Source organism: Cyprinus carpio, chromosome B7, assembly GCF_018340385.1.
Source record: "Cyprinus carpio isolate SPL01 chromosome B7, ASM1834038v1, whole genome shotgun sequence".
NCBI classification, from domain to species: Eukaryota; Metazoa; Chordata; class Actinopteri; order Cypriniformes; family Cyprinidae; genus Cyprinus; species Cyprinus carpio.
Window position 1 is genome coordinate 31,266,953 of NC_056603.1, and position 116,062 is coordinate 31,383,014.

The window sequence follows — 116,062 nt, forward strand, 5'->3', positions numbered from 1 at the left end:
AAGCCTCAGCAAATCTCATTCACAGCACCTGTTTGCATCAGTGCCAGTAAATGGCTTTCCCTATTTTTGTTCAGATGTATTGCGGAATGACACACTTAACTCATGCAGTTAGGATGAGCAGCAGATGAGGCTTTTCATTTCGAAAAACTCAATTTCACTATTCACAATAGAAGCTCGAGCATTGTATACCTATAAGAAGATCTAATTTATTGTATTACCTTTAATAGTGCACTATTAGTATACTATTCCAATAAAATTCTCTTGGCTTAAGTCTGACAAACTAAATATTCTGTGGATTGTATTGTGGTCAATCATCATGGCACTTTGCGGTTGGGGTGTAACGATAGCAGCGACTGAACTTTTCTGCCACACATTGTCGTACAATGAATCTGATTATTAAAATAGGGCAGGGGTTCAGTTTATTGGATGATGATTGGATGGAGGCAGATCTGAATATGAGATAAGTCTATAATATTTTAATGAAAAATTACAAGGTCAAAAAAAAACTGAAAAAGGAATTGTTCATAATATCCATAAAAGGAAATAGATAAGGTGAATTTTCACTTAATGATAATTTTAAATATTTTATGTAAAATGATGACCAATAAACTGTTTATTAGATTGCCCCTGGAAACTATTCTCTAAGACAGTAAGTTTTAAGCCTCTTGTATTACTTCAGTGTATTTCTTCTCACATGATAAAGTACTTTAAACTTTAATCAGTTTGTCATGCCCATTTATTTATTTATTCATTTGTGTATCTAAGTAGCTGTGTAGTAAGCATGATATAGTAAAGTCATCCAGTCCTTATTAAAAAAAAAAAAAAACCACACACACTCCGCAGGGCTTGATTTGCAACCTGCTGACTGTAGTATTCTGCTATTTTATGTAAGTATGATAATTACCCCCCATTTCAATAATTTGTACATTTTTCTGGTTGGAAGTATTTAAAATCCAAATCATAGAGACCACTTTTTCAACAGGAGTGACGCCGAGGTCGGTTTCCTTTGCTTACCTCAAAGACTTCCCCTCAGTGCTCACGTCCACCAGGAGCCCTCTCATGGTTCCAGCCAGTGCCCTGAATCAGCAGGATGGCTGCTGCTCTCTCTTCCCCATCACTGTGCTCTGAGCTGGGAAAGAGAAACGGGGAGGTGGGCCAACAGCAGGAGGAATCACCCCCGGGGAACAGAGGGAAAAGTGGGTTGCATAATTATAGGCCGGTTGTATAATGATAGGGATGTGTGTGAGAGCCTTTGAATTTCCAAATGTGATACGAGTGACCACCGTTGCAGACAAATGACGACATGAATATTTTTTTCAGCCACGTTTATTTGAAATGACTGTATCACTCAGAGGCTTTCATTAAAATCTCATTCCAGCATGTGCATGGGAGAAGCTGAACTGAATATCTGGATTTACTTGAGGGAGTACAGCTACATATTCCTGGCATCCTGGGACCTATTTCCATAGACTCCACATCAGCTGCCCTATACACAATGCTGGACACATCAATGTTTAATGCATCGTAAAAAAATAAGTTCTACTTTGGCACACACTACCACAGCAGTGAGACCGGTCTAAGCTTCTTGTGCTTATAGTTACAGCATAACAAATTTGCTCACACCTCTGTAAGAACAGCTCTGGAGACTCGATTTACTAACTAAGCACTGACGCCGAAAATGATGTATCTGTGAAACATAGCATTTAGCAGTTATCATTCACTGAATGCAAGCTTTGTCCCGCCAATAGAGAATTTTTTTTTTTTTTTTTTTTTTTTTTATATAATCAAGAAAAATGAAAGAGAAAGTGAGATGCAAGAAAGTACTGCCTGCTGGGGATATCAGATCTGCTGAGTCTATTTTTCATTTTTTAAGTCAAATTTAAAAACCTTTTTACAGATTTGCATTTACAGATATCTGGTAGTAAACCCTTTTAAATACATAGTTTGTTTTAAGATTAAATGTTTGGATTTAATGTGTTATATTTGAATTTGTTGTATTTTAATTACTTTTATGGTCTGTATTTTATCTACTTTGCAGACAATTGTGCTATACAGCTTAAAAGGATAATAATATACAAATACAAAAATACATACATATAATATATATATATATAATATATATATATATATATATATATATATATATATATATATAGTGTGTGTGTTAAATGTTATTATTATTGTAATAATTATATTAATAATATACTGTATTTGTAATATATATTAGATGTAATGATGATATTTTGGCTACCTTGTTAACGGACAAAATACATTTTGGAACAAATCAGTTGGAACAGAATTTGGAGTAAATATGGAAAATAAGTGCATTTTATTTACCATAATTACAATGTATCAATGAACATATGTTTATTAGACTGACTTTATTCTGCATTATACTGGAAAAAGTGACTAATAAAATAGCAACGATATTAAAAAAAATAAATAAATATAAAGAATATAAAAAAAGAGGCCTATATATGTGGAAAGAAACCCATTGTCTGTAGGATGACTCAAGCTAAAATGTTCTTTTCTGGACGTGACTATATAAAACATCTTTATGTCCGAGGAATTCTCAGATGGAATGAAGCAGGCAGCTATTTAAATGCTCTTTTCTTTGTGAACGACTAGATTATAAGAACTGGCTGCACTTTATCTTTCATTATAACTCCAGATAAAGAAAAAGAAAAGAATGAGCAGCAAGAAGAGTTAAGAAGTGGAAAATGCGTCATAATAACTATGTATGAGGAACAAATCATAATTCAAAAAATGGTACCTTTAAGCATCGCACCAGGTTTGACATCATTACTGCCAAAAGCCATTGGTTCTCCCATGTTGTGTTACCTATCACAAAAAGACAAGTTTGAATATGGTACTGCATTTAAGAGATACTGCAGAATACAATATTTTCATGAAATGCAATTGTGCTGTCATTATTATCACCATGGGCGGCGCTAAGGAGGAGCTAGCAGGTGCTTCAGCACTCCCAAGAAAGACAACAGCACCCCCACATATTTTTTTCCTGGAATCAATTATATACATGCTGTAGCCTATTGTTTTTAATAATTAAGATCATAATAACAAAGAAACAGAAACAAACAAAAAAAAAAAACATTTGTCTCCTTACGCATGCATAACTCGTGCAAGATGTGATTTGCAGCTGTCGTCCAATGTCATTATAGCATTTTTTTTTAAAAAATGGAGCACTTTCCTTGTGCTAAGTAGGCCTGCCCCTGACTAAAGATTTTTCTAGTCGCACGTTATTTTAAATTGATTAATATAATAATATACTAAGTCGTCCTTTAAAATATAGGTAGGCCACGCTCAAGCTTGCGCATAAAGCAAATTGCCTCAAAGCAATTATGAACGTGTCGGGGGAAAAGAAGACATTTTAATTATTTATTAATAAACTATTGCTTTCTGAGTCAGTGTAAGGTGCAAAGATGAAGTTGCTGAATGCCGTCGCTGACTCCCCATCTCCACATAGACGTGCCTTTTATAGAAATAAATGCACCTTTTCATATGGACTACAAAATTAAAGTATATACAAAATCGAGTGGGCGAGATGTCCTAGTATTTATTTTATTATTCATGTAAATAAAATATTAATAACCTGTTTTGGTTATATTGCTTATATTTGGTTATTTTATATTTTTATCTGCCTGCGTGACGAAATTTTGTGAGCGGTCGCACTGTCGCAACCACCATGTTATTCAACTAATAGTGCTGCCATTTCTGTTACATAACCAGAGAACTTGAACATGTTGGTATTCTTGTGGGAAAAAAAAACAACATGCAAGCACTGTCACCTTTGCTGTTTACCTCACATTATGCTATGGAGGCTCTCTTTTATCATTTATTTATATTTTTAATTATTATTTGATTCCTCAGTTGTTTCTAAACGTTTTGTGGTTTTTTTGTCGGGTTTTTTATTTTATTTGTTGGTTTAGAATATGGCATGTTTTGTATTATTATTTTTTGTTTATTAATGTTTTTTTTGCTTGTTTGTCGTTTTGTATTACTGTTTTACTGTTATTTTACTGTTTTACTGTTATAATGCCCTTTTTATTTAAAAATAACAACAGATCCATCTTTAGTTTTAGTCTTAAAAAGTGAAAGGTTTGTAGATGTAAGCAAAACAGACGGTTATCTTTTATTGTAAAATGTGACAAAATTGCAAAATCGAAAGTGAAAGCATCCGAAGCCCAGCTTATAACACAGAAAAAGAGGAACTCCCGTTTACAAAGTTAAAATCACAAATACTACTACTGATGAAAAAGAATGGGTTGAATGTTAACCACTTTCGTTTCCATATAACTTTAAACTATAATAAATGCATGTTGTAGCAAAAAAAAAAAAAAAAAAAAAAACCTACTTGTGCGACCAACTGAGAAAGTTAGTCGCAAAAGAGCGACCAGTAGGAAGAATGAGTCTGGAGCCCTGAATTGCCCAGCTCCACCTGTCAATAGGTGTCTAGAACCCCCTCAGAGCCTGCATTCAAAATTCTCTGGCGCCGCCCCTGATTATCACAGTCAAAAAAGAAATGGAATAATAATTTTATCAGTATATTCATCTTAATTACTTTGTATTTTCACAATAATAATAATAATAATAATAATCAAAACTTTAAGTGTACAAAAGCGCAAAAGAACTTACTGTTAATCGGCACTTCCTGAAGCCTGGGTGCCTTTCTTAATCCAAAAAATCCCCCACACTGGCAAGCTAACTTTTTTAGATGCAGTTAGAGTGTCTTGCTTTCACCTGTCATCTCCACCAACATGATTTTGTGCAGCAGTAGTAGCAACTGCACATGCTGGCTGCATCCCAATTTGGATACTTTCCTACTATCCACCTTTTTCTTGTCATAAAAATGGGCGCGGCCATTTGTAAATTTTATGGGTCTGGCTTTCGGTCTCATCTGCGTCCACTCCATCCAGCGATTATTAGCTGAACAAAACAGTTTGTTTTGCTGCTTGATATTGAAAGTTGGTGTGTCTTATATTATTTTAATGTATTATCTTAATTATGAGCACACTGGTTTGTAGTGCAAACAGTTTTACCGTTTACTGCACATTGTTTTTCTCCTCATTATTTACCTATAGTGGCTAATGAACCAGAAGTCTCAACCATAAGCTTACTTCCGCATTGAAGAAAAAGTGGATAAAGCAGGCAAAAAAAAACAGTATCCGAATAGAGCAGTATGCCCAAATTCACAGTATTCATAAAACAGTGAGCAAAAAGTAGTCGAATGACCTACCACTTGTGTCAAGATTCTGGACTGTGCATCTTTTGAACACTTTACTATCTCATGAGGCCACAGACAACATCTTGGGTGTAATTCATCCACATTATATTTATAATATACACATTCATACTACATAGAACATACTTTTTAAGTCTGAGAAGTGATTACCTAATGTTACTTATTGTTATTATTCATTACAAAAGAATTAGCTGTTGAGAGAATATGCAAATTTAGATGTAGCCAATGGGCCTTATTTACGAAATGGATGCATGACAGAAAATTGGCCGTATGGTCATTTCAATGCAAAACTTGGAATTGGTCAATATAGATGTGAGTGGTGGCTATGATCAAATCTTACATCTGGTCTCAGCTCATGTACACAAGTTTTTGATTTAGCCTGAACTTGTATAGTAAATGTGGTGAATTGTAGAATTGCATTTTGTTCATTTAGGTTATTTTCCTGACTGACAACCGGAGCTCATTGGTCAATCACCAAGATTAGAATGTGTGAGAGGAGAATTCTGTGAAAGGAGAAAAACTGAAATTCTGAAAATCTATAAAAGGCCTATATGAGCTTATATGAGACAGCCCATGATCACTAGATTTTATACAGGTGTTACTATAACAATTTGGTAAATGGTGATCAGCAACCAAATATTGCTAATGTGGAAGTTAATGCCTTTTGCCCTGGTGTGACCTCTCATGTTTTGCAGACAGCGCAAAGGCAGAGTAAATTAATTTCAAAATAGGGGTAAAAATCAAGTTTGAGCTCACTATTTTTTCATGTAGATAATTTTCATTACTTAAACATCTAATTGTTAAATTTCCAGTGTCCTACATCTAATTAATTTGGCTGGACAAGTAAAAAATGTTAAAGTAATTTTTCTCAGTTTCACACTCTAGCAAGTTAGGGTCTTTTGCCTTTGTAAGGCAGTAGAGTAATGCAGGACTGTCAGTCAGCTCCTGTGGGCGGGGCCTAAACAATGTGATGTCAAATTGCTTAGAGAATCAAAACCACATGCCTAGTGAGACTGATTTGGTTTAATGGGGATTAAAAAATAAGGAGTGGGTGGATTTTTGTCATTGTAGGGTGGTTGTGTTCACACACTGCCAGCACACATTTATGTCCAAACACCATGTAAAAGTGGATTTTGAGTAATAGATGCCCTTTAACTCACAACAGTAAAATTCTGTTGTATGACTCGCACAGAAGACTTGGAATATAGCCCACATGTCCTATGGGCCACTTTTGTAGTATACTTTTTATGGTGCTACTGTGTCATTTTTGGAACACAACAGCCCTGATTTTCTTACACTTACAGTACATTGTATAAAAAAGAAAGGCTTCAGTTAAATTTGTGTTCAACCAAAGAAGACTAAAAAGATAGTTTAGAAAGAAATTTAGGTAAACTGTTACTTCAGTAAAGTGTTTGCAAATACAGTAATTAGTGATTTGATGTAATTTAATAATTATTATTATATATATTTTTTTTTTGAGTATTCCCAAAACTGTATTGTTTCCAGGTGAGAGAAATGGCAAATGAGAGATGTTTACAGTTTCCGTCAACATCTTTTTTAATATACTTTTCATTTATGCATATTGTTACTCCCTCACTCATTCATTAAATTTTATGAAAGTGATCTTCACCTTGATTCCCCAGGGAGCTGCTCAGTATTTCTGTTGTATCATCATCTGCATCTCTACTGTCATACTAATATTTTATCTGACTATAAATGTAACTTAAAAAGCGCCATCATCAGCAGTGTTCATCAGCACAAAGCCACCTCATCATCGCTGCCGAAACCTTCCTCTGATTTCACATAACCTTCACTCCAAAATATCTGTTACACGGTTTACAAGGTGTCCGTGCTGTTAGTGAATGTCCTCTATAAGCCGTATCTGGAGCAGGTTTCCCTGAAGGTCCATCAACGATCATGTTTTATTCAGCCTGAACAGCTGAGGGAATAGTTAAGCTAGCTGTCTATTTTACAGCAAGAATCAATGAGCATTACTGAGGGCTGCTGTCCTTCCTACCTTTCTCTTTCTGAAAAATAGCAATGAACAGAAATCATCTCACTTATACGTGCACAAGCGTTTCCCTGCACACTGGGCAAACACACACACGTAGAAGTCCTAGCCCTGTGTGTGTGTCTGTGTGTGGGAGAATAGAGGAATCAAAGCAACAGAGTCCATCTGGTGGAGGGTAAATCTACCTGAAACAAACAAAAACATACAAACACAATGTGTGACTGCTTTCCATTCATGTTGCTCTGATGAAAGTATGTTTTCGCAGTAAAATTTAAACCAAAATGTTCAAACTGATACCGATATCTGTGTTCATCTAAAGAAAGCAAAATCAAATAACCATTATGCCAACACACAAAGACGATAATTCTTCGTCTGCATACATATTCACACACATGCTGTGACATACAACCAGTCATTTTGCCGCAACGCTCTCTTTATATCTTATCTGCAAAGAACAATGGAAGTGTGTTTGCTGCACCAGCAGGATCAAGCCGGACTTCGCTGCCTGTAACCTTCAAACTATGGTACAATACAGGCCCCTACTGGATAGAGAAGGGTACAACGATCTGGTTTTGTTGAGAAAAACCCCACAACCTGCTTGATTTGGGTTTTCTTAGTGTATGGGCTATACTGTATTTATATTTTACCTCATAACCTCACATTTTACCCCACTGCAAATCTTAGATTATATCTAGACCTGAAAACACTCATACACATCAATCCCTGCATTTCCTATACTTCAAAATATTAGCGTTTTTGCCCTTAGTTGATTATTTTTCACACAAATTTGCATTCGTTCATTAATATGCACATATTATCTAAATTAAACATGAGCTCCCTGAATGCTGCTTTCCTAGCCTGGTGCTCGCTCTCTTTCCGCCGCTTTGCGACTCCCTCATTAACATGGAGTTCAGCTAAATGGACAGAATGATTCTCAACCTCCTCCTTTTCCCCTCCATTTAAGAAAATCTCTTTCCTCTCTCTGTGCCCTGAGGTTTTATCGCTTTCCCCTTCTCTTCTCTTCTCTTCTCTTCTCTTCCTCTCTCTCTCTCTGCCTGCAGGTCCCTTCAGTAGATTAAGTTCAGCGTGGCTGTGAGACAGAGCGTTGCTGATTCAGCCATATTCTTCCAAATGACCCAAATCCTCTCTCGCACACTGGAAGAACCTCATTCGCTCGCAGATGACTCTCACGCTTGCTCAACCTCTTTCACCTTCTGTTATTCCCCTGCTCTTCTGATCTTAGTACTTTAAGCAGTATACATTTATCTCTCTCTCTACTGCTATTCACTGTTAGTTCTCCTCCCACACAGCAAACATTAATAAAAGCAGACATTTAATAGACTTCATGCATAATTATAATAGTAATTTCTAATAGAGAAGCTCATCACTTAGGACATGAGAGATCATATGTGCAAAACAGCAGAAATTGAGTACAAATTATGTTTCCTTCCACATTTTATATAGATCAGTGGTACAGACCCATTTTGCATATTGTGATGACACATTCTGTCACAAGTGCCATTTCTCTCTATATTTTTAATTATTATTATTATTATTATTTTTTTTTTTTTTTTTTTTTTGCAAGTCATGAAAAAAACACTGGAGAAAAATGGAGACTTCTGTTGTCAGATAAAAATGGGAAAGCAAAAATATCTGCTATTGTCTTCTATGTATACTTCGGTTTGAGGTTCAATAAAATTTTTATACTTTTAATGCTTTTATTAAGAAAGGAAGCATTAAATAGATCAAAAACTGAAAGTAAATACATTTAGAATGCTACAAAAGATTGATTTCTTAAAGATCCTTCACTGGAAACTGGAGTAATGGCTGCTGAAAATTCACCATTGCTGTTGCAGGAATAAATTACATTTTAACAGTATTTTAAAGGGGTCATCAGATGCCCATTTTCCACAAGTTGATATGATTCTTTAGGGTCTTTAAAGGGTCATGAAACCCCCTGTTTCAGCACTGGTTAGTTCTCACCACAGTTTTAAAAAATGCTAAAAAAGTGGGCGTGGTGCACTGTGGAGTGGAGGGGGGAGAGGGGAGACAGACAGCACAGACAGCTTCGGTTTCAGACAATTTAATTTCGCTCCCCCGACGCGTCATCGATGTAGGCTACTATCCACCTTTTTCTTCAATGTGGAAGTAAGCCTATGGGGAAGACTTCCGGTTCATTAGCCGCTATAGGGAAATAACCAGAAGAATAACAACGTGCAGTAAACGGTAAAACTGTTTGCGTTATAAACCAGTGTGTTCGTAATTAAGACAACACATTCAAATAATATGGTAAGACACACCAATTTTCAATATCAAGCAGCAAAACGAGCGTTCTGTAAAGCTAAAAAAATAGCTGGATACGAATGAGACCGGAAGCCAGACCCATAGAATTTACAAATGGCCATTTTTACGGGAAGAAAAAAGTTGGATAGCGACAGAGCGAATTTAGGCCACGCCCACACCGGGAGGGAAACAATCCAACACTTTCCATTGACTTTCTATTGCGGGATGCTGCTTACTTGTCATTTCTGACTTATAAAAAAAAAAAAAAAAAAGCAATCCCTAAAAGCTGCCATGTGACAAGGTGCTATTGGGACAACCCCCCAAAAAACGAGCGTTTAGGACAAATAGTTGAAGATGTCGGGGTATTTCACGTTGGCCCACTCAGTTGGATCATTTCTCAAACAAAAGGAAGGTTAGGAAAGGGGCACTGACATTGACCAATAGAATTTAGTTTCTTAATATATTTCCTCCTCTCAGATTCACATAGGGTGGTGAAATAATTCTTTGACATGGTTAAAAATAATGAATGGTATTGTCACCAATTACATTTCCCTCCAAAGGGTGCTGTTCTCAGAGTAATATGGCACATTTCACTCTCCTTTTTTTTCCCTAAACGCTAATGTTTTAAGTCGACAGCTTATAAAAACGTAGTTCTGGGTTTTTTAGCTTGTTTACTGTATACCTTGTCACATAGCAGCTTTTAGGCATTGATCTTTTTTTGTTATAAGTCAGAAATGACAAGGAGGCAGCAACCCGCAATAGAAAGTCAATGGAGAGCGTTGGATTGTTATCCACAAGCAAGGGTGGGCATGATTTTCAGATTATGACACCAGTCCAATCTATGCTGAAACGCTACTGTCAATCAAACAATCATGGGAGGGGCCTTTCTGTGTTGTGTGTGTGATGTAGGAATGTGAGGTATGTTAGATTTGATAGATTTGAGATAGTTTAAATAGATTAAAAAAAAAAACACTGGGTAGATCTTTATCATTATAGGGTAGAGTTGTTGTGTACACACACTGCCAACACACATTTCAGTTCAAACTGCGTGTAAAAGTGCATCTGATGACCCCTTTAAAACATAATGATATTTCACAATATTGCCATTTTTACTGCATTTTTGATCAAATAAGTGCCGCCTTGGTGACCATAAACTGAGTTTTAAACAATAAATATAAAAAATCTTACCAACTACAGACATTTGAAGGGTAGTGTACATCCAAGTTTACGCTCCAAACCCAGAAATCATGAAAATGTTTGGATCAAATGAACTGAGATGATAGATTCCCAATATGAAGTTCTTGGCATGACTACTAGAATTACTGATAATGTTCAAATCATTCTCTGATACTCCAAATCAGGGATGTGTGATTGTGATTGATCTTTTATTTTGTTTTTGAAGTATTAAGCCATAAGTATATATCAACACTGCTTCCTTTTGCTTCTGTGAGTGATGTTCCCGTCCAAATTGGACTTCATTAAACCAACACAAACACAGCTGAAATCCACTACTGTCATTCCCCTGCTGTGCTCGGGAGAGCTGCTCTTAACTTTCATTCAGCCATATTGGGATTGCCAACCCACTGCTGGCACCATGGGGTAGACCAAAACCCATGAACAATGCCGGCCTCATAAGCGTCAAAGATCATTGGTTTATGACAAACTACTTGCATGCAGACTCTGAGCAAACCACGGGTAGCCAAACAAAAGAACATCCAGCATTTGGCCCCTCTGCTCATTGGCCTCCGAATTTGTATTGACTACTTGTGAATGTAAGCGGGACGCCGAGAGCTTTGGGTCATGGACTGTAAACATGGATGAGCCCACCATGACTTCAAGACAGTTTTAAAAGTTTACTTTTCTCAATGAGCCATTCTATCCACTTAGTAATGATTGTTTTCATCATCTGCTTGAAAGCGCATTGTGTCTGCTTTTAGGGAGTTGCCTTTGAATATGTGGATATTTATGTTAAAGGAATAGTTTAAAATGAAAATGTTGTCATTATTTACTCACCCTTTTCTGTCTTCTATGGAAGACAAAAGAATAACATTGAACAATGTACTAATGCAGTATTCAAACTTCAAAAAGTGATAAACGATAAAAGTGGTTTATATGTCACATGTTGTTTCCAAAATCCACTGAAGCAAAAAAAGAATGGCACTGTGTGTGTAAAGGACTAAAATTTAAGTCTTTATTACCTGATAATCTTCTTTTCCAGTGAACTTTTGCTTCAAAAACTACTGTGACCTTAGGGGGTGTGCGATATATCGTCTACGATAATATCGTATTTGTTGTTTAAACAACATGCGATTTGACATTATCGAGTATAGTGCAAAAAATCTAACAAAAACACACCCAGAAACTGCATGCATACATTATAAGATGATTAAGAGTTCATGCTTGATCAGCCTGATTTCTTTATATTAAAATACATTTAGAATTCCCCAAAATTCAGGATAAGCGGCAAATATGTTACAAATATATATATATATTTTTCTCCAAATATCAGTATGATTGCAAATTTGATACTGATTTTTCATATTAATTTACTTACATTTTAGACAAAAGTTCCTATTTTTGCTCTATTTCATCAATGAAAATTGTTTCAAACAAAGCCACAGCAGAACTGTTTTGCGTCTCTGAGTAACACACAATGGTGTTTCGTTACTGAATCACTCAGCCCTTTGATTAAATCGGTTGTTTGAATGACTCGATTTACTCGGGCAGTGATTTGCCAACAACTACAGGCGATTTTAGGTTTATGCTTAAAGTATCTTTTCCATTTTTTTTACTAAAATCTTTTCAAATACCACTATTGAACATTTTCTTTTTAAAACATCATATAACATCATATTTATGCATTATTTATTATATTATTATTTATGCATATTATTTATGCATCTTACCACCTCTGCATTGCAAACACAAATTTTGTTGATACTGAATTCATTTGATTACTAACCACCCTATAGTGCCATTTAAATGTATTGATTAAAATTAAGAATTTGACATAAAACATGATGCATACATTTAATTAGGTAAGAAAGAATTTGACCTTATAAAGGTAAAAATCAATTTAAACTTATTGAAAAAAGTTGATTTCTGTTACTCCTGCAAGGTCCTGCTAAAATACCAGCACAGTAACATGCTCGGCAAAATATTACCTAATTGTCGTTATTGATAAAATTCCAGAAAATATTTTTTTTTTAATTCCAGAAAATTTTAAAAATGTATTTAGCTACCACTTGAAGTACACTTGAGTGTACTAGTGTATGAAAGATGGGCTCAAGTTTACTAAAAGTAGTAACTAAATAAATTTTTTATATGTATTTTATATAAATACATATGTTAAAAGCATTTTATTTTATATTCATGGTATCCAAAATATCAGCGTTGAGTACATTTAGATTATCTAAAGTTTATATTAAGAAGTACTAAAGAATATATTTTAATATATTAAGTACAAAATTTGTTTGGGAAATAAATAGTAAATAAATTTCACCTGGGTAAGCAGTACCTTAATCAAATCTCTTTTGTGTTCCACAGAAGAAATAGTCATATGGGTTTCAGAACAACATGGAGGTGAGTAACTGATGACAGAATTGTAATTTTAGAGTGAGCCATATCTTAAAAACATTTTTAAAGCAAGCTACTTCGGTTCTTTCCCTGTTCTCTCCCTATCAAAGAAGTCCATTATTTTGTCTGTTTGATTCTTTTGGAGATTTTTCCCCTGTTTGTTCATTAATATATATATATATATATATATATATATATATATATATATATATATATATATATATATATATATATATATATATATATATATAATTTTTGGAGACATCGCTTTCCCCTTCTAAATATTACTCCTCACCCTTCACAGCCAGTGTGGTTATTAAAAGAAAAGAAAAAATCACCTCACAGACAATGGTTCCGTACTCCACCCCTTTTTTCGCTGTTCTGATATCTTTTCATGGTTAGGATAAAAGGAGGATAGAGTGAGAGGTAGGAGAGGGAAGTAAAGAAGAGAGGGCACCAAACTAGATAAGAGAGAAAGTCAGCGTAGATGACAGCAAATTACGACAGGTAAAAAAGTGTGTGAGGGAGGGAGGGAGGGAGAGAGCGAGCGAGCAAGAAAGAAAGAGGAAATGATGAGAGTTGCACTGGAATCAATCAAAAAAACATGGAAGGATAGCCCGAATCTTTTTGATCAGTTCAGCACAGAGAGATGAGAATGATCGAGAAGAAGAGACAGAACAAGTGAGTGCAAGAAAGCAGGGAGGCAGCACCGTGACTGTCTACCTTGACGGAAAGTTACGATACGGTGCTTTTCAACTGTCACAAAAAGAGATGGGATTGGAGAGATGGGTGGTTTTAAGAAAAAATAAGATCCATATATCAGGCTTTACTGATACGGGCCCTTCTGCATTTGCGATACTGGCAGAAGACAGCTGCAGAGGCTTAGCTAGAGGTGGCTGATAGTAAAGCTAACATCCTCCCATAATCAAAAGGCAGATAAATTAAAGCACAGCTTCTCCCAGGCGCCTGGGGTGTTTCCCTTCTCTCCTCGCTGGCTCTCGATTTATATTTGGCTGAGATATGAGTGGGCTTGGGCTTATTTCACTCTCTTTTCTTTGGGAAAGAAGGATTAAGAGGTTTGTTGTGAGTATAGAGAAGAGTGGAGACGAGAGGAGAGAAAAGGAGAGAAGAGGAGCTTCTGCAACCCACTCAATTCAATAGCAAAATGGATGAGAGTGGATGACTGCACTGACACTCTTCAGACCCTCTGTAGGTCAAGACAAAGGAGGAATTATATCCAATATGTTTGCAGATGCTTAATCCATGTATAAACCAGTGTTGGGGAAGCTATTCTGAAATTGCAGCTTGCCAAGCTACATGCTACTTGTGATTTAAAATAGTTAAATAGACATCAAGCTATGTTTTTATAAATAATTAGCTAAACTGTTAGATATTGACAAAAAGAAACACTAAAGCTATTAAATGGGTAATATATTTATATCTAAATACAGTGAAATTTTAATTAGGCTATAAAATGTCAAAATAATTTACTTAATTGAGTCAAAAACGTAGCACATCACGATCACATTTGGCAAACATGTAAGCTTGTGTGTGTTACATAGATGCAATGTAAAAGCCTAAATTAAATTTGTTCATCATATGGATTTGTTTTTAACACCTTTTGGATAGTTTTGATACCTGGACCTTCAGTGGAGGGACAGAAACATCTGTTATTTTGGATTTTTTTGTCATGATTCAAAAACTGAAAATAAAAGTTCTGAAAGGTTGAAACTAAGTGTTCGAAAGCTCAAAATCGTACAAAAAAAAAAAGTTTTGCAAGATCGAAAAATAAGATTTGCAAGCTTGCAAAAAAATGTAAAAAAATAAAAATATCTCTGCAAAAACATTATGTTGTTTTTGAGATTTCCTTCTTCAGGACTGCAAAAATTTTTTTTACGATGTTGCGCAAAAGAATTTTTCAGATTTTCAAATTTGTCAGTGTTCTCCCACTGTATTAGTTTGTTTTCCAGGTTTGAAATATATATATATTTTTTTTATTTGTCAAGCAATAGGTATTACCTATTTCTGAAAGGTTGAAACTAAGTGTTCGAAAGCTCAAAATCTTACAAAAAAAAGTTTTGCAAGATCGAAAAATAAGATTTGCAAGGTTGCAAAGTGTAAAAAAATAAAAATATCTCTGCAAACATTATGTTGTTTTTGAGATTTCCTTCTTCAGGACTGCAACATTTTTTTTTTACGATGTTGCGCAAAGAATTTTTCAGATTTTCAAATTTGTCAGTGTTCTCCCACTGTATTAGTTTGTTTTCCAGGTTTGAAACCTTGTAAATGGTGATCTGAAAACTGGAGTGCGAATGTGTGAAAAAAAAGTTTTGAAACTCTGAAAACAGAGTTTTGCAGGCTTGCAAAGTGGTAAAAAAAATAAATTCTCTGCAAACATAATTTTGTTTTTGAGTTTTCCTTCTTCAGAAGTGCAACACTCTTTTTTACGGTGTTGTGCAATCATTTTTTCAGAGTTTCGAATTTGTCACTGTTCTCCCAGTGTATAGTTTGTTTTCCAGATTTGAAACCTTGTAAATAGTGATCTGAAAACTGGTGTGCGAATAGGTGAAAAAAAGTTTTGAAACTCTGAAAACTGAGGTTCGAAAGGGCGAAACTTATTACATTACATTACATTTGCACTCCTATTGCAGACTATTTTTTCAGAGCCGAGTTTACAACACCGACTTTGCGGAGATACGCCCACACAGTTGCGAGTTTGCGACTCACGTGATTTGTGGCAGCGTTGTCACGCAGCTCCGCTCTGAAACTCTGAAACTCAGACTGAGTGAAAATGAAGCTTTGCAAACTCGTAACTTAAAAAAAAGCCTGGAGGGAGGGCCTTCTGCTCTTGGCCAATGCTTTGCTGTCTGCTGACGTACAGTCCAATCACAAGTCGTATTTACTGGAAAGGTGGGATTGACCGACTGCTCCGCCAATGACGAAAGCGAACAGGATACGCAAACAGAGGATGCACGGATCTCTGGCCACAAGGCGGTCCCGTCTAGAGCTGCAAGAAGAACCGCGTCCATGGCTGGATAGCGTCCGGTCCGGTCCAAAAATAAGGCTACCGACTTGTCGCGGGAATTCACTATACAATTGCCAGTAGCCGCTGAGTTTACCACTGATAGGCCTGCGGTGCATCAATATACACACTCACCTCACGCAGCGAACGACTCATTTTCTGTTTGACCCATGGCCTGGAGATGTACAGTGTTGCCAACTTAGCACCTTTGCAGACCCCTTTAGCAAGTTTTTTCTTCTTCAAAAAAGCACCTAGCGATAAATCTTTAGGGTTTGCACAAACCTTAGGCCTATTTAGTTTCTGAGACTTGCCGTTATTGTTGCGCGAGGTCTTTGCTTTCTCTCTCTGTGCGTCTGCTGTGTTCAGACGCACAGAGACGCATATGATGTTGCTTCTCTAATTTTACATGCAAGTGTAGTCGAAATCACAACACAGTTGTTGTTTTTATCTAACTGTATGTGTATTTGATTTCATCAGACGACGGCTCGATTATCAGGATTTTGTGCAGATTAATGTTTTGGAAGGGAGAGCTGGTCACTATTTCATATTCATTGTCTGACAACAGAAACAGTAAAATATATAAATGAAAACAGTTTTTTTTTTTAGAATTTAGCTGCATCCAAATACAGTATGTGGGCAGAGAGAGGCAAAAAAAAAAATGTAATAATAAATAATAAATGTGCATTTTCAGAAGAAGTGAGCTGAAAGTGAGTCTCCGGCTGCGGAAAGTGAGTCGTTCGCTGCGTGAGGTGTGTGTATATTGATGCACCGCCGGCCTATCAGTGGTAAACTCAGTGGCTACTGGCAGTTGTATAGTGAATTCCCGCGACAAGTCGGTAGCCTTATTTTTGGACCGGACCGGACGCTATCCAGCCATGGACGCGGTTCTTCTTGCAGCTCTAGACGGGACCGCCTTGTGGCCAGAGATCCGTGCATCCTCTGTTTGCGTATCCTGTGCGCTTTCGTCATTGGCGGAGCAGTCGGTCAATCCCACCTTTCCAGTAAATACGACTTTTGATTGGACTGTACGTCAGCAGACAACAAAGCATTGGCCAAGAGCAGAAGGCCCTCCCTCCAGGCTTTTTTTTTTAAGTTGCGAGTTTGCGAAGCTTCATTTTCGCTCAGTCTGAGTTTCAGAGTTTCAGAGCGGAGCTGCGTGACAACGCTGCCACAAATCACGTGAGTCGCAAGCTCGCAACTGTGTGGGCGTATCTCTGCAAAGTAGGTGTTGTAAACTCGGCTCTTAAAAAATAGTCTGCAATAGGAGTGCAAAATATAATGTAATGTAATACGTTTCGCCCTTTCGAACCTCAGTTTTCAGAGTTTCAAAACTTTTTTTCACCTATTCGCACACCAGTTTTCAGATCACTATTTACAAGGTTTCAAATCTGGAAAACAAACTATACACTGGGAGAACAGTGACAAATTCGAAACTCTGAAAAAATGATTGCACAACACCGTAAAAAAAGAGTGTTGCACTTCTGAAGGAGGAAAACTCAAACAAAATTATGTTTGCAGAGATTTTTTTTTTTTACCACTTTGCAAGCCTGCAAAACTCTGTTTTCAGAGTTTCAAAACTTTTTTTTCACACATTCGCACTCCAGTTTTCAGATCACCATTTACAAGGTTTCAAACCTGGGAAAACAAACTAATACAGTGGGAGAACACTGACAAATTTGAAAATCTGAAAAATTCTTTGCGCAACATCGTAAAATTTTTTTTGCAGTCCTGAAGAAGGAAATCTCAAAAACAACGTAATGTTTGCAGAGATATTTTTATTTTTTTACATTTTGCAAGCTTGCAAATCTTATTTTTCGATCTTGCAAAACTTTTTTTTGTAAGATTTTGAGCTTTCGAACACTTAGTTTCAACCTTTCAGAACTTTATTTTCAGTTTTGAATCATGGCAGGATAATAATCCCATCATATGGATTTGTTTTTAACACCTTTTGGATAGTTTTGATACCTGGACCTTCAGTGGAGGGACAGAAGTATCAGCATGCAGGTGAGTAAATGATGACAGAATGTTCACCTGTGTGAACTATCCCTTTAACTAAACATTCCAAACACAAAAAAAAGCCTATGAATTCTGTGATAGGTCTCAAGTATGTCTAAACTGATAATATTGCACATATGTCTATTGGTGCCTATGGGGGTTCGGTCAGTCCAGCATTGGTAATATGGGAGAGAAAAGAAAAGTTTCTGCACAGTAATGCACTATCAAATTGAACTGAGATGTTCCTTCACTCTCACTCTGCTGGCTGAGTAGAAACAGATCTCATTTAATTAAGATTATACAAGCAAATTGCAGAAGGCGGGTAGCTGTAATCAGCTGGAGTGACAATTGTAAAAATGTTATTACTTTACAGTTGCACTCGTAGGAATTACATAATTACATCTTTTACTCCTGCAAAATATGGCCATAATAAATGTGAGAAAACTTTGAAATATTTACAAGCACTTCAGTATACCCTTGATAAAATTAGGATTATGAAAAATTACTTTCTTAATAGCCAAATAAACAAACAGACTGACATGTAAAACTTTTGAGGTTGCTATTATTGATTTTGTTTATAGATTCTTTTTAGAGCACTGTCATAAAGTACGTTTGAAGTTTGCTGTAAATTAGTTTTTCTTCCCACAGATAAAATCAAAAACACCCACAGAGACAACACCATTACTAAAGCTCAGTCACAACCTGAAGTGTCCTCTGAGTGGTGAACACTAGGTGGACAACTGAGATATAACCAAAGGTTAAAGGTCACATGTGAAGAGGCTATGCTTCCACATCACTGTGATTACCTTGTCAATGGCATAATATCCACATACATCTGAATGGGTCAGAGTGGTGGATATGAATGGACGGATTTCAAATTTAACAATTCATTTAAATATCACCAGAAGATTTATTGACCAGTGGTTCAAAATGCTTGGCTATTATTTATTATCCATATGACTTTAATCCAGAAATGCTGTAAACATAGAATTTAACATGGAACATATGGAATGTATATACATTTACAACGGACCCTGAGAGGAACTCATCAAACACACACACACTCAAACACCACTTAAAATGTGTGTAACCTAATCGACTGTATTAAGATAAAGAAGTGGCGCACTTTCCGAATACTGATGATGCATTATCCAGTTTTTGGCTGTCTTGCAAAGTTTTGAGCAAACAGAAATCCATCAGACTTGGCAAGGAAACATGGCGTGTTAACAGACATCTGAACGCGGTTTATAAAGAACCAAAAATAAGGTGTGGGATTATCAGCAGACGGCTTCATCTCAAAAATAAATATTTTAAGCAGAAACATGGAAACACAGAGACATGCTGACAGTGCTGGGCAGTGTATGAGACAGAAAGATGGTGGATGGGTGTCTGTGCTCGCATTTAAACAATCTTTGCAAACACACGTCACGCCTCCTCCAACTCAGAAATCACAAAACACAGCTCTTACGGGCCTAATAATGGGACAGGTAAAAGTAGGCTACTTTCAATAAAAGCAACAACATGTCAAGAATACTTTTAACTTTATGTTTAGCTTACCTGTCGAGAAGAATCTCTGGAAGTTTCTCTTAGGCTTTAGATTGAAACCCAAACATTCCCTTGAAATCTTCCATCTTGTGAAAACACCGCTACTTGTTTTACCCCGTTGTCTGTCTCTGTGTATTCTCGCAAGTCTTCGAATTTTGCTTGCAGTTCTATAATGGAATCTGAATTTCTTTTATCTCAACTGTTAAAAACCCTCTGGCTCAGCCTGCTATAGTAGCCACACCCAAAACTCTCGAAAAATAGAAAAGCGCTATATAAATGTAAGGAATTATTATTTATTATTATTATCCTGTCATTGCATTGCAACATTTAATGAGCCTTCCACAGAATATTTGATATTATTAAAAAGTGCAAATTTTAATAGTGTACTTAAATATGTTATGAAACAAAGACAAGAAATGTATTCTCTTTAATTGCACTTTATTAATTTACTTATATTTATATTTATTTAAATGTTTCTGTTATTCCTTTTTTATTTATTTGTTTGTTTGTTTGTTTGTTTGTTTGTTTTGTTTGAATGAATGAATGAATTTTGCATTTCATTGTGTTGTGTTTAAGGTTAATGGAAATGTCCATTTCTAATTTCCAATTACTAAATAATGTCCTTGCAGAAAAATCTGAGTACTTTTTTAAAGTGTATATTTTAGTTTACCATAAATGTTTATGCTTGTCGGTACATCTGGCAGAACACCAGCCATATAATAAGGACAAATTCCATTTTTACATTTTTTAAAAATGTGCTTGGACATTTGTAATAAACAAAAATGTCATAATTTACTCACCCCCAAGTTGTTCCAAACTTGTACGAGTTTCTTTCTTCCGTTGAAAACAACAGAATGTGGGTAGCCAAACAGCTGCTGGTAGTCATTGACTTCCATAGGATATTTTTATTTATTTATTATTTATTATATAATAAAAACTTTGAAAGTCAGTGTTGACCAGCAACTGACTGGCTACCAATATTCTTAAAAAAAAAAAAAAAAAAATTGTGTTCAACAGAAAAAAGAAATTCATACAGGTTTGGAAACACATGAGGGTGAGTAAACGATGACAAAATTTAAATTTTTGTGTGAAATATTGCTTTAAGTATATTCTTTTAAAGTAATTCCATAGCATCAACATAAAATATAGTAAAATAAGACATTTCCTGGTTTATATCTTACCTAGAGTTCACCACAGGGAGCCTGGGTCCCTGCTCTACTCCATTTACTTCAGATCACACAGAGCATATTTCCATTCCAGAGGCATTTCTTACCACTGCTGGGCTGATAAAACTCTGCCGCACATCTCATTCCCTCCTTCTGTCTCCATGTCTATGATCTAGAAGAGGTTCTCTGCATATCTCTCTGACATACCCAACTGGATGTCTACCCCTCACCTCGAACTTTATCTTGACAAGCCTGAGATCATTTTCCTTTAAGTCCTCCTTTCTAAAACTCTCTGCCACAGTAGAAGACCATGTTGTTGTTGCTTCCAGGTGTTAACAAACGATGCCATCTTTCACCAATTGACCAGCTGTCATTTAAACCATGCATGTGCTGAGTTGTTTTGCATGAGCTTTTTGAAAAATCCTTGTGTTTATTTCTACAAATAAAGAAAATAAACTGTATTTTTTCTCTAAATATACAGTTGAGCTTCCCTTTACCACATATTATATGCTCTATGTATGTGCATTGATCAATATTTATATAGATTAATATTGCATTAGCATTGATTAATATTTCTTCTGCAAAGAAGATATGAATTAAAGCCTAAATTAAATCTGTTCATTATACGATATGACCATATCTCTTCAGAAGGCCTGGATTAAACTTCTCAGTTCATATGGATTACATTTAATATGCTTTTATGAACTTTTTGAATTGTGTTTTGGTTGAATGAACTTTTATTTGAGGAACAGAAATTTCTAAGGTTTAATTAAAATATCTTTTTTTTTTTTTTAAAGTTAAACAAATGCCTTATGAATTTGAAACAACATGAGAGTGAGTAAATGATGACATAATTTTCATTTTTGTGTGACACTGATAATCACTTTTCTCTAATCGCCTCTTAACATAAAACACATAGCATGCAGATACAGTATAGCAACAATAATTTATTCAATTTTTTTTTTTTTTTTTTTTTACATAAATTTGCCAAAACTATATATATTTGTTTATACTAAGTCTCAAAAAAAAAGTTTCAAACTAAGTCTAAACAAAAAGAGGTTGTAGATCATATTTCTTGTAAGAAAACACACACACACACACACACACACACACACATATACATACATACATACATACATACATACATATATTATGAAATGGTTTCATATTTAAAACCACTGGTTAAGAAGCTTAGGTCAAAAGTACACATCACATGAGGCTTCAAAGTCATCCCAATTCATCCAGATTTTAACTGTTTCTGTGCCAACTATAAGAGAAATTTTACTTTACAATCCATTTGACCTTTGAGTGCTTAGATTTATGACTTTCCATCTCTGCCAACAAAATGTCTGTCCCATCCACAGCTGTCAAGTTTTTAGGCACACAGCTCAATTCAAGAAGGTTTCAGGCCTTCCCAATGAAAAAAAAAAAACAGACCGATAAATCACCAAAATCTCCCCGATTGCACTGTGCTGTCATGTATCATAAGACTGCCCTCGATGACCAGTGGCGGTTGCTCTTTATTTTCTGGCTGTTATTTTGAAGTGTCTTGTTTCCCTGGTTCACGGTTTCATGAGTGGTGTCACCTGTCTTGTTTCACCCAATAAGTTTTTATACATGCCTCCTTGTCTGGTCTTGAATATGATTGTGAATGTCAATGATATATTTATCATGGTTTATGTTCTTTGTTAAATATTAGATCTTTTTAAAAGCCCACTTGACTCATGGGTTCTGCTACATCGCTTTGCATTCATTGCATAAACCACTTTTCAATACTTGGCCATTTAAATGTTGCCATGCACATCCTGCCACAAGGTCACCTGCCATTAACATCACGCCTTCTCACATTGACTTCATCTGTTTCATCACTGAACAATACAGTGTTGCTCACTTTATATAGTTGTGCTGACTAAGGCCTATTTCACATTGCATGTGCAAAAAGCATATATTTTGGTACCCATATTAACAGGTTGCAGTGCTATGTAGAAGAAGCGAAGGCACGGGTTTCAGCACTCAGTTTATTTGCCGCATGTCATGTGCTGAACTCAGCAGAAAAAGCAAGGAAAATGCGCTATAAACCTATTTATCAACACAATATTTTGTGGTGTAAGCTTTTATGAATCATCATAAATACTGGAGAGAAACATGTTAATACAAGTTCGACATGCTGTGACAGGCACACAAACAACACTTTCTGTTCAGTAAATCTGACTGAATCAAGATGTTTTAAGCAGTTTATATGGGATGGGATTTTTAATTTGGTACTGTATCTTGGAGGAAATGTACATTTGGTCTTTTCCTGTTGACTTTAACAGATGGACACTGTATGCAGCTTCATTCTAAGCTAGAGTCCTAACTGATATCCAAGTCATAAAGTAACTAACTTGATCATAGTGTTGCATCTTACTGTTTTTCATTGCATTTATGTTGGTATGCAGTTTCATGTTAAAAACTATTCAATTAGTGCACTAATTATTCAGCTTATACTATGGTTACCACACCTCAAGACATCGATCAGATGATATATTTAAAGGGATTTGTCCGTTTTTTTGTACTTAAATCGCTATTGAGTAGGATTATTTCTTCCGCATCTCATCCAACACCTCTTTTGCTGGTTCCAAAATGTCATTTTAATGGAGGCTTGAGCCGTTGATAGCATTCTAATGCAGTTATTAATGAAGTTATTAGTGAGAGAGACAGAGACACACAGAGAAAGAGAAAGAAAGAGAGAGCGAGAGAGCTTGTGTGAATTAGGCTACCTTTGTGCATCCCTCAACAGTGTTCTGCAGTAGCGTCTCTAAACAGCGCTGTTATTACCTCCCTAGTGAGAAATGCCATGTGACTTTTCTTTTGGAAAATTGTCTGTCATGTTGTTGTCTTTGTTAGTCCTGTAATTTCCATTATTACAGTTTTACTATGCAAAATGATATGGAACTTTAATGCGGTCAAGAGAACTACGTTCACACAGTCAACTGGAACTACGTTCGTCGTGCGTTTCCCAGAAAATAATTGCACACCTAAGAACGTTCATCAACCAATCAGATTCAAGCATTCAACAGCCCCGTAGTATAAGTGTCGATAGTTGTTTGTGTGTTAGTCTGACATCAGTAAGATCAGATGATGATTGTTGGTAATACAGTATGCCCACAATAAAATATAGAACTGAAACGATACAATAAATAATATTTACTTCCCTCAAAGAAAAAAATCTGCCTCAGGTCAACAAGTAAAACAAGACGAAGTTACAGTGGTTAGCTTCTAAATTTATAATGGGAATATGACTTATTAATTTGCATAAAGATTCAGGCATTAGTTGGTGCATGGGGGAGCTAAGATTGATGGGAGTTTAATTATGACACTTTGTTGTTATTAAAGCTTAATCTGAGAGCACGCTCATCTTTAACTCTTACCTTAAACTATGGACTGAAATTTATACCACTGAAAATCTCCTATTAAATTATTTCCTTTTTCTCTTAGCTGAAACTGAACCAATACATATTCAGATCTACCTGCAATTACCCATCTCATCCATCAAGAGAGGAGGGGAGCGAAGCTAAGAAAGAGTCACAGATGCAAAGAAGAGAATATATAACTGATGGAAAGGAATTGGAATGAGAGGGTTTGAAAAATTGATGGAAGAGGAAGTAAATAGTGGAATCAGAAGAAAGAAAAGACGTAGAGCAAAATGGAAGAATAGTTTGTCTGTCATTTTTAATGAAGGTTATAAATTTCAAGTCTGGAAGCAATATCCTGTGTTTATAGTTTTCCTAAATTTTCTAAGTTTAATATCTTACTACATGGTCATTGTCTATCTTTTTATTTGCCTGTCTCTATATCAAGATAGTACATGACTTTACAGCTGATCTGTTTTCTCAGAAGAAACCATTAGGCTAGAAGTTTTGCAAAGCTTTTACAAAGATGTTGATATGCATTTCTCATCATCCACGGTCTGCTCTTAGTGAGGGCCCTTTTGTACACATGTATGTTATTTTGTAGCATTGTTTTAGATATCAGTACATACATACAGTGATAACAGAGTTCCTCAGCGGTCTTCCAGCCATAACATGCACATTCACTCAGATTTGTTATCTTGTTATAGATCATGGCAACAGTATGAAATGTCTTTAGGTAAACATAGGTGGATTTAAAAAAAATAAAAATGAATAAATTAAAAAGGCACAGAATTTAGTCTGGTACTGGCTCTGTTTTATACACACCTGAAGCATGCACACAGAAAGCTTCCAAGTATTTACATACACACAGTCTAGTAGATATTGAGTAAATGAGAGAAAATCAGTATATTGATTCAGTTCATTAGGTCTTAAAGTGAAAGCAGCCTTATATTCACCTACTGCTGTTTGTTGTTAATGCTAATTAAATAACAAAAGGGAGAATCACTCACTGCTCTTTACTGATTAGCATGTCTAGCTTTAATAAGGATCAATGGATATATAATTCATACAGTTAAGCCTATGCATCTTTTATTTTGTGTTTTTGTCATTTTAAAGCAGAATTATAAAGTTTTTGACTGTAAGATGCATTTCATCAGGTGTGAATTATAACACGTGTGCTCCTGGTCAGGTTCAAAACTCAAAGCATGCAGTATTTCGCATACATTTTCAAACCACCTGGACAGTCCACCTGGAGTATCCTACGGTTAAGTGCCTTTCTTGAAGACCACACAGTGATACAGCAAACCCGCAGTCTCAGTAATTCTGCATTTTACACATATATGAGATAAATAATGTAACCTTGCAGCCCAGATTCTGACCAGACTTCTTTATGTGGCACCTATACAGTAGATAGAGAGATATGCTGTCCCACATATAATTACTAAAGTATTTATTTCCTCTCAAATTAATACTAATATGCACCCTTTAGTGGTAAATAAGGTACAAAAGGTGTACTTTTGAAAGGGTACTGCCCCAGTGACAGCTTTTGCACCTTTTTATTGAAAGAATCTATGCCTGTATCATACAGTTTGATTCACCTTGCCTTAGACTCACTCTCTCACTCTGGAGATTCACTCTAAATTTAGTGTGGCAGTTTTTAGCAAGATATCATAAATACAGGTGTCATGACATGGGTTGTGTAAGAGCAAGGGGAAAATTTGCAGCTGGAAAGAATAGAGGGAATACAGACTTGAGGTTTAAGAAAAGTGTGACAAAGTCAGAGAAAGAGAGAGATGATGATTTAGAACAATAATCCAGCCAAACTCTCTCTCAGCCTCTCACTGTTGACATCACCTTCAATCATGTGTAAAATATTACAGAGTAAAAGCCTACTATTTATTTCAAGCTTCCCCAAAGGTAAAATAGGAATGGAAAAGGGGTGGAAAGAGAGAGAATGAGACAAACAAACATCAGGCTTTCCTCGGTGGGTACACACATTCTCTTTCCATTTCGGTCTGAAGATGGAGTTTTTTTTTTTTTCTCTTATTCTGTCAGACATTCCTTTTGGTCTGTTTCCCCTTGACATGCTTATAGAATTACAAATGCATTTAGACCTACTGAAAACAGAAACATATACAAGCATTTGCATATTACAGCCAGCAAAGTAAGTGAATGAGTGTGTAGGTGGGACACCATTTCCTACGGGGTCTATCTGGAAACTCAGGTCCTCAGTTGGTGCATCTTTGAAACACCTACACAAACACATTTAATTTTGTCTCACATACAAACTCTCTAGTTAACTACACAATGGCAAGGTGCCCTACCACCTGCTGTTACATCTGAGTTATAAAGTCCCCACAGACAGAGAAAGAGACAAAATGTGTGTGCGACTCCAGCTTCTCATTTGCTGAAGTCTTAATTGCACCAAGTAATTTAGCAAACAGGCACCTTTTGTGTTCCTGTGCTGACTTTTGTTAGACTGGATCAGCAAATTTAACAGTGTGTGAAATGTAGCTATAAAAGGGAAACCAGTAATGTGGGTTTCATTTGAACATTAGAGCTGACACTTTTTTTCCCCAAAACCTCTTCGAGAATCACAGGGATGTGTGCGCGAAGTACTACATTTTTAGTTCCATTTCAGTCGCTCACTCTCGACGTCACGTCGGATGACCAACAAATTGGGATCTTGCTTAGAGAGACCAATATACTACCTGGCGCTGGGTGATGGTCACGATCGCTGCCTCACATGCCTGATCATTTAACATGGTGAGGTGGCGTTTGTGGATGAGTCATGTTCTCACTGCGAGAAGATGATCATCTCAGAGTCGTGGGCCAAGTTCTGTTTCCTCAAAGGAGCGGAGATCAATTGCCTCTGCCTTGATCTAGTTCTCGTCATGGCAGCAGTCAGGCAGGGGCTACTTCAGGCAGTAGCACGGGCGGTTTGAACATACTAGCAGTATCCTTTGGCGCTTCTCCCGCGTCTGCGTTTGTCTATTTCTCGTCATGGCAGCAGTCCGGGGGTCCCCCCAGTGGAGTGTTCGGTTGCAATGCATCTGTGTCCTAATACCGCCTCTACCCAGCAGGGCGAACCGTGCCTCCCCTCCCGGGTCTGTATGTACTAGTCTGGCCAGCGATGCTTATACCACCTGTGGAGAAGCTGCCTCCGCCTTACACGCTACGGCGTTACTCCAGGTTCTTCAGGCTAAAGCACAGAGGGACCTGCATGAGGGTGATCACAATCCGGAAGTTCTAAAAGAGCTCTGAACCACAGCTGATTTTGTGCTTCGAGTGACGAAGGTCACCGCGAGTTCTCTGGGTTGTGCGATGTCCACACTTGTGGTCCAGGAGCTTCACCTCTGGTTGTGTCTGGTCGACATGAGGAATGCTGACAAAGTTGGTTCCTCAAGGTCCCTGTGTCCCAGACCGGCATTTTCAGTGATGCAGTTGAGAACATGGCCCAGCAGTTCTCAGCAGCACAGGAACAGTCGGACGGTGATTGTTTCTCAGGGGGACGTATGTGATTTTCACCATTTACAGGGGGTAGTCGGTGATTTAATTGCCATCCGAATCCAGGAAGTCTGTGTTTTTCTCTCACCACCCCCGTAAAAATCCCCGGCCGAATTACCTACTGTTTTTTGATAAACACCAAGGTCGTGTGGTAATTTAATTGCCATCCGAATCCACATCTCTGAGTTTACAAGAATTTTTTTTTTTATTCAAAATTCAGTGCTTAAACCCTTTTTGAGCACTTCTTAACACCGTAAGGTACGTTAAATGTTGTACTTCAGTGTAATTTGCATACATATTTATCTCTGAAATGCTGGAAAGTATTTAAAAGAATAATACTTCATAACTGCTCACAGCGACTGGGAGCAGAAAGAGAAGAAAAGCACGCAAACATTCAAAATGTTGTTATGGCAGCAGCAGCAGGTATGCAATACAGTTTTAAAATGTGTATTATAAATGGATATATTTGCTACATAACTATTGTTACGATCCCCTTTCCCAACGATTAAAGGCCTTAATTGTAGAACAAAGAGTAAATTCAGTAAAGTCAAACTGCATTACACCTATGCCTGCAACACTTTAGAGAAAAAGAGTACTTACCAATAGCCAATTAAGAGACGAGCAGATGAGCCCCCACTTGTTACGATCCTTTTTCCCAGTCTAAGGTTGGGAGTGGGAGTAACAGGTTAACTAAAACTTATAAGGAAGAAATCAATTAAAAAGCAGTGTTCACTCTGTTCTTTTGCAGCAGCACGTCTGCAGCACACTCTCTGATGAGCACCACCTGTGGGTAATTTGAAACTGCCAAGCAATTGTAGAGGGTGTGTGTGATGGGAGGTGTGTGATGAGATACAGGTGTTTGATATTTGACACCCAAAAAGGTGGGAAAACATACCTCAACAATGAATATCTGAAAACATACATCCTAGGGATGTAACACTATATCGCATATAAGTATAACCATAGCACATCTTTTTAAACAGGAGATTTAAATAATGAAATAATAAATATGATTATATATTAAAAATATGCTTGGAATATTAAGAATATATTTTATGTAATAATAAGTATTTTTAAATGGATTTTACACAATAATAAGAATACATTTTGTAAATAAAATTCATTTTATTTACAGCAGACAATTATGTGACTGGTCACGTCAGCAGCGCGTTCCCAGGTTCGTAGGATCACAGATCTCACTCCTCCTCTGTGAATATATCGCCATCCGTATCCATGAGTTTTATCACTGAGGACATATGTAAATTTATTTTTACAGACATCCACATGAGAAACAATTACTGTCCGAATCGGGCTTTAGGCAGTCCGACTTTCTGCCCACCAGGCAGCCGCTGCTTCCACCCATCCGCTCGCCCCAGCCTGCTCGTCACAGAGGGCGGCCCCCTGTGTCCACCTCCGCTCCTGTGCCGCATCCACAGCAGCTTCAAGCAAGAGCGGTTTTCTCTGTCTCTGGGTCCCAAGAGGGCATGGAGAGTCACTTACAGACCAACACTGGATCACACTTATCCTCCTCTCTCACCAGTGGGCAGCAGCAGGCGGTTCAAGAGTGTCATCAATGGCATCCCCCCAAGTTCAGCGGCATCCGCTTCACATCAGTGAAGGTGGCTGATGCTCCTGTCTTTTGTGTGGAGATCACAGTCCTACTGGCGAAGGATGCAATACAGCCGGTCCCTCCAGCCGATATGGAGATGGGGTTTACAGCCCCTACTTCACTGTACCCAAGAAAGGCAGTAGGTTACGACCAATCTTGGACCTGCATGTCTTGAACCAGGCCCTTTACCAGTTACCATTCAAGATGTTGACGCAGGAGCGCATCTTTGGATGCATCCGTCCCTGAGATTGGTTTGCAGCGATCGACCTGAAGGACATGTACTTTCATGTGTCGATCGTTCCGCACCACAGACCACTGCTGTGGTTCGTGTCCAAAGGATGAGAATATCAGTATGAGCTACTGCCCTTTGCACTGTCCCTGTCACCCCGTATCTTCACGTTAAGTTGTGGAGGCAGCCCTTGTTCCCCTGAGAGAACAGGGCATTCCCATTCTCAACTACCTCGTCGACTTGCTCATACCAGCTCAGTCTCAGGATCAGTTGTGCAGACACAGGGACTTGGTGCTCTTGCACTTCAGCCAGTTGGGCCTTCGGGTCAACTGGGAAAAGAGCAAACTCTCCTTAGAAAGGATCTCTTTTCTCGGTATGGTGTTGGATTGAACTGCCTGAATATGTTCAAGAGTAGGACAGCGGTCCCACTGAAACAGTTTCAGAGGCTCCTGGGGCATATGGCAGCTGCAGCAGCAGACACGCTGCTGGAGCTGCTCCATATGAGACCACTTCAGCACTGGCTCCATGGCCAAGTCCTGATGTGGGCGTGGCAATGCGGCACTCACCGGGTCCAAGTCATACTGGCCTGCCACCAAACCTTCACCCTGTGGTCAGACCTAGCATTTCTTCGAGCAGGAGTGCCCCTAGAACAGTGCCCCTAGAACTGTAACATCCAGAGTGAGGAAAAGAGCTCAGAAAATCACTCTGGATCCCTCACATCCAAGTTACCCCATCTTTGAACTTTTGCCATCTGGCCGGCCCTTCAGAGCCGCAAATACCAGGACAGTTAGGCACAAGAACAGTTTCTTCCCCCAGGCAATCTACCTCATGAACAGTTAAATGTTCCCCACTTATGCAATAAAAATGTGCAATATCCTTATATTTATTTGTTAACCCGCCATCCTAGTACATCCCTGCATCTTACTCAATTCTATTCCATTATCATCTATAGCACAACTGTTTATACAATTTATTTATTTGCAAATTTTTTATTTTTATTTTTTTATTTTATTTTTTTGTCTGTGTGTTGTTGTCTCTGTGTAGTGGAAGCTTATGTCACTAAAACAAATTCCTTGTATGCGCAAGCATACTTGGCAATAAAGCTCTTTCTGATTCTGATGAGCAAAAATAATTGTGTATTCACTGAAAAATATCTATAGATTTTACTTTAGGCAAATTGTGATGATTTGAGAAGGCTAAATTGATCAAACATAGGCTATGATCAGCTCATTGTCTCCTGCTGGCTGCTTGGTCGTTACTTTAAAAAATAAAAGCTTATATTTAACGAACAAAAACTGCTCCAAACGTTTTTCAAAATTAACTTAATTAAGAAAAATGAAACTAAGTATAATCACTTTGCCATTACATACAAAACTGAATTATTTTAATAGCTGAAACAGTAGTATAAGCTGTTTTGGTAAAAGTGGAGGGGGTGGGCTTGGGATGGTAATTTTGATAAGTTGTCGGACACGGTCCAGACTCTATAACATGCAGCTTAACAAGTAACACAACACTGCTGTGTGAAAGGAACTGTACCGGACAACTTTCTGTAATGTCATACAGTGCGACTTCAGTAATTTACAAATGTGTGGATATAATCTGTGTGTCAGCTGAAGGTTTTAGGTTCAGTCACTGTGTTCCATCAGAGGTGCTGCTTTCAAAGTCTCAATTTTAAATCCGGGATGGAAAAACAGTAACCTTATTGCTTATTTCAAAATAAAAACGCAGTTAGCAATCACCAAATAGATCACATTTATGCCAACTTTTATTTCAATCTACTGATGATGAATAATGAATATTTTGTGTAATTTATAGTGTTTAAATCATACCTGTAAACATTAAGCAAATTTTTTTTTTTTTTTTTAAATCTAGGGACCGGAATGCTGTAGCCCAGGTGCCTCTGGATATCTTAAGGCACCCCTGGTCACAATCCTCCCGGTTTTCATCCAAAATAACTTAAATTGTGTTCCGAAGATGAACAAAGCTTTTACAGGTTTGGAACGACATGGGGGTAATAATTAATGAGAAAATTTTCATTTTGGGGTGGAGTATTCTTTTTAAATTTGGTATGTATATGTTATCTGAGTAACGTCTCACTTTGAGGTTTTGTATGTGTCTGCTTCATTATGTACAAGGCAATGTTATGTTATTTTTTGTTATGTTGAAAATTAAGGTTATTTGAGTTTTTATTCATTTATTTATTTATTTTTAATCACTCATCCATGTTTGGACATCATTGCATAAAGATCTACCTCTAAACGCTCTGAAAAATGTAAGGTTTTTTTTTTTTTCATATTTATTGTTACCAAAAACTATAATAAATGTTTCGCTGTGTTTTAGAGCCATGTTTATTTTTATATTGTGTTATATATAGTCACACATATGTGTGTGTTTAATTATATTTTAAAAACAAATCTAATATAAATTATACTTTAGGTTGAAATTTAAACAAGAACCACACTATTCTACCAAATGTTTATTTAAAATTTAAAGTAATATTTTGCTTTGAAATCATTATTAACGCGGACAAACTTTCACAAAAGTTTTCTACATTGTCTTCCCCTCTCTCTGTGTGTCTGTCTGTCTGTCTGTCTGTCTGTCTGTCTGTCTGTGTGTGTGTGTGTGCGTGTGTGTGTGTGTGTGTGACATTGTTTTTTAATTATTTTTGTATGTGACATTGCAGGTCATGAGATCTATTATATTCAGACAACCCAGACATAACTAAATATTTACTGCCTCATTTCAAATTTTCTCTGTATGGGGAATTGATATTGTATACCTCATATGTAAACTCGCAAAAAGTTGTGATCAGCAGGACACATCTCTCATGCTCCTGAGGTCACATAGTGGAGCCCCATGTCTCGCCAACATCTGCTCAGCTTCAGGCACACAGAAGACTTATGATCAGTTTTAATAAGACTGTAGAAAGAAGCTAAAGTAAACACAGCTACAACCTGGAATCTCTCTCCCTTTCTCTCATGTCCTGTGAGTTCAAACCATAAATGTCTTATGGTCAGTTTTTATTCATATTACCATAAAACATATATCTAGCTCTCCAGCAGCTGCACACTTCAAGCACACAGAAGCCTTATGGACAATTTTTATTCATATTACCATTTTCAGACAACATAATTCATATTGTCCTGTGTAAAGTTTGTAGAAAGTGGAAACATTTAAAGAACCTGATTAATACAAATTATAACTTAAGTTTAAGTCAGAATATTTCTATGGATGTAGTAGGGACAACTGTTCATTTAAACTTTTTTGTGTTTTTAGTTTTGTTTTTCTTTGTAGTGTTTTGTTTTGTTAACATTATTTTTTTAATTCTCTCTCTGTCTTTCTGTGTGTGTTTGCTTGTTTGTGTTGGCTAGCTGTCAGTCCTGTAAAAAGCTCTCTGCACTCAATTTAGATTTTACAATTTATTACAGCTTCAACTATTTGCAATGCTTTCATTTGAGCATGGATGCCATTGTGTAAGGAACTACTTCTTGGGTCCCTGAAAATGTAAGTCATTTTTCATTATGCTCAAAGTTTTTTTATTTTTATTGTTTTATTTATTTTATTTGTTAAAATAAGTTTTTAATTCTTTATTTTCATTTCATTATAATGCTGAGAAACAGCCACCAGAATGTGTGTGTGTGTGTGTGTGTGTGTGTGTGTGTGTGTGTGTGTGTGTGTGTGTGTGTGTGTGTGTGTGTGTGTGTGTGTGTGTGTGTGTGTGTGTGTGTGTGTGTGTGTGTGTGTGTGTGTTTGTTTTTGTGACATATCAGGACACAACTTTGTATAATGACATGGGTATGACACAGGTATTACAAGGAGAGGGTGACTTATGAGGACATAACCCATATCCCCCTTTTTCAAAACGCTTATAAACCATACAGTATTAGTTTTTTTGAGAAAGTAAAAATGCACAAAGTTTCCTGTAAGGGGTAGGGTTAGGTGTAGGGTTGGTGTAGGGAGATAGAATATACAGTTCGTACAGTATAAAAACCATTACGCCTATGGGATGTCCCCACTTTTCACAAAAACAAACATGTGTGTGTGTGTGTGTGTGTGCGTGCGTGCGTGCGTGCGTTTGAGAGAGAGAGAGAGAGAGAGAGAGAGATTATTTTTATTGTATTGTATTTTTATTTTTATTTGTTTTTTTTTTTTCATTTATTGACTCCGTTTTTACTTTGGTGGTGTAATTATATTCTGTTTTTTACACATCAAAAATGCTTTGGCAATACTATAACACAAATGTCATACCAATAAAGCAACTTGAACTTGAACTTGTTAGCAATATACACAATATGATTTGATCTCTTCAAATTGTTTATTCTTTTACTTAGTTTTTGATATTGTGCTTAAACCAATATCTCTTTCTCACATCCATGTAGACTGACCCCTGTGATGGATGGCATGCCACCCAATACCACGCACGTGTGGTCCAGAGCTGTCCCGGACGATTAAGTTCAAAAACAGACTTGAAATCTTCAGTTTTGAACTTTGACACTGCCAATTAAAAAATAAAAATTAAAAAAAAAATTATAAAAAATAATATTTCAGCCTGGAGGTCGCAGGTCAACCTCGGTAATCCATCTATATTATAAAACAGATGGCATAGCACATCTGGAGATCATTAAAAGGTCAGAGGTTAATCCCTAAGGGAGGGGCTAAAAGTCAAAGTCGTCCATCAAAAAAAATTATTGATACAGACCTAGCTACTACTGACTCTTTTATTGTCAGTAGTAGTGACTGCTGACACAGCATTTTGTATTGTTATAGTTATCTTTAAAGTTATCGTTCTTGGTGTGAACAGGCCTTAAAAGACCTTTGTCAAACACATTACAAATCGTACTGACCCCAAACCTTTGAACAGTAGGGTACAAAACAGTTCACATTCAGTAATGATTATTTATGTGAAGTGATATAACGCACATATCTGAGTAACTCTTTAGATTTCATTTCACTGTATATTCCACGCTTTTCCAATATAAACCCCTGATGAGCAATTCATTGAAAATAATAAATGCTATCTGGATGAATTGTGCCCTGTGGCATTCAATGGTGGTATGTCATACAAAACTATTTTTGAAGTTGATAAAACACATACAGTATACACAGAGATGCAGGATTCACTTTAAATCTATGCTTATAATCAGGCAAGCAGACATTTTTTTCTTTCAATTCCTTGACATTTTACTTACTATTTTACAATTTACTTTCATGTTCTATCACAACAAATTATAAAACAAGACAGACATCAGCAAAAGAGATCAGTCACTCCCGAGAGATACACACTCTCAAGGGAGTGACTGATCTCATCTGCTGTGTGTGTGTGTGTGTGTGTGTGTGTGTGTGTGCGTGCGTGCGTGCGTGCGTGCGTGCGTGCGTGCGTGCGTGCGTGCGTGCGTGTGTGTGTGTGTGTGTGTGTGAACAGCTTTACAACACTTACCAAACATATGCTGAACACCAAGTATTTTCCATCTTGCTGCTATGGCCTGATTTACCCAAATCTCAATAACTATGATTGAACTAAACCTACACATGGAGACAGATTAAGGGGTTGGATACATTTATATGCACGCTTACAAGCATCCATTCCTAAATCTCACAGTCTGAACACATGCACACTTACATCTTGACAGGCTCTGCTCTCAGACTGTTTGCCCAAGCTGTCTTGATTATAGTTGTTTGTGACACTCTGAGGTCCACTCTCTCCATTTTGAGAGCGGTTCACTCTCCCTCACTGTCCGGCTGTACAGGCTAATGGCAACTCACTAAAATGCTCATTAATCTCAATCTCACAGTTAGCTGCCTTCAGTTCACCTCTGAATGATAGTATTTTCTTCCCTCTGAGAAAATAGCTTTTAAAATTGCTATTATACGGCAACAAATCATATTGTGACATGCCCAAATACAACGGGTTAGAATCAATCAGCCACGTCGTGAACTCTGACATTCAATAAACATCAGTGATATTTATATGCACTGCTAAACGTCTGATGAAACCAAGGCTCATAGATTACCAAATAGGATAACAATTACTGGAGAGCTGGTCGTCCCAAGGGCCGTGGACCATCAGTGATGAAGAGAAGAGTGCGAGGGGAGGAGGGATGGAGGGGCCATCAAATTAGCCTGGTCATTTGCTTGTGTGCTATGACTCGTGAGGGGGGAATTGCTTTAGACTGTTTGCTTCTAATGAAGCATGTGCATGTGTGAGATGGAACCCAGCAGTGTGAAATCACAAAACAAGTTTAAAAATGAAAATGAAAAACCATCCCCCCCATACCCAAATACACATTTGCAAGTTATCATGTATCCAGCGCGCACATATATACCTTTTTTATCTGAGGAAATGTCATTCAAGAAATGTTTACTTTTCCTCTTTACAGACAGGCAAGTTTGAGGTCACTTCAGTGAGAAGGAACTGTGAAAAACAGATCATAAGATTTTTGAAGAGATGGAAAGGAAAGAGCGGAAAGCAGTGATTCCTAATTTTCTGTCAAACATGCAAGCAGAGTCAGTGCCTGGACGAATGGGGCATTTTGGAAAAATCTAAAAATGCATATGCAGATTTTGAAAATATTTTAATAATGAATCATAATGCTAGATCTTCTGCTGCCTTCACATGCTATCAGAATGATCGTAAATATGAGTTTCCTGGTTTGGAAATTGGACATGGACGACCTCTCAAGTTGCAGCTGGGGAACTCGGAGATAATTCTGATAATCGAGTTTCTGAGTTGGACAGGCCTTGAACTTGAAACATGGCAGAGAGGATAAACATAGCTGTGGAACTGTAAAATTTTATAGTATTAAAGTTACAATCATGTATATTTACATACATAAAAAAAACTTTTGATGCATATTGTATGTATTGAACTCAGTGGAAAAGAATTGTATTAATTTGACTGAAATTTCAGCATATTTAGTTTAAATTTGCTATTTCTGAATATCTAGTGTGGTAAAGACTTATATGGTTAACAATGAATGGGGCACTACATTTTATTCAAAACCTGTTGGAAACTGAATAAAAATCTTCTTTTGGCTTTAATAAGATTTTCCCAAGAAATAGCAAAGAATGAACTCATGAATGGAATGTCCTCTATACCTTTTCTTTTGGACAACAAAGCACTTGAAAGTGATTGTTAAGCCCACTAGCTGGAGTGCCCTATGACCTTCATCAGAGGTCACTCTTCCTACTTTTTTAGCTTCTCCAGGAACTACGTTTCCTAGATTCCTTTGCATGAATGCTTTTTATGGCCTGATTACCCTCACCTGTGACTGGCTTACTTGTTAAGGTTTGCCTATATAAGCTGTATGTTTCCATTTGATCTTTGTGAAGTCTTATCACTGCATTTCGGATTTTGACCTATGTTGCCTGTTCCTGGATTCCCTTGTAATCCAGTGTTTTCTGGACTCATGAATTATTGAGAACAAAAGGCTGCATTTGGATCTTTTTTTTAGTCTCAGAGCAGTGAATCATTACAGCGACAAACTCGTAATTACAACTTCAGAGGTGGGAAGCAGCATGATAGCATGGGAAGGCAGCATTATAACCAATTCCAAACAATTGCTCTAAATTTAAGCATGCAACAACAAACAGAAGTGCAAAGAAGAAGAAAAAAAAAATTCTATCAGCAACTTACTGTAACAGTTGCCGGGTGTAGAAACAGAACTTAAAGTTGTTTCTTGAAGTTACACTTTATTTAATGTAAACTTGAAAACTCTGGAGTAACAAGTGATAACAAGAAGGTGAAATACAAAGGAAAACACAACACATGACAGCTTAACACATGTAATGTCAAGAGAGGATCCATCAGCTAAAGACTTGAAATAAAGGGCTATACAAGAGATAAGTATAAAACAGATGCAGTAAATGAAAAATCATGAAAAGCAAGGGAATGTAAAATAGTTAAGTGTAAGGGAGATGTGGTTAATGAAAAGTAATGAAACCAGGTGAATTAGACACATTTAGAATTCAGGCTTGTGCCTGTTCCTATCCTGAGCAACCTACTCTTCACCCATAAGCCATCAACATGATAGAACACTAACAAGTCATTTCTTTTTTTCTGTCTAAAAATACAAATAAAACAACACATCTTTGACATTCGGTCCAATGCAAAGCATGTTGGGAACTAGAAATTCTTTGTTTTATGATTAACAGGAAAAAATGTGCTTTGACTCGAAGCAAACAAACAATAATTTATATTATACCAATAACAAGAAAATAAAAATAAATGGTATGTTTTTGGTTTTAAAAAGTATTGTTTTTGTTTAATTTTTGCTTATTAGTATGCCTATTATTCACACTTATGTTTACTTATAAAAGCACAGATTCTGCATAACCATATTCTACATCCATAATCATTAACAACTACCCTATTAACTATTAATAAGCAGCAAATTAGGAGTTTACTGAGACAAAAGTCGTAGTTAATGGTTTGTTTATAGCTAGAATTGGACCTTAAAATAAAGTGTGACCAAATAAACTAATCAGATCAGATCAAGTATAAAAAGTTATTGGGTTCTTCAGTAATGATGACCAATAAGGGCCTTTTGCACCGCTTTAGTTCCAGAACTAAATGTACAGTCCTAAAGTACTGGGACGATTTTGCACAAACTATTTTCCAGTACGATTTAAAGGGTTGCATTGTGTACTAGGAAGTGTCGTAAGCACGTCGACAGCGATGTCATTTTTGTGTGGCGTTCAACAATGAAAACAAAGACAAACAACGTTAATAACAGGAGACTGGAGGATACTGTGATTGGAACTGTGTTTTTGTTGTGTCTCGCGGCTTTCACAATAATGGACATGGAATGTCGATGTATACGTAAAGCGACTGAAAGAACGGAAAGGAGGACTAAGATTCTCTAACGACAACTGGCAGTGCTATATTTGCTACAAGTGGCTGCACTTCAGCTTCCATCTATTGCTGTTCATCATACTTGCGAAATAAGTTGACACAATGTTTACAGTATGTTTTCACGGCTTTTTAAATCATGGCAGGTGAGGGTGTTTTCATACTGTTTGGCCAATCAGTGTATACTTACATCATGGGTTGTACCCGTTGTGCTGGTTAGACCTCTAGCTGTGGATTAGGAGCTAATTTTGTTCTTGAAAAAGGCATTCCGGTACTAAAATCGTACCCAGTTCCGGTGATGCGAAAACGCCAAAAAGTGGGTAGTTCAGCAATTAGTTCTGGTGCTGTGAAAAGGTTTCTGCTGTGCGAAAGGCCCTATAGACATTTTTTTCAGCATGCTTATCCTATTTCCAAGGTGCAGACAGACAGATAACCACCTAATGTCACGTATTCCAGTATCCTCCACTCGTCAAAGCAAATAGTTACATGATTAACTTACAGTTTTATTTATTTATTGGTGAAATTGCATTTTGTGACTGTTAAATTGGGTAAAACACGTGGGAAATAGTTTTGGTTTGTACAGACATAAAATAGGTTTGGCACAGTAAGCCTCACTCCAGTGTGCTGTTATATCAAACAGGTTAAACTCAACACAAGCTCAGCGAGATGAGCTTCACATCTGTCAGGGCCATTGGCTCTCACAGACATTTAAATCACCCCATTGAGTACTGACGGCCTTGCCTGTCTGTTGTCCGTACCCCAGGGTGTCTTCAGGTGCGGGAAATAGTGGTCAGCACTGATCTTTTACTCTACTGACATTTTTCAAACTTTTAGGATGAAGACTTTTAAAGCTCTGACTGCTTGTATCCTGAAACGTTCAAGGCTGACATTGCTCAAATCAAGCCGTTATCCCTACGATGTGTTTAGCTGTTAAATTCACATCCTTCATATTTGTTGCATCATCATCCTACATAGACTAATTGCTTTCCTTTGGAAATAAGTAAATGCACTTTGAAATACTGGTTGTTTGACTATGTTTGCTTGGTTCGCTGGGAAACAGTTGAGTCAAGCACTGCAGTGCGCAGTGTTTATTTGTTGTGCATCATTAGAATGTGGCATGTGTGTGTGTGTGTGTGTGTGTGTGTGTGTGTGTGTGTGTGTGTGTGTGTGTGTGTGTGTGTGTGTGTGTGTGCAAGGTGCGCATATGCTCAAGGTGAGTAAGTGGGACTAGAATTGGAAATGACACTCTTTGGAACTGGTGCTCTAAGTGCTAGTGGAGCATCATGGGATATGACCCCCTGTTGTGGTGTTTCATTATTTGCAGATGATGTCATTGTTGTCTTGTTTCTTTATTGGCACCATGCTAGATTTTTATATATTTTTTGGTGCTAAACTGGCTTTTTTAACAGTTTTCTGTTCTGTTTATTCTTTTTAATAAAGTACAACATTTTACAGCACACAGTGTCTCTCTCCTTGTGAAAGCTGGTGTAATTTAGGATTGCTATAGAATTAATTAAAGTTTTAGAGTGGCTCCAAATAGCTGCTATAGAGATTGCATATTGGATTGTGATTCCTGCTGTGAAAAAAACAGAGCAACTTTTAAGTGAACTGGAGATAATAATGTAATATGCAGTATGCACTAAAATGTGTAAACACCAAAGATTTCAGCTTCATAATGTCTTTGCATAAATGCATTAAGGCAACTTGAAATTATAAAAAGTATAGATATATGATTAATTTTCTTTTTCTTTTTTATTATAGTAGTTGTGATGCCTGATTACTGTATTAAACTGGCCCATGTTTCTTTTTTAATATCTTTTATATAGTTTTACTGATTTACTGCCAAATAAGGTTAACAACCAATAAATCTTTAAACAATTTAGAGATGGCTAAGGAATAGCTCTGAACCAGCCTAAGCTGGTCTCAGCTTAAAAGTGTGAAATCCCATTAAAAATACACAATAGACCAGCCTGACCAGGTTTAAAGCTGGTTTAAGATGTTATACTTTTTTAATGAGATGTGTTTTCATAGTTGTCCCATATCAGTATAAAGTCATCACTCAATACAGATTCATGCTGATTTTGAGAAAAATCTCACTTTATGTATGTACACAATGACACTGAGTGATAGGTGAAAAAAGTACACTTTCATATGTACTTAAAGGTGCTCTATTTGTGTACTTAATATACTAAAAATGATTCTTTAGTACTTTTGTTCTATTGCTACACTCTAAAAAATGCTGGGTTAATAACAACCCAACTTGGGTTATTTGGCAACCCAGCACTGGGTAAATATTGGACAGAAACCATGCTGGGTTATTTTGACCCAGCTGGTTGGGTTAAACGTTTTAACCCACCATGCTGGGTTGTTTAATTTATTGTTTAAAAATTATTATATTGCTGGGTTAAAATGGACTGGAAATTAAAAATCACACACAGAATATCTAGGCAACAGCAATAATCAAAAGATGAACATTTATTATTAAGCAAGAACACCCATGGACAAAATACAAGACAAATTGAATTTATTTAAGGTCAGTGCAGCATAGTTTACAATATCACATACATTCATTTAAAAAGCATTTTACAAATAAAAAAAAGACATATAGAAGTAGCATTTTAATTTAAGTGTATTCAATCATTCTCTGTAATCGCTTTTTTACCATTCTCATGACTTCCTCAATCCTCATGATCGCACACATACACATACAGAGAGCTCTGTCTTCCTTTAAGGTTACTGTGTTGGCCCCAAATCAATGAAAAGATGTCAGGGTCAAAGTGAACATTGTATCTAGTTTTTTGTGTCAAACAATTAAAAGAAGTTGAAGAAAATAAACAAGCAATCACCAAATACCAGTCTAGAAACATACGGTGTGTTTGTTTGTGTGAACCTGCACACACTCTTTTTGGAGTACGACGATGATGGTGGTAATGATGTGCTCTCCCACACCTCCTTGTCTCCTCTACTGAGTGTGTATCCTGAGATGTGCCAAGCCATCTGCTGTGTCTGTGTCTGTGTGTTTTTATGTGTGTACTTGCAACCACTTTCTTTTGATCATGCCTGATAAAGTCCCTGTTCCCATGTGCTGTTACTGACTTTGATATATTTTAAGGAATCACTCCATATTTTGTCAGATCCAATAATTCTGCTCACAATTATTGCCTGAAAAAAAAAGAAAAGCATTTCATGACGCCCACACTTTGAAATTTACTCTGCACAAAGCTGTCCTTTTGAAGCTCATGCTCAATCCTTTTATTCGAGAGAGTGCAATGACTTCGAAAAGACTTTTTGTCTCGGTTCTTTGATTATGTATTAAATGCAGCAGAGCAGCTAAAATCATAGCGGAGAGTCGCAGTTATGGAAAGACTGCACAAACAAAAGACAAGACAGAATGAGACTGATTTGCTGAAATGAAATGGACATTGAGAGGAAGCTGGTTTTCTCGTGAAATCACATTGCTTGTGCTGCTACTTCTCATTCAGACTTTCGCTGGCAGATAGTAACACAGGTGAACAAAAAAAAATCACACATACAGTCTTTATGAGTACTATGTGAGTGTATACCGTTCAGATGCCTATCTACAAATATACAACTTATTTCCTAATGTGTAAAACATTTTAAATTAGCACCAAACTATTGAACGTGCCATTAATACAGCTCAGTTCATGTTCTCATTTTTCCTAAGCATGCATTTCACAGAGGTTGCATTCAATTGTAACTGATGGCCTTTGAGAAGAATCACTTATTTGCTCATCATGACTCCATTCTATGCCGTTCTGTTCTATTCAGCTTTTCTCTGCTGCCCAGGAAGAAGAAAAAAGCAGAAAGGAGAAAGATTAGAAGGACTGGGAGAGGTGCTTGCCTTTGGTCTGAGAAACATGACGTTATAATACTCACAAGCACACACACTGTGTAGGAACAGTGGTGTATATGGACAGAGATGCCGACACACTTTGAGCAAAAGAAGCAGCAGCCTTTGATCTTGGAAGGTCTATTGCCCTCTGCATTTCAAAGCAGAGACAAAGCACAGTCAGCACACACACTGATACTCCCAAACACACACACATGTACAGAGGCGCTCAGTAGAACCCCGCAGCACTGAGTGTCCTTGGACAGCTGACTGACTGACAAACCAAGGCTTAGGTCAATGAATGGAGCCCTCGGCTGGGCTTACACACATCCACACACAAAGATGCTCACAGCACTGTCATCTATACTGTCACAAAAAGAGCCTCCCTACTGCCAATAATAAGACACGCTTTATCAAATTAATGTGTCTCTCTCTTCTTTTTTCTACTGAAAGAATGAGAGATTCGAAAGGAAACCGAGGGAGTATATAGCGCAGGGCAAAGGGAGCGAGAGAGAGGAAGGAGATAAGGTTTCTCCTCCCAGGGCTCTGGCACCGGGGCGACAGTGGAAGCAGGGACTGCTGGGGGAATGAAGGGATGCATGGGAGATATTTAATAAGGAAGAATACGATGAAGGAGAGAGACATGTATTATTCATTCCCACTCTCATCCGCTGAGTTTGCGCAAATCAAATAGAAGCTCTCTTTGTTTGAGAGATCAAGCCTGGCTGTTTGACTTGTATAGAATTTATTAAATTCATTTGATCGAAGTCGAAGGAGGATGAGGAGGACAGACGTGCTCCAGTCAATGTACGGTATGTGTGGAGAGGGAAATTTTGACCCTTAAACGGGACAGAGTGAATTGCAATGGTAGAATAAATTTAGACAGGAGGGACGAAAATGATCTTAGCGTGTCGCCGTAACTCTGCCCCGCTCTCTGACTCTCTGGAGGGAAGCAATTTCCTGTAGGTTTTCGCAGCAGGCAGACAGAGTGTGCGTGTGCTAAGAATGTAAGAAAAACACCCTGGGATTGCAATACCAAATGTGCAACATCCAAATATGCACAGCCGCATGGTGACATATCACTTACATAAATATTCTCATGCACAGCAGGAAAGTGTGACGGCGTGAAAGAAGCAGAAAGAAAGTGTGCGTAACACGCAGATGGATGAGCCGGTGAATGTGTGAGAAACCTACAGAATGAGTATTTACAGAGTAAAAGTTTCTTAAAGTTGCAGAAGCACTACTGTATGTGCCTGTTGTTTTAATTCAATTGTGGATGAGGTACACAAATCTTGAGTAAAAGCACAGATACCTTAATAAAATTTTGCTCAAGTTAAAAGCACTCCAGTTTTACTTCATTTGATGAACCATGTGGTACACTTAATCTATTTTAGACATTCTATCTACTATAAGTAACTTTGCAACTACATGGCAACTAACTATCATTAATTTGCAACAACATGTTAGGTTGAGGTTAGTAGAATAAGTTATCATGCAAAGTCACATAGTCAGAAGAATGTTTACTGGGGGACCATTGAAATAAAATGTTAACGGATACTAAGCAGACAGTCTATTACTTTAATGACTGGTAGCTGACATGGAGTTGCAAAATTACTAAAGGTTGAATGTCTAATGTGGACTATCAAAATAAAGTGTTAATATATTTCAAAATTGTGTATATTTCATCTTACGGTACCAGAGATAATAATAACATTGAATGTATAATGATCTGAAAATAAATAAGAAATCAAGACGGTGACATGCAAATTTGCATGCTCACATTCAAGAATTTCTTAAAATCAGCACACTTTTTAAAGATGATGTAGTTCACAAAATTATTTTAATAAATGTAGTGGAGAAAAAAGTAGATTGTTATGCTTTAGTAATAATATTTTAAGTAAAAGTTTCCCAAAATGAAAATACTCTTATGAAATGTAATTAAATTACAATTACAATGTAAAAATACATTGTTGGTGGTCACAAATGGTTTAATTTCCTTAGGAAAAATAAACTGGGTTAAATCTCTTCTTTGCAAACATCCAGGAATGTCGTCGATTGAAAAGATGATTAAAAAAAAAAAATATATATATATATATATATATATATATATATATATATATATATATATATATATATATATATATATATATATATATATATATATATTCTTTTTTTTAAGTATTTAAGTATTAAACTTAAAGTATTGTTATATTTTAGTTAGCTTATATACTATGACTGTGAATAACCAACAGCATCATTGCAACCTTTTCATAAAACAGTTCAGTAAACTAACAGTTAATATTGTAGAACTTACATTTTAGATGCAATATTGCAGTCTAGCAACAGCCAAGTGTGGAGAGAGAGAGAGAGAGAGGAAAAGTTTATGATATAGTACATCTTCATTTAGATAAGAAAATGTGTGTCTGTCCAGACAGTTTCCCCTTGAGAGACCTGAGCTGCATTAGCTGTGATTTCTCTCCAGCGGAGAGAATATGAGCCACCATGACACTTGAAAACTACAGCCCTCATCTTTCAGCGGTCCTCTCCGTTCACCCAGAAGGAGCATCAAAAGGTGTGGGTGAAAATCTGCTGTCGGCAAACCACTTATTACATTTTGCAGACATGAAGTCATTCAGGCGCTAGTCACCATGACTCTGTCGCTATGATCCAGCTGTTTCTGACACATACACACATGCCACGTTCAAAGATAACTACCTCCCTAATCTACAGCATAGGAAAAGCTGTACATCAAATAAGTAGCATGTCCAAATACACACCAAGCAAATCAACATCAGCATGACCTACTACTTCCAGAGAGACTGGAGACGCAACGAAGCCACAGGAGAAGAGTTGGCATATTTGTAAATGTCAAAGATCAGACATGCGGTGTGGTGTAATAAGTCAATTGATATTGCCAAAATGATGGATGTATGTCTGGATTATATTCATATTACACACATGCACAGTATTACTTTATGAACTGTCAAGTACATTTTTCATCAAACTCAGAGCAATTTACTATGGCCGTTGCACTCGTGGTGATTTAATATGCAGTGAACTCAATGATTATGTAAAATAAATTTAGTTTTGAAACAAAGACAAAAAAATGAAAACATAAGCTTGTTCGTTTTGGATGTATAGCAGTTCATATTATAGTTAATTTAGATTGTGTATATTGTATTGTGAGATAACACTCAGGGTCATTGTGGTTACAGAAGCATATGCTGAGACTGGTACACATTGAAGACGTGTTAAACTCGTGAGCTGGGAGTGGTACTGTAGGGGCTTTATTCTATTCTACATACTTCAGTGGTACATGACTGCCATCTAGTGCAACATCAGTTTTTGCTGCGAGCGGCATCATTAAAAAAGACTTTGCGGGTTTTCTGTGCGTGTGTGTGTAAGAGAGTATGGTACTGAATTCATTTGAGCAAGAACAAGAGAGAGAGAGAAAGACAGCATGTTGAGGGAACATATGAGAGCGAGCGAGGTTGAGTTGTTTTAACATTTCTCCTTCTTGCTCGCTTTCTCTAGCTCTCTCTCTCCGAGCAGCACATTCATCATAAGAATCTTCTCGACGTATCTCTGTGTGGAATTGATGAACCATCAACACAATTCTCTTCACTTTCTCTTTATATTGATAAAGCAATCATGCATGTTTCTCCTCCAGTCACCAGTGCCCACTTATAAGATAAATGGGGTGTCACACAAACACATTTTTGCTTTTTCTTCTATTGCTCTAATGTACACTTCAACCTGCCTAAGAGACAGAGGGAGAGATAGACTGAGAAAGAGGACAAAAATAGTATATCTCTACATTTTCTTCAATACAGATTCTACTGTCTTTTACAATGTCACTATTTAAAAAAATAAAATAAAATAAAATAAAAAAATAAAATTATATATATATATATATATATATATATATATATATATACATATATATATATATATATATATATATATAATGTAAATGTCTAACAGGGTGCAGGAATGAGTCCTAAAACTCAGAAATAAGTTAGCGTGTTTGAAGCATCATCCAGAAATCAATCAAAATATTTTTTTTTTTTTTTTTTTTTTTTATTTATTTTTTTATACACTCACTGGGCACTTTATTAGGTACACCTTGCTCATATCGGGTTGGACCCCTTTTTGTCTTCAGAACTGCCTTAATTCTTTGAGGCATAGATTCAACATTCCTCAGAGATTTTGGGCCATATTGACATGATAGCATCACGCAGTTGCTGCAGATTTGTCTGCTGCACATCCATGATGATGATTTACGGTTTTGCTGCATATTTGTGTTGATCTATTGGATTGAGATCTGGTGACTGTGGAGGCCGTTTGAATAAAGTGAACTCATTGTCATGTTCAAGAAACCAGTCTGAGATGATTTGAGCTTTGTGACATGGTGCATTATCCTGCTGGAAGTAGCCATCAGAAGATGGGTACACTCAAGGGATGGACATGGTCAGCAACAATACTTAGGTAGGCTGTGGCATTTAAACAATGCTCAATTGGTGCTAAGGGGCCCAAAGTGTGCCAAGAAAATATCCCCCACATCATTACACCACCACCACCAGCCTGAACCGTTGAGAAAAGGCAGGATGGATCCATGCTTTCATGTTCTTTATGCCAAATTCTGACCCTACCATCTGAATGTTGCAACAGAAATCGAGACTCATCAGACCAGGCAACATTTTTCCAATCTTCTATTGTCCAATTTGGTGAGCCTGTGCAAAGTGTAGCCTCCATTTCCTGTTCTTAGCTGACAGGGGCAGCACCCGGTGTGGTCTTCTGCTGCTGTAGCCCATCTGCTTCAGGGTTCGACATGTTGTGCATTCAGAGATCGTATTCTGCATACCTTGGTTGTAATGAGTGGTTATTTGAGTTACTGTTGCCTTTCTATCATCTCTAACCAGTCTGCCCATTCTCCCCTGACCAATGACATCAACAAGGCATTTTCGTCCACACAACTGCCGCTCACTGTATATATTCTTTTTTTTTTGGACCATTCTCTGTAAACCCTAGAGGTCCCAGTAGATCAGCAGTTTTTGAAATACTCAGACCAGCCCATCTGGCACCAACAAACATTCCACTTTCAAAGTCACTTAAATCCCCTTTCTTCCCTATTCTGATGTTCAGTTTGAACTTCAGCAAGTCATCTTCACCACATCTAGATGCCTAAATGCATTGAGTTGCTGCCAAGAGATTGGCTGATTAGCAATTTGTGCTACCAAGCAATTTAACAGGTGTACCTAATAAAGTGGCCAGTGAGTGTGTGTGTGTGTGTTTGTTTGTTTATATGAGATTGGCTGATTAGCAATTTGTGTTACTATATATATCTATATATATATATATATATATATAATAAAGTGGCCAGTGAGTGTGTGTAATTGGGTCTCAAATGACACATGTACACAATGCACTATGTAGTCAACCTATTGTATGAATTATATAAGGTTATTTTTTCATTCAGCATCAGAGTCTGATAGCCCCTCACCCTCCAGAACGTAATTAAAACTGTGACAGTTGAGTGCATGGGGTGTTAAACATGCTAATCACAATATTTATACTAAAAAATGGCATAGAATAGTGCATTACAAATTAGTATGCGAATTAGGACACACCTACAGTAAGCTCTGTATTTAACAAAAGCTCAAGATATTTTCACGTTTTTCATTCTACAACATAAAATACATCAGTAATACCCCCTTGTGATTTTTTAAGCTTTTAGGTGGTTGCTAACAAGTGGCTAAATTGGCCTACAGATGTTGTCGGGGACATTTACTGTGATCATGGCAAGCAGGCAAATGTCTCAGGTTACTTATGTAACCATGGTTCCCTGAGTAGGGAACGAGACACTGCGTCCTCTAGGGGTCGCTATGGGGAACACCTCATCGTGATCCGTGTCTGAAGCGTACATTGAAAAACACCAACAATACATTGACCCGGCAACAGCTCATGACATCACTACAGCACCGACTACAGTATAAATAGGCGACGGGAGAATATGGCATCCACTTCTTCGTCTGAAGCTTGTTTCCGAAGCATGGCAGGAAGCTAGAGGACGCAGTGTCTGGTTCCCTACTCAGGGAACCATGGTTACATAAGTAACCTGAGACATTCCCTTTCAAGGAAACTTCGAACTGCGTCCTCTGGGGGTCGCTATGGGGAACAGTATACACACGCCGCAATGCTGAGGGGAGTTCAGGCCAGAACCATGGCGAGAACTAAGTACCAACTCTATTATCCCTTACAGCCAAAGGCCTAGGCTAAATACCCAACTTACCTGTTAGGGCCAGACTCCTGGCCCTGGGGTAGAGCTCAAGGCTTGGAATCAAGAATAGATTGGCGCGATCCATAACCTCCAACAGCTCGTCATACACAGGGTAGGAGGATTGGGAAGGCTCAGCCTCAGCTTTTTCGCCATCCTCAGACATCACCTGCTCTTCCTGGGCCGAACCCAGCAGAGCACTGGCCCCCGGATCAGACGATGTTAGAGAAATAACATCATCTTCCAGGGGCTCTCTCTCATCCCCAGCCGACGAGCGTAAGAAGGAAAGCCCCTCCCTAAACTCATCAGCCAGATCCACCTGTGATCCCCACGAGCACATTCTCCTCCGTGCCTCAGCAGCGGTGGGTCCTGAACCATGGGAAGCAGATGCCTGCCCCTCTTTCCTTTTTCATCGGAAAATGCTAGCAATGCATGCAAATTGCTCCCTCAAGGACATCACGTGTGTGCTCTTCACCCAAACAAAAAATGCAGAGATTGTGTGTGTCATCAGGTCATCAAATAACGATGACACAGATGCACACATCCTCTAAAGATTTTGCTAGTACTCGCCATGATAGAATAAAAACCGCTTTTACCACATTCAAAATGCATGCAAAGTGAAGATGAAGAAGAGGATGATGTGTTCTCCCGGCGCCTATTTATACTATAGTCGCAACGGAAGTGACCTCATGGGCTGTCGCCGGCCAATGTGTTGTTGGTGTTTTTCAATGTATGCTTCAGACACGGGTCACAACGAGGCGTTCCCCATAGCGACCCCTAGAGGAAGCGGTTCGAAGTTCCCTTGAAAGGGAACTCATGTATGCACTATTCCACATTTATATGTGCACTGTTTATACTCGCAATCTTGCAAACTATTCTAACTCCAACTTTCCACCATGTTCATCTCAATTATCGAAATAGTTGTTAGAAGTTTATTGGTGGTGATCCTGAAGTCATGCGACCGTGGTATAATTCATTTATAGGTTAATGTTAGAAGTCTGACAAATGTGTTTAGGCTTCAAAATTCATAAACGTTCATGTTCATAGATGAAGAAGATTTTCTAGATGAACAAAACATGTAAGAATCATAGTTTTTTTGGTCACAGAGCTTAATTTCTGCAATAGTCCAAATGCCAATGGAAAAATCCTATTGGCTTTTTGTCTAGGGATTCAGAGAGTGAAGATAACATCGAGTTGCAACTCTTGCAAACAGAGATGAACTGAGGGTTTATATCCATCACAAACCAACAGCTCTTGATCTCCCACTATATTTTTCAAAGCATATACATTTCAACCAAGACAGGCTTTATATAATAAACACTATTTTTGGCTATATAGTTAATACATTGATTTTCACCTTCATATATCTAAAATAGCTGAACATTGGAAATACAGAACAATTAAATTATACAATAAAAAAAGACTGACACAATCAGGTGCTTGAAAGGTAAGATCCTCACAATAAGGATCTATAAAAATACCTAGATTAAAATCCCAGATAATTACTTTTAAATTTTCAATAAACTCAAGTGTGGGGCACATTTGATTGTATTTATTTTATGAATTTACTGACATGATTAAATTGACCTGTGCTTTTTTTTTATATAACTTCAATCCCCAAGTGTTTGGCATCCAGCAGATGAAAAGATTTACAGTCTGATAACAGCAGAAGTGTTGAGGGCGGCCAGTGGCAGGGAGGGAAATATAGCATAGAAAGCATGTAGTCTGGTAAGACAAAAATCTTTAGACCGCTTTCAATTAGACAGCCAGACTAAACTTCCCATAAAACTGTCATGAATTTGTGATAAATTAAGCTGAGTGTGCACCTGACAGCTGTAGGGGCAGAGACCAGTCCTGCTGTTCAGTAAGGAGACTAATTATTGCGCATATGCCACAAACCACAACTTAAATGACCTGGGCTGATGGTGGCAAAAATGTAAATCAATTTTTTTTCTATAGCCTGTAAGTTGACTTGGCCACCGGGAAAAGTCCCAGTGCTCCCTAGAAAGCACTGCAGTGAAGACGTTAATCTTTGACACGGCCTGAAGCATGGGTCGACCCGGGCCTGAGCCCAGGTAACTTTTGAGGTCTGGTACAAATATGATAGGCTACAAAAATACATAAGATATAAGCTCATATGTGTGCACGATTAATCTTTAAAAGATCACGATCTCAATTAAAACACAGACGAACTTATTCCTAAATAATGATTCCGCTATGTCTTTTAAACATTTGAAATGACAGTCACATATCGGTTCAGATCCAGAGAGAGCAGCACTCATCATGTAAAACTTTATGTTTGTACTTTATGTTTCTGTGTTGCAAACATTAAATAATAATGAAAGTATTGGGATACAACTTTATAATCTGTAAATAGCTTCAAATATAGATTGTATTATGCGTGAAAGATAAAATGAGCTTAATTGAGTTTTGAGAATTGAGTTGTGTGGAGAAAATATTTGTCTTGCAAAGAAGAAAGTATTTTGAGTGCACGAAAATCAATTTTGCATTTAAAATACGTTTTTGGATTTGTGCAGACCTTCTTTTTTGCGTGTGCAGTGTTTCACTAGCTTGTTCACCTGATGCCTGCCCTTAGTGCTTGCTTGCTCAACATAACCCAGTGTTACAATATGCCATAATTCCAGCCAATCAGAGACGAGGCTGCTAAATTATGATTGGCTGCCTTGACAACCAATCACAACATTTCTTGCATTACCACGACAGCAGAGGAGGAAAAATACGGTAATTATTATGCAAGTCGATATTCTGATCATATTTTTTCCAAGCACATTTTACCAATTCCAAACAACATCAATCATAATAAATAATATTAATCTTGTGTTTAATCATTTATAATTGATATATAATTATTCATGAAGGCTGGAAGTGAAAAATGTCTTATATTCAGGCGTGCATAATTATTACGCAGATTTTCTTTTACAGATAAAATGAGCCAAAAAAGAGATTTAACTCAGACTGAAAGTCAAAAATTTAATAAATGCCCATGAGAAATATTCAAAACTAATGCAATACTAGAAATGGCAAAGTTGATGCATAAACACTGGACAGCAAAATGGTCTGTGGGTCAGCAGGGTCAGTCAGAAAACACGTGGAGAAGAAAAGATGCATGTTAACTGCAAAATAATTAGGAATTAAGGTGAAGCATTAGATGTGAAATCACCAGGAACCATTTAGGCCCATTTTTAAAGATTTGGTATCTAGTTGTGGTCTGCAGAAGTACAAGGTGTCAGGTTCTCAGAGACTTAGGTTAAGTATAGAATCCTAAAAAATGAACTCTACTTAATAAGAATCACATACTAAAGTGTAGTAAAAAAACTTAAAGACTGATTTATATATATATACATAAGCTTTATATACAGATAAGTTTAGAGTGACCCTTGAAGGACCAGCACCACATCCAGAATCTGACCGTAAGTTTTGGGAGTTCATTTTTAGTCAATCGCAAGATTTTATCTGTAGAAGATTACCTGCTGTAATCACACGGTGTGTGTGTGTGTGTGTGTGTGTGTGTGTGTGTGTGTGTGTGTGTGTGTTCACTGCTGTGTGTGTGCACTTTGGATGGGTTAAATGCAGAGCATGAATTCTGAGTATGGGTCACCATACTTGGCTTTATGTCATGTCATAAATTATGCACACATGAATATAAGGCGTTTTCACTTCCGGCCTTCATGAACAATTATATATCGGTTATAAGTGATTAAATACAAGATTAATAGTAGTTCTTAAGATTGATGTTGGAAAAAAAAAAACTTGGAAAAAAATATAATCAGAATATCAACTTGCATAATAATTACGCATGCACTGTATTTTCCCTCTTCTGCTGTCATCAATAATGCAAGAAATGTTGTGATTGGTTGTCAAGGCAGCCAATCAGAATTTAGCAGCCTCATCTCTGATTGGCTGGAATTATGGCATATTGTAATGCTGGGTTGTGTTGAGCAAGCCAGCTGTCGGCATTTAGAGAGCACTGAGGGCGGGCATCAAGGGAGCAAGCCAGTGAAATGTTGCACCCACAAAAGAGAAGGTCTGCACACATCCAGAAACTTATTTTAAATGCAAAATTGATTTTAGTGTGCTCAAAATACATTTTTCTTTGTGAGACGAACATTTTTTTCAGAAAACTTTTGTGTGCTCAAAATATGATCTTTTGCGTACAGAATTGTGGCAGAGATCTAACCCCATACTATGTTACATTATGTCAGTAGGTGGGGACCAGTAACTGTTAAAATGTATTTGATGTCTGAATCATTAATTCAAGAGATTAGTTCAAAAACGCCAAACAAAACAAGACTTCGTTCATTTATTTCAACTGATTTTTTTTTTTTTTTTTTACATAGGCCTAAGTAATAAATATTTTTTTAAATAGACTCATTTATAACATTTTAGACATTTATAAATATAATCATTTATAACATTAAATAAAACAATTTGTCAGAAACTCAAGTAGCTAAATTAGCCTACATATTATTTTGTTTGGTTGTCTAATGTTTTGTTTTCAGAATCATGGGAGAACCATGATCTATATTCTAAAAGTCAATTATCCAGAATCATAGCTTAAAAAATACACTGTCTAATATATCTGCATTTAACTAAAACCATTTCTAATATTAAAATGTAGTTTTATTTATTTGTGATCTAAATATTTGTTTTTTGTTTTTAATATTGTAATGAAGATGTCCAACGTGTCTCCACTTCGTTTCACTACAAAAAAGTAAAGCTAAAGCATCCCATATATGGCTGGAGTCTGTGCAATACTGATTGAGCTGGTACTGCGGTATAAAATGCTGAATTCCATTTACCTCAAAGGTAATGTCATCACAGCCAGGAAGTAAAAAAAAAAACAAAGTTAGATGTGTCTATTGTTAGCAATACCAGTAGAGTAAAAACATAAAAAGCAGTATTTTACACAGATAACGCCATAGTATCATGTCCACAAATAGAGGTTGGATATTACTGTGTGCACCACTGAGTTTATTGAGACAGAAAAACATAAGTGCTAATAAACAATATATTAGCAACCATATTAGATTCTGAAATGTTTTGTCTTCACTTTTCAGCACATGTGAGACACACTTGGTTTATTATGCAGATTATTGCATCCATAATAAATCACAAACAGTTTGAAGTGATTGCACAGATGAGACTTCTGCCTCATTTTTTTTATTAGTTTGTTCTACTGTATACAAATATTCACACAAAAAAAAAAAACAGCTCAGCTCAGCTCAATCATCTCAACATTCATTTGTCCATGTCAGTAACTGTATAAATATATATACACATATAAACACACGTGTATATACATAAAACATTTTATTAACCTTCATGTGTATTAGCGTATACAATGCTAAGTGAGTGAGTGAGTTCTGAGACAAACCACTGTTAGGCACCACTGTTGCGCTGTCCTCTCTGGCACTGGACAAAGGTCTTTCGATTCAAAAAATTTGCAGTCATTTTTGCCAAAACAGATTCAGTTTAGTGCCCCATTGTGGATGATTTGTATGAGTGGAGAGAGGTATAATGATCACAGTGATGGTAACGCCCTTGAAACAGGGCACTCATTCCAAGAAAGAGGGATTTTGGGTCAAAATCTGCATATCATATACATTTCTCCTCAGAAAAAATAAAAATAAAAACTCTTTCCTCAGCTACCCAAAAGAAATCACATTTCTACAATTGAATAATTCCTAATAAACATATTCATGATGAAAAAAAATAAAATAAAAATATTTCAGAGAATAAATGTTGTAAGAGGCATTCTAAATCCATCAAATTATTATTATTATTATTATTATTTTTGCCTCTGATGTCAATTTTCTGCTTTTTAACACATCCTTACAAATATTCTCCTTGATCTAACTAACATAACTTACTCTTATGCCACCAAAAGCAACTCTTTCCTGGTACGGAAAGCAGTAGTGCAACAACCTTTAGCAGGATAATTCAGTAGCGCTTTCCACACAGCAGTTAGTCAAGATGCCTTATAAACGCCACACCTGAACATGTCTTCAAAACACTTCAAAAGGCCCGCTGTGAATTTTACACAGCTTGGGTTTTGTTTTGTTTTTTATTGTGTTTGTGTGTGTGTTTTATTTTTATTTTATTTTTTAGATTTAGTTTTTTGTTTGTTTGTTTTTATTTTTATTTTATTTTTTAAATGAATGCACCAAAACAATATGCTGGCATCATTAGTACTGTAAAATCGTGTTTAATTGAAATATAGTTCTTACGGAATTATTTAGCACATTTTAAGACTGAAAAGAGTAATCTGTATTAATTTACTGAGCCATTACATTGTGTTCATTATTCCACTATGAAGGCATTCTGACATGCTGCTTTATGTTAAGTGTTACTCCTTTTCTTTCTTTTTTTCTTCTTCCTTAAAAAAATAATGTCAAGTACAAGAGCTCTGTGGCAGTAAACAGAAGTGACAACACTGAAAGCCCAGATTTCACCCTGGGCCCTTGAGAGGAAGGGAAAGGACTTTTAATGATTTTCACACTAAAGGGAAACTCAACCTTACTAACTAAATATTAGTTTGTGATGATGTCAAAGACAGAGATACTTCAAACAACAACCAGCTGCCGTTCAAACTCTTGTGACTTCAAATGTGAGGAAAAAGAGTAGAAAAAAAGGAAAATGTTATCATTGTTTACTCACCCTCGGGTCATTCCAAACCTAAATGCTAATCATTTTTCTATGGATCACAAAAGGTTTGCTTTTCTTATTTATTTTTTATTAAGAATTGTTATATAGGTCTTGCCATTAAAACCTCATTTCATGGTGACCATGAGCTGTAAAAAAAAAAAAAAAAAAAAAAAAAAAGCCCATAAAAGAGCTTCCTATGACTTGTATGTGATGTTCCAAGTCTTGGCTGTGTGGTAACCAAAAGCAGTGTGCCATTTTTTTTTTTACAGCTGTAATGGAAATAGTGACCTTTTTTCTTCAATATTGTGATGTGTATATCTGAGTGTGAAAGAAATGTTGGTCAAGCCTGCCATGATGAAAACAACCTTGCAATATAATTACAGTAATCTAAAAGAAGAGCAGACTTGCTTTTTTAAATTCATTTGGTCGGCAAATCTTTATGTAATGACAAACCATAATGCCTTATGGCTTGATTTTGCCAATGCCAATGGAACAAAGCGCAAACGTTGTGATACTTTCTCCATAATGGCGGTGCACCACAGCGGATGAGATGAGGAGGAGAAGAGTTGTTGAATAAAGTTATTTTTGTTTTCTTTGTGCACAAAAAGTATTTGTGTGGCTTTGTAAAATTATGGTTGATCCCCTGATGTCACATGGACTATTTTACAGATGTCCTTGCTATGTTTGAGTAAAGATGAGTAATTGACATAATTTTCATTTTTGGGTGAACTATCCCTTTAAATTCGGGAGCAAATCCCCTATATTACAGATTCGTATTTGTACGGAACAGATCTCACTCTTGAAATTGCATTTACTGACATCATGGTAACCATAACAACGTTTTGTCATCTTGCGCATTTGGTATCCTCTATTTCTGACCAAAGTAATATTACAGCAACCAAAGACCATTATATTCAGTGATTTTAACTAAACCACCGTCAACAGAGCCATGCGTTTTATTTATGTTTGGAAGTCTGGAAATCTGTTTGGAAGACGCTCTTAAAGGGTTGCCAGGTCCACATATTATAGTGAAGTTTATTAAGCCACTTTGGCCTTATTGTTTGGGCTCAGCTCACAAAAGATCCAGTTTATGAAGTTAATAAAAGATGCAGGTGCAAGTCGCTATATTTTGGAATATGGCTTAATTCCAAGATAATGTGTATGGATGCAAGTTTAATATAGGCTTGTTCTTATTTGCTTTATTGTTGTTGTTGTTTGTTTTGTTTTTGTTTTTTAGCGAGATCTGGCAACACTTAGGAGTCAAAACTGTTGTAGATGTGGTTGTCACTACCTGCATTTTTCAGGATTCAGTTTGGTTGTAAAATGCAGTTGTAACTCTTGTAAACTACTGTGTGTGTGCAGAACAGGATTAAACACTAAAAAGTGCAAGTCAAACATCCATCTGATTCATGTACGTACTGTATGCCAACCTTAAAAACAAAGCGCAGGTGGATCGAATACTTGGAAAATAGCACACAAGTTGTATAAACTACTATTATGTTGCTTTTTGGTGTTTGACAGCCCTTGGTCACTATGAACCTTGGTTGTATGGCAAGAAATATGTAACAGTTCTTCAAAAAATTATTTTGTGTCCCACATAAGAAAAAACTACAGCATACAGGTTAGGGAAAGTAAATGATGACAGAATTTTCACTTGTGGGTGAACACCTCCACCTCCCCCACCCCCCTTTCCCCCTTTAAGATATATTTCCAGGAAGTCTATTTTTTTAAGAATTTGGAGATTTGGCTAATTTTGGACTGTTCTGTTTATTCTGTTTTGGTATATTTCCTGATCCCTTCCTGGTGACATCATTAGGGTGCACACTATAGAAAACAGAGACTTAACAGAAGACAGTGAAGAGGCCATGTTCTGCAAAATGTTAACATGACATTTTCTGGCCTTTAAAGGCATATGTGTGAGGCTAAAAAAAATCACCATAAAAAGGCTTCCAATCCAGGACTGTACCCAGAAGAAGCTTAATTCCATTTAAATTAAAAAAAGCACAAAGAAACTGAAAAACGTTTTGGCTTCTGGTTGACAGCATCACCCTTATTTATTTTGTTTTAAGGCTTCTTTTTCTCTCCATTTTCTTCCTCTTCTCTACTGTTCCTCACAGCTTTTTGCTTTTCTTGAACAAGCTCTTGATCTTGGAGCGTTTTTTCTCTCCGTTATCGCAAGAGTCCTGGGAGGAGGTGGGTTGGAGTTGCTTGGGCTCCTTGACAGATTTGCTTTCTATGTCGAGTGAGCTAATGGAGGGGTAGTGACCCTCTGGAGGCGTCCCACCAGCAGGGAGCTGCCCCATGCTGTATGACTTTTCCAGAATGCCATTATAGGCCATAGCTTTGGTGCCAGGGTGAAAGGTTAAACTTTGAGATTCTGGGAGGATGGAAGAGTGGGTAAGGTCAGGAGAACCCTTGTGAACTGAAGAGGAGTCAAGTGGAGTTGAAGGGGAGGATGTGGAAGGAGGTAAGGTCTCCATGGTGACAGTCTGGGCCTCCTGCACAAGGAGAAGAAGTTCCTCACGAGAGATTTTACGTGGTGGGGTATCCGTGCCTGTAACACCTGTACTTTGAACAGAGGGACCGGAGAACTGCTTCCTGCCCAAAGAGGAACTGAGAGAATCTGAATCTGAGCATGTGTCCTGAGGATCTCTGTGTGACAGAAACATTAAAAAACACAAAACGCATAAAAATCATTAATCAAGAAGATACACACGATCAGTCAAATGTGTTAAATAACAAAGATTTTTTTTAATTGCTCACCAAAGCTGCATTTATTTGTTCAAAAAATACAGTAAAACATTAATATTTAGAAATATTATTGCAAGTTTTCTATTGTAATATATTTTATATTTTAATTTATTCCTGTAATGGCAAAGCTGTATTTTCAGCAGCCATTGTTCATTCTAATTCATTTTAAAATACCGATAAGGTGCTTAAGAAACTTTTACTATTATTAGAAATATTGAAGACAGTTTTCACTGCCTTATATTTTATGGAAACTGTGATGTGCTCTAGTTCAAAAGTTTAGCTTAAGTACTTTTATCATATAGAAATGAATGGTATTATTGATCAAGACCAAATCAGCATTCAACTGATCAAAATTTACAGTAAAAACATTTAGAATGTTATTTCTATTCCACAGAAATGCTGTTCACTGAGCTTTCTATTTATCTATGAATCCTGAAAAAAATAAAAAAAATGTATCGCAATTTCCACAAAAAAATATTAAGTAGCATAAACTGTTTCCAATGCTGATAATAGTAAGATCCATTATTAATAACTGAGCACCAATAATAAAAAACAATAACTGAGCAGAAATAAATCAAATTTTAAAATATATTCAAGTAGAAAACAGTTATTTTAAATTTCAATAGCATTTAACAATATAACTTTTTACTGTATATTTTATATATAAATAAACCTTAGTGAGTTTAAGTGACTTTCAAAAACATTTAAAAACATTAATCATTCAGAACTTCTGACTGAAACACATTCATAGTAATTAATCATATATGCATGTGATGTTATAAAGGTAAATGGGTCAATTAACAAATGACCATGTACAGAATCTTAAATAAATTAAAATACACAAAGAAAAGCTGTAGATGACGTACCCCTTCCTTTCTACAGTAAAGAAGATGTGATCATCGTCTCCGTCGGGTCTGTAGGCCAGTGGGGCCGAGGCCATAGACAGCAGATCAGGGTCAGGAGAAAGGCACGAGGGTTGAGACATAAGACTTCTGCGAGAACGACAAACACTGCTGTTGCGGGTCAGAGGAGGTCGAATCAAAGGAGCTGTGAAGAAAAGACAGATCTTTATGCACTTATGCATGGTATACTTATCATAACAAAGTAGGTAAGACTTTAGTTTAGGGACCAATTCTCATGATTAACTAGTTTCTTAATTCACTCTTTGCCGAGAGTTTGCTTGACAGGCAATCTGACCAATCATAACACCGAATCTGCATTTTTTTCCTGACAAACAAACCAGACAGGAGAGCAAAGTAACATTGGTGGACTTTCCTTGTCTGAAAGAAGACACCTTCTGATGTTCATTCATGTTAATTTTGTGAAAAGATGATCTGTTCATGTGCCGCTTGAACTAAGGCACTACAGCAATCTGTCACAACACATTAAAGAGCCACAAAATGTTTTTTTTTGTTTTGTGAATTTCTTAAAAAAATACAAGACTTTGTTTCATTCCAAACGTAACCTGGGTAACCTGCTCATTGTCAGTGTCCTCTTTGCTTGGCAATTTATTTTTTCATTGCCTGAGACCATGATGTGTGGCGTTAGAGACCAATTTAGGCATCATAAGCCTATATATATATATATATATATATATATATATATATATATATGTATATATATAAAAGTGGATCCCTGCAATGTTTTTAAATGCATCTGAATGGTTTCAACAGAAATTTCTTGCACATTAATAAGATAAACAGTACATTACAAACAGTACAAACATTACAAACAGTACAAACAGTACAACCTGCCACAGGAGCTGCTGAAACAGTTCTACTCAGCCGTCATTGAGTCTGTCCTGTGTACTTCAATAACTGTCTGGTTTGGTTCAGCTACAAAATCAGACATCAGAAGACTACAGAGAACGGTTCGGACTGCTGAAAGGATTATTGGTGCTTCCCTGCCCATCCTTCAAGAACTGTAAACATCCAGAGTGAGGAAAAGGGCTCAGAAAATCACTCTGGATCCTTCACTTCCAAGTTGCCCCCTTTTTGAACTTTTGCTGCTGGCGCTTCAGAGCCGCAAATACCTGGACAGTCAGGCACAAGAACAGTTTCTTCCCCCAGGCAATCTACCTCATGAACAGTTAAATGTTCCCCACTTATGCAGTAAAAATGTGCAATATCCTTATATTTATTTGTTACCCCTCCATCCAGGTACATCTCTGCATCTTACTCTATTCTATTCCATTATCATCTATAGCACAACTGTTCATACAATTTAATTATTTGCATTTTATTTTTTTTTTCCTCTGTGTGTTGTTGTTGTCTCTGTGTACTGGGAGCTTATGTCACTAAAACAAATTCCTTGTATGCGCAAGCAGACTTGGCAATAAAGCTCTTTCTGCTTCTGATTCTGATTAGTTAAAACATTAAGTAATTTAAAATCACATTTCTTACAATCTTGGGCTTAAAGAGAGGATCTTACAGGTGAACTGTGGAATGATTGGTGGCATGTCCTCATCAAGATCGTCCACCCCGCCAGCGATTGGGTAGGGTGGCACTGACATCCGCGGCATGACCACCCAGCTGTGGTCAGCGTACAGGGAGGCGGTGAGGCTGGGCAGCCCAGAGTTATTAACCACTGGAAAGCCACATATCTTCTCTATTTGCTGCCAGCGGTGAAGACGTTCACGCAAACAGGCTGTGACCTCTGACAGGGCTTTTCTAATCAGGAAAAAAAACACTAATAAGCTTTCATTTAATGTGGGTAATCATTAGCGATTGCTTGTGAATTATGTGTGCTTACTTAGCCTCAAGTATTTTGTGGTCTACTTCATCCAGCGATGAGCTGTGTGCAACATGGAGGGTACCAAACACAGAGCTCCTCTTCTTCTTGATCTTTTCTGCCTGAATTTTCACAACATGAACACAGAAGCACACAAGTAATGAAAATACAATGATACTGCATGGAAATGCACCAGTCAGCTCATATGTGACCTGCACATTTGTTGGTTGTACTGAACAGAAGTGCTGCAGTGACTGCTAATTGTTTTAGCTTAACTGCTGATGACTCATTCCAGATGCAAATAACAAAACCGTGTAGTTAAAAAGTCATTTAACCACATCATTAGAAATCTAAATTAACAGGGGAAAGTTTCAGCTTCACTTTTGTTAGTCCAACTTTCAAATCTGTTGGTAAAAAAGCATTGTAAACAATAAATCACTCACTTCGTCCTTTGCGACCGTGAGCTGCAGCTCAGCATTCTGTTTTTTAATGTTGTAGTACTGTACTTCCACCTCATGTGTGAGCTGAAGCCACATCTGCAGGGCTTCTGGCACCGACCAATCTGACTGCATCTCCTTCTCTGCTCTCTTCAGCGCCATTCGCACCTGGAAATAGCCAACAAACACAAACACTCTTTGAAACTTGTAATTTGTTACTTTTAATGTGGAAAGACAGAAATCACAACTGGAGGAACGATGTATCCATCTAGTGGTGTTTTTACAAAATAGGGGCGTAGTGATGAAAGGCAATAGAAATGGAATGATAAACTGCATGAATGAATACATTTTGGATAAAATAAATTAATTAAGTTTTTTTATATAAATGCTTCTGTTCTGTTTTGAGTCTTCGAGACCCCAAAGTCATTTTAATAGCTTGAGAAAATATATTTAACATTACTGTATCATGTTGATAGCTCATACTTTGCTACATAAAATGGTCTGCTATTGGTCAGTTATGCTAGCATTAATTCTACATTTACACGCTTCTTATACGCATCATGTAAAGAAAATAACTGGGATTGGTTGTTTTACATCTATCTGTATCTATCTATATATCTATCTATATATATATATATATATATATATATATACATATATATATTTGTGGCATTTTGCCTTTATTTAGATAGTACAGTGTAATGACACTAGTCAAATTGGAGAAAGAGGGATTGGGAAAGGTCCAAAATTCTATAAAAATATTTTATTCGTCAGTGTTACTGGCTTATGGATATTTATGGATACGTTTTTTCAATGTACACTTAAAGGGTTACTCCACCCCAAAATGAAAATTTCGTTCCAAACCTGTAAAAGCTTTGTTCGTCTTCGAAACACAATTTAAGATATTTTGGATGAAAACCGGGAGGCTTGTGACTGTCCCATAGACTGACAAGTAAAATACACTGTCAAGGTCCAGAAAAGTATGAAAGACATGTCTCTCCGAATCAACGTAGCGCCATTTTGGAGAATATCCACTGAACTGCACACGCTGTTCTGTGTCAGCCACGACACAAGGATACGTTTTCTATGTGTATTTAAGCTTTGATTTGAACAAAAACTGTGCATCTGTGCAGTGCATACGCTGCTTGCATTCAGTTGATATTCTACAAAATGGTGCTACGGTGATGCGGAGAGACACAGAGGAGACAAATTGTTGAATAAGTCATTATTCTTGTTTTCTTCGCGTACAAAAAGTATTCTTGTCACTTCATAATGTTTACGGTTGTCCCACTGATAGCAAATGGACTATTCTGACGATGTCTTTCATACTTTTCTGGACCTTGACAGTGTAATTTACTTGGCAGTCAATGGGACAGTCACAAGCCTCCCGGTTTTCATCCAAAATATCTTAAATTGTGTTCCGAAGATGAATGAAGCATTTACAGGTTTGGAACGACAAGGGGGTAAGTGATTAATGACAAAATTTTCATTTTGGGGTGGAGTATCACTTTAAGGCCGATTCACACCGAGGAAGTTTAACATTAACAAGTCCACACCTCAACTTAACGACTTAAAGCATGCTCTCTTATTTTAGTTTCAAAAAAGAATACCAATAGCACACTTTACACAACAGAACTTCTTATTTGTAAGGGTTATCACACTAAAGACTAACTAACTCTATAAAGGACTGTGTTTGATATATAGTGGTTCCTACCTGGACTAGTTCCTCCTCTGCATACTTGAGTCTGCTGAGTTCACATTCAGCCCCCTCTCGCAGCTCTCGCAGTCTGCTGGCTTCTCTCTTTGCTCCGCTGATCTCGTCACGCATCTTCTGCTCCAGGTTCTGCTTCTCCACCGCCACCGTCCGGTTTTCCTCCTGAGCCTTTTCCAGCCTGATGAAACCACAGAGAATTTTAAGTCACATCTGAAAAGTCACAAATAATAATTATAAATCTCTTTCATAATTTGCTCACCCTCATGTTGTTCCTAAACTAAATGACATTAGAGGAAAATAAAACAAATATCATCTCAACTCATATAATGAAAGTGAAAGGGTTATAGACTGCCAAGCTCAAGAAAAAAACAAAAGATGTCATGTCATATAACATTATGAATGTAATGCCATACTTCACTGTACTGACGTCACAATATCATATGGATGTGGATGAAGACAGCAAAACTCAGTCTGTTTTTCACATGCAGCTATCTTACAGCTTCAGAAATTTTAGCGTGAGAGTTGCATGGACTTTCTGACATATTGGAGCTAGTCTCTCATTTTGTGTTCCACAGAGAAAGTCATGCGGATCTGGAATGGCATGTGGGTGAGTAAATGATGACAGAAATGTATTTTTAGGATGAACTCTTCCCTTGAGGGTACTTATAAAAGAGCTTAATGAGCCTTCTCATAACAAGAAATGAAATATGATGTTATACAGATGATAGAATAAGACAGAATATCTCTCTCACTGTCTTTTATTTGCTTTCTCTCTCACCGGCTCTGTAGCTCTATCAGGCTCTGTTCAGCATTCTGTAGACTCTCCAGATCTTTCATCATCTTGGAGACGTGAATTTTAGACGACTTGTTCTGTATGTATGCAAACCAGCAGCCGCCCACACCAATGATGATTGAAATCATCAAAACAAAGTCCTTCAGCCAGTGATGGTGAGGACCTAGAGGAAGAAGAGAGAAAAAGAGATCATTTATACCCACTAAACAAGCAAATATTACAATAAAAGTGATACTTCTATGCATAGCTTTGTGTAAGAAACTATCCAAACTTTAGTGATTTCAACCAGATTCTTTTTGACCCACTTTGAGAACAGATTAACCGATTCATTGAAAAGATCTGACTAAAAAAAGAACAATTAAAACAACTGTTTTCTATTTTAATGTATAAGCTTAATTTTCAGCAGCCATTATTCCAGTCTTCAGTGTCTCATGATCCTTCAGAAATCATTCTGATATGCTATTATTATTATACTATTACATTATTATTGTACTATTACTATTATTATTTTGTTGAAAAGATATTTTTTTTTTTTTATTTTTTTGGAGAAAATGTTATATTTTAAAATATTTTTTTTGTGTATAAAGTTTTTAAAAAGAGCAGAATTTATTTATTTATGTATTTATTTTTTTACAATGATAAATTTAATGTGTCCTTGCTGAGTATTAATCTTAAAATTGTACTGACACCAAACTTTTGAATGGTAATGCAGTCATATTGACTACTTATGACACTTTTATGTTACTACTGTATTCTTTTTGTACCTTCATTTTAATGTCATTGAAAAGAGCGACATTATTTATGACGTACAGTATTATTTGTTTTCCAAAGAAGCAATGTCATATGTGTTTGTAACAATGCAAATTTTGGGCAAATTTTTCCCTTTACATAAACAATTAAACAAGCCTTATTCCAGCTTATGTGAGTACACTTACGTAGTGGAGGTCCGAAGAGCACTGCGTCCAACGCTTTTAGATTTAATTTCTGTTTATGTCGTTGATCTAATATCTTTAGCTGCATTGACATAAATGATGGTTCATTGGCCGCTATTCTGTAATGGAAGGGAAAAACACAGCAGGTCAGGGGGTAAGAATAAACCAAGACCCGAAAAAAAAAGGTCAGTTAGTGATTTTAAACTTTACTTGGAATTGTTAGGGCTTCCAATAAATCCATCTGAAATGTCTGTGAAAATCTTGGGGGTGAAAAACAAATTGCTTTAACTGCAAAACACAGTCTATGTGACTATGTGTGTGTGCATGAATGGCAAGTTCAAGCTCAAGCTTAAGAAGTGAGTACTAGATGACTGAAAGATCACATGTGCTGCCACACACATACTAAGCATAGCTGCAGGTGAAAGGTGATCTGCTGCTGTGACATCATTTCATGAGTCATGGAGAAGTGGCCATGAGGGGAAACTCAACACCCTAAACCTTTCTTTACCCCCAATGCTCATACACATCTTTAATGTCTATGTACTGACACACCATCACCACTAGAGGGAAGCACTGCTGTTAAAAACTCACAACTGGTGATTTTTATTTACCCTATTAGGTTCTAACACACTTTAACATTAAGTAAAAATATTACATAAATGAAAAAAGAATGTTTGTGTGAGGCTGTGATAGGTTTAGTATAAAAACAATGCAAGTCAATGGAAAGTCCATGATGAACAGACAAAAGTGTATGTATTTACCGAGGTAGCGTGTTGCCATCTACTTGAAAGTCTCTGAAGTTTTTTTCATACTGAGGAAGCTCCACTGACTCTTTCAGCCACTGAACTGCATCCTCCAGTGTCCAGTTGTGCACTGAGAAAGAGAGAAAAAGACCAAAATGAGGGGTCGAAAAGAATATTAACTTACTTAAAAATTACAAATTTGTAATTCTTTAAAATGTTCTGAACACAAAACTCCCAAAAAAAACTAAAAATATTTATTCTATATATTCTTTTAATATTTGGCCTTTCATCAGTGTGTGTACATCAGTAAAAACACAGCAGGGTTTGATTGTGAACACTGAATAAAATCAAAATTTTATAAAACCTTAAAAAAAAAAAAAACACATGGAAGAATGGAACAAAATATTTCAGATTCTGCATTTTTCTGTTACTTTTGTGACATTGATCAAGTGACCTTGTACAGAAGGTCAAGGGTTATTCCATTGAAGCTTAAGATGCTCTTTGGATCATCTCAAATCATGCTGAAGAATATGATCGCCACGTTTCACACACACACACACACACACACACACACACACACACACACACACACACACACAAAAAAAAAAACTTTCGTTAGAAGAGTCTGAGTCCAGGTCTTATCATGGTTTCAATTTCTATCTGACTAGATCTTAAAGCACTGGAAAAAACGACTCACTCAAATGTAAGCATAAGACTTAGACATTAGGACCCCACTGTACAGTATATTCACCAACATTGTCAGCGTGATTTTAGGGATAATTTATCCCTAAAATCAGAGGGAAATGATAGCCCCAGTGTCTTCTCAGAGCTTCAACAGAGCCTGATGCTGCAAGATGACATCACTCCATAACACACCATCTTTTTTAGAGATGTCTGTGTGAGCTTGTTCAATTTAGTGACATCATTCGATTCAGACATCTAATGACATCACTACTAGGAAACCCCAAGACCAAACACAAATTCAATTCCTGGAGATTATGTTGAATGTGCTCCATTAAATACTTTACAAATAAAAGATACTTTACCTCATTTCATAATTCTGATTTTTTAAGTTTAATGAACTTAACTGATAAATAACAAAAGGTATAGTTACGCATAAATTAATAATAGCTAGCCAATATATACACACACCTATCATCAACTGAATTCTATATTTATAGGTTGGGATGTAAAAAAGTTAAAAGACAGACCTTTGTTTTATCATCTTGAATAGTTTGGGACACACTCTGCTCAGTATTTTCAAATTATTCCATGTTTTTGTTTTTTGCTCTCACAAGTAAATAATATGAAATTGTCCTACCCATTGATGCCTGCAAAAAATATCTACCATAGTATAAACAGTACAGCAGAATCTCTACAATTGAAAATTTTTTTCTGTCTCACAATGCTGTATACGCCACCCAGCCCATGTTTTCTCTGTCCAACTTTCTTTACCTTCTGATATTTTCCAGCCCCTCCACAGCTCCTCCACTGTGATGTGCTGGTCCTCTCGGTGAAGATTACTGTGTTTATTGGTCTGGTGCTGCTTCATGTCCTCTATGATAAACTGCAGAAGAACAACAGGATAACATTAGTGCTCACACCACAGGAAAATGACTTCTTATGAAGTAGTTCATTAATGCCATATCATGTTTTATTTGCCTTCAGGTTAAAGGCGACTCTATCAGAGGGTTTACTGGTTTCAAAAATTCCTTTTAATATAATGCAAATATTTATAATGCAAAAAGGACACTAGAGAAACATCACATTTGAATGTCATATTTGCCGCCTTACATGAGATTAATTCATTCTGCAGATGCTTTTAACCAAAGGGACTAACAAATGAGGAAAAACAAAAGTGATTAATCATAATGAGCCAACAACCTTTGCAGAGCCACAATGCAATTTCAAAAAATGACCAGAAAAAGACATAACTAGAGCAGAGTTTTATTGCAGAATAAAGCTATTAGAATATGACAAGCATAATTGATACGCGTGAAGCTCTCTGTGGTCAGGTCTGTGTACACTGTGTATCTCTCTTGTGGTTCTGCATATTTGTCATGATGAAAAATGTAATTTTGTTAAACTGCAGTTTGTTTGTCCCTTCTGTTTATGGATTATGTTGCTATGCTCACATACTCATATCCAACAAATGAGGGACAAGACATCTTTAAAGTCATGTAGGCTTATTTAGCAACTCTCTCTCCCTCACACGCTCAGGAATCTGCTGTGTCCTGAAAGAGGACACCAACTTTCAGTGGCTGTAAGGAGAAATTCTTGGGCCTCTTCTCGAAACACTTCTTGAGCCCAGGAGCACCTGCCATAACCAGAAACAATCCACAAAACACACGTCACATCCTCACTAAAATCAAAGAAAGCTGAGTAGCAAGTGAATGTTACTATTATTTTAACAGGCTAATGGCAACTTTTTGTAATTTTTTTATTCAATTAATAACTTGTTTACTTCCAGCTGCAATAAACTGTGAAAAAGAACTTAGGTAGTAACTGATCCATGTAGTGTATGTCTGCAGTAAATTAAACAGAGAGGTGCATTGTGGGATCACTTTTGAGTAGTGTCAGTTTGCATAAAAGAAGGAAACTTCCACTTCACCAGATGAGTGCGTGTGAGAGAATAAAGAGGACATGTGAAACCGTCATTCAAACCTCAAAAACATCAACAAACACACACACACCTCATAACATCATAACTTCTGAACTATTCAAAAAGAGTTAATGTTCAAGTCAGTGTTCGAACTTTGTGTACTTTCATGTCTCGATTCCTCCTTGACAAAGGGCGTTCTTATGGTTTGCATTCGGGGGTCGGGCATGTCTGTACAGGGTCATCCCCTTCGGGCTTTCCCTGTACCCCCCGTGCATTTACGAAAGTTCCAGGGGCTGCCCTTGCCTCATTACGGGAAGTGGGCATCAGGATCTCCAGCATGGCCTGCTCTTGAGAACAGTTGTGTGACCACAGGTAGTGGTCGACCGATATATCGCCAAGGCCGATATAATCGGCCGATATTTCACATTTTTCAAATATCGGCATCGGCCGATAAGTTTTTCTGCTTGCCCGATGTGTACGAGGCAGGACTTTTATTTTGAAGGCGCTGAGAAAGGCAGCGCCTGAGCGCACACAGCTCACACTCTCCCTCTTGTTTACTGTCGTTGTTAACAGTTCTGTCTAAAGCCCTATTCGGACAGGACTAGTTTTACAGGGGGTCGTTAGAGAAATTTGTATTTCACAGATGTACTTGGTGATTTTAATCCCGTCCGAATCTGCCACATCTGTGTTTTTCTCACACAACCTCTGTAATAATTCCAGTGCAAATTACCTACTGTGATCCTCTGAGAAAAATAATCCCGTCCGAATGCGAATGTCTGTGTTGTCTGCAAAAATTTTATTTCACAACGTGTTTCCTTGTGTGTTTTGGCCAACGTGAATTACCGTAGATGCTCTTACCGCACGCATGTTTGATATATTTGCTTCCTGGCAAAGAAACAATAAAAATAATAATAATAAAAAATTATAATAATAATCACGTAAACTATTAAGACTGGCTATTGTAATATCAGCGTCAGGTAAGATACATTTCTTTATGCACTCAATTACATAGTGATTTAATTACAGATGTAGCCTACCTTTGTGAAAATTGAGCATGGGTTTACTACAAAAAAAAAAAAAAAGTTCAACTAAAGTAACCACACATTAACATTTTGCTATAGCCATTTAGCTTCACCATGGTATTTGTGTGATAATACTAATGGTAATCAATCCGAATGACTATACGCACTGCACGCATACAGAGTGTGTGATCTCTGTGACGTCCAGATAACAGACCCTCCCACCTCTGCAACAACACACAGATGTTAGTCCCATCCGAACTGGTACGTGAAAATCGCAGACGTCAGTTGGTAAGAATCAAAACTCAAACGTAATTTAGAAAACTAGTCCCGTCCGAATAGGGCTTAATACGGATAGAAGTCTGTCTAATAATCAGATAGAATGGTTAAACAAAGGAATTAATGTATACAAAAAGTATTATAACGATTGCTTTTATATTATTAGTAATAGAAAGGCAAACATTATAATACCCATTATAATATAATTTGCCGTCAGCATTAAGCAGATACGTATTTATATCATTTAAACAAATCTTTGAATGGCCAATGAACATTTAATTTCACAAACCTTGCAAACTTAGTCGAATCCAGCTGTGAGATCTTGTGAAGTGTGCATGTATCCAGCATGATCACGTGTTCTCTCATGACGGTCAGTTCGTGTGAATTTAATGCTTTAAACTTGTGATTACAAATTATGCTGCGCTTTATGGATTTGCCCACTGCCATATTCATGGCATTTTCTCTGTGTGCTGTATGTAAAATGAGGGTTACCTTGGCTTTATTTGAAAAATATGATTCCCAATGCACACAAACTTCCCAGAATACTGAGTGCCCTATTGGTTACAGTGTTTACTTCCTTTTTAAATATATTTTTATTAAATATTCATTTAAAAAAAAATACTTTGTCATCTAAAGTATACGTATGTTTATTTTACACATGTATTTTTTAATCCATTGTCAATTGATTTTCAATTTCTTAAATATTAAAAAATAAATTATATATATATATATATATATATATATATATATATATATATATATATATATATATATATATATATATATCGGCTTTATATCGGCAGTCAAAAAAACAATATCGGTCGACAATTAACCACAGGGACCTAGTGCTCCGGCACCTCAGCCAGTGGGGGCTTTGGGTAAACTGGGAAAAGAGCGAGCTCTCCCCCGTGCAGAGAATCTCTTTTTCCAGTATGGAGTTAGACTCGGAGTGGGGGATTTGTGTAAAGTGGGGAAAGAGCGAGCTCTCCCCCGTGCAGAGAATCTCTTTTTCTAGAGGCAGGACAGTGGTACCAGTGAAACACTTTCAGAGGCTCCTGGGGCATATGGCATCCGCAGTCACGCGACTCGGACTGCTTGATATGAGACCACTTCAGCATTGGTAACACTCCCGAGTCCCAAGATGGGTATGGCGCCGTGGTAAAGTTCACGTGACCATAAAGCCAACATGTTGCCTCACATTCAGCCCCTGGATGGACCCTGTCTTTCTACGGGCCAGAGTGCAAGCATGTTGATGTCACGAAAGATGCCTCCAGTGCAGGTAGCTGCGTTACATGCAAGTGGCAGGCAGCCTCATTGGCACACAGCTGGCCTTGGGCTTTATGCAAGTATGTGTTTCCCCCAGTGAGCCTTCAAAGTCAGGGAGTACGAGGAACTGGTCCTGCTGGTTGTGCCATACTGGCCCACTCGGACCTGGTCTCGGGAACTCATGCCCCTCTCGACAGCCCCTTCCCCTCCCTCTGAGGAAGGACCTCCTTTCTCAGGGGCTCGGCACCATGTGGCATCCACATCCAGATCTTGGAACCTCCATGTGTGGCTCCTGAACGAGACACGGCAGACTTAAGTGATCTGCCCACCAGGGGTTGAAGACACTATCATTCATGCCAGTGCTCTCTCTACAAGGTTAGCTTTTGCCTTGAATTGGAGTCGTTCGCGTTCTCATTCTGGTGTTCTTTTTGCCGAGAAGACCCCTGAAGATGCACGATTGGAGTAGTGTTTTCTTTCCTGCAAGAGAGGTTGCAGCGTAGGCTGTCACCCTCCACCATGGAAGTGTAAGTGGCTGCTATTGCAGCACATCACGATGCAGTGGCCGGCCATTCCCTGGGAAAGACCGATCTCATTGTCAGGTTCCTGAGGGGTGCCAGAAGGTTACATCCTCCTAGGTCACCCCTGGTGCCCTCCTGGGACCTCTCTATCGTGCTGGCTGGACTTCAGAGGGGTCCCTTTGAGCCGCTGGTTTCAGTCAAACTTAAATTCCTTTCTGCTAAGACAGCGCTCCTGACCGTGGTCAATTCCATCAAGAGGGTCGGGACCTCCAAGCATTTTTGGTGAGCGAAGAGTGCCTGATGTTTGGGCTGGCCTACTCTCACGTTGTCCTGAAACCCGGGCCTGGATACGTGCCCAAGGTTCCCACCACACCCTTCCGCAATCAGGTGGTGAATCTTCAAGCACTGCCCTCGGAGATGACAGATCCAGCTTTGGCGTTGTGCTGTTCCATAAGAGCATTGCTCATATATGTGGACCACACCCGGAGCTTCGGAAGCTCTGAGCAGCTCCTTGTCTGCTACGGGGGTCAGCAGAAAGGCAAGGCTGTCTCCATGCAGAGGTTGGCCCACTTGCCATAGTGGATGCCATTGCCTTGACGTACCATTCCCAAGGCTAGCCGTACCCCCTGGGGGTGAGGGCTGACTCCACACGAAGCGATACCCGGGGATGCAAGCTCCTTTTTCCTCCTCCAGTAAAGTTCCCCAGATGGCGAACCCTGGTGGAGTTCCTCCAACCTCCCCGGCAGTCAGACTGTGCGGAGCAGTCTGACACCAGGCCCAGTTCTCCGGTCAGCCCCTGTACTAGGCTAGGTGTCCGTATGGCTTGATTCCCTCCGGGAGATCCCCTATGTGTATTCTTCCATGGTAAGGTTTTCCTCCTGGTAAACCCATGTCTTCCCCTTGACAGACTATTTTGTCAAGCTCTGCTGGCAGTTGTTCCTCCCTACTCCTATGTAGGACCTGCCTTAGAGACTGTTATGTATGTAGTACTGCCCAAGGCCTGGGTCAGTCCATATCAGTGTCTCCACATGATACCTCCCTACGGGTAGGATGTGGCTGCCATAGCGCCCTTCTCCAGAAGGCCCGCTTTTCCATCGTTACTGCCAAGCTGTAACAACAAATAGGAAAGACTTGAAGCAATTTTTCATTGAAGGTCGAAATCCCTTCTCTTAAGTCATTTCTGTGGTAAAAGGAACCGCGGCTTGGCTATCACCAGCAGTGATAAACTCACCTTTGGTCCCTACGGGTACCAATGTCAGTGAATTTGAACTGGGGCAGTGTAAAGGTTACGACCTTTGTGTAGCATTTGTCTGACACACAGCTGCTTGTTAACATTTGCAGTGTCATAGGGTTGTGACAGGGTTCAGGTTGTGGTGCTTTTCATGGACCCCTAATGTCGTCATCAACATAACTCGAAGTGACCGACAGGGAATGTCTCGGTCCACAATCCCTGACGGAGGGAATGGAGATGTTATGTCCCTTGCCAGAACCTTGAACCATCGCTGGTTGCCAGGGACAAGTTCTCGGCTCCTCAGCATAAAACCTGATGAGTGGATGCACTTGTCGGCTATTCATTCCCATTTGCACGGGGAGTGGCTCAGGTATGCAAAATCCACTAGCCAAATTTCATTGGCGTTTTCTCTTAATCAGAGAGGATTCGGGCTCCCAAGTAAGACCTCTAATGTCGTCATCGGCATAACATCATCGTTCCCTCCATCAGGGAACGAGGGTTACATACGTAACCGAGACGTTATACTAACAATTTAATATACATTAGTTATAAACATTTGATTTGCATTAACTTAATATACACGTACATAATTTAATATGCTATGCATTAGTTTCAATGTTATTGTAAACAAACATATGTGACCTGTGCTGGCAAAATGAGTCACAGTGAGCATTTTTTTTATTATTATTAACCTTCAAAATCATATACGATTTGTTGGAACTGGATGTCAAATGACTGAGATACACCCGTTTGAAGTCAGCAAAGTCAGTTATGAGAAAAATCAAGTTTTCTGAAGGTTCCAAAGCAAAATCACCTAGCATCATTGCATAGTTTCCTCCACTTCCTTTCTGAATATTAATTACTATATTCATAAATCACAATATAGTCATTTTTATTTTATCTTTATTAAAAATAAGAACAGATGCAAAAACAACAACAGCAGAACAAATATAAGAAAGAAACAAATTGTGTTTTTTTTTTCATTTTGCATCTAAACAAAAGCATTCAAGTAAGGAAAAATTATCAAATGTAAAAATCACTTCATTACAAATAAACTGATTATTAAAACAAAAGCAGTTCAATCAAGAGCAGCAATTTTTTTCTTTTATTGTTACAGTAGATTAATATTACTGAGACAGATGGTTTATATATAAGTCCTGCTGTACTGCACGGATCAAATAAAATGTTACTCATGAGATGTTTTCCCCAACAGTTCCCCAAACATTCACTTAAGACATAACAGATAATGTTTGCATGAATAGCCTACTTAAATACTGTCATTCTGTGTATACAGCATGTGTATATTTATCAGGATCGTGCAAGAAGCGAACAGAGAGCAGAGAAAAAAGGTACTCCTCTCAGAAAACGTACAAATAAATATCATTTTAGATGATATCTGAAGCATTGGGATTGTAGATGAGGGCTTAATTAACTAATTTTTGTTAAAACCTGAAATTTAACCAAAATCAACATTTTTTCACTTTTTTTAATCACTGTCTTTAGTTCAAAATTTCCCCATACACACACACACACATACACACACACTATTATTTTGATGAATAATTAACTTAATTTAGGCTTAATAAATTAGTAAAAATGTTCATTGCTCATTGTTCATAACAATATAAATGAAAATAACCTAATGATAAACTGTCATAATAAGAAGAATAAGAAGAATACATTTTATTCATAAAGTGCTTTTCCAAAGCGCAAGTTAATACTAAATAAATAAGTCATATTTTAATTCCACATAAATATTCATATGGCTGTAGATTCATTTTATTTAAAAAATAATTTTGTTTTGTTAGAACATATTTCATCTAAACACCTTCTGTGGGACAAAATGGCAATTAGCGTTCAGAGTCACGTAAATCATGTCACAGACAAGATTATATTTAACTGGCACAAAATGTGTTGCATGTATACATCACGCCCAGTAAGACATGCATATTCAAGTGACATGATAACATGCCTATTATACCATGCAAAAAGCCTTAAAACATATTATATACAAATCCTATATGAATATGCATGGATTTTTCATCACGTACACACCAAAACACACACACATAGTAATGTAGAAGCCCTATGGGAGAAGTGCTCATATGTCAAGTCTCTTCTTGCAGGCAAGAACTTTGTGTAGTTGTAGTATGTCAAGTGACGGTCCAGGTAGGTCCCAAAGGTCTAGAGCGGAGGTTTTTGCCTGACCGGTTTAATTTTAAGCTTTGCCCTTTGAGGTCCCAGGTAGGTCTAAGTTTTGCTGACCTGTTTTTAAGCTCCAACATGTTTTATTATATTAAATAAAATTCAAGTATTAAGGAAATGGTATTTTTAAGGTCTAAACAACATTTGCTCACCTCTACACTCTCATTCACTTCAATTCCTCCATCGTTGTCGTCATCTAGCTGCTTGTGAATGTGCCGAAGTGCCTCTAAACTGAAGCGGTCGGCTTCATTCATACATGGAGGGATGATTGTCAAACACGGGTCTGCAGGGAGAGACACACAATTACCCTTTGTCCAGCAAAAACTCTGGAGTCAAGATAATATCACATTATATACCGCATAAAAAAATAAAGTTTTTGCAAAAAGAAAAAAAAGTTTGCAAACAAAAAAATAAAGTCTTGTAGTGAAAATAAGTTTTGCTTTTTGCAAACATCAAAATAAACGAATTGCAAAACATAACAATGATCGCGCGACACAGCAAGTTGATTTTGCATCGAAAGCACTATTTTGCAATACAAATATTTGCCATGGTCATATGCTACAATTTTATTTGCAACACTGACTTTTATTTTGCGCGTAACGTCTCAGGCTCTATGTTTGAGCTTCTGCGACTGCAGTTTGTCACGTGTGCGCTTCATTGATCTCAGTTTCCGCGTCTCGATCTTTGTGGCGCCTGTGATTTTACGTACGGGGGTGGAGTCAAGGGGCAAATGGAAAAACCGCGCGGGTGTACAACATGACTCCCTGGAAGTGACCGTCATCGGCCCGAGACGCAGCTCCCTGATCCAGGTACTGTCATATGAATGAGCAGATGCATGCGAGTGGATCGCTTCCTTTTCTTCACTAGCATTAAAACATGCATGGTTTCGTTTTATGGGGGTCTATGTTATTCGCAAATGTAAAATGTCTTATGCAGGTTATTGCTCGAAGTGACGTTAAAGAAGTGGGAGACGTTGGCATGCACATCTAGGTACTGTCATGTGAAATACTATACACTGGCATGCAATAGCATGCAAGGAGACTGGACTAATGCAGTATGGACAATGCATGAACATGTATGGTTTCGTTGATATTCGACTTTTAGGGACCGTTCGTGTAAAGTACAATAAAACTACTCAATAAAACTGTCTATAATGTCCAATAGCATGCAAAGGAGAATGATTAACGAGTCTCTGAAAACACTAGGCGTGTTAACTGTTGGCTGCTTCTCTTGGCGTCAAACGGTATAATGCAAACACTCTTATATGTTTTTGATAATTACTAAATAAACCTGTAAATCCAAATGTCAAAATATTGCTAACTTTTCATTACCGAAGGGACTCAAATTAAAATATGCAAATCTCATTGCAGCTCATCTAGCATTTGAACTAGAATGACTCCCTTTCATAAAACATACTATAAAATTGTTCATAGGTGTCACTATAAATGCAACCATTCATTTTTCGTTAATTTTTCACATAAACTTGTAAAGTCATATGTAAAATATTGCTTCATTTCATTACCGAATGACTCACAATTCAAATTTATACAAATTGCAGCTCATAAACATTGTTTATTCTACTACTTTCATAATAACTATACTGTAAAGTGTTTATTCGCTGTCAACTATAATGCCAGACCGTTTTCCGATTTCATATATATTATAAAATTAAACTGTAAATCACCGATGTAAAATAAATACAATTTTAAAGTCACAATAGCTTTTTGAAACAGGGAAATGACTAACTTTCGTCCCATTGGTAATGTAAAAGTCGCAATACGTGTCAAGTATATGCACACCCGTACAGGTTATTTTTTAATATTTATCAAATAAACTGTAATCCATAGGTAAAGATATTGCCTGTTTTCATTTGAGCTTTTGAGCTTTAAACCCTGTTTACGAAACATGGGGTTGAACAAGTAGCAATATTTTCATGATGAACTACAGGTTTAGTTTAGTAATTATCTCCTAAAATCATGCAATATGACGTTGACAGAGGAATGAACAGTTAACAGTGTATAGTAGTTTGGCATGTAACTTTTGCTTTTTGTTGCGGTCCCTATCTTTGCGAATATCGAACGTTAGATAATTCTCGATTGTCATGCTATTCAAGTAACGTGTTTGCCATTCGTAAAAGTTAGAGCACGGTCCCTAGATTGCGAGATCGAAATCAAGCCACCTTTATGCCAATAGAGAGTTGGTGCATGAAATACACTAGATGTGGGATGGTGACAACTTCTTAACTTGAGCAAACGCTGCTAATATACATATACATTTGTTAATAAAGTTTAATAAAACGAAACCATGCATGTTTTAATGCTAGTGAATAAAAGAAGCGATCCACTCGCATGCATCTGCTCATCATGGACAGTACCTGGATCAGTGAGCTGCGTCTCGGGCCGATGACGTCACTTCCAGGGAGGCATGTTTGTACACGCCCCTGCCCCTTGACTCCACCCCCACGTCTCAAAACAGCGTCACAAAGCGAGACGCGCAGAAAAAATGAAGCGCACAGGAAAAACTGCAGCGCAAGCTCAAACTAGACTGACGCGCAAAATTAAAATCCAGTGTTGCAAATAAAAATTGTAGATATGACCATGGAAAAATATGTATTGCACTAAAATCATTGCTTGCGCGCGGTATTCATTTATGTTTTGCAATTCTTTATTTTGTTTGCAAAAAGCAAAATTATTTTCCTCAATACTTTAATTTTTGTTTGCAAAACATTATTTTCCTTTGCAAAACTTTATTTTTTTGCGTATATATGTGATATTATATTGACTCCATAAACTTTTGTAAAGTTTATTTTTTTTTAAACTTCCGCTTTTATTTGTAGTTTATTATATATGTTTACAGACAAGTGATGATAATTATTATTTATGGCAATTTTCAGGCCTTAAATGCCTGTCAACAAGACTTTATATTGTTGATTAATCAATAATAATATTACTCATCAAGTTTTTATCCTGTCTAACTGTCTGTACATGTGAGCATGTGCATGTCTGGGCATCTGTAGGGCTCTGTTTACGGTGGTGTGCTTTCACCGGTCTTGACACGCTTATTACGTTGCAGGCTGTTGATATGGCAAATGGTGCTGGTATTTGTTTGGATCACATCCATGCTCTTATTTAAGAGAAGACGTGTGAGAAAAGAAGAATAATTAATGTTTTTTTAAAAAATATTTTTGGTGGAGGGGGGTGATTGGATGAAACATCACACATCACTGAGAAGCCCAGGAACATTTTCCCAGAGACAGACACATTACACAAAAAAGCCCCACATATATAAATGCATATATAAATGCCTTAAAATATTAAGGCAGCTGTATCTGCTTGCATAAAGACAAATGTATACTATAGAAGAGTGTGATGTTATGCAAAAAAAATAAAATTTTATGTTATGGAAGAGTGTGATGTTCAATTTTCATGAATTATTTTCATTTTTGAGTGATGTGCTTTAGTATGTTAGTCAACACATCTTAATAAGTGTACTTCTTTACATAACAACAAAAGAATATGAAAAAAAAATGATTTAAAGTGTACTTTAAAGTAAAACATTTAATTTGAAATTACAAAGTGCAGTTTTTAAAACTGTAATAAGAAATAGTCATTAAAGTATGCTCTCCTAAGAAGCCTATTATTCCATTAATATTATTTTATCTGCAAGTGTTTTATAAGATATTCCAAGATTTGATATACATTAAAATGTGCACATTCAGTACAATTAAGCAAATTTTTTTTAAAAGGTTGGCACTCTGAGGGTCCCAAGACACTAGTTTGAAAAACTATTTATGTTAACTGAATAAAAACCAGAGAGCTACTGTATCACCAACAAACGTGACTGAAGTCATTCCTTTTATGGCTGAACAACCTCAAAATTCTGCTAAACAAAGTTAAACAAAAGAAGGTCTTTTCTTAGTATTTGCATTATGCTTTGTATGTGTTCCCCCATCTGATTGCATAATCATATTTGGGTACCAGATGTCCCTGTCAACACTCATTTCCATGTGTGGTTTTTTGCATAAAACTCACTTGTGCCGATGGGTGACATCACAGGAACACTGTGACAAGAAGAAATGCCTAACAATTACAAATGCTGCATGTCAAACAGCGGAGTCCACAGAATTTGGGATTTATTTTAAAAAATGGAAATGTTTCTGGATTGTTAAAAATGTAAACAGATGAGCTATAAAACGAATGAGAAATATTTGTAACTCATTGTCATTAATAAAATTAGTAAATTTGTGACATAGATCATGTGACTCTTTGTTTAGATTCTTGCATCCATGTCAAATCATGTGTCAAATCAGGTTTCACACAAAAGTTAATGCATACATCACAAAAGACATTTTGAAATTTGTGTTAACTCTTCTGTAAAATTGTATGCTGGTCATATGAAATGACAAATTGTATTAAATAAAAAAGTGTCAAAAATCTAAACAGTAGCATTTCCACTAGTGGTCCCACACTTTTGTAGTCTACTGTATACATCATTAAAAGGAATAGAAACAGAACACTTTTAACAGCATATTCAGATTAGCAAAGAAAACAAAAAGACTGCTGATGATGTGCAGGTCACTTTCCATTCAGGTGACATTAGTACACTTACTACAAAGCTCCCCTAGCACATACAGCATGGGGCAGGAAGTGACACAGTAAGGGGGAGAATAAACACAAGCAAGTAGTAAAAATAGTCCTGGAGAACAAAATGAGTGAGTGTAAAATTAGGACACGCAAAGTTATAAATAGATTTTTGTTTCCAGTTGTCAGGAAGTGGTTTATCTAAATGACAAAGAACAGTATGGGCCTCCATGAGAAATACACACACATACACAAACTCCTTTAATGAAGGCACGAGTTACAGATAAAAGATGAACCGCCACTTGCTAAAACTTTCTTTCCATGAAATAAAGGGAAACGTAACTCTCAAACAATCTTCAAAAGCCACTTTTAACTCAAGCTATATGAAGGACAAGCCACACATCCCCTCTGATCAATTATTTTTCAGGATATTTTTAATGGCGAAGGAAATCAGTTGCAGTTCTATCTGAAAAGTCACCAAAAAAAAAAAGGTTAGTATATAAACGCCCATCAAAGAGCGATCGATGTCTATACATAAATAAATATAGCATTAAAAAAAGAAAAAGAAATATCTCTTTTTCAGGATACTGTATTTATTATTCTTGCTTAATTTTGTACTGTATTTAAATAAAATAATACATTTATTCAAACTACTAAATAAATAAATAATAAGCATGCTGATGATACACTCTCAGAAAAAAAAGCATAGAAATTGTACCTTTATTGGTACAACACCCTCAAATGTAATATTTGTACTGCATTTGTACACCTACTAAAATAATACCTTTTCTCAAAGTTGTGTGGCCCCTTTAATCTAACTGGTAATTACAGAATTGCAAGAGAGAAGCGGGGTGTAAAGTAAATGCATACTGTGAGAGATGCGATATGTGCTTGGGACACTCGGATTACAGATGGATGTCTCACTCAGACAGGAGTAGGAACACTGCTCAAACACTCTCAACACACACTGGGTTCAGAGGAAGGATGTCGCGATAGGAACAGTGTTTATGTAAATATGTGTTCATTCTTTGCAGGAGAGAAAACAGAGAAAAACCAAGAAAGATATGAGCTGTCAAATTTATGCATGTGCGGTCCAAGAGGAGCTGGTGGGCTACTGTGAGACAGTCTCCTATACTAGGCCTCTCTGGAGAGGTAAGATGAGAAGTCCAGTCAAATGAGAAATGCAATGAAATGCAGCAAGGTGATGCATACTGGGAGCCAAACATTACTTCAAAGAAAGAGAGAGACTCTGAGAGAAAGTGGAATGCCTCATGCATCTTTACCAGTATTGCCCCGAGATGCTGTCATGGGACGGGAATAGTACCAGTTCTGGATCAGGGACCTCTGTTAGTTTTGGACCTCCCTTGCTTAGTCATGCTACCAGTATCTAAACAGGCCAACATTGGTAAAATTTCAAACAAACTGAAACAACTGTGCTGTTTTTGCAGCCTTATTACTTTAAATTTACTTTAAAGGTAAATCATCACATCAATCAGCCTCACAAGATACATATAATAATACAAAAGACAAAAGAATAATGCAAGATACAAAAAAAATAATAATAATAATAATAATGAAACAAAAAATAAATACAAGTCAATTCATCATGCCTTTGAGGTAATAATGATATGATATCACCATACGTCAAAAGCCATAAAAAATTACCCATGGATTTATGAATTCAGGAGTAATTTAAACACATATGCTTATCCTATTAGTATATTTTAGGAATTCCCAAATTTTTTTGTCAGTCAAACCACATTACTTTACCTCCAGATTTGATGTTAATATTTGTTTAAAATTCTTAACAACATGTTTGCGTGTTCCCAGTCCTCTGTTGTTGGTAAATGATCACAAGACATATTTATTCATATTTATTTATTTGTTATTTTTACATTTATTTAATGAATCAACAACTTTCAAAGTTATTGTTATGCTAACACATATTGGCCTGATTTTGTTTTTCTGAATATCCAAGCTTCCTGTTTCAAATTAGCAAGATGACCAAATCATAACAACAGTTTAAAAACAAAAAGGAAAAAATTCTGTATATGTGGGGGTGAAAATGGCCCTCAACAACCCCCTTTGCTTCTGTATTTCTGAACCTCCATAAAAGGCATATTATTCCTCCATGGACAGGGCACCTATAATCCTCTGCTTATGATATTGCATAAGTGTGTGTTAAAATACTTACAATATTTTTTTCAAAATCTGACAAAGCTCACAATCCACAAGTTCATACTTCCAGAAAAGGAGACAGAGCTTGTGTGCCATTACAGTAGGAATGTGCGGATTGAAGCTGAAACTCAAGACATGAGTGACTAACCACCAACGCAGAGGGAGACAGTCTTAATTAGAGCAGATACTTATCTATGATTGCATAAGCAACACTGAAGATCAGTTTTTGCACTAGGAGAAGAAAATAGAGAAATGTGAAGTCATGAGAGGGAGAGGAACCACACATCATCCGTTTGTGTTTGCAGATGATGTGTAGAGATAATAGTCGCACATGCTGTGACTTTAACGTAAAGACAGGACATCCAGCGAGGTCCCCGCTGTCTGAGGAAACTTCTCTGATAGGATCAGTCGGTTTGAAAGAGGGGGGAGGTCCACCCTCTTACCTCCATGGCCTAATGACAAATGCAGAAGTCTCGCTGACACGTTGCCTAACTGACAGTCAAAAAATCAAAGGGGTCACAGCAAGTCGACTAAGGCTGTGCAACTCTATTTCAACGGTCATGTATATATGTGTGTGTGTGTGTGTATATATATATATATATATATATATAGTTATATCTATATATATATATATATATTTATATATACATACACACATACATACAGGTGCATCTCAATAAATTTGAATGTCGTGGAAAAGTTCATTTATTTCAGTAAATAAACTCAAATTGTGAAACTCGTGTATTAAATAAATTCAGTGCACACAGACTGAAGTAGTTTAATCTCAACAAATTAGAATACTTCATAAGACCAAAAAAAAAAAAAAAACATTTTTAGTGAATTGTTGTTTGTCCTTCTGGGATGTTCATTTACTGTACATGTACTCAATACATGGTAGGGGCTCCTTTTGCTTTAATTACTGCCTCAATTCGACGTGGCATGGAGGTGGTTTGTAGCACTGCTGAGGTGGTATGGAAGCCCAGGTTTCTTTGACAGTGGCCTTCAGCTCATCTGCATTTTTTGGTCTCTTGTTTCTCATTTTCTTCTTGACAATACCTCATGGATTCTCTATAGGGTTCAGGTCTGGTGAGTTTGCTGGCCAGTCAAGCACACCATTTAACCAATGGTCATTTAACCAACTTTTGGTGCTTTTGGCAGTGTGGGCAGGTGCCAAGTCCTGCTGGAAAATAAAATCAGCATCTTTAAAAAGCTGGTCAGCAGAAGGAAGCATGAAGTGCTCCAAAATTTCTTGGTAAAGGGGTGCAGTGACTTTGGTTTTCAAAAACCACAATGGACCAACACCAGCTGATGACATTGCCCCCAAATCATCACAGACTGTGGAAACTTAACACTGGACTTCAAAAAACTTGGGCTATGAGCTTCTCCACCCTTCCTCCAGACTCTAGGACCTTGGTTTCCAAATGCAATACAAAACTTGCTCTCATCTGAAAAGAGGACTTTGGACCACTGGGCAACAGTCCAGTTCTTCTTCTCCTTGGCCCAGGTAAGACGCCTCTGACGTTGTCTGTGGTTCAGGAGTGGCTTAACAAGAGGAATACGACAACTGTAGCCAAATTCCTTGGTGGCTCTTGATGCCTTGACCCCAGCCTCAGTCCCATTCCTTGTGAATTTCACTCAAATTCTTGAATCGATTTTGCTTGACAATCCCTCATAAGGATAAGGTATAAGGATAAGGCTCTTACGGTTCTCTCGGTTGGTTGTGCATCTTTTTCTTCCACACTTTTTCGTTCCACTCAACTTTCTGTTAACATGCTTGGATACAGCACTCTGTGAACTGCCAGCTTCTTTGGGAATGAATGTTTGTGGCTTACCCTCCTTGTGAAGGGTGTCAATGATTGTCTTCTGGACAACTGTCAGATCAGCAGTCTTGATTGTGTAGCTTAATGAACCAAACTGAGAGACCATTTTAAAGGCTCAGAAAACCTTTGAAGGTGTTTTGAGTTTATTAGCAAATTGGTATGTCACCATAATGTAATTTGTTGAGATTGGTATGTCACCATAATGTAATTTGTTGAGATTTTTGAATTTAGTTGAATTAGTTGAACTATATTAAACTTCTTCAGTCCGTGTGCACTGAATTTATTTAAAGACAGGATTTTCACAATTTGAGTTGAATTTAGTTGAATTATTTGATCTTTATTGGTTTTTTAATTTATAGAGATGCACCTGTGTGTATATATATATATATATATATATATATATATATATGGGCTGGACCAGAATATTCAATTATTCGAATATTCGTTCGGTGGGTTGGCATTCAATTTTAAATTTTGAGATTTGAATATTTTTTTATTATTATTTTATTTTTATGAATCGAGCTTTGACGTCATGAACGTCATAATTCAGTTCATCTGGAAGAGATGACAAAAAAGCCGAAGACCTCAGCTGTGTGGGAGCACTTTCACTTTTTTGGGGATTTAAAACTGGCTTACTACAACAGCACATCAAGTTTGAAAAATCACCTGAGTTCTGTAACTCAATAGTAATATGCCTATAGTATATTGTTGGTGTAAAAAACGTTGGTATATATTTATATATGTATTAGAGCTGCACGATTCTGGATACATTGAGAATCACTAGAGATAGAGATCACTAATTTCCCACGATTCTGAACTAAACAAGATAATGTGTGACAAAATATTATTGCTGCAGACTATTTAAAAGTGTTTAATTAATTTGAATGAATTATTAAACATTTTAATATACACAACCAGTCCAGTAAGATCTATATTTTTTAAAGAATTATCTTCTGCTCACCAAGTCTACATTTATTTGATCCAAAATACAGCAAAAGTAGTAATATTGTGAATTACAATTTAAAATAACTGCTTTATATTGGAATATATTTTAAAATGTAATTTATTCCTGTGATCAAAGCTGAATTTTCAGCATTATTACTCCAGTCTTCAGAGTCATACGATCCTCCAGAAATCATTCTAATAGGCTAATTTGCTGTTCAAGAAACATTTATTATTATTATTATTATTTTTATTATTATTATTATTATTACACTTACATTGTAATAATTACACTATTACACTTATTATTAGACATTTATTACAAAAGATTTCAATTTGACATAAATGCTGTTCTTCTGAACTTTCTATCAAAGAAATCTGAAAAAAAAACTACTCAACTGTTTTCAACATAATAATAATAATAATAATAATAATAATTAATAATAAATTATTTTTTTTTGATTTTTTGTAAGGATATTAGGATTATTTGTGTGGTTTCTTGTGGATCTTGTGACTGTGGTGATTATGCTAAAAATTTAACAAGCCAGTTTTGAAATCACAAGAATAAATTACATTTAAAAATACATTCAAATAGAAAGCAGTTATTCTAAATTGAAAAAATATTTCTAAATTTTACTGTTTTTGTTGTACTTTAGATCAAATAAATGCAGGCTTGGTGAGCAGAAGAGACTTCTTTAAAAAAACATTACACATCTTATGGTTCAAAAACTTTTGACTGGTAGTATATATATAATATATTTAATACACCAATTTTTAATATTAAAATTATGAAAAAGTTGTTTGAATCAATGATTTAACAACTCACTCATAAACCTACTTCACTTGTTTCATTACTGGATGAATCAGCGTTTTTGAACGATTCTCTTGAATGAATAATTCATTGATTGACTAATACATTTTTAAATTGCAAACAATGCAATCGACACAAACATTATTTGAAGCGCAGTTACTTTCAAAAGGTGATTTGCTCTATTTTGATAGCTGCCATAGACATCAATGTTTACAGTATATCTGAACTATAAACTTTACCCCAGTATTTCTGTGATAATATAAATGACTGTAAGACTGTGTAGCTGAAAAGAAGAAGAAGTTTCTTAACCAAACATGGTAACTGCTCTCTCTGTGTCAGCGACAGTGTGAACACAGATTTGAATTATCTGGTAAGACTCTGTCAAAGGTTTAACAGACTCGGGGAATCCTCATTTAGAAATGAGATTGCGTGGGTGTCTGGCACTATCAATGTCTCACTGTTTTTTGCCTCTTTTTGACAGCCATGAAAACACTGTTGTGGAGTTTTAATTTTGCTATTTGAGCAAATGGGAATGCAAAAAAAATATATCTGATGTAGTTTCCTGCTCCCCACTACAGAAGTTTACCCAACTATGACGCCTTCTGTCATTTTATTGTTTTTATTTTCAGTAATGCTTTTTTATATGCATTAGAAACATTTATATTTGTCATTAGATGTTGTATTTCCTTTACAAGAAAAATAGTAGTAGGTTTTTAATTTACAATAACAGCTGGAAATCAATGACAACTCAAATGACAACATATGATGCAAAACATTACTGGTTGTTTCTTCAATTCCAAGTTAAAATTTCAACCTGTTCTAACTGATGCTTTCAAGATTATTCATATACAGCTAGCTTCATAAAGTTAATGCAATGGCAGTTTTATTTTAAGTTCAATGTTAGAATTTAAGCCTTTTCTAAATGATGGAAAGAAAGATAGAAAGAAAGAGAAAGAAAGAAAGAAAGAAAGAAAGAAAGAAAGAAAGAAAGAAAGAAAGAAAGAAAGAAAGAAAGAAAGAAAGAAAGAAAGAAAGAAAGAACAATTGTTGTAAAATGTAATCCTATCAACATTTAAAATATTTCACTGAGTGGCACAACAAGTAATCATCTAAAAAGTGTGTTACAATGTGTGAACTGCTGGTTTAGGTGTTACTTGTGTTTGCATACATTAGAGGAAACCTGTACAGTGAAAACAGTGAATATAGAGTGGTGGTCTCATAGTGAAATGAACTAGGGCAAACAAGCAATAGGTCTACTGTAGATCACTGCCAAAACATACACACTGTGAACAGTAGTCTAAATATAAAAACACATGCCTTGTTAACATTTGTTTACAATGAAAGCATTTGGTTATTGTGATATCTGCATTTCCGTTGACACTGGCACTGTATTTCTTCAGCGAATATCATGAGAGAGACAGCTCTTGTCAAACAGTTCTTTATTAATCTGACTTCTCAAAAAAAGCATCATCATGAATATTAGGCAACCCTCTCAACTTCCTGTTTAAGAACTGTGAGTTCCTGTTTGTTTGGAACCACTTCCTGCGACCTCTCCTACAGGTTCTCTAGAATGCCACCACCACAAACATGACTTAGCAGTTAAGCAGGGAAAGACATCAAATATGATCAACAATAGTACTAGAGCAGTGTGGTAGCTCTACTACAATGGCACAACCAGACCTTTTAAAATCTCCACAGTTTTACCCCTTTTTCAAATTTCCATTTCAGCTTTACAAAAGGCATACATCCAGGAATTTCTGAATAAATTTTCCCCAAGAGCATGTAGGCTTTATTTTCCAGTTGTTGAAGAAGTTTTGCCACTCATCCGATGAGTTCATCAGTTGTCTGATGGCAAGTATCCCTCGACAACTTTGATGAGATTGAGAAGGTAAAGATGGTGCAACTGCATTGTAAGCACCTGATTATATTTTTGTATATTTCGCATCTACATGGGAAAGACTGATTGACAAACATCTCATATGGACACAAGTGCATTTGCAGTAGATCAAATTAACTGATAAAACTCCACTATAAGCATGTACAGTATTGCAGTATGTTATGACCGCACACACCTCTCTCACTGTCCACAGAGCTGACATCAGAGTACGATGGATTTAACCTTTGACCACATCCGAGGCGCCACTGGAATAATTAGGCCTTCAGTCTATCCACAATCAATTAGCCGAACAGTTAAAGCGGAAGCGCAGCACATAACAACACAGCTACAGAACGTGTAACTCTAGCAGTTTGTGAAGCCGGATAAGCGGCCCTTGAGAACACACCTGTTTTTGGGGGGCCTGCAGAGCTGGATTACAACTAACCTCAAAGAATACGCTGACTCATCTAGCACTTCAGCCCACTTTACCCACAATGCAAAGTAAAATCTCAAAAAACGTGACTTGATTTATTATTTCTCATTGAACACTGTTTCAAAAATATAGCCACATAAAAATATAATGTATGCGACCCTGGACCACAAAACCAGTCTTAAAGGCACAATATGTAATATTTAACTACTTGCACAGTGTGATATATTTCATGCAGTTGTGCATTTATGTTAAACCAAAAGTGCCCAAGGATTTGTAAATCCAGAGAAATGCCAATTTTCAATAATGTATTATTATTATTACTATTATTATGCTTTAAATGACAAAAACAAAACAGTATATCAAACATTATGAAGCCAGGGGGACAACAGAGATGAAAAAACAGAGAGAAAAATATGATAAGTAAAGTTGGTTTTGTATTAAGTGAATGTTATCTCATAAATGGGTGGGGGGGGGGGAGAAAAGAAAAGAAAAGAAAAGAAAAGAAAAGAAAAGAAAAGAAAAGAAAAGAAAAGAAAAGAAAAAAGAAAAAGTTGCACTATTTACACTACAAAACTTACAGTTAACATTAAACTAAATCCATTACGGCTGTCACGAATAAAATGAAATGAAAAGTGTTGAAGGCAGCGTTAAATTTAGAGCTGCTTAATATTGCGCCATGATATTTTACACGTTTTTAAAGTGTTGTGCATTATAACCAATCACACACGAGTGTGTTGAGCTTATGAATGCAATTGCCAATCTGAGGCGTTCAGATGAGTTTTTTGTTCACTGCACACACCGACTGACTGAATTCTGGTGTGTATTACAGAAAACACGGTTAACTTACCATCTGTTAAACCTTGAACTCTCGGTTGATTAACCCCAAACCTTGCTTACTCGAGGTATGTGGTTCCAAAAACGCGTCAGGGAGTAAGTTAATTCAACACAGAGTAAGTTCCTGATTAAGACTCAAGACATTCTCAACAGAGCGACGAATCGACAAGTCGCTATGGAAAAGAAAGCTAAGAAAAAGCATGCCATGCTGTTTATTTCTTCTTCTTTTGTTCAGCGGTCATTTAAATGGTTGATGGTTGTGCAATCATTTTTATTTTTTTCCGTTTACTCTTTAATCCTTGAGAATAAGAATTATATTGTTTGTTTGATGCCAATTATATATTAAAGGGGTCATATGACGTTGCTAAAAATAACATTATTTTGTTTATTTGTTGTAATGTGTTTATGCGGTTTAAGGTTCAAAAAACACATTATTTTCCATATAATGTACATTACTGTTTCTCCTCTATGCCCTGCCTTTCTGAAATGTGTCGATTTTTACAAAGCTCATCATTCTAAAAAACAATTTTTGTCTGATTGTCTGAACGGCTGTGACCGCTCAATGTATATCCTCAAAGCCCTCACTGGGCAGAGTAAATCCAGCTCTCGCTCACCTGACAACGGAGGCAGAGCTGAGAGGGAAATTACCTGTGCTCTGAATGGCGTCGAGAGCACTTTAGGGACGTAGCCATGCCTGGGTTTTAAAATGACCTTCGAGTCATTGGGCCCAAACTCAAGGCATGCAGGGCTCACCGAGAGGGCCTGCAAATCGCCAACACGCTTGACCGATGCTAGAGCAAGTAGCAGAGCGTTTTGAGCGTTAGGGGCCGAAGGTCAGCTGACCACAGCGGTTCAAAGGGAGGTCCTTTGAGTGCTCCAAGGACCGTGTGAAGGTCCCAAGTGGGAACGGTGAGAGAGGACACAATGAGGCTGTTTCGACCCACTGATTGGCCAGCAATAGGAGCATGAAATGCTGCGATGGCTGCTACGTAAACCTTGAGCGTGGAAGGGGTGAGACCCTTGTCTAGACGCTCTTGAAGAAATGACAGTATCGGAGATATGTCACACTCAACAGGGTCTTCGTTTTGTGCTGAGCACCAGTCAACGAAGACTGACCATTTCTGGGCGTAGAGGCGTCTTGTAGACGGGGCTCTTGCCTGAGCAATGGTGTGTAGCACGTCCCCGGGGAGGCTCAGAGGCTCCCATCGAGGGACCATACATGCAGAGTTCTGGCTGTGGATGCCAGATTGTCCTGTTCGCCTGAAAGAGGAGGTCCCGCCTCAGGGGGATCGGCCATGGGGCTTTCATGGAAAGCCTGAATAGCTCCGAGGACCAAACTTGGCTCCTCCAGAGTGGGGCCACCAGGAGGACTCTGTGCCTGTCTTCCCTGACTCTTCTGATGACCTGAGGGATCAGAGCGATCGGGGGAAAAGCATAAAGAAGGATGCTGGGCCAGTCGTGGGCCAGCCCATCTGTGTCCTTTGAAAAATAAGTTGGGCAATGAGAGTTGCTTTCTGAGGCGAAGAGGTCGACCTCTGCCTTCCCGAAAATCTCCCAGATTTTGAGAACCGTCTGGGGATGGAGCATCCACTCGTCCGAGGGGACATTGCTCCGCGAAAGCATGTCTGCTCCCAGATTCGTCTTGCCAGGTATGTGTGTCACCTTGAGCGATCGCAACCTGGGTAATGCCCATTCCAAGAGGTGCTTTGCCAGTGCGCAGAGGCGGCTGGACGAAAGGCCGCCTTGGTGATTTATGTAGGACACCACTGTCATGCTGTCTGACTGGACTAGGATGTGGCGCCCTTCCAGGATCGCCTGAAAGGATTGAAGGGCTCGTTCTACTGCCAGCATCTCGAGGCAGTTGATATGGAGATGGCTTTCCTCGTGTGACCACAAGCCGAAGGCTGGTCTGCCCTCGCACAGAGCACCCCAACCCAGGTTGGACGCATCTGTTGAGAGCACCGTCCTTCTGGAAACCGCCTGTAGGGGTACTCCACGACTGAACCAAACAGGGTTCATCCAAGGCTCCAGGGCTGCTAGACAGGCCTGGTTGACCCTGATGCGAAAGCGGTGTGAGCCGGCGTGAGCTCACCCAAATCCGGGCGCTGAGCCCCTCTTCCCCGCTGTCTTTTCCTGGCCGGCTCGCGGGAGGAAAAAGACGGGGGGGCGCGAGGGGCGGGATCGCTTTCATTAAAGAAAGCGATCCGCGAGCACAGGGAGGCGAGACAGGGAGGCTCTCACAAAAGCAGCATGAGGTCTCAGTGAGTGCAGCCTCAGCGTGGGGTTTACCCAGGCAGAAAACACTTTTTAGATATAACAACAAGACGGTTCATTCATAAAATTATTATAAAAATTGGAGAAACTGCAAACCATGGTATGGCAGAATAAGTCCCGCCTTCTAAATAGAAAAGCCAACTGTCAAAGGTAAAGTCATTGCATCATGTTTTTTTCCCACCTTATTTCATATTACCGACTCACACTTTTCTTTCTTTTTTTTTGTGAACAATTATTTTTATTAAGCAGTCATTTCAGTACAACACAAAATATAACACACCAATCCAGACTGCAGCCGTACCCCCCACCCGACTCACACTTTTCTCATCCTAATTTTACAAGTTGAAAGTTACAAAACAACACAGCGCTGACAGACTGATAACGGCTGAGTGTTCTCCGAGTCCGATCTACAGAGTGTAAAACAGACCCGGGACCCTAAGTAATAGATTGGGACCCGACCCGGACCCTGCTGACCATTTAAAATATAGCCCCAAATCTGTACGGATCCTGGGTCCTCCTTGTAGACCATTGCTTCAGTCCAAAAGATGTTAAATAAAAAGCGCCCTTCCATAAAAAAAAAGAAGTGTTTCACACGGCTCCAGGGGGTGAACAAAGATCTTCTGTAGAGATTCGATGCATTTTATAAGAAAAGCATCCATATTCAAAACGTAATAATCACTTGAATCTAGCTTGCGCTCACTGTTGTAAACGGAAGCAGTTCTGGGGGAATTATGTATGAGGTCAGCTTTGCGCATGCGCCGCTCAGAAGTGACGCATGCGGAAACACAGCAGAGAGATCAAAACAAAGGTCACTAATTAGAAGTACAAAATGAGGATTTGTAAAGAAGAATGTCGGAGGATATCGATATAAGCCCTATAAACAAACGTTGCATGCTCAAAGCTGACCTCATACGTGATGCTACCCGAAACTGCTTCTGTTTACAACTGTTGGCGCAAGCTCAATTAAAGTGATTATTACATTTTGAATATATGGATATTTTTCTTACAAATACACATCAGTTTGCTACAGAAGGCCTTTTTGAAGATGCTGATTTCATTTTCCAGCAGGATTTGGCACCTGCCCACACTTCCAAAAAGCACCAAAAGTTGGTTAAATGACCATGGTGTTGGTGTGCTTGACTGGCCAACAAACTCACCAGACCTGAACCCCATAAAGAATCTATGGGGTATTGTCAAGAGGAAAATGAGAAACAAGAGACCAAAGAATGCAGATGAGCTGAATGCCACTTTCAAAGAAACCTGGGCTTCCATACCACCTCAGCAGTGCCACAAACTGATCACCTCCATGCCAAACCAAATTGAAGGCAGTAATTAAAGCAAAAGGAGCCCCTACCAAGTATTGAGTACATGTACAATAAATGAACATACTTTCCAGAAGGCCAACCATTCGCTAAAAATGTTTTTTTTATTATTATTTTTATTGGTCTTATGAAATATTCTAATTTGTTAAGATATTGAATTGGTGGGTTTTTGTTAAATGTGAGCCAAAATCATCACAATTAAAAGAACCAAAGACTTCAGTCTGTGTGCACTGAATTTATTTAATACATGAGTTTCACAATTTGAGTTGAATTACTGAAATAAATGAACTTTTCCACGACATTCTAATTTATTGAGATGCACCTGTACACTACCATTCAAAAGTTTGGGGGTTTTAATTTGAAATGTATTCCTGTGATGGCAAAGCTGAATTTTCAGCAGCTAAATATGTTGTCAATATGTTGATTCAGTGATCAAGAAACTTTATTATTACATCTACGTCTTATTAATGTTGAAAACAATTGTGCTGCTTAATATTTTGTGGACAACATGATTTTTTTTCTGGATTCACTGATGAATATAAAGTAGCTACAAAAGTACAGCATTTATTCGAATTTTAAATAAATGTCAAAAAAAAAGAAACAGAAAAAGAAATTAAAAGTAAATAAACCGTAAAAATCTGTATTGTATCTGTATAGTTTTGATACTTGCTGTGAAGCTGTGATAGGAGAAAAACGTGGTTCATTATAAGCTGATATTACACTAGTGCCATTCCTGTAGGTGTAAAAGCATTTTGAGGAATACTGGGTCTGTTACCAGAGAAAGTGATCTCTGTCACATTGCCTACTGTAGACAAAGTGTTGAGAGCCCCTCACTGAAGTTCGAGATAAAAAAAAAAAACTGAGTGTGCCAATGTGACATTCATTTTTCACTACTGCTTTCAAAGGTTTTTGAGTTGGTTGTTTTTCTAGTTACAGAGAAGTGACAGCTCTTTTTTCTTCTTCATAGAACACACCCTAAATACTCAGTTTCAGTCTGTTTTGGGTTTCTTTGCACAGTGAAGATGTAAGACCTGCAGAGCAACAGACTCTCTTTCACTCTCTCTGACCCTGAAGAAGAGGGAAAGTCCCTGAAACAAGAGGCTGAAGCTATTCCTTTCATCCGACATATCCCTTCATCTCCTCACCCATGAACAGCACTACTTCAAGCTTTCATAATGCATGTCATTCATATGAATCTGCCTGTATTCTCAAGTGTTTGTGTGGTCAACAGCACAACAGCATAAGGCTTAAACCAGTTTAGTTGTTTTGTAGTCAGAACAGCATAAATACACAAATACATGAGTGAGTCAGTGAGTGAGTCAGTGAGTGAGTCAGTGAGTGAGTGAGTGAGTGAGTGAGTGTGAGAGTGTGTGTGTGTGTGTGAGAGAGAGAGAGAGAGAGAGAGAGAGAGAGAGAGAGAGAGGCAGACAGACAGAGAAGAGAGAGTGAGTGAGTGAGTGAGTGAGTGAGTGAGTGAGTGAGTGAGTGAGTGAGTGAGTGAGTGAGTGAGTGAGTGAGTGAGTGAGTGAGTGAGTGAGTGAGTGAGTGGTTTTGGACATAAAAACATAAGTATGATATAACTCATTCCCAGGCCATCCAACATGTAGATGGGTTTGTTTCTTCATCAGAACAGATTTAGAGAAATTTGGAATTGCTTGCTCACCAATGGATCCTCTGCATTAAATGGGTGCTGTCAGAATGTCTTATAAAGTGAAAAGCTGCATGTTTTTTAAAAAACAAACCCTTTATGAAGGTATTTAAACCAACATATGAGTCCAACACTGTTTAAAAAACAACAGCATATGCCGGTTAGGTATTATTTGAAGCATGGCATCTGGTGTGAGCTGGTCCTGAGTAGGAGTTAGTTGCTTAGGACCAGCACATAACCATCTTAAACCAGCTCATAACCTGCTGTCATGCTTCAAAACATACCTAACCAGCATATGCTGTTTTTTCAACAGGGACAATCTAATAATAATGCTTCCTCAAGTGAAAAATCCCATCACGTTTTGTCCTTTTACATCAAAACACTGTTTTTGCTTGTAAACTGTACTTGATCTATGTATATTTTGTCTCCTGTTTCAGACGAGTTCAGTTTTTCCACTGGAGAAAGCAAAAGTCTTAACGATGGATTTGTTTGTGACTGGAGTCATATCAGTTGTTTGTGGACTACTATGATTTTCATTCGATGTTTGAACTCATTCTGGTGGCACCCATTCACTGCAGAGGATCAGGAGCAAATGATATAATGCTACATTTTTCCAAATCTGTTCAAACAAATTCATCTTGGATTCTTGGATGGCATGAGTGTGAGTACATTTTCAGCCTTTAATGCCACGGCAAGCTATCAGCATGAACAGCAGCCAGTTTTCCATACAGACAGCTACTCTCCAGTGTTGTCTGAGAAAGACTCTTGGCATCGTGTTGATGCCTGACGCTTACATCATTACTAAAGCAATCGATGTAGATAAACCTGATACAGATGTTTTAACAAACAGATCTGATTTCATCACTTGCAAAATGACAGCGTGGACATTTGAGACATACTGACGCAGCTATAAATAAAGAAAAGAATGAACAGTGACTAATGTAACATGACCTTTAGGAGAGGAAAGCAGAAGAAATTACATCGAGCCACTTCAAGGATCCCCACATGCATTTGTGGACTGTGCATTCTGTGTAAATGTGAGTGTGGGGCAGATCTAGGGCATGTAATCAAGGGATCACAGCTGGACTAATGGGTGGCATTATTCTGCTCTGTAGTGACTCTTAGCAACTCCTTGTCGTTCCCTTTTTAGCATTATGCCAACGGATGTCACAGCTAAGCGTTTGGCATCTGAGGCTCCCCAATGTGATACTTGTGTTATATCGTTCTAACTACTAAACTACTAGTTTAGTCTAGTTTTAATAAGTATTTATTTTTTCCGTTATGAATTACCATACATGTAACAGACAAAAGTCCAAAATCGGCAACTAATCGGATCGCTGCTTGTTCAAGTAAGTTGTTCTCTTATGTCTTCTTTTACAAAATGGCTATTTTCACCGAAAGTCCATTTATATGGAGTCCAGTCAGCACGTAAAGTGAAATGCATGCCATCACCTTGTGAAAGCAGCTTGTATGTACAGACCAGACTAGAAGTGACAAGCAAATCTCACAACACAGCCACATACACCATATAACAAAGAACTCCTTCAGTTCTTCTAAAGAATGGCACAAAACAGGCTGCACAATCCAGCTCAATAAAGTGACCTACATTTCCATTGGGCACAATTTTCTGCATAAACTGAGATACCAGTTGGATGATGCAGGACTTCAGAGAATTGTTTCAGTTTAATTAAAACATTACCCTGGCCATTTTATTTGCAAAAGAGGCCTTTCTGGTCTTAGATAAGCACAACAGTGTCTAGAGACCCATCAGAGACACATGAGTGTGTGTGGATCTTAAAGGCTTTATTCACGAGGATCCTACAGATAGTCATCTGGAGATTGTCTAAAGGCAGGATTCAAAAGTGGGTTTTCACAGTGATGACATAGAAAGAACCATTTTTTGATTCGCCAAAGAACCTTTCATTTTTAAACCATTTTAATAATCTGAAGAAACTTTTTCCATAAAGAACCTTTTTTGGAATGGAAAGGTTCCATGGAAAGGCTTTTCATAGAGACATACAGTAGATGCCAATAAAGAACCTTTATTTTTTAGAGTGTAAAGTAACCACATAAACACCCAGATAAACCCAATAATTGCATAGCAATGCACTAAAAACCTCTTACCACACAGCCAATCCACAACAGATTAGTACCATGGTGGTGTGTTTTGCATGGCTAACCACACACATTTTTAACATTAACTGTAAAGAAAAGTATATAAACGTATTCTTGGTTGCACACAAACTACCTGGTACCACTTTATATCAGGTGGCCTTAACTACTATGTACTTACATTTAAATGAATCATTTGGTAAAATGCACTTATTGTGTACATACATGTTTTACATTGTATTTTTAAAAAATTACCTGCATAATTACATCAGTAATTAATTTGTGTAATTACATTTATAATTACACTTTTGACCCATCCATTACACCTTAACCCATGCTTAAACGTATCCATACCACCACATTTGTCTCTAAACTTATCCGTATCCCACCTTAATAGCAGCAAAAGTGTTTGATATAAGTACATAGTAGTCAAGGCCACCTAATATAAAGTGGGACCACCTAAATATTTTCAATTGAATCATTGTGTTATTTGGCCTGGAGCTCTATAACGTAACAGAAGCATGTGTTTGTGTCTGTGTGTATTAATATAGACCCTGAGGGGTTCAATTAATTACCCCAAGTTAGAATAGTGTCTAGGTCATAATCTTGTGGTGACGACAGGAAGCAGACATGCAGGATATTCCCAAACTGTGACCGAGTAACCAAAGGAATTGATAGCATCTAGTGTTCCATCTGAGCAGACGTGCGTGACTGTATTCCATTAGATCTAATCGGAAAGCATGATCTGATCAGATAGACGGTCTAGATTATGACGTCAAGTTCTAGCATCCAAGTTTAGACTGGGAACAGTTGTCTTTTGAACATATTATGTTTGAGAATGTGAATGTAATGTTTTAGACACTTAAAGCGTTACTCCACCGCAATATGAAAATGTTGTCATTATTCACTTACCCCCATGTCGTTCCAAACTCGTAAAAGCTTCATTTGTCTTTGGAACACAATTTAAGATATTTTGGATGAAAACCTGTAGGCTTTAAACTGTCCCATAGACTGCCAAGTAAGTAACACTGTAAAGGTTCAGGAAAGTATGAAAAGCATCGTCAGAATAGTCCATCTGCCATCAGTGATTCAACCGTAACGTTATGAAGCGACGAGAATACTTTTTGTACATGAAGAAAACAAAAAATAACAACTTTATTCAACAATTCCTCTCTACTGTGTCTCTCCAAATCAGCGTAGCGCCATTTTGGCAAATCTTGGCAAACCATTTTGGCAAACCATTTGGCTCTTCTTTCAAACCAAAGTGTAAATACACAAATACACAAAAAACGTATCCTTGTTTTGCGCGGCTGATACAGAAGAGCGTACGACGCCTGCGTACTGCTCAGATTTGCCAAAATGGAGCTACACTGACTCTTGTCGGTTCATAACATTACAGTTGAATCGCTGATAGCAGATGGACTATTCCAGGGATAGGCAACTTCGGTCCTGGAGGGCCACTGTCCTGCAGAGTTTAGCTCCAACCCTAATTAAACACACCTGAAAAAGGCAATCAGTGTTTTCGGGATTACTAGATAGATACAGGCAGGTGAGTTTTTATGAGGGCTGAAGCTAAACTCTGCAGGATAGTGGCCCTCCAGGACCAGAGTTGCCTATCCCTTCTGACGATGCTTTTCATACTTTCCTGGATCCTGACAGTGTTACATACTTGGCAGTCTATGGGACAGTCTCAAGCTTCCCGGTTTTCATCCAAATTATCTTAAATTGTGTTCCGAAGACGAACAAAGCTTTTACGGGTTTGGAACGGCATGGGGGTAAGTGAATAATGACAAAATTTTCATTTTTGGATGGAGTATCCCTTTAATTGCATGCTATTTACAATTAAATACCGACTTGAATAGGACTTAAGTACATCTTTATTAGGGGTGTAAAGATACACCACACATTCGTATTGTACTGTATAAGGCTTTCAGTTTGGTACGCATTACAAACTGAACAATTCGTTGGACTAATCCTATTACATATGGAAACTAAAAGAGCTTTAAGTGTCTGAAATATAATGTTCTCAGTGTCACTGTGCTCAACAAGGCAGCCCAAATGACGTAACAGGCAACGTGCTGTCTGCCTCGTGATAACCTCCTCTTGCTGGGGTGCATCAAAAGACGATGATCTTGTAACGACGATAGCCAGAGATATTGTGAGAGGTAACAATTACATCAATATTAAGAGGATTTGGCATTTCCAATTAATGCAGGCCTGTTGCATTCTTATTTTTATTAGGACTATTATTATTATTATTATTATTATTATTATTATTATTATTATTATTATTATTATTATTATTATTATTATTATTATTATTATTATGAAGTTGCTTTTATTATTAAATTAAAATAATTAATTTGCCCTGCAATATTAGCTACCGCATAACTGACACGCTGCAAGGATAACAAAAGATTAGGCTATTTATTCCTCGATTCAATTTTTTTTTTTTTTTTTATATTTTAAAACAAGTCTATATGCAATGAATTATAGGCCTATAATTAAAATATTAACTCAGCAGTCATCAATTAAAATCAGTGAATAAAAAGCTTTAGCCTATTTCAAGCACCAACTTTCAAAATTATTTTGACTATATATATTTTTTGGCTATATTTATTCAAAGGAGACGTATGCGTATATCTTTACAGAAGCAGCACAGAGAGCCGCTTCAGAAATGTGCGTGGTGCAGCTGGAAAAAACACGTTTTTGCAAAATTGATGCGCTTCCATTAGAGGTATTTTCAATTCGAAATTTCAATTTGCGCAATTTGAAGGGTAATGGAAACGCGCCTACTTTCTATATACTTAATATCCAGCGATATCATCAACTTGATTGCACAGATACTATTTAAACTGAACTGAGCTGGATGATGACATCACTGAATCCAATGATGAACTTCCTTTAACTGAAAATTGAGTGTTAAAGGAACTAGTAAATTGACTAAGAATAAGACGTTCACCAGCATAACTCTTGCACAAAGTTTGCACATTGCTTATGTGATATCCATTGGTTCGCCTTCAACTTTATGCAAATGAAGAGCGAATTTCAGGAGCGACAGCCAATAGGAAAGAAGACGGTAGAGCTCATGTGATCGTTCTCCTCTCAGCTGTTGATAAACATACTTGATGGAAGAAATAAGGCTCTGTTTCTCATTTATTTTTGTTTGTATGTACGGATTTAATTTAGATTTAGATTATATTTAGTCTTTTGCCTCCAAAATATTTGTACTTAGCGGCAAAAAACCTGATTCGCTGTCAAGGCAACCACTATTGAGAATGCCCACTATCAACCTCATCGCCAGCCCCAGGCGACATGCAGCAACAAAAGTCTAAAGTCCATCTCTCAAATGGACCATTGACACTCCTAACTGAGATTGTAGATAGAGTGTCAATGGTCCATTCGAGAGATAGGTGGCGGTAATGCACTTATAAGTCTGCGATCCACCATAAAGCAAGAAGAAGATGCCTCAGGCGCCTGCTGCTGTGAATGTGGGTTCACAAGAGTTCTAACAGTTTGGACATTGCGTGAATCAGAGATAAAAATACTGTTCAGTTTCTAGCACAGGCCGATCGTTTCGTGTCTTTACACATCAATGTATCGTTGCAGGCCGCAGGGTTTCATTTGGATTTGTCTATGCATGTTTTTTTTACTCTCATAGATTTTGTTACCATTGCCATGCATTATACGGCTGAGAGACTGCAACGGCTGGAGTTAAAAATCATAATTTGTGTTCTAATGAAGAAACAAAGTCACCTACATCTTGGATGCCCTGGGGGTAAGCAGATAAACACCAAATTTTAATTTTTGGGTGAACGATCCCTTTAACTGCTTTAGGAAAAAATGTTGAGTGCTACAGTTGCTCTGATGCTGCTTCCAGAGCTGGACCATGCTCCTTATTTAGTATCAGCTCAACAAGCAATAAGGAAAAACTAATAGCTTAAAAGGTCTGTTTGTCTTGAGACAATGTTTATGGAAAACAACTGTTCTGGCACAGAGTTCCTTTTAATCAGACCAGATAAAAAGATTACCGGACAAATTAATGGAAATGCAAAGGGACAACAACAGTGTATGCAGCAGTGCTGATGCTATTACAGAGAGACTTTGCCGTGGACACAGAGATAAAGCATTCTATCTAAAAAATTTATTTTACGTCAACATTAAATGCAAACTGCAAACCCTTGCACTGATGTACACGTCATCAGAGAAGAGATGCCGTTGCAGGGGGTGGGCATGTAAATGTTTATGATTATTAATATTAATAAGCATTATTACTATTAATCAGCAGCAATTTTTGAGTTTATTGAGGTTTATTAAGTCCTTGTTAATAATTAGTTAATTGGTCCACAAATTAAAGTGTGACCAAAATAATAGTAATGTGCACAGACATATTATCCTTAATTTATTATAAACATAAATAATTTATAAATTTTGATGTAATGATGTCTTTAAGAAAAAGGTAACTTTAGTAAATCAAAACGTAAATAATAATAATAATAATAATAATAATAATAATAATAATAATAAAAATTAACTACTGTTTGTCACAAACATAAGTATATACTCACTGTAATCTAATGCAACACTGAACACTGTCATAAAGGGGGGTGTCATGCACCATTTGAGTCTTGGCTGAAGTAGGTTCAAGTCTGGACAGTCTAGACTCTAATGTTTCGACTTTTGTTTATTGTGAAAAATGGTCCGTGTTTAAATCCTGATCCGTCACATCTGAACGAGCATGACGCCTCTGTGTCATAACATTATTTCAGCATTTGTGCAAATGCATTTATTCTGCCTCTGTGCACTTTAGGTGCAGTTTCTGTGCTGATAAGGCACCATTTACAGAATGATAAACATTATATGACCTGGAGTACACACAGAGTGGCACCATCTAAGTATTCATTCAATTGCTGTTCTCCAGTCAGTAGAGAAAGGAACATACAATACCCTTGCAGGCTTATACCTTTGGTAAAGTCCTCCAAGTTATTCAACAATTCTGTTTTCAACATCTTAATCACACTTTCGATTGAGATTGTCTTATTTGAATAACCTGTTACGCTGATGTCAATCCCACTAGTCTAATATGAGAACAGTTACAAAAATGTTGCATTACCAGTCCGTCCACAATTGAACGGCCTACATAACACAGCTTGCATGTGAAAGGCAGCTTTGACATCAATGCTTACTTCCTACTTCAGTCTTATGTAATGATAATATCTCGGTCGAGAGAGAGAACAAAACAAGCACAGATGATCGAACATATTTTTTTAAAGGAAAATCACAATTCCCAGACTCATGCTTTCAGGACAACTTGTCCCTCTAAAAGGCAGTTTGTTTGTTGAGAAGCTAAACAATCTAAATACCCAAAGGCATTAAATGTGCGAACAACCATGTTCACAAGAATATTACTAAGGGGATTTCTGCTGCCAACTCATGCAACAAACCTAAAACTGCAGACAGCTTTCAAAGAACCTCATCACTATTGTGGGATTTATATGTTAGTTTTATGAGGAACTGTGTACTGCAAATGTGGTAAACAAGAAAGGGCTGGTTTCAGTCTCATAAAAAATATTTAAATAATAAATAAATATATTTTAATAAATATCTGTTAGATAACTATCTTGATATCTGATTTAGCCTTTTAAAAAGATTAAAAATTATTCTGACAGTTTCATACAGGTGCATCTCAATAAATTACAATCTTGTGGAAAAGTTCATTTATTTCAGTAATTCAACTCAAATTGTGAAACTCATGTATTAAATAAATTCAGTGCACACAGACTGAAGTAGTTTAAGTCTTTGGTTATTTTAATTGTGATGATTTTTGGCTCACATTTAACAAAAACCCATCAATTTACTATCTCAACCAATTAGAATATGGTGACATGCCATTCAGCTAATCAACTCAAAACACCTGCAAAGGTTTCCTGAGCCTTCAAAATGGTCTTTCAGTTTGGTTCACTAGGCTACACAATCATGGGGAAGACTGCTGATCTGACAGTTGTCCAGAAGACAATCATTGACACCCTTCACAAGGAGGGTAAGCCACAAACTTTCATTGCTAAAGAAGCTGGCTGTTCACAGAGTGCTGTATCCAAGCATGTTAACAGAAAGTTGAGTGGAAGGAAAAAGTGTGGAAGGAAAAGATGCACAACCAACCAAGAGAACTGCAGCCTTATGAGGATTGTCAAGCAAAATCGATTCAAGAATTTGAGTGAACTTCACAAGGAATGGGCTGAGGCTTGGGTCAAGGCATCAAGAGCCACCACACACAGACGTGTCAAGGAATTTGGCTACAGTTGTCGTATTCCTCTTGTTAAGCCACTCCTGAACCACAGACAACGTCAGAGGCGTCTTACCTGGGCTGAGAAGAAAAAATGGACTGTTGCCCAGTAGTCCAAAGTACTCTTTCAGATGAGAGCAAGTTTTGTATTTCATTTGGAAACCAAGGTCCTAGAGTCTGGAGGAAGGGTGGAGAAGCTCATACCCCAAGTTTCTTGAAGTCCAGTGTTAAGTTTCCACAGTCTGTGATGATTTGGGGTGCAGTGTTATCAGCTGGTGTTGGTCCATTGTGTTTTTTGAAAACCAAAGTCACTGCACTCGTTTACCAAGACATTTTGGAGCACTTCATGCTTCCTTCTGCTGACCAGCTTTTTAAAGATGCTGATTTTATTTTCCAGCAGGACTTGGCACCTGCCCACACTGCCAAAAGCACCAAAAGTTGGTTAAATGACCATGGTGTTGGTGTGCTTGACTGGCCAGCAAACTCACCAGACCTGAACCCCATAGAGAATCTGTGGGGTCTTGTCAAGAGGAAAATGAGAAACAAGAGACCAAAAATGCAGATGAGCTGAAGGCCACTGTCAAAGAAACCTGGGCTTCCATACCACCTCAGCAGTGCTACAAACTGATCACCTCCATGCCAAACCAAATTGAAGGCAGTAATTAAAGCAAAAGGAGCCCCTGCCAAGTATTGAGTACATGTACAGTAAATGAACATACTTTCCAGAAGGCCAACAATTCACTAAAAATGTTTTTTTTTTTTTTTTTTTATTGGTCTTATGAAGTATTCTTATTTGTTGAGATCGTGAATGGGTGGGTTTTTGTTAAATGTGAGCCAAAATCATCATAATTAAAAGAACCAAAGATTTAAACTACTTCAGTCTTTGTGCAATGAATTTATTTAATATACGAGTTTCACAATTTGAGTTGAATTACTGAAATAAATGAACTTTTCCATGACATTCTAATTTATTGAGATGCACCTGTATAGTGTTTTAAAGAGAGAGTACAACTATGCGAATTCATAGATTAATCACCTGTCTGAATAGGGTCTGAAAGGACTAAAATGGGGTAAAAATATCTTTCTGAAAATGCCAATAGGGAATAAATTGGGGTTAAAGGGACAGTTCACCCCAAAATGTAAACTCTGTCATTGTTTACTCACCCTCATGTCATCCCAAACATGTTTGACTTTCTTTCTGCTTAGAAACATAAAAGAAGATATTTTGAGAAATGCCTCAGTGTTTCTTTTTTGCCCATACAGTCCCACTTTATATTAAGTGGCCTTAACTACATGTACTTACATTTAAATTAATCATTTGGTACAATGCACTAATTGTGTACATACATGTTTTTACATTGTACTTATATTTTAAAAGATATCTGCATGTAATTATATATGTAATTAATTTCTGAAATTACATATATAATTACACTGTTCCCATCCCTTATACCTAAACCCGACCTTACCCGTACCCTACCTCAATAGCAGCAAGTGTATTGCAATACATGTTTCTGTGGCTCAGTGGTAGAGCATTGCGTTAGCAGCGCAAAAGGTTATGGGTTTGATTCCCAGTGAACACACATACTGTTAAAAAATGTATAGCCTGAATGCACTGTAAGTCACTTTGGATAAAAGCGTCTGCTAAATACATAAATGTAAATAATATTATGAACAAAATGTACTTAGTAAGTACATTGTTCTTAGTTTTTGATTTAAGTACATAGTAGTTAAGGCCACCTTATATAAAGTGGGACCAAGCCTGGATTAAACAACACATATAAAGAGCATAGCAACACTCTTTTTAAGTTTACCAGTGATGACTTAGATGATACAGACAGATATTAACAGACAATGGACAAGATCATAAATGGCTGCCCACTGCTCCGGGTGTGTGTGTTTATTCACTTTGTATGTGCACTTTGGATGGGTTAAATGCAGAGCACAAATTCTGAGTATGGGTCACCATACTTGGCTGTATGTCACGTCACTTTTTTCCCAATTTTTTTTCACTTTAGAAGTATCCCAACCAGGATGGTGAGAGTTTTACAGTTTGATGAAACTGAGCAATAGACTACCAACACTTTTTAGAATGGTAAAAAAATAAATAAATTAAAAAAAAATAATAATCATTTTAAGTATTGTAGCATGGCCTGCGGTGACCCGTTTATCCTTTCATCAAGTAGGACATTCATGGAACAGAGACCAAAAAGGCACACAAACAGATAAACAAATCCATCTAAGCCTCTAAGACGACGTGTATTCAAATGATCTGAAAGACACAAAAAAACAATCAACCTTTTACTCAGAGCACTTTTGTTATGATAATCATCTGTGCTACAGGAAATTCCTTCATTACTGTGCTTACAATTGGGAGCCCTTAACTGAACAAGTAGCCTAACACATGCCACTCACACAGACAAGAGCAAGATCTACTTATGGTTCCTTTTCTGATGTGCTTTCTATAGTTCTTTACTTTTTTCTTTGATTAAATTTAGTTTTCTTCCTGTTTCTTGCATACACACATGCACATTATCAGTGGCCTCCTGCAAAGCAGCATGTGTGGGATGGGAAGTGGGTTGCTGGGTCAACTCCAGTGGGGCTGTTTGACTCACAAAGAGCCTATATTCAAACTCCCAGCATACATGCACACAAACCTACATAGGCACAACACCACCAGAGGAACTGCCACACGACTACACATGCGCATGCATACAAATGGCTCAAATTCCCATATAGCATTTTAAACAAAAATCGTATATACTGACAATCAAATATAACTCCACACACAATTCATATTAGCAATTAAAAACAAAAATTTTAAAATTGTAAAAAATGTTTAGAAATTCATTGTTAATTATATATTTAACAAGGAAATACATACACATTAAACATAGTAATTGCCTTAATTATGGGGCATTCCCTGCACAAACAAACACATTTATTTATATTTATTTCTATTTATGTACAGTTCTTTTTTTTAATCAGAATATTCTGTTCTGCTTTTTATGTTAATGTTCTGAATTGTAGTATCATGTGTTACCATGGTGTTGTTTTGTCTTTGTGTGACTAACAGCGTTAAAGGGCAATTTTGATGACCTTTAAGTCATCATGTGGCCTTCTATTGTCCACCTGTGTCATTATTAGCACATTTTACAGTAACAAACAGATTTTAATAGCTCTAATAGAAAGGTTCATTGACATTCTATAGTTTCTATACACGGTTAGGAACCGTAAACATATTTTCCAAGAAGCATTGGTATACTTCTTGGAGCATCGTCACTGTATTTTGTACAGTAAAGATCTGGCAACCACAGCAGCTAGTTTCTCAGTGTAGATTATAAAAAAAATTTAAATAAATGTAACTAAACTACTGTGTGTCCCACTAAGAAGCACACAGAATTCAAATATCCCCCATAGGTTGTATCTCATGACAACTGCACCCATATTGATATAGTGGGAACTCAACAAAGTACACACGCAACGGTTTAAAGCAGCCTGTGCAAATACATTTTAAGACAAGCACTTAATTTGTCACTCAGCAGTTTTATCTGCCTATAGCTGGACTACACCTTTCCCTGCAGGTGTCACGGCCTGCTGCTCAGGTTAAACTGCTTTATGTAATTTAATATTCACCGATGCTTGCACATATACAGTAAATTAATGAGTACAGCACAATTCACAAGCATGCATGCCATCACAGATGCAACGTGCCACAAATACTTGCTCTGCCACCTCCTTGCTCATCAGTCTGACATTGGGAAGAATTATTGCCAAAAAAATAATTAATTATATGTATTTAGTTATTAGGTTTAAAGCCTTATGCCACAAAACTCATACAACGTATTCACTGATAATATTTAACTTTTAGTTAAAGGGAGAGTTCACCCAAAAAATGAAAACTCTGTCATCATTTACTCACCCTTCACTTGTTCCAACCCTGTATGAGGTATTTTCTTGAGCACAAATGAAGATGTTTTGAAGATTGTTGATAACCAAACAGTTGACTATCAATTAAGACTTCTTTGTACAATACTGTTATGACCTCAAAACTCTTTAGTGGTGTTTTGTCTCGTCCATTTTAGGAATATTCTGAATGATTTGTAAACTAATATACACATAATCAGCTCCATATGTGTGGCTTTTCTGATGTAGTAAACTTGCTCTGTAGCTCACCTATAGTAGAGCATTACACTTGTGATGCAAAACACTTATGATTCAGGATAAAACATCTCATAGAAGTAAATTAAAACTGTATTTTAATGTGCTTCATTTCATTTTCAAACAGAATACAAAATTAACATATTAGCACTGCTCACCGGATATTTCACTTTCGAACCAACTTAACAAAATGTTGCAAGATTCATATTCATCTGTTTCAAATAAAAATGAACATGCTTTTAGCACCACTCACTGAACATTTCAAATTAAAAGTGTCACGAAACTTGCAATAAGCAACATAATATCATTTCACAGTACTGTCGCCGACATGTATTTTCCAGTGAGCCTGGGTTGTCAATGTTATATAACTTTCAGTTAAAATTGTAATATTACATGCTGTAAAATGTACAAAACTTTAAAACGTAACTACAAGTACCAGGGGAAAAGACCAATGTTGACACTATGCAAATGCACATGTTAAGAAAACCCCAATGTGCAACACTAATCAAGGGTTTCCTTAATTCAAGGGGTTTGTTGTTGCAGCTGGGAACTATGGCGCACTTGCTGCATTTAATCAAGTATGCATAACAAGTGTCCATCAGTGTGCACTAAACTACAAGAACAGCTGAAACAATTTGTCCAAGGGCTTTAATTTCTGATGAGTCAATTACCATTTGCATGCAGATTATTTACCCTTCGATTAAGTCGGCATTCCACTATGACCGCAGATCTGGATTACATTCATCACATGAGCAGTTTGTAGTTCTGTACAGACAGCAATCTGTCATCTCACCCTGTGTCCTCAGCAAGCGTCAGACTGCTTCCCGTCAGAAACGATCCACTGTCACTAAAGGCATGACTAATATTGGGAAAACAGCTGTGGGGTTATGAACCAGAATAGGCTGCCTGACTGAATCAGTCCTGTTTGTTTATGCATTAGGCCTTGGTTCAGTTTTTTTTTTAACTATTTATTTTTTATTCTATACATTTTTTTTTTTTTTTTTTTTGATATTTAAAACATTGATTTACAGGAGTGTCCTAGAATCTATCATTCTGTGGATCAAATGCATCCATTTGAACATACATAGTATACAATCATCTCCAAATTCAAGGGGCCCAAAGCAAGTTGGTGGTCACCCACATCAAAAGCTAAACAGTAGGCTACACTAAGATCTTATTGAGCGACCCTCATCACAAGGCCTGGGACAACATTCCCAAAAATCTCACCCCTATATGTGACAACAGCCTTGTACAATGACAGACATACAGTATATCAGACATGTCAATTAATCTGCCAATATTTGGACATTTGAGAATTTATTGTCATCAGCCAATGATTGGGTGGTATCTGTGACACATATATTTTATACCTAAAATAATCATCAAGTTAGAAGTTTTCCAAGTTAGAAATATTCTAGAATTTATAATGACCAAAAAAAGAAAAAAAAAAAGTTGCTTGAATGGAAAGCCTTGCGCTAGTAACTAATACACATGTACTAGTACTTAATGAGAAGTTACTAGTTAAACTTTAAAAAAAAAGAGTGGAATGGTTATCTGTCACTATTAGAATAGTGACTAATTACTAAAAAGTAGCCAACTATTGATTTACTTGATAGACACTAGTCACCATTACAGTAAGTTCTAAAATAATGGATGTTAACATTTTAAAAGATACTAGTAACTACAGGATTATTAATTAGTGAAAAAAAATGGTAACAAAAATCAATTGTTTAAAGGAATAAATGTCAAAATACTCTAGCTTGCCATAAAAAGCATGGTTAATACATTTGTGTATACCCAGGGGTGTAGGCAGCGGACGGGCCTGATGGGCACAGGCCCGCCCACTCTGATGAATAGGCCCCTCCAGTTAATTGTACAAATATAACACTTGTTAAATAATTATTGTTTAAAATCTACTTTAACACAATTACAAAACTATTATAACATCTCAAATAACTAAAACAAATAAAATGTTTTAGCCTAATTCTTGATGAGTTTGACTGACAGCTGTGTTGGGCAATTAGGTGTTATCCAGGCTATCCATGTCACGCATGTGAATTTGTGTGTGCTCCCCCATTTAGTTAGCCTGTAATTTAGCTGTGTGTTGGAAAATGTTACTTCTGTAAAAAGAACTTTTAAAAACTCGCACTGACGCGAGAGAGAACCCGTCCATCAGCCCGCAAAATAACAGTAAGACTTTTCAGTTCCAAGCACAGGCTGATCCGGTTCATTCTGTAAAGCGGGAACACACTAGGCTACTGTCAGGCCAATTATGAATGTAATTTTGGCTCAGGCAGACTGCTTTCACGAAGTGTTTAAAGTCGTGTAGTGTGCAGTGTCTAAAGAATTTAAGGCCAGCTGTTGCCAGTTATTTTTTATCAATTTTGTGACTGACGCCAGGGACTTACTGCACCTGTTTCCAAATTCATTTAAATAATGAATTAATTTATATTATGATTTGATTATTAATAATAAAATAAAAATCATGACATTTCTGAATAAAATTATTTTATACACTTTAGTTATAGGCCTATATAATTATAGCCTATTTGAGGAAATACAGTGCCTCGAATAGGCTACATTTATGTAGAATGATGAAATGAAAATGAAAAATATAAATTTTAACTAAATAAACTAAATAAAGCCGTATTTAATTTTCGTTCTAACTGATACTTAGGGCTTTGTATGTGGACAGGTTGTAGCTGCTGTAATCTTCAGCGGTGTTTAGGGATTGGGGCTTTTGTGAATGATTTTAGGTTTTGTCGACAATGTGTTCTACGATTTATTTTTCAATAGGATCAAAGAAAAGAAGATTGAAATGACTTGAATATTGACTCCGTCCGTTAGTTACTAGTGCCCGCTCACTTTACCCAGGCCCACCCAAAAATAAAATACTGCCTACGCCACTGTGTAGGCTATACCGTTTCATTCTTCAGTGAATAACGTGTAAAATTAGTGTCAGTTTCATTTTACCAATTTACAAAGGCATCACATCAGCCAGTGGCCGTGGAAAACCCCATCTGGTGGTTTCTCCTCACAGAGGTGCTGCCTGAGGACAGTGCTGTATGGAAGGGGTTCCTCCTGCTCTCTCATGCCAAGCGTTTATTGGTGGAACAGCAGGAATTCCATGTGGATGTTGTCCTGACCTTCATCACTTCCATAAACAGTCACTATACAGGCAAAGCATGAGATTCTCTAGAATCACCCAGAAGTGATCTGAGGCTGGGAAAGACCTGCCCACCATCAGGACCCACGGTGCCGCGAAATGACGACATTAACATTCCCTGATTAGCACTCATCAAAAACAGCACTGACAATCGATTATCACGGTATCTGGACTGTATCTAGAGTTACTAAATCACCCCTCGATAGAGGACAAGAAAATAACGCAGGTTGATCAGATCTGTGGTTTATTAGGATATGAAGGTCTTACCTGCAGGAGCAACAGCTGCTTCTGGATCAGGAGTGACTCGGTTCGACAAATGACTCGTGTATGAACTCTCTAAGCTCAATACCGCAGAGATGACGAGTCCACGCAGCAACAGAACCGCTGCCCCGGACAAGAAAGTCATGGTGTGCAAAAGCTTTCAACGAGCAATAAATAAATCAACAAGAGATCACACAGTATTTTAACCCAGTGGTTAGGCAAAACGAATCAAAAGAATGAAACGTGTGATTTCAACAGTAAGCACCGAGTTTAGATACCCGAAATAAACGAGAAGATCCAACCTGTAAAAACGCAGCCAAAAAAAAGAAGTAATCCAAGCTAAAAGACGATCTAAAAATGATCCACGCTGTCCTAGACGTCAAAAGAAGATCGCGAGGGAAAACTCCATCCAGAAGAGATGGTCAACTCTTCTAATATGACACATTGAAATAGACATCAGAGCATACAGACATCAGATCCTCGACTGGGTTGGAGGATCTGGCTGTATCCTACTTTAGGATCCAAACAGACAAGTGCAAACTGACGAGGAATCCCCGTTTGAGAGGAGATGAAAACACGCATTTTTCTGCTTTAAAACACCCCAATGAGTCCAATGCAATATTCCAGTTCTACACTGGAAGTGACAGCAAATAGTCACGGTACATCCACAAGAGCCGGCAAAAATCCAGCATAGTAAACACCTCTGGGAAAGAAAGTGTCAGATCCCAGTGCGCCGTTTAATCCAAATCCATCGGGACCATCCGAAATACACGCGTGTGCCGTTCATGTCCAAATATTAACCGAGTTTAAATGTCAAGTCCGCATGACTGCGCCTGACTTGAGGGCTCAGGTCTGCCCGCTGCCTTTGCTAGTTGATGCAGAAACTACATTCAGGGGGCGGAAGTCCGTATGCAAATCATTTGACAACCCCAAGCCGGCAGTTTGATTCTCCCTCTTCGGTGATCTCGGCTTAAACTCTCATATGACACAAAAGCAGCTGCCTGGTGTGAGCTGGAAGGGCTGTGTGATTGGAGGACTATCGGTATGCACAACAAGAGTGCGAAAGTTGCTCGGGAATGCTGGCGCCTCCCAGAAACAGCCAGCTCTATTGTTCATCACGTCCCACTTTTATTTCTCCCATCGCGACACACAACAATTTACACCCAGAGAATCATCCAAGTTTTCCTCCTCGCTGCGGGCTGCGATTGGTTGAACGGTCCCAACATGGCAGAATGCGATTGGCTGACAGCGCGAGAGAACGTGAGCTTTGAAAAGACAGACCGCGGTTCAAAGCAGGCAGGAAGATCATGGGTGTTGCTGTGCTTTGTGGGATAATGTTCATCTGGAATATGATACTGTTTTTTTTTTTTTTTACATAAACCGATGTGCATACAATTTAGTATTGAAAGTGAAGGAGTTTGTTTGTTTTCATTGCTTTATGATTAATTATTAAAATGATGTACTCATCGCATTGGGATTTAGACTCAAGACATATGAGACTTACTTAAAAAGCTGTTTTATTTCACATGGAGCAGGTCGCCCACCTCATGAACTCTGCCATGTTGACATCACATGACCAGCATCCAGTTGGCCAGTAGCTAATAATGCATCCACTTTACATAAAATTACATGTAAATAAACAAAGCAAACATTATACACTACCATTCAAAAGCCTGGGGGTCAGTTATATTTGTAAAAATATTTTGTTGTCTCTTATGCTCACTAAGGCTGCATTTATTTGATATAGTTTAACAGTAGGCTAATACTGTAAATTATTATTATTACAATTAAAAAAATTATATTTGTTAAAAATTTAATTCATGCAATGGTTTAATCTTCAGCAGTCATTACTCTAGTCTTCAGTGTCACATGATCCCTCAGAAATATGATTTGGTGCTCAAGAAACATTTATTATTGAATATCAATGTTGCAGTTAGTTTTTCTCTCTCTCTCTCTCTCTCTCTCTCTCTCAGGATTCTTTGATGAATAGAATGTGCAAAAGTATAAAAGTGAATATATATTAATAATAGAAAAATTTAGTAACATTTTAAACCTTTTTGATATATTTTTTTTTTTTTCATAAAAGTATCAATTTCTTTCAACAACAGCAAGAAAAAAAAACATACTAACCCCAAATTCCATAAGACCCAGAGTCCATAGTAATGGACCAGCATGTATGCGACTGACTAATAAACCAATTACCAGTAAACCAATTCGGTACCAAAATAATAATAATAATAATAATAATAAATAATAATAATAATAATAATAATAATGTCCAAACAAGCAGTATCTGCCAGAATGATTAAAAAAAAAAAAAAAACATGATAACCCTGTCAAAGCACAAACTACCAACAATGAAAAAATATTGCTGTGATTTAATCGAAGAATGTTAATTAAATGTGTGTTATAGTAGACAGAAAATAACATGCAGAAAAATAAACAAAACACAAAATAAAGAAATTTGATGTTAAGGCACTTATAAGTACTCTCACTTAATGCATCCAGGCCAATAGGTGTCAGTATAAAGTGCAAAACCATTGATACTATTTGAACTAATAAGAATCAGCTAAACACTAACAAAAGCTTTATGAGTAAAGCTTTAAATATCACACATTGTGCATACAAAAAGTAAAATGCTTTCATATCATATCATTGTTCTAATGTATCAATAGTATATTATTTGATATAAATGTTTATATTGATGAAATCTGTTACATTAGAGTGCAATTATTATTCTTTTTAAATATGTAGGCCTTATTCTCTCAAAGCAAGCTCCCTTAACTTCCTGCATAACAGTTTCAACTGTATCAGCAGGACAGGAGGGCAGTTATTACAGAGGTCTAAATATATATAGGTGCCCAAGAGAGAGGCAGAGGAAATGTGATAGTGCCTGTCTAAAAGAAATGTTTCAGCGAGGAGCAATGCTATGGTACAGTGAGGGACCGCTAGGGGTGCGCTGCTCCCATGGTGACAGGGCGTGGGAAGCTGTGTAAACAGGTGGCAGATGTACAGAGAGACCAGTGTGAGGCAATGGGGAGTGAAAAGCAGGGCAGAAAATGGACGAGTGGCATAATTTGATATGAGGCACAGAGGGAATGAGAGGGGCAGGCAGATAGACGGACAGAGCAGATGTCAGAGAGCCGCAAGAGTTTGCTTTAAGCTGGGGTCAACTTGTATCGTCATGAATGATGCTGAAATTCATGGGACTGAATGCACTATACAACTTTCTTTTTATGTATTTATTTTTTATTATCTATTTATTTATTGGCTGGTCAATACCACTGTTTCCAACTTCAAATTTAGATGAAAACAATATCTTAACAATAGCATTTTATTTCTTCTTTCTCTTTGGGTATATTGTTTTATATTTTAGTTGTTTTAGTTTATTTAAAGTGCCCCTATTATGGATTTTTGAAAATTACCTTGCATGCAGTGTGTAACACAGCTCTAAGTGAATGAAAACGTCCTGCAAAGTTTTAACTCTGAAAGTGCACGTGTGTAAAGTTATTGTCTCTCAAAAGAAAGAGTCAACTCTGAATCATTGAAACGAGTCATTTTTAAAACGAATCCCAAGCCATTTCATGCTAACGTCAACATGAAACATTAGCATATTGTGCACCCACTTGTTGGTCTTTTTGCATTGGTCTGTATGAAAATGCAAATTCATTCTTTGCCACTAGGTGCCACTTTTGGAGCGGTAAAAATAGCGGTTTCCCCAGCAGTTTCCAACTTTGCGACTTTGTCGCTAGATTTAGCGACTTTTCAGACCCCCTTAGCACTTTTTTCCAAAAAGCGACTAACGAGAAATATAGCGACTTTCTTGGACAAACCTTATTCAGTCTCTGAGACTCTCGCTACTGCCGCACGAGCGCGAGGTCTTGCTTTCCAGTATTCAGTCTCTGAGACCATTAAAATGCAGTACGTTTAATTTAATTTGTATGGGGAGTGAAATATTATGATATAATTGAGGCACGACAATACGACGTACTTACGTTAGCGACATTCAGGCGGGTTTAGCTCAGGGGGGCAGGGTTTCATATTTTATTGAAGCAACCCTGGGCGCCGCCATTGGCTAGCAGACCGCCACCAGCTGTTAGCATTCCATTGACTCCCATTCATTTTGGCGTCACTTTGAACGAATAACTTTACATCTGAGGTGTTTAAAGACTCCATTTGTCCATTCATTATTTCTAAAGAAACACGTAAATGTATAAAAGGCTCCATTACCTTGTATCTTACATTATGGAAGAAGCCCATAGAGAGTCCATAAAAGCAACGGGACAAAATTATTCAACAACGTCTGCAAGATTTGGTGGGTGATTCAGATTTCTCTTGGCACAGCGATTAGAAGACTTACAATTGTCAGACAGGTTGCTCACGTGTCATTTACGTCATCAATCTGATTTGAGTTTGCGCAGTACGCTCGACCCCCAGGAAGTGCGTGCTTCTAATTGAATTCACTTGTCTCCGTTAAATCCAACGGGGTCGCTGTGTCGATTTCTTTTACTGTCTATGGTTTAGCTACAGCGACATTTCAGGCGGGTGCAACACTGTTCCCCGGTAACGCTGTACACACTGCACTCACAAACGCTGCTTTTATAAGCCATGATAGCCTTAGACTTTTTACAGTCTAAGGGCATTACAGGCACAATGAAATGAAAATGAGACCAATCGGACCAATCACCGCAGATTAGCATCACGGAAAGGAGGGGTTTGAAAAAATTTTTACAGTCTAAGGGCATTACAGGCACAATGAAATGAAAATGAGAATAAATGCATATTACAAAAAAAAACAAAAAGTGTTTTTTGACCATGCATGCATGTCAACCTGTTGTTGGGGACTCCCAAAACCAAAAATATGAACCTTTCATTTCCATAATAGTGGCACTTTAAACAAAAAAAGAAAGAAAGAAAATGCTCACTGGAGTGATAACCTTGTTACAGTATATCATATTATTACCATTCCATCAAATAAATAAATAAATAGTCATGATGAACTAATGCTTCAAGAACTCAAGGACAGGTTATATCTTTATATCTTGTTTTATGTTTGTCTGTACTGTATATCAGTGACGCAAAAACGGGGTATGCAGTAGCCTATATACAGTGCATGGGGTGCCGGACTTAGGGGGCGCCATTTTGCAGACATCATTCTGTGAAAATCCTCTTTAATTAATGAAACATTATAAATAACCAAAAGCTTAGTTGTTGAAAAAAGAATGTATTGAAAAGTTTTATTTAACAGTCTGTAGCTTTTCTAAAGTTCAAAAATGTATTTATTCTAAACTTACTAAGACACGGAACTGCCTTGCGACCACAACAAACAGGACACTTTTCAGACGCGATCTTCAGCTTGCTCTCAGTGCACGAGACAAACAAGCACAGAAAAGGTAGGCTACAGGTGCCAAATGGGCTTCAGTAGAACAACAGTGAACTGCGGTCTGGCGTATGTATATGCATCACATTTAGGAACGCATGTACTGAAATATTCTGCAATTCGAGATCACAATATAGGGGGCAAGATGATATGTGATTTTTGTTTGTGATTTAATACACAAGTAAATGTGAGCACAGTGCAGCTGTTCTAAAAAATATGTGCTAATATTTCGTTCATTTGTAAAGAACAAAAATGAAAATTTAAATGCATAAAATAATGCATTTTACATTCTGGCATTTATGTGCTGTTGAGTTCCGCCCTTTTTTTACATTATTGCAGATAGGGATTCAAAAGATAACTTTTTTTTCCCCTTTGCACAGAGCTTGATTTAGGTATGACAAAACTGTTGCAATTAATTCACTTGGACAACTAATAGAATGTTAAACATTGACTTTTTCAGAGTTCATTGATTAGGCTATATAAAATTCAGTGAAGATTCAGTGAAGGTTGACTTTGAACTATGTAGTTATCTGCATGTCTCATCCATGAGAACAAGATTTTGGGTTGAGACCCAGAACCAAGCTGACTGAGCAATAATGCTACAGTGGGCCCTTTTATTAAAATACATGGAGGTAATACAAAAATAATACCAAAAATGGTCATATTCACTATTAGCCTACTTGATCTAATTCACAACCATCTAAATTACAATTAAGTACAAAATAATTGTATTCAGTTGTGTTTTAGTCACTAAAATAGTCCAGTACTTTATAGTCAAATACATTTTTATATTGAAATAATGAAGATTTCTGTGCCACTCTAGACTGGTTGCTGGCCCTTTCCTGGCCACCCTATGAAAACACCCTGACTCCGCCACTGCCTAAGAGGGCAAAGTGATTAATATCAGTTTATTTCTGAGCATATCTATTGTTCAAAAATAAAAAAAATAAAATAAAAAAAAATTGTGAATAGGTGTTTGATTTGCATTTGAGAGAAATTGAGAAGATTGTAAACATGGATATAAACTAGCCATGTTTCGCTGAAAATTGCTGTTTTGAATTCAAAATAGGACAGCTGTGTGATTCCAGTAGATCCAATGAGCTGAAAACTCTTGCTACTTCATACTTCAACATAAAACAATATTGAACTTTGACAATAAAGAGATGTTTAAATGCTACAATAGTGATTTTATAATGTCTAAATATAAATCCAGTAGCAAAACGTAAAAAAGAACTACATTCCAGAGTGGAATGGGTAAAGGAGACAATAAGTGATCCTCTGCTGCCATCTAGTGGACATAGTGGGGATCATGACATTCATTTTAATAGTATTTGTTTTTGTACCAGGTGAAATTTTAGCAGAAATCTTCCACTTAGCATGGCAAATTTTCGATAAATTATCTCTATAAGTAAAAATGAAAAAATGCAGATGTTCTTTAAAGTAAATTTTACTTTAGCACATGTTTTTTGAGCACGTGTGACATGTAAAAGGGTCTGGAAAAGTGGTGGAAAATGTTATGCTGCCT

At 37.2% G+C, this 116,062-nt stretch overlaps 1 protein-coding gene and 1 long non-coding RNA gene across 2 annotated transcripts; both read right to left on the reverse strand.

The window, feature by feature from the left end:
• Positions 1-573: 573 nt before the first annotated feature.
• LOC122138003 lies at positions 574-28,514 on the reverse strand. The gene is made up of 3 exons (XR_006155230.1): positions 28,358-28,514; positions 2,774-2,841; positions 574-1,129 (listed from the first exon to the last, which is right to left on the reverse strand). It is a non-coding gene; the product is annotated as an uncharacterized LOC122138003 (long non-coding RNA).
• A 25,741-nt stretch (positions 28,515-54,255) lies between these two features.
• On the reverse strand, positions 54,256-110,347 carry stim2b (stromal interaction molecule 2b). The gene is made up of 12 exons (XM_042728323.1): positions 109,164-110,347; positions 74,609-74,739; positions 66,792-66,903; positions 65,355-65,466; positions 64,597-64,712; positions 63,647-63,824; positions 62,869-63,046; positions 61,161-61,322; positions 60,739-60,839; positions 60,418-60,656; positions 58,854-59,034; positions 54,256-57,888 (listed from the first exon to the last, which is right to left on the reverse strand). Exons 1-12 carry the CDS (start codon positions 109,300-109,302, stop codon positions 57,348-57,350), a joined length of 2,190 nt encoding a protein of 729 aa, XP_042584257.1. The 5' UTR covers positions 109,303-110,347; the 3' UTR covers positions 54,256-57,347.
• Positions 110,348-116,062: the final 5,715 nt, after the last annotated feature.

What these genes read in the sequence shown, in the direction of transcription:
- stim2b (XM_042728323.1), bottom strand. Translation starts at nt 109,302, where the DNA reads ATGACTTTCTTGTCCGGGGCAGCGGTTCTGTTGCTGCGTGGACTCGTC. An exon ending in AGCAGCTGTTGCTCCTGCAG is followed by an intron (nt 74,740 to 109,163) that starts GTAAGACCTTCA and finishes CTCTCCCTGCAG; the next exon opens with ACCCGTGTTTGACAATCATC. An exon ending in AATCATTCCACAGTTCACCT is followed by an intron (nt 59,035 to 60,417) that starts GTAAGATCCTCT and finishes TTTTCTTCACAG; the next exon opens with CTCCTTTGATTCGACCTCCT.